General features: G+C 37.1%; 3 protein-coding genes across 3 annotated transcripts; 1 reads left to right on the forward strand and 2 right to left on the reverse strand.

Annotated features, from left to right (window-relative positions):
* Window positions 1-4,698: 4,698 nt before the first annotated feature.
* Window positions 4,699-37,561, reverse strand: Mtap (Methylthioadenosine phosphorylase). The gene is made up of 6 exons (XM_083131985.1): window positions 37,493-37,561; window positions 31,811-31,956; window positions 23,667-23,834; window positions 21,146-21,401; window positions 14,341-14,550; window positions 4,699-4,983 (listed from the first exon to the last, which is right to left on the reverse strand). Exons 1-6 carry the CDS (start codon window positions 37,508-37,510, stop codon window positions 4,948-4,950), a joined length of 834 nt encoding a protein of 277 aa, XP_082988111.1. The 5' UTR covers window positions 37,511-37,561; the 3' UTR covers window positions 4,699-4,947.
* Window positions 37,562-58,727: 21,166 nt separating this feature from the next.
* Window positions 58,728-104,801, reverse strand: Vha44 (V-type proton ATPase subunit Vha44). The gene is made up of 10 exons (XM_083131978.1): window positions 104,652-104,801; window positions 104,153-104,323; window positions 97,489-97,642; window positions 94,575-94,761; window positions 88,261-88,359; window positions 82,694-82,855; window positions 66,419-66,512; window positions 65,540-65,637; window positions 60,808-60,946; window positions 58,728-59,697 (listed from the first exon to the last, which is right to left on the reverse strand). Exons 2-10 carry the CDS (start codon window positions 104,282-104,284, stop codon window positions 59,608-59,610), a joined length of 1,155 nt encoding a protein of 384 aa, XP_082988104.1. The 5' UTR covers window positions 104,285-104,323; window positions 104,652-104,801; the 3' UTR covers window positions 58,728-59,607.
* A 789-nt stretch (window positions 104,802-105,590) lies between these two features.
* Window positions 105,591-115,348, forward strand: LOC145995364 (leucine-rich repeat-containing protein 14-like). Its single transcript, XM_083131970.1, has 2 exons — window positions 105,591-107,054; window positions 114,623-115,348. The coding sequence occupies exons 1-2, from the start codon at window positions 105,671-105,673 to the stop codon at window positions 114,721-114,723; spliced, it is 1,485 nt and encodes a 494-aa protein (XP_082988096.1). The 5' UTR covers window positions 105,591-105,670; the 3' UTR covers window positions 114,724-115,348.
* Window positions 115,349-121,893: the final 6,545 nt, after the last annotated feature.

The following is a 121,893-nucleotide window of genomic DNA, read 5'->3' on the forward strand; positions in this document are numbered from 1 at the left end:
CCGCACGTTTCATCATGATCCGGCTATTCATCGATTTTTTACGTACGAAAATCCCGGTCAACCTTGAACGACCCTTGTATTAAAAAACAACCTAGCTCAAGAACTAATTGTCAGATATGTGAAATCCTTTTTTTTTTTTAATGATAGGGCTTCAGAGGATGTAAAATGTATACATTGCACCTTGCACGAATGAAATTTGAAGGAAAAATAAATTCGAAATTTTACAAAAAAATTGTTTTCCGGCATTCCCGTGGCCACCACAATAGAAAAAATGTAGTACGAGAGTCACTGAAAGTTTTGAGAATGGAAGCCTTAAAATTAAAAAAAAATATATTCTTTCCATTACATCTTCTCAAAGTACTCTCCACCACACACTATACAATGTGTCATCCGTTCAAACCACTTTTTGAATGCTGAACGCCATGCGTCATGCTACAAAGACACTTTTCATATGCAGCCATCGCAGCTGCAGGTGAGTCAAATCGACGACTACAAATGTCTACTTTCACTTTAGGAAAAATAAAAAAAATCACATGGGGCCAGGTCTGGGCTGTAAGGGGGATGGTGTAATGTTTTGACTCGTGACTTGTTCAGAAAATCTATTGTCTCCCTTGCGGTGTGAGCAGAGGCATTGTCATGATGCAGCATGATCCCACGCAGGCCTGTCTTTGGACGGTTCCTCCTCAACGCATCGAAAACTCTTTGGGCAGACATTTTGTCGTGTACCATCTTTTTTTTTTGTTTTTTTAACTAAAAACAGTCACATTTCAAGTGGAACTGTCACAATGTTTTTTTTGTTGTTTTTTTAACTAAAAACAGTCACATTTCAAGTGGAACTGTCACAATGTGCCCACTAGCAGAGAAAAAAGAACAGATCATTTTTTTGCCAACACTTCTTGATCTCTTCACTTTTGTTGGAGGATCCTCCCCAGGGAAGACCCACACTGATGACTGCAGCTTCGTTTCAGGATCATATTGGTATATCCTGCTTTCGTCACCTGTTATGATGTTAAAAATGTTTTTTGATCTTCCTCCACTGAATTTGTCCAACATTTTCTGGCACCAATCCACTCGTGTCCTTTTCTGCTCATTTGTTAGGTTGTGGGGAATCCAGCGACTGAAAATCTTCCTGACATGAAGTTTTCATCCAGGATCTGTCTAACTGCTGCCAATCCAATATTTAGGCTTGTCTGAATCTTCACATATGTACATTGTTGATCTTCTCTCAACATTTATTCAACTTTAGCCACATTTTCATCTGTTGTGGCTGTTGCAGGTTGCCCTGAACAATCTTCATCTTCAAGGTAGTCCCTTCCTCTCTTAAATTCTGCAAACCATCGATAGGTGGTGGCTTGTGAAGGGCAAAGATCCCCAAATGCACGGTGCAATCTTTCAAGATACTCACTCTTGCCTAAACCAACTTTCAAGTCATAAAAAATCATAGCGCAGAAATGATTGATTGATTGAATTGTTGTTTTAAGTCCACTTTATGCACAGAAAGGCTAATCGGGACTGGACCTACAGTTTAAAGTGGGATCCGAACCACTATGTGCCTCCACCGGGTATCGAACCCAGGACTCATTGATTACAAGGCGAGGACACTACCACTGCACCATCTGGGAGGCCCTATATAGCGTGGAAATACTCTCATTTCAGATCCATCCTTGCTCGAAACGAAACCTCAACTGCTGTTGTGTAAACTATCATGCTGATTCAGCACATTGTTCGGGCAAGTTGAAACTTGCAGAGTTTGCTATTGAAATGCCAATCTAAATATAGAAACACCAGCAGCGTGTTGCGTTGGCTTATTGTTGTCGATTCTCAAAACTTTCAGAGTGACTGTAGCAGTGGCCTACATAACTATGCAAAGTTATGTTGAAAATATGCATATTTCCAGAAAATAGATTCTAGCATCAACTCTATGAATCGAAATTTTATAGCCTTGTCCCTGCATAAAAAAGTAGCTCTGGGGCTCACCCAGCCTCAATTAAATGGGTACCTGGGGGCAACCCTGAGGTGTAAATGTGGCCAGGGCATAGTGCTGATTATATCAGCTCCAACATGGCACGTGCAGGGAACTTTACCCTATCTTACTAGATGAACCAAGCTTCTGCAATACAAAAGAAGCTGCATATTTAGACATTTACTTTAATAAAAAAGTACAGAATGGAGATTACATGTTTATATCACAAAAATTATAACAAAATTCACAATAAACTGTATGATATTTGTAGGTATATTGGATAAGTAAAATTATCTCTAATTTCAACAATAAACCAATATACCTAACTTGGTTGATACTGATAGAGTACTGATTAACCTGTCCCATCCCTAATATAATCTCACAAAAAGTTTGGAATATTGTTATATTTGACAATAGGTGATAGACACGGCCTTGGAATTCAACAACACATGGTATCTGTCTGGTGGACGTTCTCGTCTTTTCACCAACATATGCCACCGTGCCCATCACCTATTGCCAAGCAATAATATTCCGAACTTGTTTTGCCTAATACAACAATATTCCAAATTTTTTGTGAGAGTGTATAACAGTTGGGCTGAAAAGTTCGTAGGCTGACTCATAGATGGCGTTACTAGAATTAAATCCATGTGATTTTTACTTAGTAAACCTTCAAAAGATACGTGTATAAATTTCACAGCTGCTGGATAATTAGTTCGTGAGATATAGCATTGTGAGTGAAGCAGCTTTTGTTATTGTGAAAAAATGGATAAAAAAGAATTTTGTGTGTTAATAAAGCATTGCTTTTTGGCGAAAAAAAATACTGTTGAAGCCAAGGCTTGGCTTGATAAATATTATTCGGACTCTACACCAGGAAAATAAACCGTTGAGAAGTGGTTTGCTAAATTTAAACGAGGCGAAATGAGCATCGAAGACGATGCACGCAGTGGACGCCCCAAAGAGGCTGTTACCGACGAAAACATCAAAAAAGTCCACAAAATAATTTTAAATGATCGTAAAGTGAAGTTGATCGAGATAGCTGAGACTTTAAAAATATCAAAGGAACGTGTTGGACATATTGTGCATGAATATTTGAACATGCGAAAGCTGTGTGCAAAATGGGTGCTGTGCGTGCTCACAATCGATCAAAAGCAACAACGTTTTGATGATTTGGAGCAATGTTTAGCGATATTCAACCATAATAAAATTGCTTCCCCATCCACCATATTCTCCAGATCTGGCCCCCAGTGACTTTTTCCTGTTTGCAGACCTTAAAAGAATGCTCGCTGGAAAGAAATTTAGCACTGATGAAGAGGTAATCGCCGAAACTGAGGCCTATTTTGAGGCTAAAGAGAAATCGTACTATAAAAAGGGCATCGAAAAATTGTATGACCGCTATAATCGTTGTATCGCCCTCGAAGGCAACTATATTGAATAATAAAATCGAATTTTGTCAAAAAAATATTTTTTACTATGTTAGCCTACGAACTTTTCAGCCCAACTGTTATATGCATAAAGTGAACATAAAACAAACTTTGCAGGCATTTTGCCACAGGTCTTGCAATTACTGCTTTTCAAGCAAGCAAGATATAATGACCATTATTATTTTCATTCATTTATATTATATATATATATATATATATATATATATATATATATATATATATATATATATACATACATACATATATATATATATATATATATATATATATATATATATATATATATATATATATATATATATATATATATATATATATATATATACACACACACACACACACAGGCAAGATTGTGTGCAGTTCTGCTTACTTCATGGAGCTAAGACTGTCACTAAACCCCACCACTACAAGCAACATGTTCAAATATATGTACAAACTGTGTTACACCTGGTTTATTTTTAACTTGTGTACATTTTGTTTTGTTGGGTTCTTAATTTTTCCCTCTAACACGTTTTATTTGTTTAAAGTTACTGTTGAATTTATTATTTTTGGAGTAAGTCTTGAAGCTTTCCTGGCAACAAATGATGAAAAAGATTCTCTCAGGTGAGTTGTGGAAAGGATCTCAAGCTTCTACCCTGAAGATGAGAGTGGCGTTAGCTCTCCAAAGCTATTATTTTTGGTTTTATGTTATTAAACTCAATAAAAAGAAACTGTCTAAGATTCCCAGACCTCAACACCGGAAGCTGAAGCCATTTCTAGAAAAATCCAGACTTAGTTACGAAAATCTATGGTAGAGACATTATCCAAGGCAACGGGTGACTGAGGACACAGAAAAAAATACGTTATAGTAGATGTTAATTTTATAAAGACACAATTTTGGGAGGATCTTTGTACTAAGATTATGTGTCATGAATGTTAATAGTCACATTGTGTTTCTGAGCATGTCAATATTGCTAAGGGTAAATCTTGTTTATAAGGTAAGGAGAAGTTTTCTTTTTACCATGACATCCTGCAAAGGTTCAGTACCACCCTTATTTTAAGAAGTCTCATAACTCTGCTATGAATGGAGATTGGGTAGGTTACCATGACATGGTAATATTGGGCTAGACAAAAATAAATGTCACAACTGCATGGGACAATCAACCTTTTCCAGCCACTAGTTTTGCCAGTTCAAATTATTCCCAATCACCACTAAAACCATGGAATTTAGTATACGTTTAGTAAGTCTTTGCTACTAAGAAACTAATTTTACTTCAACTTATTTGATCTGTTGAAATAAATGAAAACACAGAATATTTAATAATTAAACATTTTAATAATTATGATACAAAAGTAGAATACAGCATTTACATCATAATCATATCTCCAAAAATCTACCTTGTACAGAACTAAGAAAGGCACCTAGCTTTGAAAATATTCATCAAAAATATGTCATTTTTATCAGCATTTCAACACATACACATGAAAAAAGGCATTTTTTACTTGATATGTTGTTGCAGGATTTTTCACACGATAGTGAGAAAACATTCCAGTTTGTATTTATCAATGCTGGAGCATGATACTATTTTTCACAGTGTTCTGAAAAGAGATTAGACAAGAAGTAAATATAGATATACATATAAAACATTGTATGTTTAAAATCTAATGTAGTAAAAATTTTATGTTTAATCTTTGGAGCAAATACTGCCAAGTATTTTCCCTAAGTTTTCTAACGTTAAGATACACTGATTTAGCTCCCTTGTTCATTAATTTTCATGTACATATCACATATATTATATAAAGAAAAATTATATCGAGTCCTATGTGGGTACAAGCAACTACTATGTGTTTTCTTTTTCATATATAACATGCGTATATTCTCAGATTCACATAAATTAAATATCAAAAATATTCAACTTTAGCCTTCTACAGATGGGTGGTTGATATATCAACCACTGTGTGTGTTGCACTATGACAGTTGATATATCAACATAGTGCACTATTTCTCCAAAAGTATACATCATATTTCAGTTCTGTCTTATTGGTTCATTTGTAAACATGTGAGGGTATAATATACTTGAATTACAAAAAAATATTGTTATTCTTTCTATTGTTAATAAATGCCTTTTGCAAAAATATGGTTTCCTTGCAGAAAAAAATATACAGTATTACTGAAAAGATGGCATATAATTAGGTTTTTACTTTACGAGCAATGGTTCTTGCCAATTTGTATTACTTATAACTGCAATGATGCAGTGTGGAAATTAGGGGTCCAGTGGGAGATGCCCACCTTTGCATGCTCGCCGGAAATTACATTAAAAAAATATAGCTACTTTTCCAATTTTTTGTACCAAAATGTGCGAACAGAAGTTCTATTGTATTGATGAGTGGTCTGTTCGTAAAGTTCTGAAAATTTCGTGCATCCAGCTTCCATAGGACTGACACTGGGACAGATTTTTTGGAAACCTATGTCATAAGACTGAAAAACTAAACTGATTTCACCTTTCTCTAGCAAATAGTTCTGCTACGATACTGTTTGTGCATGACTGCAGATTTGAAAAAAAAAGATGCACATGGAAACTTCCCATCTGTAGAGGCTTACAGGGTGGAAAAGCTGCTGTTCTCAGGATGCTCTAAGCCAGCGGTTCTCAAACTTTTTTCTCATTGTACCCTTTAGTCATTCATAACCAAGTGTCGAATGTTTCATAGGTTATCTCCAAATAGTGGATTTTGGGAAATTGTTTTGACTGCCTGATTGGTGGGGAGTTTTTGATACATTGGAGGCGTGTATCTGCAATAGAGTAAAGTTACCATGTGGAAAGATGGTAAACAAATAAACATTAGAAGGGTGTTCCTATGTTTACAGTCTTTATGCTTAGTTACAAAAATTAAAATGTGAAACATGTATGCTAAGAAAAAATAAAACAACTTTAATTTTCACATATTTTTCAAGAGTTATTGAAAAAATTAAGAACGAAAATAAGTTTGTAAACAAACTGTCAAGCGCAATTTTGTAGTTTTGTTGTAAATCCTCAGTTTCTAGTGAGAAGTATGTGCCTACATAGCCGGACACAGTTTCCTGATGTCTGGTTGCACACTTGAAACTTTCAAGCGGAGATTCGACTCCAAATTAAATCTATTTCAGTACTAATCCCAGTTGTACTTGAGACTTTCTGGGTTTTTGAGTTGAAGAATGAAGTGGGTAGATATTTCGAACGAGTATTTTATTTCAAAACACATGAAACGAACAGTGTCAGCAACTAAAGGCCTTATTTTCATATTGAGCATTGAAGCTATGAAGACTGCTCTACACACCTGCAACAAAAAATGTTGTCTTGTGGGTATTCTCGACATTTCTCTTCCAAGCTGATAACGTACCCCCTTCAAGTGGTAAATGTACCCTTGGGGACATGCGTACAACAGTCTGAGAGCCACTGCTCTAAGCAATTCAATATTTCCCACCCTACTAAATTATGTTATTAGTAGCTTCTTTCTATAAATTGCCAGTTGATTTCTGATAATGTTTACATCCTTGACATATGTGCATATACCTCATAGTGTAATGAGAACTACTGTATCTTCTCGTAATAAACACGTTTCAGGTACAATCCCAGACTGTTGCACATTTCAAGTGGTTTGGATTCCAATTTTGTGCACAAAAAGCCTGCTGAAATTATTTTCTTATGGTTGTAAATCATAACTTCCAATCATACTTATGGTTTATGTATACACAAAAATTTTATTTTTCATTGTCATACATAGAATACTTCAAAAGTAAAAACTAATTTCAAAACTATGAAGAAGAAAAACCATTTATCAAGTAGAAGACAGTGAAAGTTTCAATTCATTGGGCTCCCACATAGGCAATATGGGAAAATTAGGGTTCAAAATGGTACATGCATATTACCTGACATGGGCTCCACTCTTGTGGCAAGTATTCCACACTTGCTTTTGATACTTTCAGAGAAAAACATATTTTCTATGTAAAAGCTGTGCTTGTTTTCAGTGGGAAATTTAAAATCCCCGACAAATATAGTCAGAATCAAATTAAACTTTACTAATTACTACTGAGATACCTCAAGGCTCATGTAGCACTCAACACATGTATTTCCGAACATGCATAACAGTGTGTTGCAAAAGTCAAAAATGCTAATGTGACACACGCCACATCCGGCGAATGAGGGTTAACAACATCACAGTTTTCTTGCTGCATAATGTTTTCTTCATTCCCCACTCAGAATCTCTTCCACTGAAATTCTTTTCCTCTGCCTGACAGGAAAAAGAATTAGTAAGTCTCCTCCCATCAATTCCAAAGTGAGAATGTGGCAGGTGTCACACAGGCACCAGTTTGCTGCAGTATCATCAGCAGCTGACCTGGAACTGGGTAAGTTCCATTAATATGTTGGGGGTGTTGATCCCATAGACAAACCACTGTTTGACCCAACCGAGAATATTATTCTAAGAGTGAAAGCATATGAATGCAAAGTTCAATGCAAATGTGAAGTTCTTTCTGTTTTGTGTTTGTGATTTAGTACAAACATTTGTAAGTCTTAGTGGCATGTGAATTCATTATGAAATGCGCAGCAATAAATGAAAAATCGCAGAGCTGGAAGCAGTCTCGGCAAACAATGTTTTTTTTTTTTTGTTTTTTTTTCCCCATTCCTTCGAAAAAGAAACCCTAGTTTGAGTACATCAGAACCATGTGGGGTAGTGGCTGCAATATTCAGTCGAATAATTTCCAAATGCTGAAAATTTAAGGAAGAATGGTGCAACGAACTAAAGTGACTTAAATTTGATCCCAATGTTAGTGTTACGAGATGTGAGACATGTGCTTTATTTCCCGCCATATCAGACAGAAATTCAAAAATTGTGAAAAGATTTACTGGTCTGTTCAAGAGGGAATCTTTCAGAAAAAGAAATTAAATTCCCTATAAAAAATGCGTTGCTGCAAACAGGCCAGTAACTTCACCGAAATCAGCCTCTTTGGCAGGATGTGTGAAGAAGATGGACGAAAAGATGTTTGCACAACTCAAAGTGTTTTCACTGTAAATGTTATGTAGCAAAAAAGTAACAAGGCATCCTCCAATTGAGAAGGCTTGTTAACATTAACAACAAACTAGGTGTTAAAATGAGTGAGTAAATAAATGGCATGATGTGTGCCGTTGTGTCTCATATTGCAGAATTAATCAGCGAACTGAAAGAACAAAAGTATGAAGATGAGAGTGACATTAGATCTTGAAAGTTTGGAATATTTTCCACAACTCACCTAGTCGATAGCCCGAGAGAATCTATTCATCATTCGTCGCCAGGAAAGCTTCAAGTCTTACTACTAAAAGTATGTAAGTTTAATGTTATGATTGGACAGATAAAACCTCTATGTTCTATTGACGACTATGTGTGGTGAATATATCAGTGTTACTCCATGTGTGCCCAACAAAAAAGTTCTGATAAATTGGGAATATTTCTTTCTTGAACAAACTACAGTTAATACACCATTGGAAACCCTCTCAACACAACAGTGAGTTTATACCTTTTCAATCGCAATTTAAAGCTTCACCTGATTTTCAGAGCTGACGTCTGGATCTGAAGACGATATTTTGAGCCCTTGTTGCAACTCTTGGAAGTCTGATGTAACTGACAACTGTGACGGAGTTTGGAGGGGATGGGGAAGGAAAGGCTACCTGACATAAGAATCTTATGTCATAAATCTACACACAGCCTCTATTGCAGTGTTTCCAATTTCATAATATCTCACAAAAAGAGAGATTCACTTCATGGAAAAATTGGCATTCTGTATAAACTTCACAAATATTCATGAATGACCTTACTTGCAAGACTAAAAATTACATCGGTTCTTCACATCTTGCATTTTTGATCATGATGAAAATTAAATGTGTTTAATGGACATTTCCACTTTGACATGAAAAACGTTTTAAATCCATTCATTTTACAGATAAAACACAAACATGAGATGTGCAAAATATCTCGGCGATATTTGTTTCGATTCTCGAGAAACATGCCTTCAAACACCGCTGAAATTCACCTACTACGTCACGGATTTGAAAACTTCCTCTCCACAGACAGGAGGTCCTCTGACGTCATCACTTAGAAATGCGTGCAGGCGGGGCTTCTACTCGTCCCGTCAACTTAGCATGAGGCGCGGAAGTGACAGAAAATTCACTTGTTACTGTGTAAAACAAGTATCTTACAACTTCCAGTGCAAAAATCTGTGCTCCATTTCTTGGAGATGAATTATGCCCTAGCAGTATAGTAGTATTTACTATAATTCAGCCACCTGGTAGAGGGTTTTCCCATTAGGGTGACAAAGCAAACCTTGTAACAGTCAATGGCTGAACACGTGAACAGCCTTGTTCATTGCGAATACATATGTTAGTTCTGACTGGCAAGAACTTAATGTTAGGAATGCCTTTTCTGGAATTACAGTTATTTGTCATAATATTTTCTTCACAAATTTTAAGATAATACTTTTAGAACACATTGGTTTACATGCCAATTTCTGCAATATAAGAGGTGATACGGTATAAAAAGGTATGGTGAGTTTTAAAATTTCCTGCAGTAAATGACAGTTTTCTTCAGTTAATATATATATTGCAAATTTTTGTATTTAGCCTACTTTTACGTCGCTTTTCCGTTCACTTTGTTTAACCACAACGATGAGAACGCATGGTTAATTTATTATGTATCATCTCTAACATCACATTTCTTCCCTCTTTTGGCTAATCGCTACAATGAAGGTGAATAACTACAAGCTGTATTCGAAGTCGGGGTGCAGGAGTACCCCCCCCCCCCCACACACACACACACACTACCACCAACTGCACAATCTAAGTATCACCCAACCTGCCATGATAAGAGATGAACTACCCGGTGGAGGCACAAGTGGTTCGGATCCCACTTTAAACTGTAGGTCCAGTCCCGATTAGCCTTACTGTGCATAAAGTGGACTTAAAACAACAAATCAAATCAAGAGACAAACTTTTTCTTCTGTCCCATCTCATTTCAAAAACATTCACTTGTCCCATCTCCTTTTATGAGACGGGACGGAACATGCCTCGTCTCGTGAGCAACACTAATATTAACAATAGAAGCATCCCCCTAGCTGTCCCCAAAGTCTCGAGCAAACATCTTCCCATGTAACAATTTCCAGTTCAATGAAATGTCACTCACAAGGAAACAGTCATGCCCAGGTCGAGAGTCAAACCTGGAACATGCGACTTCCTCAGATAAATCATGAATTTTGTGTATAATAATTATAACGCCAGTTCATTCCTGGTAATTCTGAATCTGCAGTTTGGTTTGCATATATAAGCAGGATAATATTTAGTTTTCGAGGGCTGTACCGTCGAAACGAGGAGTCAAAAATAATAATAATAATAATAATAAAAAAAATATTAAGAAAGGTTTTTTTTGTATTTATAATGATAAGCCTCTGCATACGTTGTTAATTCTATATTTTTCTAGACTTGAGACGAGAACGAGAATTGCCCTCCCAAACCGAGACGGATGTTTATAAATTAAGACGAGACTGTCAATGAGACATTTACAAATAAACACGAGACAGACATTTACAACTCTCAATGAGAACGAGACCAAGGCTGCCATGTCTCGTCTCGATAGGATCCTTAGTGGTGAAGTTGTGAACCAACCAATTAATGCATTCGGGGTAACGAGATAAGGCGGCTTGTTTCGCAGTACAAAATTCAAAATAATTATATCGTACCATTTCAGTATAGGATATTGTTATACACATGGGCGTATATATAGTTTACAGGGTGGGGGGGGGGGATGGATCAACTTTTGGTATGATTAGGGTTGCTTTATTTCGTAAGTGAAAATCCAGGACACTGCTGGCCGGAAGCATGGGGGGAGGGGATGTTGGGACCAGACAAAGTTGTGTGTTTGTAGTCACGAAGTATTGATACTTTTCTGTTCATCTTGTGTCACTACGTTTTTAAGAACCAAATTTCTTTATTATGATTCGAGGGGGAAAAAATAACTGATTTGATAGTCTCAATGCAGTTTCTTATCGCAGAAATTCCGAAACTATCAGGAAATTGCAGATATTGGTCTGCAGTCCCATCTGGTGTGTGGAATTACGAAATTTCCTTCCCATCCGTATCCCGTCCTATACGTCTCTAATTTAAGAGAATGAAATAAGTCCGAAGGAATTCTTTATGAACAAGCAGATAGAACAAGGAAACTGGTAATTTTAGTGAACCAAAAAAAGAGGGGGGTTGGACCCGTTGAATCCCCCTTAAATACGCCCATGGTTTTACACATTATTTCCTTGTAATAATTATACATAAACTAAGTATAGATATGTACTGTGCAACTAATGTAATCTTCTCAGTGTATTTTCTCTTATCTGCACAAAAAATATTTGATCATAATTTGCGCAACAGAAATGGAACACAAACTGAAATTGCTTTATGGAAAAGAAAGTTAAATAGGCTTTATAAATAAAGTGAAGAATGTGAAAATTCCTATTTTGCACTACATAGGTTACGGTAAATATTGATAAACATAAGTTTAAAAAATATTTTTGAGTGTCTGGTCAGCAACCAATTTTATAAGCAATATTTTTCACATGGTCTGAGAACACACACACAGCTGAACCCTTTCATTTATCTTGCACGTGAGCAGCACGCATATTTCATAGAAGAATGATCATTACAAAGCATAGCTTTCCTTTCTCCTATCGCTCCTTCTTCCATTATTTAAATCGGTACAGATTTGTAAAACTGCTGCACGTGTTCGCTCACCGTGGGCTACCCATCCGAAACTGGATGCTCGAAGCAGACGACAAACGAGCTCTCCCTAAGGAGTGACGTAGTAACATGGCGGCGGCGTGTTTTCAGCGCAACGCTAGCCTCGCAACTTTTGAAGTCTCTTTTCTGCCTTAAACTGGACGCAGAGAAACGCGAGAACTTGCAGGGGTCATTTTTCCAGGGTGTAGTTTTTAAAATTGCTGTAAAAAAAATTGAGTGGAAATGTCCATTATATCCCATCAAGACACTGGTTCAAGAGTTTAGTGTCATTCCCAAATCCTGGCACTCACATAAAATAATACAATTTTCATAATTTTTCAGGTTTCAGATGTACAGCGTAACCTCAATTTAATGACAAAGCTGAAAAAACCTTAAATGTGGGAAAATGCAAAATCAAATCACTCATAGGGCGAACTACCATATTTTTAACAGATTTCGAGTGGGAGGAAACTGCAATGAAAAATGTGCAGCTTTCTGATTATGCTACATGATGTAATGAATCTGATACAGAAATAGTTACATGCAAATGTTCGACACTAATAAGTTCTTACATTTAAGAAAAATCCATCCTACAGCATACAAATGGCAGTAATTCATGATGGATGCGGTAAAAGTGGTTTAAAATTACTTATGTGAAATATAGAAAATTTCGCACTTCCGCCTTGTACAATTTATTGGTTAAAATCCTATTAATTTCGAAGATCCACTGTTTTCATTTACAAAAGGGTACGGCATTTGAAGCGGAGATGGTACCACGTCACTGCTTTGTTTGTTCCCGGGGAGCGGTAGTTGCGATTTCTCCCATTCAGCGGCGCTGGCACGCGCATCCTGGTTTGCATCATCTGCTTCCTGTTGTCAGGTGGCACCGCCGTTTGGTGGTTGGGGGGCTGGGCTGTGCTGCTCGGCATGGTGCAGTTCCTGTTCCCCGCGTGGCTGGAGGGGGGTCGAGTATGTGCACCGCATCTTTTCTTTTTCAGGTGAGGGATCTTTCTGAGGACGGGGTGCCAAATCAGGTGTGCCTGTCCATTGTTCAAGTTCAGTGCTGGTTTCTGTTGTATGACAGCATGGGTTTCTTTGACAGTGTTTTCTATGACAGACTCTGTTGGGTGAAGTATGGATATGGAGGAGATGGTGTGGTTGCAGCACAGATCACCTCCATGATGAAAAAGCATGCATAACTGAAATAGGACTAAACAACGGGTACACCGAGTGGCGTTCAAAAGCAGAAGCCCAGCTCAGACACCCAAGAGACAGAGATAACCCGAACCAAAATCCCAAACCCAAATGGATTGCTTACCACCCCACCACATCTGGAAAATTTGCCAAGGCCCTCAAACCTTTCAACATTAGAGTGGCACACAAACCTATATCCCAAATCGGAAGAGCATTACCCAACTTCAAGAGATACTACCTACCCAAACTTGCTTCCCCTGGGGTCTACAAGGCCACATACCAATGCCACAACACCTACATTGGCAGAACCATCCGCACTGTCCAAGAACGGATTAATGAACACGTAAAAGATGCCAAAAAAGACACACCAAAATCAGGCCTTTCTCAACACCTCCACTCCACTAGCCACACAATCTCCTCCATATCCATACTTCACCCAACCGGCTCATCATAGAAAACACTGTCAAAGAAACCCATACTATCATCCAACAGAAACCAGCACTGAACTTGGACAATGGACAGGCACACCTGACTAGGCACCTCGTCCTCGAAAGATCCCCGACCTGAAAAAGAAAAGATGCGGTGCACATACTCGACCCCTCTCCAGCCACGCAGGGAACAGGAACTGCACCATGCCGAGCAACACAGCCAAGCCCCCCAACCACCACCTGGCAGCGCCACCTGACAACAGGAAGCAGACGATGCAAACCAGGATGTGCACGCCAGCATCGCTGAACGGGAGAAATTGCAACTACCGCTGCCCAGGAACAAACAAAGCAGTGACACGGTACCATCTCCGCTTCAAATGCCCTACCCTTTTCTGAATGAAGACAGTGGATCTTCAAAATTAATAAGATTTTAACCATTAAATTGTGCAATGCGAAAGTGCAAAATTTTCTAAATTTCACGTAAGTAAATGGCAGTAAGTTACATTATTTTCTTAACTGTTAGGTCTATGCAATAAAGATATAAATCTGAAGTTCAATGTAAGTACCTTCAAATCTTCTATTTCACACTTCCAACTTCTTTCTGCAACTTTTGGTACAATGTGTTTAAACAGTTTGGTAACTTTTTCTGCATTTTCTTGAAATGTTTTCAGCACATCCTGAACATTCACATGTTCTCCCTTTTCTCTCCAACAGTCATAATCTGTAGCCATGGCGATAGCTGCATAACACAAACCAGCTTCTTTTGCTAGCACCACCTGCAAAGTAATGAAAAATTGAACAGCAAAAAGCAACATTTCATACAATGTCAGTATTAAATATGAAACACCACATAGATACATAAGACAACAGCCACATTTAATATTAACCTTCAGCAAACAAAGCCTCCTCCCATGCCGGTAAGCTCTCTCTGGATGGGAAATTTTTAAAAGCGTTCTTTTTGAACTTGGCACAAATTAGAGATATGGATTTTTTGTCCCCCAGAATGACAAGGCTTTAACGGAGGTAAAATTTATACATTGAAATTTTTCAAAAAAATTGGCAGGCCTCTGTGGCCAGCACAATAGACCAAACTGAATAAAATAATGTAGTATGTGTAGCAGTGTTGCCAGCTTATGGAAACAATTTCCGGAATTTCACTTCCATTGTTGGCCCTATGGACACTAAATGGATCAAATTTGGAGGGGAACACAGCAAAAGACAGCTCTTTGAGGATACGTAATGCCCGTAACACAATTTGGGAAAAAAAAATGCAAATTATGCAACATTTTTGAAAATTGTAATTTTAAAGAAATTCCGAATTTGCTACTTGACCACTAATTGTCAATGCTGTTAAAGTGTTCTTTTGTTCTCATTATTACACATAAAAGTTAAATATATCAGAAAAAAGGAGTTGCTGAGGAGTTATAGCTCATTTTATAACATCTATCTCATGATACTCAGAGGGGAAACAAAAGGAATTTTTCAAAATCTGCTTGTTCATAGTAGTAACAATGGATATATTGTTTTGTAAGTGGAGTATGTCATACCTTTATATGTATACTAATGAATGAGTAACAAAGATAAAACTGAAATATCATCTGGCTCATGTTTCCTATAATATTTACTTGAAATTATGAGGTGTATCTAACTAAGTCCTGCTCAACCTTCTTCCACATTAAAAAATGTACATGTATTTGTATTTTCTGGTCATTTAAATTGCTTTTCTGCCAATTTGTATCGCCCCAGTCGACTGCAGCTTTTTCAAGCACAAACCGTTGCATCTGTGTTGTATTGATCTGTGTTGAAATCTTTTCTTCCTTAAGAATTGTTGGATTTTTTCTTAACAGATACGTTATTGTTAATATAGCATATGTAAAGGATTTTTTATAACTAAATTCTTACTCAAAAATAATTTAATTGCTTTTGGTATTTTGTTAAATGTTGTATAAACAACTATGGAGTTACCTTGGTAAAATGTAAACTAAATTTCTGTATAAAAGGGCAATAGCTTTGTAAGCCCGAGGAGACATTCTCCTGGTTGCTGAAAGGCTGATGATTCAGGGGACGTTGCGCAGATATCTTGCCTCGTTCTTCGGATCGGCTGGGGTACTTGTATTCCACGGCAGATATTTCACTACCCAACTCTGAATAAGGCATTCTCCTGTATCATCAAAAGACCAGGGATTTAAACTGCGGTATAACTAACAGGTTTAGGCCTACAAGTTATATCGGGTGAATTGTCTGTTTAAAAGTGTTTGTATATCATCAGAAGCCTGAATAAATCTCCAAGTAAGAGATCCTAATAATCTTTCATTCCAAACTAATATCAAAACAAATCCTGCACCACAGACCACGCAAGGGCTTGGTCCTAATAACCCTCTGATGCTCTTTGAGAAGTCCGATAAAAGGGTTGTAACCGGACTAGCATAAAGCCCTAAAGGCAGAAGGTGCGTGTCAACTTCCAGTTAATTATGGCGAAGACAAGTGATGGTTAAATGAAATTGATGAAGAGAGACTCACAAAGAACACCAGTGTCCCAGCTGGAAATATCTGTGGTGAGATTGAAAGTCAACCACTTAAGGGCACAAGGGACAATTTCTACATCCAGCCAGTCGCGAGAACCCGAAACTGCTCCTCTCCCACAGACTTTTCCCCACATCAAGCTGGGGAAAGAGAGGTCTGTGTGCTGGATGTGGCTGGAGGTGGAGACAACTTAGCATTACGTTTATAGGAGTATTGCTTTACTTGTTATCTTGGGAATACGTATCAAACTTCCAATGGTGTAGAAAAAAAACACATCAGCGGGAACAGGACAGGTTGAAGATCATGCTTGGGTTAGGAAGTCAAAACTTCCATTTGATTAAGTCATAACTTCAAGTTGAAGTTCTTTGTCCATAAGGTATTGGAGTATATAAATTATTATTCATATTTTTTACAGATAGTATCTAGCTTAACCCCTAAGGCCGGTTTGACATACAGCGTACTGACCTACATGTTTCTACCATGGGTGGTTTGACGTACACCATACATCCGCATCATGGCTCTAAATGAATGCCTGTTCCATGCCATCTATTGGCACGGAAAGAAAAAATTTTCTTATGCTTGCTAGTGAGGCTGTATTTTACTTCCACCTAGTGTCATTTTGTGAAAATATTTCGTAAGTTACTTTTGTTTGTCCCTTGCTTGCGGTACTTTTTTGTAAAAAAAAGGTTGATGGGGAGCAGCGTATTGAAGGGTCTTGTGAGCGACAAAATTCGTGAAATTATTGAAGAAAGTGACGATGATTCATCCTCTAGATTATTGTCAGGTAGTGAGGAAAGTGATTTAGACTACGCTGAAGTTGAATCTCAACAATGAAATGAAAACTGCCAATGACGAAACAGATTTGTCACCTGTCTTATCAGGCAACAAAACTAGCTTTTTCTGGTGCATGTGGACTTCAAAAAAATTTAAGTAGTGTACTTGATGCTTTTCTCTTGTTTTTTGATAAGGACATTGTTGATCTTTTCGTAAAAGAAACAAACTTATATGCTGAAAATTTAATACAACAATGTACACTGATGCCTAGGTCGACTATTCAATATTATACATTACTAAATTATTGTATACAGTATTGTATTGCATTATTGTATTTATACTTTCTGAACAATGTTTGCAGGTTTAACAAACCCATGGATATGTAGTATTTTACTTATGTTGAAAGTTTCAATTGAATTACATTAGTGGTACCGAAGATTCAGCATTTCAAACAATGCTCTACAAAATCTACCGCATTTCTGAGTTTAAAATTACCGCTCAGGCACTAGACTTCTGGGTATTAAAATTCCAGCCTTAGGGGTTAATAATATATTTTAAAAAATGTTTCCACTTGCAACATGGAGAAAAATTCATACTCTCTTGCCCTATGTTTTGTTTTTTTCAGTAGCAGTGCCCGTTCCAATGATATAATAAATGCATACCTGGAGCGAAACTGTTACTCTTCAACTTAACGTGCATGGCCACCGAGCCAGTAAGATTTTTGAATGAACTTTCGTAGTTCCAAATACCAATTGACTAGCTGCTTGCACTTTCATGTGGTAACAAGTTTTGCTTTCTCAGGCTCTACACTTTTACAGGCTTCATGGATAAGGCTCAGTGTGTAGGATATTTCTACTCTATGAGATGTTATTAGTGGATAAGCTGTTTCCCATTTACTCTCTCAAAGCAAAATTCCCTGACTTTTCCAGGTATTTTGAAATGTACAAGTACACAACACAAATCCTTCTCCCGTAGGAATAAACATCTATTAGCCTGCAACCCATTTACATGCAATAATAGAACCTTTTAACTTCCTACCTGTTTTTGTACTTTTTAACTCTCATCTCCACATGTAAGTAAGTACCCCCTGTTTAAATTAATGTGCTACAGTGAATGCCCTTTCTTTAATATTACAATGTTGGCACGTGGCATATGCCAAGCTTTTAACAGAAAATCAAGGTTTAATGGAATTAAAATATGTTTCCTAAATGAAAATATTTTAGTAAAAAAAGTATTCCCTTTAAAGACTAATAAATATGAGAGCAAATTACAGATTCTTTTTATTTACTTGATAATTTCTAATTCTCTTCTTTAGTTGCTTTCTCCCCTCCTCCTAGCATGACTTGCACCATGTTGATTCCATAATGTTATATATTATCTGCAATAGCAAACTGCAGTCACAGATCATAACCCCAAGAAAAAGACAAAATTTCAACGTACAATGGAACCCCGATAATAAGTTCCAGAATTTTACATTTTTTCACATGATACATTCAACCTTGATGGCCCCAACAAAGCAAGATGTTATAAAATTTTCCTCCATTTTATATTTTCCCACATTTTAAGTTTTTCGAGCTTGGTCCACTGAAAAAACAATAACGCGGTTCCACTTCTATTATAGTGTTGTGTATTATTTTTAAACAAAAAAAAAGTTATTTTCCTCAACAGCCTTTGTCATGCAGTTTTGCTGTAACACACCCAAAAAAAGTCACAAACTACAATCATGTGGACAAAAATAAAGTATTTTTGTGGACTTCACTGAGCACTTTCTACCACTGCATTACATGTACTGAAAATAACATCCACACACACAAAGTAAGACTAAAGTACACAGTGTGTGTATTAAGTTTTTAGACTGGCAAAATTGTAAGAAGATAAATGCAGCAATGTGGCATTTGGTACATGTATTACGTAGTGTCAGTGAGGGTGTAGTGAAATTGGTGTCTCATTCGGTGCAATATTGAGCAAGTTACAGTTTTTAATCTACTGCAGTGTTTTGTACCCTCATCATGCATTTGAAAACAGAACAAAGAGTGGCGATTAAGTTTTGTGTAAAACTCAGTAAAACCTAGTGTCGGATCTATAAGCCCCAAAATCCCGCAGTGTGTGGGGGTGGGGCAGAGACAAGTAAGCTTTTAGGGGGGCCTCAGCCATTGGCATAGTAGAGGGTTGTCATTTGCATATGTAAAAAATAAACGTAGTTACTTAGTACAGAAACGAACACAATATATACAGGTAAAGGTGAAGTCAGTGCCCGATCTACAAACCGAAAAACCCCTCAGGGGGGCAAAACATAAGTCAACATCTTATCTTTGGGGTGAAGGGGGAGGGGTGGAGGCTGACAAGTAAGCATTAGGGGACCCTCAGCCATTGGCATAGTAGGGGGTTCGTATTTGTGTATGTTTGTTTCCCAAATGGAAGTCAGACTAGATTCAAATCAGGCTAGAATTCACGAGAAATGCAGTGTTGAAGGTTTCTTCAACCTATCTTTAATCAGGAAAGATCTATGACTGCATGATTATAACAAATGTATCATTTTCCAGGTGTGAGAAGAAATCAGTGTCATATATATATATATATCACTAACCCCTTACCATTTAAAAATTTTGAGTTGAATTAAGTATGGCGGACATCTGCTTGGAAGACACCAATGTGGTTCCCCCACTAGGCCTAACCTGTTTCTATCATGACCAATTGTACCCAGCCTAACTCCTTTACTTTTTGAAGAGGGGTGTTAACGGACTTTTGAATCACCCTCTAGGCCCTTATATGTGACTTTGTCAACATGAGATCAAGAATTACACACACACACACACACACACACATATTGTATATGTGTGCGAGTAAAGGTAGGTAGGTAGAGGGGACCTTTGGTTATATTTTGCAGGGGGGCTCAAGACTTGTAGATCCGGCACTGGTAAAACACCTTCAGAAACCGTTGAAATGCTGAAAACTGCATATGGCAATGAAGCCTTTTGTCGTTCCAATGTTTTCATTTGGCATCGTCGATTCCGCAATGGTCAGGAAGATGTGGTCATCCCTCCACCAGTCGAACTGGCAGTAATGTTGAAAAAGTTAGACAAAAACTGAATGAAAAGTGGGCACAGTCACTGAGGATGATTCATGATTGCAGCTGTGTGTAGTGAGACCAGAGCTGGTTGAATCCGGTGCTTGGTTCCTGCTGCACGGCAATGTGCCAAGCCACAAGGCAATTATTATCCACCAGTTTTTGGCACAGAAACAAGTGATTGTGTTAAACCACCCACCTTATTTGCCAGACTTGGCACTGGATGACTACTTTTTATTCCACAAATTGAAATCCAACCTGAAGTGCCAACGTTCTTGACACCATTTTGGAAACTGAAGAAGCTGTGACGAGGCACCTAAACACAATCCCAAAAGAAGATATCCGCAGGGGCAATTGTACAGCCATGTCACTAAGTGTATGGAGGACGGATGTAAATCAAAGACGAACCAAGGCTTACGGCAAGTCTCACATGTTTACACTTTTTATTAAGCCAGTCTAAAAACTTTCTGCCACACCGTGTAAAAGTTACATCTTCAAGTTGGGAAAAAAAAGGTTGAAATTTTTATCTGTTAATAATATGATTACCACAAATTTCCACTTCCTGTTTTCCTCTTTTGGTCCCCTTGTAAAAGAGGTTGTGTACATAAAATTAAGAGTAGCATCATAATTTGTCATAATTTTGTTAGTTACAATATTACACAATTTCTTCACGATTATGTACTACATGACTTGATGTGATACCTACTGAATGGAAATTGTTGAAATCTGATTAATATACTTTGTATACTAAAGGATGAAAACACAGATCATTTGAGATATTTTTGCATAAAGAGAAGAAGTCAGCACTGAAAGGGTTATTTAAAGAATGTATTTGATAACCTTCTGACAGGATCCTTCAGTGCATGGTCATCATTTTTTTAAAAAATGGCTATTAAATGGACACATAGGTTGAATTCCTGTGTTGTGTATACTATGAGGATTATATACAAATAATATTATCTAGAGCACATGCTATTATAGTGAATGTGATATAAAACTCAAATTACCTCCGGAACAGTTGTCATGTTCACAACATCTGCACCCCACAAACGAAACATTTTGCTTTCGGCTTTTGATGAAAATCTAGGGCCTTCAATAGTCACACAAGTCCCTCTTGTATGGCACTTTATCCCCAATTGTGAAGTTCCTTCGATAATAACCTGTCTGGTAGCATTGCAAAAGGCTGGTTCCATTGGAATATGGCACACACCTTGGTATGAAGAACTGCTATTGTCGTAAAATGTCTGAACTCTCTTTGTTGTCCTGAAAAAGTATTTAGAGTAAATGAGTATTACATTTTATCATCATTATGTCGAAACAAATATGATCAAATCAAAACAGCAGCAGTGAAGAAGTAATAAATTCCAGGCAGAGAGTTGAAAATTTGGTGGAACAATTGTGAACATATATTTTTCAAGTTTTCTTTTAATTTTACAATGATGAGATATTAAAAGCAGTCCTAGTTTATCTCAAGCCTATTTTGTTGCAGATCAATCGTTATCAGGTGAAAAAGGCATATTTCTATGAGGTTTCGCACATGCATGTACAGTCACGAACATTTTTGAGTTATAACAACTCCACTGAATTTCAATGAGATCATCACAAATCAGAAGTGTCTGTGAATGTACCATGACCACTCTGTTTTCTCCAGGTGAGAGCTCCAGAATTTGGGTTTTCTCGCAGCACTGTGATAAAAACTGGGGAGCTGTTGGAAACATATAGCAGCATACTCGTCCACAATGACATATAATAATGGCAATGGAAATCCATGTTCTCAAAGGGAACTTCAGCTATGGAATATGATTTCAGATGTTAAATATAAAGGTATAATCTATATAGCCTTGTTGTACAAAGTAAACATTTAAATATGCATCACAATTTTATTATCAGTATTGGTACTTGATTGGTATCGGTAAACGATTCATATTGTTCCATTTCAATTATAGAGGTGACTGTAAAAGGAAAATTAAAAATGTTTGTAGATTGTAAATATCTGTAGACATTTTACGCTGATATAGTTTTCACACATTTATAAGAAGGAATAACAACTTCAAAACATATTTCTTAAGTTCCTTTTAGGCGAACAGTCAACACCACATTAAGCTTGCATGTCCTCTACTATCACACTTTTGAAAGCATTACACCGAATATTGGTATCTGTTTAAATACCAAATTTTTACAGATCCATAAAGTGGTTCTGATGTGCCATTTTGGCCAATACTTATATGTATCAGACTCATCACATCCCTAACACTAAAGCAGAGCTTTTCTTTTAAAAAGGGGTGGTGAAAAAATGTCTTGCCTCCATAAGTATAGCACAATGACTAGTAAAGTCATAAAGTCAAAAAGGAATTACACTCACTTTCACCTTTCTCCCAGAAAACAAATCCAGTAATTTGTTTCAATGATAATTTTGATACGTAACTACTGCTTGTAATACTTGACAATTTCCTCCACTTTCAACATTGTTATAGTTTTTATGATGCATCTTTTAGGAACCATCCAAATGGACTAGAAGTATGTTCATCACAACTACACTACATAATTACTGTTATGTGCATTTGCATTACAGTATGGATTCTACAAGCAGAAATTCTGATTTGATAAGGTTTCAGGACATTAAATGCAGCACCTTTGGTAGGACACAAGACACAATGAAACAACTAAGTTTCTTTGTAGCAAAACAGTATATTTTTGTTGAAAATATTGATAAATAATTAAAACATACAGTGTCAATTATATTAATAAACACAACATTTCATTTCTTGGCACAACTTTAACACTTCACTCAATACCTTGCTTGCCAGATAATAGTATTAAATATTGTTTCTGGCGAGCATTGTTACATATTAAGGAGGCACTGATATGAACCGATAAAAAATTACTGATAATTGATGAAATATAAACTGACAAAGTTCCTTGAAGAACATTAATGGTTCATTAATTTCATTAATTAATGCATGTAATAGGGTAACTGTAATGAGTTTTGATTTGAAAATGAAACTACACGTTTCGACACTTACAAAACTAAACGAACAGCCATGAAAATAGGTGGCTGGGTGAATTGCGCTGGTGTGTCATGTGGGAAAAGCAAAGCAAGAGCATGACAAAAGTTGCAGGTTCCAAACACTGTGTGGCAATGTCAACCGGGCTGTGTTTCCTAGTTCGAGCATCAGACCAATCTCTCTCCAGGGCACTTTTGTGTCATCTCTGGCCTTTCGAGCAAATGTCAGTTTGTATCACGTGGATTACAAAGACAAACCGTACAAGATCTGTAATTCTCTTAAACCTCCGAACACACGAGGTTCTGCTCCGATGTGGCAACAGTGCAAAATTTTACCACCAGTCTAATTTCATGGCTGGGTGTTTAGGAAATTATATCCTAATATCCATAACAATGATAAATAAAACACGCAGTCTATAAATGACCACAGTTCAATACAAAAATCAAACATGCAAGAAAATAAAAATGAACAAGATAAAAATAACTATTTGGAGGAGAAATAATTGTTCAATATTTTAAGTCACCTGTCAATAAAAGAGTCCAAAACAACAAGATCTCCAGGATGTATCTCCTCTTTCAGGGACCCAGTCGCTGTTGATACAATCAGGTGTGTACAGCCAGCTTCTTTCAGAGCACAAATATTTGCACGGTAGTTCACGTTGCTGGGCATAATGGAATGCTTCCTTCCATGTCTGAAAGAGAAAAACATGAATCAAGGTCAGTTGCTACAACAGTATCATAACAGTTGCATGCTTGGGTGGTTTTAAAGTCCATCAATAACGCTATGTGCAACTTTCTGACAACAGGGAGAGCAGCAAAGGAATATGCAGTGGAAACACCATTTTTAATTTTCCCACATTATAACTGAATCTTCATGAAACCATTGGAGCAAAATGCATTTTAAGTATTTCACCTTGGTCCTCTGAAAAGTATAAAATTGAGATTCCACATACATAATAATTCTTTGAACATCTTCTAAAACAAATTGATACCTGCTAGTTGTTTCAAGGTCTAGAAACCAAATATCACATTTCTGTTGCCGTTCTATATAAACATTAATACAGTAATGATAAGTTAGTATACAATAAAATGTAGATAGTTACATTAGCACTAAATATGAATACAGCAATGATGTAGATATTTTCAGAATTTGCTGACAAGAGATATTCCATCTGATTGATTGACTGATTGCATTAAATTATTTCATATTGCTTTTCCACCACATTTTGACTAATTGCAATGACAATGAGAAGGATGAGTGATGATACACGGAATTGATGAAAAAACACTCGAAAGGAACACCCATGAACAGAATGGTGTCACAGAATGCCATGCCACAGAGGTTGGCAAATGGTAGCTAGTTCTCATATTTACTGGCTCTTTCAATTAACAGGAAGATATTGATGTGCCGAAGCAGATTACCGATGCATGAATATCGGCTATTTTGTCTAGTCGTCAGCAATCTTGCAAACTTTGTTAACATACCTGCTGTTTTACACTAGTTTATTTTTACAAGCTGGAATAGACTTTAGGTCTGCCATCAGAACTAGACTTCTGTGGTAACGTATTCTCTCCTGTCTACTCTAATGTGACAAATCTCGTGTATCGTAAATGCGAAGTGGCATTGTCACACGTTGCAAATAATTTCTCATACCGTTAGTTCCAGCTTTGGCTACATCCACCAAGCATTTACTTTCTGGACAGATACTACATGTGCCAAAACATTACACCATTAAAAAATAGAACCACACAAAAAGTATATATTTTCAAAATTAGTGCAGAATAATAATGTGTAATATATTTCAAAGTTTTGAGACAGCTAAATAATTTTATGACTTTGCATATATTACACACACATATACATATGAGGGTCTGCAATAATTATCTGCTCTTCTGTAACATTCTTTAGGTTGATCATTCTGCTAGCGGAACGTGGTAGGTCATGTGCACATTAGTAATGGTTCTGCAAATTAGATAATCCACAACAGACTTGGCTATCAACAAATCAGTGCAAGACAGGTTATGAAACAGCTAACCAGAGATAGTAGTGAATGTGAAGGTTTTGTGCTTCTCCTTTGTGCTTAAGGACATGAGGGACAGTTTCCATGGGGCTCCCCCCCCCACCATGGTAGTGTTGACAACTTAGCTCTATTGGTGCCAGATCTGGCTCTTTCGTGCACCCGTATGGCTGTGAACTAGGGTGCCTGTCATCGTTCCATACTATGATGACATCACTGGTTCCGGCCCACATATACCAACTTTTGCCATGATTATACATTTTGCATGTGACATGATATTGTTATATTGGCTGCATCACCCCACCCTCTCTTATATTCCCAGCAACTTTTTTATAGCGCCGTGTTGACGTGAAATTGACATATTGTTATCAGGGAATCCTTTATTTTCGATTTCATATGGCCAATGGCAGATTATTGAGATGGTTGATGCCGCCGGATCTAAATGGTAAAAACTAAGAATAAATTGTCATCAATTTAGAGTTAACACGTTCACTGCTGATCTAAATTTGAATACTCACCACAGGTGCTGAATTTTTTGTTTTCCCAATTATGTACTTTTATGGTTCCTTGTAGTTACTAGACAACATAAAACACGTTTTTTTTGTTATGGAAGTCAAACATGGCGGTGGATGCCTTTCGGCGCCATTAGCACACAGCATGAAATTTCCTTGCTCAGTGCTGAAGATGCCGAAAGGCGCCCACTGATACTTTTGCTTTTATCTACATTCACAACATTCAATTCTGAGGGAGTTGTTAAAAAATATTATTTATTATGTTATACAATGTTATATAAATAATTGCTTTCGTTTTTAGAGATAAAAATTTTACATACTTATTACTTGTACATGCAGCAAACAAAATATTGGTACATCAAAACTTCTACGTATTCTTTACATGACATACAGACATTATTTTCAAATAATTACTTTACTTGTTTGTGATAATTATAAAAACATGGATGCAAACACAGTCCAGGAGCACCAGGACAGATTACACAGTTGTAAATAGTGTCGGTTCTCTTTCCATTTTTCTTGCATTCCCGGCATTTCTTCCGCAGTGTTCTTCCCTTTGGTCCTTGCTGACACTTTGTTGGTAGATGATCTGATTTTCTTGAAGGAGTTGGAAGAACTTCCTGTCTGGCTGATTTGAAGGACAGCAAGTGTCTAATTATAACCAATCTGAAATCATATAGGTTCATTGTTTTGTTTACAGTGTATTTGTTGTGGAGGTGGAAAGCATTTAGAACCATAAGCTGTACGTAGTGGACAAACAGTTTTTTATAGCACCTTATTGTCTTGCGATCACTTGGGTAGTAAGCCATCATTTGGTCCTGTCTGTCTACTCCCGACATGTAGCAATTGTACTGTACAATCGGAAGTGGTTTCATGTGTTTTTCATTTCTTTTATTTATGATCTCAACTAATTCATTTTGAAATTCTGTAGATATATAAAGCACTTCTCTTTTATCGCGCCACTTGCCGATCATGATGCCTCCATCAGAGTATTTCCCTGTGCTTTCCCCCTTTTTGAATTTCGCTCGTGTGACTGTCTGTGGGTTGTTTTTTCTGTTAGCCCTAAGGGTACCTGTGGAATAAGTTTTTTTTCTCCAGGAGAACCTGGGATAGTTCATAACTGTTGTAGGAGTTGTCCATGTAGAGGGAATGTCCACTATATAATTTTCCCTCCATGAGATGCAGGACTACTTTACTGGAGTGACCCTTTCCACCTAGTTCATCATATGCACCACTGTATACCAAAGTCTTTAGTACAAGGCCATCAGGTTCTGTTAGTACATATATTTTCATACCATATTTATGTCCTTTACCTTTTATGTACTGCCTAAAGAAAAGCCTACCACTCCACAGAAGCATTGCTTCATCTAAGCTGAGCTCCTTACCTGGATAGTATACTGAGTGCATCTTATTGTTAAAATGGTCTAACACTGATCTTATTTTGTATAAACGATCATCAGGTTCAGGCTCATCAGAACGAGGATTTCTGCAGAAATGTAAACAGCGCAGTATGATCAAAAATCTGTCTCTGCTCATAAATTGAGGAAAACAACTCTAGAATAAGGTATCAACTTTCCAATAGTCCTGTAAACGAGGCATAGCGACTGTCCCAGTATGTAGAAGAAGACCTAAAAATATTTTTAGTTCTTCCACAGTCAAGTCCCTCCACATTGAAATACGTGAATTAACCTTCATAACTTCTGAAAGAAATATCTCTTCAGCGTAGTTGTTTGTATATCTGACAATTTCCTCAAGAAACAAATCATCAAGCAATAATTGGAAATAATCACATGGGCTATTGTTACCAGGCAAAGGAACTAGAAGCACATTACCTTTAGTAAAATGAATTAGCCTTAGATGTGAAGGATCATCAGTCCAAGGGTCGTGTCTGCTTCGTTTGAATAGACATCACTGGCACCTTCTGTTATTTAAACGTAACAGATCAACTACAGATCAAATTTTTCACATCAGACAGACACTTGGAAAAAAGTGGGAATATAATCAGAATGTCCATCAGCTATTCATTGATTTCAAAAAAGCATATGATTCGGTCAAAAGAGATAAATTATATAATATATTAGTAGAGTTTGGAATACCTAAGAAGCTTGTTAGTATGATAAAATTATGCACCAGTGAAACAGAAAGTAAAATTCGTGTGGGTAATAATATGTCTGACAAATTTACAATTCATGATGGGTTAAAACAAGGAGATGCATTATCTCCATTGCTCTTTAATTTTGCCTTAGAATATGCTGTTAGGAAGGTAAAAGAAACTAAAGAAGGACTAAAATTAAATGGTGTGACTCAGTTGTTAGCATATGCAGATGATGTAGACTTACTGGGGGATGATGTGAATACAATTAAGAATAATGCTAAAATATTTTTCAAAACTGCTAAAGAGATTGGTTTGGAAGTTAACAAAGAGAAAACTAAATATATGCTTACAGGCCGAAACCAAGTGTTAGGTAATAATCAAAATCTAATTATTGATAACAACTCGTTTGAACCAGTTTCCAAATTCAAATACTTAGGAGTAATATTAACAAATGAAAATTATATTAAAGAGGAAATAAAAAGTAGGCTTAATTCAGGAAATGCATGTTACTTCTCTCTTCATAAACTTTTGTCTTCTCGTTTAATATCTAAGAAACTAAAAGTTAAAATATACAAAACAGTAATTTTGCCTGTAGTATTATATGGGTGTGAAACTTGGTCCCTTCATTGAAAGAGGAACATAAATTGAGAGTATTTGAAAATAAGATCCTTAGGAAAATATTTGGACCTAAAAGGGATGAGGAGACAGGTGAATGGAGGAGGTTACATAATTTAGAACTACATAATTTGTACTCATGTCCAGATATTATTAGAATAATTAAATCAAGAAGACTTAGGTGGGCAGGCCATGTGGCACGAATGGGAGAGGAAAGAGGAGTTTACAGGATTCTTGTTGGGAAACTTGATGGTAAGAGACCTGTAGGAAGGCCAAGACGAAGATGGAGGGACAACGTTGAGATGGACCTAAAGGAAATCGGTAGGGATGGAAAAGAGTATATAGATCTTGCTCAAGATAGGGAAAGATGGAAGGCCTGTGTTGCTGCAGCCATGAACCTTCGGGTTTAAGAAGGCTAGAGAGTTAGTTAGTTAGTTTTGGCACCTTCTGTTGCAGATTCACTTTCTGATGAGCCATGCTCACTATCAACACACAAAACACCATCATTTTCAGTCATTTCACTTTCATCACTAGAATGTTCAAATAAATCAATCGAACCTACAGATATATTATCCAGTTCACTAATCGTCATGCTCTCGATATCAATATTTTTAGACCTTGATGAATTAAGAGGCCGATTCATTTCCCGGCATCTTTCACGATTCATTTTCTGCAGTACTTCGCAACGAATGCAACAATGAACTAAATCTAAACTTCATCTACCGCCACATTCAGTACGACAATGGCTGCAGTAAAACTGGCAGGCTGATCTCCCGCCAAAATGAACTCTGCACGAAGCGAATGCGAAGCGCCAATCGTCATCCAATGCATATTCGGGAGAAATCACCCAGACGCCGATCGGCGCTTTCAGTAGTGAACGTGTTAATGGGAATAGCAGTGCCCCACTCCTTTGACAACTAACATTACCCTAGGAAGCACTTTATCCATCCTTCGTAAATCTACTTCCTTGAAAGTCAGTTTTAACTCCATTTAAGGTGAAATTTAGCTCTTTTATGAAGCATCAGGTTTGGCAACACTGTCAGGATGGCCATAGGAAGAAAGGAGAAATTCATTGGGGTTATGGGAGTATTATTTGATTTGTTCTCTTGGGAATATCAAACTTCCGATGGAATAGAAAAAGATATCAACGGGAAAATGAATTTCACGAGCCGAAAAGTCGAAACTTCCATTTGATTAGCCGTAACTTGATGTTGAAGTTGATTCCCAATAAGGAATAGGCCTACATAGGATACCGAAAATTCTTATTCAACATATTTTTCAAGCATCGTGTCCAGCTTAATAATCAACATAGAAAAAAGCTTGCACTTGCAACATGGAGAGAAATTTATACCCTTGGATACATCCAGGTTTTTTTTAGTAGAAGTGCCCATTTTGGTGATATTGAAATAAATGCACAATTGGTTCATAACTGTAATCTCCCCTTAACACTTTTCTGGCTATTTTTGAACTTCACAATCCATTCAAACACACTTTACTGTAGAATATCACTTTTCCTTGATTGGAATCTGGCCCCTGGTACACCTTCAGACAATGAATAACAGATCACTGGTTACTGTTGTTATTTGGTGCAAACTGAGTGTGGCGCAATCATGTTTACCATGTAACAAGAAAAGAAAATAAGGAATAAAGGTGAAATGTGCGCTAAGCAACTACAAATGTACACTATACTTACATGTCGGCATAGAACAGCCAACCGAAATAACATTACAGCAAACATGTGGACAATTATTGACTCACCCTCATATATATATATATATATATATATATATATATATACACACACACACACACACAGGTATTGGACAAAATAATGGAAACACGAGTCAGAAGTGGGACATATTTTCAATGTGCCTGGTAATACTGAGCACAGCGGAAATCAACCTTCTCTTGTTTGTTGCAGGTAGTATGGACTGTGCACTGACAGTAGAGTGAGGCAGTGTGGTAGTGCACGTTGTTCAGGTGTAGTAAGTGACCAGTATAGCCGACCTGACGGAGTTTGAAAGAGGTCGAATTGTTGGTGCCCATTTCACTGGAGCATCTGTGAGCAAAACAGCAAAGTTATGCGGTGTAACACGAGGCATGGTCTCGAAAGTCATGACTGCATACACAGCGCACGGTGAAACAGGGTCTGCTAAGCACAATAGTGGTTGAAAGACGAAACTGCAGGAAAGGAACCGCCGGGCCTTGAAGCATATTGTGATGTTGCAGAAGAAAACAATGGCCTCCAAAGTGACTACAGAACATAATCAGCACCTAAACACCCTGTGTCATGCAAAACATTGAGGCGGGAACTGCATCAAATGGGTATCCATGGGCATGTGGCTATTGCCAAGTCCCTAATTACTGAGACGAGTGCTCGAAGGTGACGTGCATGATGCAATGACTACAAAACTTCGGACGTTGGAGGACTGGAAACATGTCATTTGGTCAGACTAGTCAACCTTTACCCTCTTCCCCACTACTGGACGCGTGTTTGTATGGCGATCACCCTCGACAGCATACGAAGTGGACTGTCACTGCCCGACTGTCAAACATGGTGGCGGCTCTATTATGGTCTGGGGCGTTATATCATGGTATTCGGCACCCCCTGGTCACATTACACAGTCGGGTCTCATAAGCAGTGTATAGAGAACTCTTTTGTAACCAGATCCACCTAATGGTGCAAACCTTATTACCAAACCGGAATGCCATCTTACAGGATGATAATACCCCCATTCATACTGCTGGCACTGTTCAACAGTGGTTTCCAGAGCATGCTGATGAGGTTCAACATCTTCCCTGGCCCACCCAGTCCCTAGACCTGAATATCATTGAGCCTCTGTGGGCTGTTTTGGAATCCAGGGTTCGGCGTCGATTTCCACCTCCTTCATCTCCACCTGAGCTGGAGGCTGTGCTGCATGAAAAATGGCTTCAAATTCCACTCACCACCAATCAGGACTTGTATAGATCTATTCCGTCCCGAATCCAAGTTGTATTGCATGCTAAAAGTGCCCAATACCGTATTAATACATGATGATCCGACTTCCAGGTGTTTCCATTATTTTGTCCAATACCTATATGTATATATATATATATGTATGTATGTATGTCCTGAAATACATAGAAATTAGGGTGCTTTGTAATGGTATGTGCATATTTTGAAAAAGATCAAGGATATTTGTGAGAAAAACTTGGCCTTTCAGTCTGCTGACAAAGACAATTTCTGCAAAAATGTACACTGATTAAAACAATTAAAAAATCAATTTCTGAAAGCAACATGAAGCATTATTAGCTCTGAAATACTGCTGTGTAACGGTGTGAGATTAACTAAAAAGAAAAGTAAATGTGTTTCAACAATATGCACTACCCAATGATCAAGTCAACAAATCTACCTGTATGACAAACATGTTGTTGTTATCCAGAATTACCTGGCTAAAAGTACACAGTTTACTCCACAAATCTGTCCTTCAATCAGTGCATCTGATGGTTTCCCAAATGGTGTGTCTACATACTTTTCTTGTCTGTTTTCCAATAGATCTGGATTATCCAATCCTGAACCTCCAATAATACCAATCTGTAATGAGAAGTAAATGTACGGTTTTTAGTAGGAAGCATAAGCAAATTTTGGAATGAATAAAAAATAATAATTACTGATAAATAGACAGGTGTTTGTATTTATTGTCTTACACTATATAAGCACGTGGAAATAAACAGACCCTCTTGAGTATACCATGGATTAAAATTTGCATGAATACAAGATATATTTTTGCTGCGACACATGCTCAACTGAGTCCCACAGTTCAGACTCTCCCCCTGGATTGGAATCCTTTATTATTTTGCTTACAATGCTGGGAGGTAAATGGTTTAAGTTCCCATTCTCATTGCACCATGCTCGTATAAATGTAATTTGTCTGTGGTAGTGAACCCTCAAATATGGTTGGTGGAATTAAAAATGCAGTGAAATTGAAATTTTAAGTGAACACACCATCATCTACATGTTAAAATGCAGTTCAGTCTATCTTTCCAATAGACAGTGATATATGAAAATGGAATATGTATGTCCACGACAGTGGTTTCCACAGTGTGTGCTGCAGTGCCCTGGGCCACAGTGGCTGCCTTACAGGGGCACTGAGATATGTTCCAATATATTCAATCAATGGTATGATTGTTCCAAATATGTGCTTATTTAGAAATTTCTACACACAAAATGTTTCTGAATTTGAAATATGTGCAACCTAACCTAACCACACTAACTGAGCATTGCAAGTGTTAGATAGATCTACATCAGGGTGTATCCTAGATCTCCCGACATAACAGTTTGTTATTTTTACCTTTGGTGGCAAGTGAAAGACATGTGAAAGTGTATGTGCTGCCAGTACCAACAACTTTGGTTGAGCTGCAGGACCGCATTACAGCTGCATTTACGACCATTAGTAGGGGCATGCTAGAGTGCGTGTGGGGCAAACTAGACTTTCGGATAGATGTGTGTCATGTGACAAAAGGAAGACACATTGAACATTTGTGAAAGTATGTCTGAAACTTAGAGTTTCTGTTTATTTTCATGTATCATTCTTTACATTCCATATTGTATGTGTTATATATTTTTTAATGCAGCCCTTTCAAAACCGATGAATCATTTATAATTACCATGTATGTATGCACAATAACTTATATCTTATCAATATACATTTATACAGCGGCGGCTCTAAGGTAGAGCCGTGCCGTGGCTCTACCCTCAGAAAAAAAAAGCACTTGCTTTGCTAAAATATAGTTAAATTAATACATTTACAAACGAGGAGTTTCGAATCTCTTAAGCGTTCGAGCTTACAGCCGCCTCAATTGCTGTGCCGCATCCCCAGCTGTTCTCTCACTTGCTCTGGCCCAGCATAGTCTGGCCTGTGCGAAGGCATGAAAAAGTCTCCGCAGTTAACGAGCGAGGGGGTGGTAACCTAGTAGTAGCCATAAGACAACCAGCCGTGCCCCTGCGAGAGCTTTCACATTGTGTTGACATAGTTGCAAACTTCACAGAGAAGTGACTAATCCTGACCGATTTGTACTACTTGTTGGAGAAGTAATTCGGGAGAAAGATACTTTCCTGCATACTTGGCAAGAACAAACTTAATATCTTCCCCAAATCTATATAACCATTTAGACAGATGCATCTAAAGAGCCATCCAGACTTTTTTGTTATCGATTTCTTCCTTAAGAAAAGATATATCCCTTGCTCTCTCGCACACAGACACTCATGCGTTGCAACTGACATTGACAACATTGCAGAAATTTTCTGTACAAAAGAATTGCCTAAATATCAAAGGGAATTCGCATCATCAGGGGATTTTTTACTTTAATATTTGTAAAAAATCACACGGAAAATCTATCAGTATAAGAATTTCACGTGGAGATATAATTCAATTTCTTGCACTGAAATCTAAAAATTGTAGATCTACAGTTCATTTAGCAGATAATCATATTTCAGTTGTTAGTAACACCGATTGTTGATGTAGCGTCTGCCGTGCTGGGGTTGCAAATTATAAACAAAGCAAGGCGAGAATACCGTGATCGACTCAGTGTCTCTAATTGTTCAGTGTTTTTCTATTTAGTGAAGTGAAAGTGTCCGATGATGTGTAAAAGGAAGGGTATTATTACATACACCGTTTTCCAAGGTACTATACAATATTAAATTAAAAGTTAAACAACTTGTCTGTCCCACGCCAGATTTAAACATCAATTCTATTTAACAATATAAAAAAAAAGGTAAAGTTGACAGGTGTCGAAATTTTAATAGTCGCATTTATTTCCTAGAAATTCTGGCCAACCTCCGCACAGCATGCTACGACACCAGGGATTGCGGGTTCGAATCTCGGCCTGGGCATCGGTGTTCTTTGTGAGTGTTCACCCATCCTTATCTTCGCGATTAGCCAAAAGTAGTACAAATGCGAAGTAAAATAAACCAATCTTAGGAACTCTGAATTTTTGTCTGCAAGTTTAGTAAACAAAGTTCCATCAAAATTACCTCTTTCATTAGATTTCTATGACATATGCTAGAGAAAAATTTTCGATTTCTTGATCGCGTTGGCACTACACATCATACTAGCTGCCAGCTGCCACTGCATTTATAATTTACATATTTAATACACTTCTCTATTTGCATTTAATATGAATTAACTAGCAGTTAAGTACAATTATTAGAATTACTAATAAATATTTTTCTTTTCATCCTATATTATAAATAATTCATAATACATGCATAAACCACAACACATACAATAGAAACCTAACCATTCGATTAACCAGTAAATATACAACAAATATCAAATATATTACCAACAAATATCAGAAACCATACACTTGGGGAAGAAAAACCTAACGTGCCCATTTAAGCCAACCAAAATATGTAATAAGCAAATTTTGTAAATAAGACTTGTTCTGACTGCCAGAGCAAGTCTTGATACTCAAATATATAACCCACATATGTAAATACTTATTGTAACACATGTAATAGCATAAATAAAGTGCAAAAAATAAAATAAAATGGGAGTACTGGTAAATTCTGAGTAAACTGACTGGTTTATATAAATTATATATAAATAATAATAAATAATTATATAATTAAAGGCACCAGGGAACAAAAGTATGAAAGTAGACCTTAAAGTATGCAGGTAGAGGCGGGCATTTTTGGGGAATCCCCCTTTAAGGAAAAAAACAGTCACTTTATGTTAGGAGAAGGCTGGAAAAATTTCCACCCTGGGAATGGAAGCCGGGTCTTCCATGTGACAGTCAGATGGCTTACAAACTGGGCTGCTGCAGCTCCATTTTCAATGCTGAATTTACACGAATTAGAGGGTTACCACATAGTGAACGTGGAAGCATTTATCCCAAAGAGGAGAGAACTAACTATTTGACTGTGTCAGACCACTATAGACTTGGTTAATTTCTAATATTCCACAAGTGATGTTTTCAAATGTTGTGCACAAAAAACCGTTGTTCTAAGTTTCCTTTATGATCCAATAGGTTAATTGGGACTCAACCTACAGTTTCAAGTTAAGATCCGAACCATGTACAAATTTATATCTATTTATGTTGTTATATTTTGCCTTTATACCTGCTCAGGTTATCTATGATGGTAGAAATGAATAGAACCATGAAAACAGCATTAGCAGACTTAGTACAATGTGTCACACAATCACTGAACAATTGTAAGCACACGGTAGGAGTCTCTTGTGACCTATCAAAAGCTCTCGATTCCGTAAATCACGAGATACTGCTATGGAAACTTCAAAGACTTGGTATCCGTAGACTACCGCAAAAGTGGTTTCAATCTTACCTTACCAATAGAAAGCAAATTGTAGAAATCCCTCACACCATAGCAAAAGGATATGTAAGACATCAACATTCCACTATGAAAAGGGTAAATTTCTCGTATCGGACAAACGGCTGAAATTTGCTAGTTCATTTAATTTAAATATTCGTACTTACGTATTCTGCATTGAGAAACATTGCTGAAGGTGGCATTTCACTTATTTCACAGGAATAAGCTCTATTTGCGACATATCAAGTAAGTTTTCTTCGTTTCTTTTTGCCTTCGGTAACACGCAAAATGGCGGTCACAGTTTCACTACTGTACTCGGCATGCAGTGTTTCCACCCCACTGCACCGAAAAATACCTACATAGCCCCACAAACCATTGACGCATAGCCCCACGAACCATTCATACATAGCCCCACGAACCATTTCCGGTAAGGTTAGGTTAGGTAGGGTCAGTATAGGTTACAATAGTGAAAAATTGGTTTCGAAAAAAATATGCGTAGCCCCACACACCATTCTCGCATAGCCCCACGAACCATTGACACATAGCTCCACGAACCATTGACACATAGCCCCACGAACCATTGACACATAGCCCCACAAACCATTTGCGGAAACATACCTTCTTCAGTTACAAAAACACATGTTTGGAAACACTGACCGGGATTACGTCATCCGACACAGGCTAAATCCACCTGGAAGTAAATGGATGCAAGAGCTTTCGTGCATCGGTCACACATTTATATCGAAAAATAGATGATTTACCGGCAAAATTCAATGAACGATGCAAGAAAACACTTCCCCGAACTTCCACAAGTCTAAAGAAACTGCATTCGGTAAGTAATTTCTCCTGTAAATTTGAAGAAATCCGTTTGTCCGATACGAGAAATTTACCATGAAAAGTGTAACATGTGGGTTTCCTCAGGGAAGAACTCTTCGCCCCCCCCCACCTCTTTTGTTTTTATGTACATAAATGATTTACTAAATGTGGTACTACTTTACTATACCGGAGAGACCTTTCAATGATATATTTCGCAATTTTTTACATTGCTAACGTACTATTCTGCATGCGGAACATTTCGGTAACACTTTACTATACCGGAGACGGATTTCTTCAAATTTACAGGAGAAAGTACTTACGCAAATCATTTTCTGTAGTGTTGTTGATGTTCGGGAGTGTAGTTTTGATCCATTTTAATGCAAATGCATGTGGTTTTCTACGAAAATCTATTTCCGACGCGCTATTGCTGCTGCCGCCATTTGTTTTCTGCACGAGAGCACAATACGCGCTATTGCTGCTATTACAACATGATGTGTCGAGGATGCATCGTGAAGTTGTTGCCGGGTGTGGAAGATGCTGTGGAATTTGTAATTCCGATGTTGTCCGTATATGCTAAATTGAACGAAAGGAGTGCTAATGGAACCTAACCTAACAGGCCTAACCTAACCTAGTAGGCATAGCTCGTACCCTTGATGGTTCGTGGGGCTATCGTATGTAAGAAATAGACATTATTGTTAGAAATCCATTATTTCACCTAAAGAAATGTCTGCACCGCAGAATAGTACGTTATCAATGTAAAAAATTGCGAAATAAATCATTGATAGGTGTCTCCGGTACAGTAAAGTAGTACCGCTGTTACTAACTAAAACATGCCCTTGCACTTAAAACCCGACTTTTCAATTCAATAGCAATTCTACTCAAATGAACGTGCACCAAACACGATTTTCTTCAATTACACAATCAGATAAGACCTCGTACAAGTATCACATTTTACAACGTATTTAATTATAATGTGCATGCATACCTTTACTGAATCATCCATAGCTCCAGCTCAACCCACACATAAACCACAGACCACATGCTCCGTCTCAAGGTACATAGAGATTAGGTAAAACAATCCGAAGATTGCCGATCTTGCACGACTGACGTCACCGGAGAAGCAGTGAGCTCGGCTGAAGCAGACATTCTCTAGCATTTATATGGGAGATTCAGAGAGCGAAATTATATTATTACTTTTAGGAGGGGGAAAATAATAATTGTCATCCTCCAAGATGGTATTGAGGAATCCTTTTAATGATTAGTAACATAATTGAAAACGCGCTACTTTTGAAAGGGGGCAAAGTACATGTGAAAAAATAGTATTTTGAAAATCCATATTCCTGAAACTTTCTGACCGATGCGCTACAAAGAAAGTTGCGTGTTCTCCTTTAGAATTTCGTCATTTTACAAATCGTAATATAATTTTAACAAAAACGTGGCATGCTAAAGAAGAATTAAAGAGTTTAAAAAAATAATTGATTAATAGACTTAGTTTATTTTACTTCGCTTATCTGTCACATATGGCTAATCGCCATAGTAGGAAAGTAGACCCATTCCCGGGCGGGGATTCGAACCTGGGGGCCCTTGGCATCGTAAAGCGTTGTGCTAACCACTTCCCCACGGAGGTCAGCATTACAAGGAAATAAACAGAAAGTGGCATCTGTGATTTAATATGCGAGAAACATTTGCGAGGGTGTTATTGAAGTAACAAATAATGATTACAAGACGTTGTGATGAAAATTATTAATATATCTGAAATATCGAGAGTTGACCTTGGAGTCTCTAACTGTACTTTTAGGGTTACGCAAAACCTTTACTCAAAATTGCTAGTGTAAATTTATAAGCTATTAAAATTTAAAACTTATTTCTGTTCGAAAAAATAAACTGCCAAGTCAAATTAATATTTCGTAGAAATACATATATATTCCTTTCATGAGGCTAAGAGAATATTTGGAGGGGACGGTGGCTTGGGAAGGCTATAATTAAGACAAATATGTGACAAATAAAAAAAACAACGTGTTGAAGCTATTGACGGCGCCAAAGAAAAGACAGAAGAGAAACGTGGAGAGTGCAATGATATTTTACGGGAAGCAGTCACGTTTATTACATTCTTACATTTACATACAATATTAAAAAGTTCTGCTTTTAGATCTCGCACAATGCCTGGGAAGGACGTGCGATCCTTGCTGCTAGTTCAGAAAGAGCGAAATGTCATGTCTACCGACGGAGCACCTCCGAAAAGGAGGCCTCCTGCAAATGCAGTCACCAGCAGCAGCAGCAGCAGCAGCAAGAAGCCTAAGACATGAAACAGCTCTCATTAAGTGCTGAGGAAAAATCGCACTACTCTCCCGATGACACCTGGGACAGGCCCGAAGCCCGACAGAAAGCCAACCAGGCATGGACGTCCGCAGGATTTTTTCCAGGGAGGGGCAAGGAAGGTATTTTTTTCCGGGGGGGCAAATAAGGCACATTTTCCCCCAAAATAGTGTTGTTCCCTAAATAAACATTGCTTAAATTTGAATTTATGGTGTTCGTGGAATAATTAACACATATTATTGTGGTTAGTCCTCCTCCGTAGCCGAGCGGGTTAAGGCGTTCACTCGTCTTGAGATCGTTCGCTGCGGGACGGCGTAGGTTCGAATCCGGCTCTGGTCGGAATTTATTCAGCCTACGTATAGGGCCGGTGGCAACCCACCATCGTGAGGAAATTGGGGAGCTCCGAGTGAGTGAGCGTAATCCGGTCACGGAGACCTACTATAACGGCTGGGGATACGTCGGGCTGACCCCCCGACTATTCCAATACTGGTTGAAGATCTCCACGCTTAGAGGTGACGAAGGAAAGCGTGGGAGGGAGACCGGCAGTCGGTAGGTATGCCTAGGCCCTTCATGGGCTGTTGCGCAACGGATTATTATTATTATTGTGGTTATAATGAAATTATATGTGTGAAATATATAATTTTTTGTTGACTTTCATTTTCCAGGGAGGGGCCACGGCCCCCCCATTGTCCCCATGGACGCCCATGCAACCAGGCCCATCTCTATACATGTCCATACAACTAGGGAGACTCCCATCCATGACGCCTCTGAGAACAAGGAGCAACCTCAACTCCATTCGACTCTGGCCAACCTGAGGATGGAAACAAACACCACTTCGACCCGCAAGCCACCTTGCATAACTATTTTCGGTGAGACCGGCCAAGACGTCGCCTACGACATTTGGCTTCTTCTTCAAAGGAAAGCCAGCTTTAAGTACAGCAGAGGCTTCTGTCACATTCATACGCTCGACCAGGGAGGATTCACCGCACTTCGGGATTACCTCACGCAACACAAGATCGACCATGCCTACGACTCATCGGCTGGAGAGAAATTGAAGGTGATACTTTGTTATCTGCCAACCGACATAGAAACCGACCAAATATATAAAATGCTGACGTCGCTACACTTTCAAGGGTACTCCGTCGACCGCTTAACTACAAGAACACGACGTCAGCAACTAGCTGACAACATGGAGCAGGACAACTCCACTTCGACTTGTCGATCTTTACCCTTGGTACTGGTCACCTTGAAGAAATACCAGGACAGCTGCTGCATATTCAATCTTACGATGCTGGGACCATTCCACACGAAGGTTGAAAAGTACCGGGCCCAGCCACGCTTGAGAACGTATCGGGCACGGACAGAGGCACTGCTTCACTTGACCGCACTGTATTAAGTGCTCGGAAAATCATCCGTTCGAAGATTGCCCTAACGGGGATCAGCCAATTCCACCTACTTGTGCCAATTGCAAAGGGGGCCATTACACCAGTTAAAGTAGTTGTCCCCTATTCCAGGCAGTCATGAAAGAACGATGTGCTCCATTGGACCACAGCAGACGCGTTCCAGTTCGATCCATTCAACCGAAGAAGTCCACAACCCCACAACCAGGGAACTTCATCGGAACCCAGATGCCCTGAAGCCATTCGACGGACCAATCCACCTCCTGCACCTAGGCCACAGAGACCTGCCCGTGCTCTGCCAATTCGACAGGACCAACGTTCGATCCCCACTCCGACGTCATCCACACCAAAATTACTCGATGTGCTTCAACAGCTGAATGAACCCGACGTATTACCTGCACTAATCACATTACTGGAGGGATTGCAACAGAACAGATTAAGAATGCTACTTCATTCGACCAGCGGCTGCAAGCTATTGCTCGCCTTGCCTACAGAATATAATTGTGTTGTTTTGTCTTGTATTGGGAATCTTATAGGGAACAATGAAAAAATTTCTCTTCTTGCGACAGTTGCAGAAGAGCATTGTAAAAAGTTGTGGTCATAATAATAATAATAATAAAAAACAGACCATTGAACCAAGGTGATTGAAATTGAACTGCATGTTTTTTCTTCTTTTTTGTTATCTTCGTTTCACTTTTAGTAAGAAGAATCTAAGTAATATGCCTAATTGTGAAAGTAAATATGCCTAATTGTGCTATATATGGCTGCCATCGAAGCAAACTGAAAGAACATTTTGCCAATCAACACCAAACTCTGACACTACCAGTGCTAACGTATTAAAAATTGTATGTGCATCTACAGAAGATAACTTACGAAGAGCCACTAAATGCTCAACAGGTAGCTGTTTAATGATATCAAAAAATCGAAAAACTATAGACATCTGTTCATGATGACCACAATTACTCGTTTGATCAGCGATAATGCACACATCTGTACCAAGTAATGACATTTTCAAGATCCTTACAAGAACATTTTTCAAACTGCAGATTACATTATTCTGAATTTGTGGACTTAAATAAGTGCAATTGTTTGGCCCGTTCACTAAGTGTTCTTTCAAAATGGGGTCATATTTGGAAATTAAATCAACTACATCTAGAAATAACCCCCTGTCGTATGCTTCTCTATTCTTAGTATGATCTCTCAATGGGTGGCCTCCTTTTGTAAGACAAAGAATTATGTTAATTAGCCTCTCAATGATTTGTCGATTTTGCAGTCTTGTTTTTTCTTGCTTTGAAAGAAAAGCCTTCTTACACTCATCTAATTGGACGTCAATTGGTTTATTTTTATTGTAGTTTGACCAGGAACTTAAGCTTTGTTGGTGTCCTTTAGATTTTTCATGACTTCGAAAACATTCGTTTGCTCTATGCCAGTTTTTAAAACCTCATGTAATGAATGCTTGATCAAGATGCTCTCTCACTGATGCCTTGTTTGAAGCAAAAACTCTGCAGTAAAAACAAAATGCTATACTATAGTATACAAACAGTTATACTATATTCCAACCATTTGTAACTGTGAAACCAGCTATATTGAAAAGCCCTTTCGTTTCCACCTATTCTACTTCTAGAGAAAACCACCAGGTCTGGTTGGAACGGTCCTAATTTCACCCTTACATCACATTCTGTTCTGTTATGTGGTATTGCATTGACAGGGTCACAAGGATCTACTGATATGTCAATAGGCTTACCTGGTGTTTGTTCAGTGTCAGGAGCATTGAAACAGGATGGTTTGTTATTTACAAGTTCACCAATACCACTACAACTGGTACTATCACAGGTGTTTGAACTTTCAAATATCTGCTTTCGATCGGGACCACCTTCGTTTCTTTTCAGTCTTACGACAAAATGATTCATCTTCTTTTAGAGCATGAACTCACTATTTAGAAAAAGTACGGTAAGTTTACACGAACAAAATATCACGTCCACAAGCGGCAATTTTCATCAAATAATGGCTCCTTCGATCATTCCGAGAGACGAATTTGCAACAGAATCCGAAAAAGCAAGTACAACGACAGTTGCAACGAAGTAAACTAGTCGGTTCAGGAAAGAGATTTAAATACCAGCCACCACGACATTGATAAATAAACTTCCAACAATATAGTTGCATTGTGAAAATGTTTACTGATAAGCTTTCTGTCCCACAGAAAGCATACAATAATTAATTGATTGTGAGAATGGAGTGGAAGGCGATTGTTGGCAGCAAATATGTTACTGTGACATTGTTGTTATTGTTAACATATTGTTTCCCTGTATTATATCAGTTTTTAATTTCGAGCATTCAGTAAATAAAAAATTAATTCTCTTTGATAAAGCAGCCCATTAGGGTGTGCCTAGGCACACCCTGTAGCTACGCCTATGATGTATCATATTTTACGTTGCTTTTCTGCCTACTTGGGCTAATTGCGGCGATAAGGCTTGATGATGATATGAAATTTCATGAAGGGATACTCTCTCCCAGTTCAGGATTCGAACACTGTACCTTTGGTGGCAAGATCGAAGGTAGAGAACCCATTGAATGTTGCCTATCGGCCGAACACCTCTCACTCGGTTTATTTTGTCACTTCTTACATTCGTTACCCCCACACCCCCTACACGCCTTCATGGCGTAGTGCTATGCACAGAGAAATTTCTTGAGAAATCGAGGGTGTCGGTTGCGATCACAGACCCGCTTATTTTGCAAGTTCTACACGTGATCGCCAAATTTTTTAAGTGCAAATTCGTGATTAGGAGCCATAATTATTGAGTATGGGAAATATGAACAAAATTGGGGAAGTTTCCGGTATTGTAAAATCGTTTCCTTATGTATATGTATGGCTATTAATGCAACCTGGACGTGTTGTATGTTTCTTTCCTGCCTCAAAATGTATTTCTCTTTAAATATATTGTAGATATACCTTATATTCTCCACGTTCACGTGCGTAGGCTACCACTTCCAATCAACCAAAATAAAAACTGGTGCCGCGTAGAAATCTCCAGGAGGTGAACTCCGCTATTTCATATCTTGGCCGTGAAGAAGTGGTGCAGTGATTGCCACCACAGATTCAGAGAATGTATCCAAGTACCATGGGAATTGAACCCACGTCCCATGTTGAAACTACCAACTTGACCATCCAAATTATGGCTGTCAAGTAAAGACTTATCATATTATTTTTTTCCGCAATTACTTCACTTACTTACTTTTACTGTCGACAACCAGCCTCTGCAGCTGTAATGAGAGTAACACTACATGAAAATCAGGGTTGCTACGCACCTAGAAAACAGGGAAATGTCAGGGAAAAATCAGGGTATTTTTTAGATCATTTGGAATTTACGTGCATTTTGGAGTCTGCAAGATAAACAAGAAGTTCACTTCCACTTCTGGATTCGGTTCTTGTGATTCCACTCCCAAAAAATATTCAGTTCAGAAACTTGTTTCTTTCATTCTTATGGTTCTCAGTCGTGTGCAGTCTTATGGTTCCTTCGAATTTCTGTAATAACTTTTCACTTTTATAATTCACTAATTTTAGAAAGATATGAAAGTATAACTTGCAGTCCAGATATCTGATTAATAACTAAAGTACATTGAAAATATGATCATAATTATCGGAAAAGTTGCAGAAGATGAGGTTATCGTCTATAATTTTATAGATCTTAGTCTTCTTCGCATTTCCTATATAATTCCTATATGCAACAAAAATTTATCCGCATGCTGTGTACTTATGTAAGCAAAGAAACCGCTGCATTTTCTGTGACACCATAAATCCACTAGAAAATGAAAAATTGTGTATGGTTTATGAAGATTAGTTGTTTATGAACTTTATCTGTTTGTTTTTATATTGTGAAGATCTGTTATAGTGAAATAATATTCCTCTGTTACCTTACCCTGAAGGCTAGATGCACATGATTGTAGCACCCAATACATTTGATACCGATTGTAATTTTACATTTTATTCTTCAAATTTTCATGTGTTTTGTGTGTAGAATGAAATTTGCTAAAAAAAAAAAAAAAAAGTTGTTGAAGTGAATATTCATAATAATTTTACAGTTCAACCAGACAATGGTACCCATGCTCTCAGGTTTTTGATGAAACTTGACACACTTAATAAGATGAGATGACTTAATGGTGATGAGAAACTACTTAAATTTTTTTGTCTCTAACTTGTCTGGTTTCATTTTTAAAGCCCCTCAAAATTTCAGTGATTCATTCTTTCTTCCATTTCCAGAGCCTCCAAGCATGAGCTCCACTGTCTTAGAAAAATATTTCTATCTTCCTTATAAATTATTCAATCTTTTTGAAACTTCACAACAATGTTAACCAAACAATAAGGATTCAAGAAAAAAATATGCCAACATATCATATTTATATTTTAGTACACTAATAAATTAATAACATTTTATTATGTGATTTTTTTGGACCGAAAACATGGTTAACTAAAATTTGAATTAGCTATCATTGAAAGGGAAAGGTGCAACGCCAACACAAATACTTTTAAAGAAAACTTGCCCAGAAATAAAATTGATGGCTTTTTCATTTTTCATCCCATCTGAGTGTACAGCAACAAACAATATTCATCCAATAATATTCACAAAACTGTCACGTGATAGATTTTTGGAATATTCATATGCAAAGAAATGGATGTGGATGCCAAAAGAAAGGATTAAAAATCGTAGATACTAGCATCTGGACTCTAATTAAAAATTAATCAGTAGACCTACATAAAAATGATTTACATCAAAATTTTGCTTATTCAATTCTGCATTAATCTATGTTATCCAACTTTTTCTCCAGTATGTCTTCTATTTTATTATTGGTTCATTCCCCTCGTAACAGTGTCCCTCCCTTTAAGAAACACTCCGTCAATATGAAGTTTCTCCAATATTATTATAATAATAAACATAAACAACTTTGACTGAATTAGAATTGTGTGTGTGTGTGTGTGAAATATATACTTTTAGGTTGATATTCATTTTCCATGGAAAAGGATATGGCCACCCTTGCCCCACTGTCCCTGCATCTATGCAAACATTATTTAAAATTTTATGCTCTAAAAATTGGCTTCAGTTATGTTTTGAAGCTAGATTCTTAGATTTTGAGTTAATGTGAAAAATATAAAATCCGGTAGTCATTTTTAAAAATTTTCAGAAATAAGTTGTCATATTTTCAGAAAAAATTAAAAAGCCATCAATTTTATTTCTAGGTAAGTTAAAAAATCATATATCTAAGTTCATTTTAAAAAATATTTGTGTTGCCTTTGCACCTTTCCCTTTCAATGAGAATTAAAATTTTAGTAAACCATGTTTTCGGTCCAAAAAATCACATAATAAAATTTTATTAATGTATTAGTGTACTAAAATATAAATATATGTTGGCATATTTTTTTCTTGAATCCTTATGGTTTGGTTAACATTGTTGTGAAGTTTCAAAAAGATTGAATAATTTATAAGGAATATAGAATTATTTTTCTAAGACAGTGGAGCTCATGCTTGGAGGCTCTGGGAATGGAAGAACGGATGAATCACTGAAATTTTGAGGTGCTATAAATATGAAACCAGACAAATTAGAGACAAAGAAATTTATATGGTTTCTCTCAACACCATGGAAGGATTAAATGTGCCAAGTTTACTCAAAATCTGAGAGCATGGGTTCCAAACCCCATTTTTTTGGTTGAATTGACATGGAATGACCATTAAAAAAGGTAAAGTGCTGCCCTGTGCATAGCAGCATGCCATGAAGGCGTATAGGGGGTGTGGGGGTAACGCCCCACACTTTCTTGATCCGGTCGTGAGTGGGGGTGATGTGATCAGCATCATGCCCCTGACTGCCTTTACTCCCCAGGGTTTCCCCCAGGTACCCATGTTATTCGACACTGGGTGGGTGCCGGGGCCGCTTCCATCGTTAGAAAAGTTCCGGATTTCAACCAGCTGGGGATCGAGCCCGGGACCTTTAGCATGGTAATCAGATGCGTTACCGACTGAGCCACCTGGATTACATATTTAATTGAAAAACACAATGTTCCAAAGCAGAGATCATGATGCTAAACATGTCTGGAAAAATTTCATTTTTGGACTGGTAACCCTGGAAATGTCAGGGAATTTCATAATGAAAAAATTGTAGCTACCATGGAAAATAGAATTCCTGCTTGATTTCTGTTTAGATATGAATGTGATTCTTTGATTGTTGTTTAGGATCGCTTATCTGTACTTTTGGCTAATTGTAACAACAAGGATGAATGATAATTAGATGAAATCGATGAAGGAACACTCGAAAAGAACACCCATGCCCAGGCTGGGATTTGAACACGTGATCTGTAGAGCCATGGTGCGTTGTGCTAATCACTCAGCGCCATGGTAACGAATAGTATAGATATAGTGAGGTAAAAATACATCGTTAAATAACAAAACAGAAATGGAGTAGTCAGTGGTATCCAAATAGCACCTACATGCCTTTCGCCAGAAACTAATCCATATCACTTATCTGTGTACCTAAAAGTGGAATTTTATGAATACTTAGAGACAAAGAAAGTATTTTACCCTATGTTTGTTTTACGTAGTTACCTTTTTTTTTCAAAGAAACCACAAAGAAATTCCAGTCGACTCAAACATTTTTCAAATAATATACATTTAATATGAAAAGGGACTGGGACTAATTTATTTATTATTTATTTATTTACTCAAAGTTTCAGATACAGTCTATTTGGCCATTTTACACTGAAACAACATAAAGTAGTAACAAAAAATAACAAAAGATAAAAACAATAACAAGATGGGATAGATTTACATGTTGTTGGTCAGTAATATACAGAAATTACGTTCTGGAAGGAAAATATCTACATTCAGGGAAAGTTTGTTGTAGATTTCTGGGAGCCTGTAAAACAAGGAGCGTTGTAGAAGGGATAGCCTAGTGGTTGGGTTGTGGAAGAGTTGCAGGTTGCGCGTTTGCTTTTGGGGTACCCTAAGTGTGAATTCACTGATTAGGAGATCTGTTCTGATTTTACCATTTATTATCTTGTATAAAAATTTCATGTCAGCTAGATCACGACGAAAGGATGGAGAGTGAATATTCAGAGCAGCCATGGTGTCTGATTTGGATACATGTCGAAAGGAAGGTATTCTATGGCGAACAATAGCAAGAAAGAAACTGAGAACAGAATCTATTCTGGTGAGATTGGTTTTTGAGGCCATTGCCCAAATTGGGGAACAGTATTCAAGGATGGGTGAGATGAAAGATTTAAAGAATAAAGCAAGAGATGATGGGTTTTGAATTTCGCTAAATCTGTATAGAAGACCGAGAAGGCGCATGGCTTTTTAGTGGTAGCTATAATATGATTATTAAAAGTGAGTTTTTCATCCATGATAATACCTAGGTCCTTTTGGGTGGAAACGTTTTGGATTGGATTATTTTCAATAGAATAAGTAGACAGTACTTTGTTCTTTTTTAGGGAATAAGTAAGGAAAGAGCATTTCTGAGGGTTTAGTTCTAAATTCCACTGACGCTTAACAAGTTCTGTGAGAGCATTTTGAAGAATCATTATGTCATGATGCGATGAGATCTCCTTAAAGAGTTTACAGTCATCCGCAAACAAAAGTATATTGATAGGGAGGGAGGACAGTTTTTCAGGGAGGTCATCCATGTACAGAAGGAATAGGAGCGGCCCTAAGGCACTCCCCTGGGGGAACTCCAGACAAAACGGGAAGAAAGTTAGATGAGGTACCTGAAAGAACAACATGTTGTTCACGCTCATGGATGTAGTCCTGGAGTAAAGAGAGAAATTTGCCATGGATGTTAAATCTGGATGATAATTTATGAAGAAGAAATTTATGATTAATTTTGTCAAAGGCTTTCGAAATGTCCAAATATATAGTGTCAAGTTGGGAGTTATTATCAATAGCTCTGGCAGCATGCGAAAGAAGACGGAAAGATTTGTTAGGCAAGAGCTGCCTGGAAGAAAACCATGTTGTGCTGTGTTGATATATGGTGACGTAAACTGAAGTAACCTGTTTTTGATGATTTTTTCACAAATAATTGTTAGTGGCGATAGAAGTGAGATTGGTCTATAGGATTTTACACATTTTTTATCTCCAGTTTTGTGAATGGGCACAATGTTGGCCCATTTGAAGTTTTATGGAAACACACCCTTAGAGAAACATTTGTTGAGTAAGGCAGACAGAGGAAAAGCCAAGGAGTCGGCAGCTTTACGTAGGAATATTGTGGGAATTTCATCTGGACCTAGGAACTGGTGGAGGGGCAATGAAGCGAGAAGGTATTTTACTTCCTCGGGGGATGTTTTGATTGAAGATAGTGTGTGAGGACAGACAGCATTTAAGTGGGGGGAGAGGGTCGGAAACTGAGAAACGTGAGAAGTTCTGATGAAAAAAAACATTGAAAAGTTCGGCTCTTTCTTCTCCACTAGCAATATCAGTATTATGAACAATTTCTTTAGGTATACGTGGGCTTTGTTTTCTTGAATTTAGTAATGTGAAGAATCTCTTAGGGTTTGTAGTACATTCGGTTGTTATGTTATTTATGTGTTCACTATATTTTTTTCTGAGTCGGTATTTTGAATGACGTCTGATGTCACAATAGGTACCGTGAGTGTGAATATTAGGGTGCTGGTTCCATAGATACCAAGCCTGTTTTTTATTTTTTAACACAAAGAGAACTTATCTGTCGAACCAGATGGGGTATTTCGTAGATTTAGGTCTCGCAGTGGGCACGAAGTCTTTAATCATGGCATGCAGAATTTCAACAAAGTTCTCAACGGCTTCATTTACTTCCTCTTCCATCAACAAAAACCAAGGGTAGGCGTTGAGCGCATGCTGGATGACATTCCATGGAGCTTTTCGCCATAGGTGGTGGGGGGGGGGAGGGTTGGTTCTGCTTGACGGATTCCTTGTCTTTCTTCATGGTAGGCAGGTGCATTGTGACGTCGAGTGAGTCATGGTCCGAGGTTAGAAGATTTTTCCTGCAGCAGGCGCGTATATTCTAGGCTACCTAGGCTATCGCCGAAGCCCAGATTAAATACAGAAAATAATCTACTATCAAATGTGACTGATGCTTCACTCTCAAACAACGACCGCGGGAAAAAATGATAGTATAAAACCCGCGACTCCTGTGCACCGTACTCCCTGCTTCTTTGGCCCGAGTTGAAGGGAAGAAAAGGCTGCAGGGGATTTTTCGTCCAAGGTTTGTTTTCCTTGTGCTCGCTCTATACGTGGGGATGGACTCCTTTCCTTTAAAACTACCACCAGGCTTCAGCGGTTAAATTCTTCCCCTACCAGCGCCTGAAGGCAGAAGGTGACGTATTTGTATTGGCTTCTTAGACAGGGAACTCTTCGTTTTACAATGGCGGTAAAACCTTACAGCGATGCCAAAGCGCTAACCAGCATGGAATTTTTCCCAGGTAAGGGAAATTTTGAAACTAAACTACTATTACAGGAATGGGAAAAAAGTGGCTGGCATGTGATAGGGAATTTGTCCTCTAGGCCAAAACAACACTGTCCCATCGAACACATGCAGAACTCACAGGTCGCTGACCTTCAACCAATCCGCTTTACGATGTTTTCTTTCAACCCCTCAGCTGCTTTTTTTATGACTGGCTGGGCTGGGGTAGACTGACGGGCCGGAGATGACAAAGGGCATTTTGCGAGTGGAAATCGCGTTGAAGGAAGTTTAAGAAAATTAGGTTTCTTACTGTGCGGATTTTCTTAAATGTATTGAGTGAGTGAATTACGTATATATGTTTTGAATGATCTGTGCTGCGTCGTGTAGTGAACGAAAATGAATGACATAATTAACAAACTATTGCCGAAACAATTTAATCTGCTTTTGCATGAGGATAAACTTCAAATCGTGAAGATATGCAGGCCTCTGGCATCGCAAAGAAGAGAAGAATGGATTTGATTTGTTATTTTGCGTTGCTCTTCTGCCACTTTAGCTAATCGCGATGATGAGAATGAGTGACGATACGATGAAATTCATGAAGGTCATTCACAAAGAATACCCATGTATATGGCTGGATTTGAGCCCTGGACCGCTGGCATCATAGTGCGCTGTGCTAATAACCATTTTACCACAGAGGTTGCGTTCCTGTCCAAATTAAATATTCAAGGTAAGAAGTTTATTATACACGTATATTTTATTCTCGCACGTAGGCCTACATAAATATTTCACAATATGGGCCTCTATATTTTATAAATAACCATGAAATATTTGAAATGTTTTCCTTATTGTTTTTATATTAATGAAACAGTGTTATTTTTATAATTATTAGTAAATTGTAACGTATGTATTTTAATCGCAATGTCACATCACCTTAAAATCCAAGAAATTGAACGAAAAAGAGCCTCCCATTTGAACATTATGATAAAAAGAGATAGCCCAGGTTTCAAACCCAGCATACACCACTGTCCTGCAGTTACCTGCATATTAGGCAGGGTTGCCAGTACATAGTCAAGGTTGCTGTCACCACGTGTTTTATGCAAGTTGAACTGGTTTAACCCTATTCCGTGAATGAACGTATCAATAAACCACTGATCATTTTGACAGTTTATAGTTCCCGTATTTGGGCTTTCCCAATTGATGGTTAGGTTGAAATCACCAAATAGCATAATATCACCACTTGTCATTGCTGCTAATACCGAATCCCTGCAGGCTTCGAGGATGGAAATGGGAGAGTTCTTATGTGGGCGGTAATACGATCCAATTAGCAGTATTTTGTTTTTTTGAAAATTGAGTTCTATCCAAATAATTTCACAGTCCTTGATTAGGTCTCTTCGTATTTTACAATTCCATTTAACATTAATGCAGATCATCACTCCTCCACCACGACGACTTGCACGGTCATTTCTAAATACATTGAAATGCTTTAAAAATGGAAATTCACTCTCCAACACCATGTCGTTTAGCCACGTTTTGGTGAAAACTAAGCAGTCATATTGCAGTAGCTCGCTTAAGTGAATGTCACAGTCAGAAAGTTTGTTTTTAATACTTTGCACGTTCTGGTAATATACGGAAAAAACAGCATCATTTCCTTGGGAGGGTCCCGGGTTGACATGGATGTCACCGCACAAGACCACGAGGCACAAGAGGTGAAAGTGACAGAGAGTGGATCGCTTACCTCGCGGTCGTTGGTCCTCGGACGTCCGTAGTCCCATCATGGCTGCGGTCAGGCCAGAAGAAGTTCCAGCAGCCGGAAAAAGAAAGTTCCTATTTCCTATTTTCCACGTCTCCAATAATGAGCCACTATTGACCATAGTTACTTCAGAGTTCTGACTCACACGTACATGGTATTGAAAAACACAAATGCAGCACAACACCAAGAAAATAAAACCACAATTTGCAGAGCGAAGAAACATGCTCCCAGTACTATCCGCCATGTTGGATTTATCGTTTGCATAGGTGCCTCAATTGTGACCACTTCCCTTGCTTACATAATGATTAATCTTTGCTATCTAATTTGTTTACACTCTCTTTTAAAACACTTTTCTTTCACTCATTTCAGCAACTATGTGTTCTGAACATTTCTTGGAAGATGCATTCGAGAAATCTCTCCAACAGAGGCTTTTGGGTTATTCGCCAGAAAAATGTAGGAAGCTGAAGTTGGATGCTGTACCCACCGAGAAGTTGCCCTTGTCAAAATCGACAAACAGGCAAGACAATGAACTTAGAGACAAGAGGAAGCTAAGAAGGGAACGAATAAGCCTTGTGAAATCGCTTATGGAGGATTCTACGCAGAACAAATCTAAACGTGCAGAAAGTGAACAAAATTGACAAAATTTAGATGCCTGTGAGAATAATGCGACCATGGAAATTTCTGTACATGTTCTGCATGAATTGCACCTCAGGATAAAAGAATTCAAAGAGGAGAAGAAGATAGCAGTGAAAGCAAAAGAGAAGCTTCTGCTGAAAAATCAAGCATTAGAATGTGAAAAGAAGAAACTATTAAACGAACTGAAGTCCTTGAAATTGAAAAGTGATGAAAAAGTGTAGTGTTCTGTCACCTAGCCAAATTAAGGAAAAAATGGTCTGCCTCATAGGATATTGCAACAGCAACCAGGGATCAAACCTGGGACCTTTAGCATGGTAGTCAGATGCGTTACCGACTGAGCCACCGTGGCCATTTGCTGATGACTGAAAATAAATTGTTTTGAGGTTATTTCCGGTCTTGAGTCCTCAGGTTAACGCATTCACTCAATCACTTGTGGTACAAACAGAAGACTATTGAATACTTTAGGCATTTTAAATATAAACAGTTCAGTTCAAAATCCATGTGATCCTTCCAGGAAGATGTATGTTTTCGCAGATGTTTCTCTTATTAAATATGATTATAATCCATTTTCTAGACAAGGGATTCCGAATATTTTATTTTGGGGGATGCTGGAGACTATTTTACTTGTAGGAAACGCTTGTAAAATTATTGAGTACAAATTAATTTCATCCATCCTCCCTCTCACTTTCTGTCTCTCTCTCTCTCTCTCTGTGTGTGTGTGTGTGTGTTTTCTAGCACCTAGAAAACCAGAAAACAACTTATGGGATTCAATATGGCTAATATGCAAAAATTCAAAACTTGTTTTCAAATGTAAGAAAGGTTGTCAGAATTGTGACATGCATGGTTAATATTTAAATTTCCATTTCACAAAAAAAAATGTTAAGACTTATCATGATGTTGAAAATTAATTATGATACATGAAATCCATGAAAGAACAAAGGAAATCCAATGCCCAGGTCATGACTCGAAGTTTAAGCCTTGGGTAACTAACCACTCGACATATGCATGTGCACAGGGATGGAAGGGGTCAAGGGAAGCAGTTGCCCACACCTAATATTTCGACTTACGAGGGCTACTCTTTTTTTCAAGGTCCGATCGGTCGCGAAATAAAAAGCACAGTGAAATCAAAAATGTTTTTATTTGCAACATTTAGCTACACCTTCCAGCTACTTCTCTACATAGTCACCACCCAGATTTAGACATTTGTCGTAGCGTGGTACCAAGTTTCCAATACCCTCGTCATAGAAGGCAGCCACCTGTGCTGTCAGCCAATTCTCTGCACTGGTCTGCAGCTCGTTGTCTGTGCCAAAATGCTGTCCTCCTAGCCAGCGTTTCATGTGTGTAAAGAGATGAAAATCTGAGGAAGCCAAGTCCAGGCTGTAAGGTGGGTGATGAAACACCTCCCATCGAAAATGCTGCAGGAGCGTCTGTGTTGCAGCTGCAGTGTGCGACCGAGCATTGTCATGAAGAAGGACAATCCTGATGACAACATTCCGCTTTGCTTGTTCTGAATTACCCTTTGTAGACGTTGAAGCATCATGCTGTATGAGGCTGCATTGATGGTCGTGCCACGTTCCATGAATTCCACCATCAACACTCCTTTTCTGTCCCAGAACACAGTAGCCATACACTTTCTGATGGAGAAGATTAGCTTGCACTTCTTTGGTTTACTCGGGGAATGGGAATGCGTCCACTGTTTGGATTTATCTTTTGTTTCTTCATTTTCGAAATGGACCCATGTCTCGTCCGCTGTGACAATTTTGTTAAAAAAATCCTCTTCTTCATCATGGTAGCTCTGAAGAAACGTTATGGCGGCGCCCATTCGCTGTCTTTTGTGCTGGTCGGACAGCATCTTGGAAATCCATCTCGCACAGAGTTTGCGATACTGAAGTCTCTCACTCACGATGGTATAGAGAGCTGACCTTGAAATTTCGGGAAACGACTCGCTCAACACAGAAATTGTGAACAGACGATTTTCTCGAATCACCTGATCCACTCGCTGAACAAGATCATCAGTTGACACTCGCTTCCTTCCCTGACCGCCTGCATCATGAACGTCTGTACGTCCTGCTTTAAAGTTCCTGCACCATTGCCGCACTACGCTGTCACTCATGAAAGTTTCACCGTACACTGCACTCATTTGTCGATGAATTTCGGCTGCATTGCACACCTCAGCATGAAGATATCGAATGACTGCACACACTTCACACTTGGCGTGCGACTCGAATGTTCTAGGCATGTTTCCGTGCTCACTGCGCGCTCCGAACTGACACGTGCGATGTGACGCAATCAACGGGCATACAGTGGAACCACGAGCAAAACAACCTGCGCAGACCCGCGAGTCCTGTGCACCGTACCCCCGCAAGTAGGGGAGGGGGAGAGTGGACCATGCTTCCTTATGGCCCGAGGTGGAGGGAAGAAAGGAAAGCTGCACGGGGACTTTTCGTCCCAAGGTATTTTTCCTTGTGGTCGATATAGAGACACTGCGCAACACATCCGTGCACAGCTTCATCGGATTTTCAATGTGGTTTTTATTTCGCGACCGATCGGACCTTGATAAAAAAAATAGCCCTTGTAGAAATTTTTCCTCTTCTTTTGGAATAATCCAATAAATATATCTTAATTTACCAACTAGCCACGGTATCTTCAAAAGAATTTCAAAATAAACAGTACACAAAGTTCTTTATCTAAAGTACTTATCAACACGGATGTCAGCAGGAAATTTTTCAGGGAGGGCCAATCAAGATTTGTTTTCGAGAGCAGGAGGGGGAGGGCAAATGAGGCACATATTCCCCCTTAATACTGCAGTCTTGCAGTCTTGCAGCATTGCTTTAGTTTGAAGTTATCGTGTTCCTGCAACGTCCTTGCAATAATTACAATATATTACTATGACTAAATAAAATTATATGTTAAATATATATATTTTTTTTTACTTTCATTTTCAAGAGGGGCCATGGTCCCCTTCTGGAGAATCATTCCCTAAATACTTCATAGCATCTATTGAAGAATAGCCTCACACACTAAGAGCATCCGCAGAGATGGCACAGGGAGGGTACTTGCCCCCTTCCCCAAGATATCTGGAAAGTCTAGATATAATTCAAATTTTGAAATTGTAACGTGAATTGGACGAGAGGTGTCATGGAATACTGCAGATTAAGTGCCTATACAAACTATTCCAGTGCTGAGGATGCTTTTTGAGAATTCTCTTGACTGGGGGAAGGCTTCAGACCACGTTTCCCCCACTTTAAGCACTGCTGCCCCCTTTAGAAAAAATCCTGCGGTGGTCTTGTCACACAAAAGTAGCTGAAAGCAAAAGCAAAGGACTACTTTATGTAAAGGGAGATTGGCTCATTTTAAGTCGATTGTTATAGTTCGCATAACTTAATAGTCATCACAGATATACCTGCTTCCAGCAATGAATAACGTGAGATATTTTAAAGCCATTCTACAAAACCTAGGTGAAGCTGACACCTGGTACGAAATCAGATTCACAAACACTGTTGAAATACTTGTACGTGGTGACTTGAATGTAGAAATTACTCCAGTCAAAATAAAAGTGTCTCACCGACTAGATGATGCATTACAAAATTAAACCTAGTTCAAACCAAAAGGGGAAAAAAATAAGTACAAACACTTTGCCCCTCCCTTGACTCCCTTGTCACCGGCAACAATGTACGTTTCAGTCAGGACACTGTGGGTGAATGCAGTGGGCAGGCTAACATAATGAAGATATCAGGATTATATCTGCTCAGTTCATTGTGTCCGAGAGTGAGCTGTGCAAAAGTCAGACTTCTTCTAAACAGATCTAAATCGACTCCGATGGGAAAATGCTTAAATGGTTGAGTGATTCTGATACTACGTCAACTGCAACATATCTTTCTTCTTTTTTTTTTTTGTAAAGTGCTGAAGATGTTGTTTTTTTTTCCCTGCGATAAGTCAGTCATTCGTGCGAAAGAGTGTTCTCTAAGATGTCGCATGTAAAAGCTACATTGCAATCAACGTGAGATACCCTTGTCACGCAGGTTTGTGTCAGTAACATAGTACAGATGTTTAAAACTCTTGTACCAAGTGAAAGAAGAGTAACATTGTATTGTAGGATATTTTCTTAAGACTGCATCAGTTCATTTTCTAAGGTTGCAAAAACAGTGTTTACGCTATCCAATATTTTTAAATATATATGTAAATATGCTTTTAATTTGCAATTGTGTATGTAGTTAAAATTTTAGTTTAAGGAGAGCATAAATTTTGAAAAGGCACTTTAGGGCACTCATACAATTCAGGCTGTAAGTTACAACAGTTAACTGGCATGTCCAACAAAATAAGGAGAGAACGGTTTCACCAGAGATCTATCATGTGATGCGCCTTAACTAGAGGTGTGTAGAACTGAAAATTTTTGGTCAGGACAGGAAATTTTATAATTCTGGCATTCGAGACTGAAAAATTTTGCCATTTCCCGACCGATTTGGGAAATTTTCGGGATGGAAGCGCAATTTTATTTTAGAAAAATACATAATTTTGTTATTAACTACTTGTATTTTTATTCTCGTTATTTGTTCATGTAATTTGAATGGATAATTTGTAGTGATATTTTATTACAAAGTAAGGAAACATTTCCCGAAGTCGGGATCTGACCTTTACAATCTTGTAGTGTTCTCCTGTAGGAAAAAAAAAAGTGATTTCACAACCTTATCCCTTCTCATCAATGCATGAAAAATGTGAAATAAATTATCTAAGAATATTTATAATAGTTGCCTCAGTGACAAAGCTCTTTGTCGACTCGGAATCCTGCCACCAAAGGTTCCAAGTTCTACAGCTCAACCAAGATAACCAGCACACTCTCAAAATAAAGTGGACAGTCATTTGTTTTCTCCTTTCATAAAGGTCGCATCGATATGTTGATGAACAGTGCACATTTTGTCAGTGCATGGGTAGAATTATGTGGTAAGCAGATAATTGCATTGTTCATGCTCTCCCCTGCCAACTGGTTGAAAATTTTACAAGTGTGTCTGAGGGTTTTTCTCTTCTTGATCGATCTGTAGTGGCATGGATGATCATGTGTGTCCTCCTCAATCAGTTTCACCTAATTACCCATCATCCTTATTATTGCAATATTATTGCCCAGGCTACATGCACAAAATACAAACATTTTCCTGGTAAGTACAATGAATGAACAAATGCTGCAAAAATAGCCAACCGTTGTCACACATCTCCTCTGTTTTCTAATACAGTATGCTTCAGAAATTATTTCAACTTAAATAGGGCTATTTTCTTCTGGATAGGAGAACACAATATTCAAACTGAAGGTTTCATTGGAAACAGCATTAAAAGTCAACATACATTACATGTTGGTTGGTACATTACAACTTGTGGGGTGTAATGGGTGAACCTTTAGGACACCAAAATGTCATCCTTCCTTCCACCTAGTACACACTGGACTGCATTATGCAGACTAATGAGGCAATGGTGTCCGACTCGCATCCAGTATAATCCTCTGTGGGGCTCATGTGTCGTCCATATATGTTTGTGATTGTCCCTTCGCCCAATTCATCATATCACCACTCATCCTCATTTTCGCAATTAGCCAAAAGTGGCAGAAATGTGAAGTAAAATAAATCATTCACATTCCCGCTTGTAGCTTCATAAGGTTTCCAAGAATTGCATGGGAACTGAATACTTAACACTTGTTGCATAACAAGACTTTTATTTGCATAACCTGTGCGACTTCCTCAAAAACAGGTATAACTTTCTTTTATACATCATGTTATCAACATGCTGTAATATTGCTTGATCACCGTGTGTCGCTTAAATTTTTCAGTTAGAGCATGTGGCAATTGCTTCGATTGGAAGCATCCCAAAATCTTTGTTTCATCCCAGCTGAGAAAGCAAAACCTGGTAGGCACAGGCATTTATTTATTCATAATTTCCATTCTAGAGCTGCGATGATGTTTCTAGAAGGGTGGACATGTAAATCTGGTGTTGCACCATAAATAATACTATTGTAAAATACACAGGAGTGCCAAGGTAAATCTAGAAATGTCATTACATAGACAGGAGGTGTACCAGTCAAGAACGTCAAAAATTATGCTTTAGGTGAAGAACTTTTGCTATTTTTTTTACAGTATAGTGAACCTACATTGGTATATACCTGTACTGGGATTTCATAAAATTGAATACTTGGAAATCTGAAATTGTACTCTGGAATTACATTCTTGTATATGTGAAGGTATGTAAAAATTAAATAATATGGCCATTTCCCATCCAGGATGAAGTCTGAAGCATTAATTTCTACATGCATTAATAATTATAATTAAAGTGATTTAAATCTGATTTTTTTAAAATTAAATCAATCCACCTTGCCCTCCGGTGATATTCTCGCTTCATGTCTAAGCAAATCCCACTTGATGACCTCTTTGGTTCACGCTCCGCAGAGTTCTAACACAGTGGGTTACATTGTCTTCCAGAACATTGGAGACAGGCCATTGATGCTGATGGGGAATATGTTTGACCTACCAGGAGCATTTCACTTTGCTTTTTAGCATTTGAAGTTGCCAGATGGAAATCCAAGAGAACTTTCTTGGTTGCCTTATTATTTGTTTTCCAAAAATTTGCTGTTATTCTCTTAAAAACAGAAGTGCTAAGCACAACATGGGCTGAAGGGGTATTCCTTTATATGAATACACAAAATGAATAAATAATTATAATTAACTTCAATAATATTTATTTACTCTAAACAGGAATTCAACAAATCATTCTATACAAAGTGGAATGTTTTATACAATCCCATAATAAACATTTGCATTTAACAACACATGACAACCATGTTATGAATTCCTTCATGATTCACATATTAGCAACAGTATTTGTAATACTATACATATATTACATGAGCAAGAACTCTAGAGATCTTGACAAATTACCATTTACACTTCAAATAAGGATAAATTTCTACTATACAACTATCTACAGAATTATATTACAATATGCAACTACAGCTTGCCAACAAGATCTAAGAATTTATAGATACTTAGATCAATTTAAACCTGATAATGATTTTTTTTTCCACTGGGACACAACATGTAAAAAGTGATCACCTCTTGCAACAGTACATTTCAATGCTGGTGCATTCTCTTAAATATACATTCTTGAAGTTACAAAGACATGGAAACAAGGCGACAATCACATTCACCCATAAACACCACTGAAAGAAAGTCAGGCAGGATAGATGTACGTACATAAGAATAATCCTAAATAACAAGACAAGTACAATTTTATAAAACATAATGCCATTAAGAAAAAGTTATGATCCCCTTTAAAAAATCTTACATGATCAAGAAAAAAAGAACAATAGTTGCTTTCAAAATAATACTATAAAGTTCCTTATCACATTCTGTACAGACTTTGAATCTTGACAGTTTGAAAGATCAATTCACACATGAAATGAATAACAGTGTATTCACTGAACACAACCCCATAACTTGACCAGCCTAATCAATTACTAATTTTCATTCAGCTACCTCCTCAAGAGCAAAATATGAATTCTTACATTTCCATGCTACCCTTTTTCTAACAGAAGAGGTCACTTCAATTACTTAACATGTCGACATTGATTTTGTAATACACATACGGATAATAATCTGCCTGACCAAATCCCAAACCTGCAATCTCCACACTCTGAAAAAAGACAAAAAGAAAATCAATATACTTTCTACAAATTTCAACTTATGTGTAGTTGTTCTTTCTACTACGTCTCTAGCAATAAGATAAAATTTCCCAAATTTCAAGACAAGTTGTAAACAATTATTTATAATTGCTTGGGTCACTCACAAGAATGACTGAAACAAGATGAAGATGTGTTATTCAGAAGTGGACAGTACCATGTAAGAATAAATTATTGAAGATTAGGGCACACACAGGAGATGTACTACGTAGAAATTTTCAGTGAAAAATGCAGGCTTGACCAGGACTCAATCTCGGATCTCTAGCACTGGCAGAGACAATTCTGCGCAGGCAAAACAGTGACAGCGAAGAATCATGCGAGGCCAGGCTGGCTCGGTAGCTCAGTGGTCAGAACAATGTCACGGTATGCCAGAGACCCGAGTTCGAGTCCTGGTCGAGCCTGCATTTTTCGCTGAAACTTTCTACGCAGGTATGAAAAAGTATGCTCAACTGGTTTTGTATCGCTAAAGCAGTTTATTTATAACCAATAGAAAATTGTCCATACTTTAAAGTGATTTCTATTGAAATCAAAGGTTTGTCTTATCTTTAGTACTTCTAATGCTGAAATTATATCAAGAATCATATGTTCATATGGCTACTTAATACGCACTGTACTCTACCGATGTTTAACTGGCCTCCATTGCTGGTTAGCACAGTGCACTATGATGCCAGGGGTTGCAGGTTCTAATTCCGGCCTGGCCATGGATATTCTTTGCGAGTGTCCCTACATCAGTTCCATCATATCCCTCATCCTCATCTTCGTGATTAGTCAAAGTGGCAGAAAAGCAAAGTAAAATAAACCATCAATTTGATCTACTGAGGTTTCATGATCTGAAACCAGCTACTTGTTTCACTGTTGGTGGACTAATTCATGCTTGGATAATGATTTGAGTCGTCCTACTAACTTTTCAGAACAGAAAATTAGATCTGACAATTATGCCAGCAGATGGTGTATATATGTGTGTGAAGCAAGAACCTTACGCAACACACATTGGATGAGAGTGAAGAAGTGAATGTTAACAGTCAATTTAAAACATCTAACATCTGCAAGTGTATTATACTTACATCCTGATGGCCAGAAGAACCCTGAACAGCACTGCTATCTAAATGGCCATAGAGTTGGTTCAAAACATCTCTCAACCTCTTCACGGACTTCTTGTGTGGTAGAATTAACATGGCTTGGAAGTTTACAGGCAATCCATACCTATGAGACAAAGTATGCAATTCTTTTCAGAGACAACAATATAACTTTATGATGAGTGCATGATTTCTTTTCTACTTGTGATACTGATATTTCAGATAATATCAAGAGTGCATGCACAAAATTAGTGAGTATAAACAGAGAGAGTTAACCTTATACTTTGCCTATAAAATATACATACTAAAAAAACTTCTTCTGCTGCTGGCTAGAAATTAACATCTCAATATTTTGATAAACATGTATCTTTTTCAAAGCACAAGAACATTAACAATGTTTCAAAAACAAGATGTCAAAGAAACCTCATACATTATTTAGTTCAAACATTCCCTAGTGATTTTTTTTTATTATTTTTTTATTAGAGTGTACAGGCACTGAAAGAAACTGAAAATACCTGAAATCAGAAATTAGTTGTTAAGCATGTGCTGTGTTCTAAGCTTTTTAAAGGAAAACAGTCTTGTCACAGAGGAGAACTTTAGAAAGGATGGAAAGCCAAGGTACATGACATGTAAAAGTTATGTGTACACTACAGAAGGAAACTGCATGTAAAACGACAAGGATAGTACATTATCCACAAATGAGGTAACAGTACATCCATGCAATGTCCATGTAAAATGGAACTCGCGTAGGATTTGCCTACATTGCACATGGCCTCAGTATGTGTAATAAGTAGGGCTCGGATAATTATGCATATTGCATATGCAGGTGCATATTTGTATGAAAATAAGTTGATGATGTGCATATTTTTGTACCCACAACCAACACCAAGCATATACTGTATTTATTTTTTGTCTCCTCGCTTCTCTTCTCTCTATCTTTTCTGTCTTTCTTATTTCCTTTTCCCTGGATTGTATAAAATGTGGCAAGTACGTCATTCTCACCTCAACAATCGACTAAGCTAGCAACGCCGCGTATAACTTTCTTATCACAAATGGACAATGTGTGGATGATCTGGAACTTTATGTCTGACTTTGTTGCCCTAAAATACAGTTCACTTGTATCTTGCGAAGTGGAACGTGTGTTTCTGAATATAACACTATTCTAGCTGAAAACAGAAGGAGTTTCAAGTTCAAAAATTTGAGACATGTTGTTATCAGATGCAATCATGATCTTGATCTGTAGTGTAGTGTGTTTCATTTAACGCAGAACCATATTAATTTTAAAAAATCTGTGTAGCAAATGAGCATTCAGAATAATGCATATTCATTGCCTGGCATGTAATCTTTCATAATTTGTAATATACAGCATTTATAAATTCAACAGGTTTTAAAGTGCAAATTTAAGAGCATATTTTACACTTTTTAGTGCATATTTTGCATTTTTTTAGAGCATAACTATCCGAGCCCTAGTAATAAGTGTTTTGGTAACAAAACATGACTATGTTTGCGACAAGAATATCACATGGAGAGCAAATACAGGGTAATTCAAAATGAATGGTGCAACTTTACATAGTTATTACGACATTACTATTTATGATAGAAAATCAGACAAGGCATCATCAATATAAAGAAAAACTCTGGAAGTCTTATTCCCATTTAGCGGGCTTATTCTGCTTAGTCGATGCTCCACCAGGATCGCAAAATGGCTAATGACCAGTAGAAGGCGTATTGTGTTTTCGAGCTATCGAGAACTGATTTACTCACAATGGTGCACAGACATTTCCGCATTCTTTTCGGTAGTACAGTCAAACCCCGATTTTACGTTTTTCAGGGACCCGTAAATAAAAAATGTAAAATGCGGGAAAGCATAAGGGAGGGGTGAAACTCAAGTGTCAGTAAGAAATGACTACACAATCGACTATTTAGGAGTATATTGTATCAAAAATTATTTAACAACAGGAAAGAAGTATGATAATGAATTTCTAAGGACAAAAGCAAGACATGCTGTGAAAGTCAATGACGGATTAACAGGACCCACTTTTGAGGGTCGAGACAGTGGATGACTGCTTCTAACTGCTGCCTATTAGGTTCAGTTTATGCATCTGATTGTGTGAGATCTCAGTTTACTCTGTAAACAGGTAATTATTTGCTATATTTAGCAGTCTCGGGTAACTGGAGGGAAGGGGGGGATTATTTATAGCTGGACACCAAGCATCTTTATATACTGTAATCAAAGTGTCCTGAAGACGTGCAGAATGGTTCAGATTCCACTTTCAGCTGCATATGTATCCAGTCCCGATCAGAGCAACAGCATGAAGTGAACAAAACCAACTTTGTCAAACTTGCGCATTTTTAGACGTGCGCAGGATTTTCGAAAGGGGGAATGGAGTTACGTATACTTTTTATAGTGGTCAGCCCTCACTTGGCCATATTTTCCTGCCCTTTTTTTTTTTTTTTTTTTTTTTTTTTTTTGTAGAAATACTGGCCAGAGGGTAATCACCCCTCTTTGGGCACGCCACTGATTGTTATTGAATTTAGAAGTCTTGTGGAGGCAAACACCTCTTCCACCAATAGTTTCCCTGTAAATAACATGTTTCCTTTATTTTTGTCTTCCCGTCAACGTTTAATATTGCATGATTTATTTTCAACAAGTGAAGGTTCCAAAGAAAAGCGGCGATTATATTATTCTTAGCATCATGTGGATTTCCTTCCTGCACTGCTCTGTTTGTTCAAGGTGTTTATCAGATTGTCTTTTTTTTTTCACTCCTAGCTTTGTATCTGGTGCTTGCTGCCTGCTGCTTCCATACATCCCTCCGACCAGTTTGTAATGGCAGGAAGGAGAAGGGGGACAAAAACAGGTGGTGGAGAGGTGCTGAACAAGTCTCATCAGAAGTGTGCTTATTCCCGACCTAGCTGCAGAAAGAAAGAAGGGAGGGGGGAAGGATCACTGCTTGAAGCTCTCCCATGTTGTCGTGTCAATGCTTTAGACATATGAGCAAGTTTTCCGATGCGGGGCATTAAACAATGAGAAAGAGGCTGAATCCTCCAATTACCTCTGCACAGTGCCCGAATAATGAGCTCATGTGGGGGAAGATGGGCATATTTTTTTTTGACTTGCAGTACGCTATGTTCGTTGAATGCGCACATTCAGGTTGAAGAGCATCTGCGTAATTTTAGATGCCAGAGGAAACTGCGTAATTTTAGACGCCAGAGCAAAGTGTTTTAGCATTTATGTTAATTGGTTAAGATGTCTTGTGTAAGGGTGCTCACTTCCACGCGAGCAAGAAAATCAGGGCAGAAATACTTGGCACTTTTCAGTAATTACAAGACTAGTGGTTGGGGATGGACGATATCGGAAATTATTTATCACTATATATTGTCACAGATGATACTATACTATATTTAGAGAAAATCGGTTTGGCAACAGTGCGCTTGTTGTTTGAACCTGCAGCAGAAGGATCAGCCCATTTCATCCTCACGGGTAATGCAAGAACTACCATTTTCCCTTCCTGTCCCTCAAGGGAGGTATGCCAAATGCAAGTTGTACCCTGTCTCCCCCCCCCTGTCTTTCACTGACCATGCCTCTTTGCTCCCTCCTCTCGCACGAAAGGCTAACATCTGGAAATTCAAGGTCGTGTGGTGAATGAAATGAGGGAGGGGTCGCATAGTCAACAGAACATGTTTCTGCCAAATTTTAAGACATCGTCACGGCTCGGGAAACGGTTAGAGAGAATGTAAAATCGACGTGAACGTCCTATTATTTAACATGGTCTTTTGGTAGGGTGGATGAACGTATTAAGCCATCCCTTCTGAAAGATTTTTCCCAGTTACAACTGCAAATTGTTAGTGCCTTCGAAACTGTTGAGAACAACTTGCTGTCTCATGCATAGCAAGTACTTGATTATCGTTTGGACCTTTTCTGCATTACACGTGGTTCTCATGTTGAATCTTTATAATGTGTCTGGTGTGAGTAAAACGTACAGAGTTTTTCTTTATATTGATGCCTTGTCTGACTCTTTTCTTTATCATAAATAGTAGCGTCATAATAACTGTGTAATGTTGCACCATTCATTTTGAATTATGCTGTATAATGAGTTCTGTTTCATTCATGTAGAGGTAATGTGTACATGATATTTACAACAACTCTCACCATTACTCCAACGATGACTATAATTTGTATTTAATGTAAGTGCGGCTTCTGAATAACTTTCATGAAAATAAATATGTAGCTTCTAACATCATGTGGTGAGTAGAACATGTCCGTCTTACCTGTGAGGAACATGAACACGAGAGGAAACACAGCACACACAAAAATAAAACTTTAAAAGCTCTAAAGTTCTGACATTTTACTAGCATTCTCAAGGATAAAATGGAGTTAAAAGTACGAGTGGGCACTAGAAGGAACAGGAGTACACTGTTTTTAAAAACTTAGTACTTATTGAGTACTTATTTATGTATTATAGTTTTCCATTTCTCAATGTAGTGTGTACCATTCGCAACACAATATCTTCTTCTAACAACACATGCTGCACAGAACAAATTCTTACTGGTATAGACCTGCTCCACCTACTGCCCACACCTGTTAATCACTCAATTTTATTCTTGACAACTACAGTTGCACATTCGATAAGGTCCTTCACAGAGGCTGGCAATATTCTTGGTACGAAGGAGCAGCCTAACAAGAAATTTATAGTACAGTACACGCACATTAAATTCCTACCTTAATACTGATTCCACAAACACTCTCAAGGCTTTCACATGGACCCAGGCACAAAAGCATTCACTGAAGTTGACCTTCAACCATCTCACCAATGGTCCCTTAAAAAAATAAAAGTACATTTCAGATGTTTTCTCACTTTCATTTTTTTTAGGAAGAATGTGAATGGTAAAAATAACATGAAACCATATGACATAACCTAATTTTTAATTTAACAAATGTTACACAATTTAAAAAATGTACCAAATTTAGTCTCACTACATATACCAATTCTAATCAACACTTTGAAACAAGATCCCTTTCCATTATGGATACAACATATTACATGTAAAAATAACATACAAGAGGCTAATATATATTTGAGAAAATTACAAGAAGACATTAGCCTTCATTATTTCTTCTTACACATTAATCAACTTCCATGTCGAATGACATTTGACATGAACCACAATTGCTACATATTTCATGAATTGGTTGCTATTGGCTGATGCAGGCACATTGCCAATCATTTTACTGACCTCGTATTTTCTATGAGGGTTGGTTTCTCAATGTGTGGTTAAAGTCCAAGTTGGAAAATAACTAAAAGTAACTATTGTTAGTAGCTATGAGTGCAGGTTCCATTTCTATTTTGTGAGTTCATGTACTATGTGGTGTGCCAAGAAAAATTGAGGTTTCCACAAATGTTAACGTTTGGATTATTTTTGCTTAGAGCTATTCCTAACCCCTCTAAAATACCTTTCCACCTTGTTCTTAGCATTTATAAGGAATCTACATTGTTTTCCAGTCTAGGATGTTTTGTATCAATAATGTGTATCCCAATACAAATACTGTCTAATTAAATTATAATTAGCATCTCTGTTGCACTCTGCCACTGGTACTTACAAACTGCTTCTTTTTGTCTGTTGCCAATTTGGTAAGTTCATTTTTCCCAGCTGCAAGCTCCTCCTCATTGTATGTGAAATCTCTCACAACAAACCTAAAAGAGGTAGAATTATATAATTACTGTTTACAGCCAGAATAATGTTTTCCTAGACTATTTCTGTACGCTGAGGTATCGCATTTATAATGAACCCTGATTTTGATGGAGGAAAGCGAAAAAAAAATATGTCCCATATATAACGCGCAGTAAAATTCAAGCTCAATAAATGGCGTTCTTAGTTGTATGTCGTAAACCTGCTGCTATGCAGATCAAGAGGAGAATATCATCTTGTGTATACAATGAGTCACCATCACACAGCACCTCCCCCTCTTCCTCTACTGCGTTTAACATCCCAAAGCTTTCACTGCTGTAATCATTTTGTTCATTCTGTAGTAGAAGCGATATCAAAATTACGTTATGGATTTGCAGCACTCGGGAAGTTATTTTCTCTTACATCTTGCCCGACAATACCGCTGATGCATCCCGTGTGACGGAAGATGCATATTCAAATTCTGCCAGAACAGCACCGTTTTTCTGTGTCACAAAGTGTTCCATTACAAAGTGAAAAATAATGGGAAATGGTCATTTAGTAGTTGTATTTGTGCTATAACCAGCTCAGGAAAGGAAGAGCCCCTCCCAAGCAGGTTTGGCTATACTTAAAACAAGCTCAACATGAGCATATGAGCTTTTTGCTCAAGTGTGGAACCCCCCTCTAATCCAAGATTTTTGTAAAAATGCCCTCAGGAATTTTTCGGAAAGGAAGAGCCCCCTCAGATTGTTTTGCTTATACTTACAAATGTTGCATCAGCCAAATTTTTGTCCATAAACTTTTCAAAAATTGATATTTTTTTGGCCACACCAGAAATTAAGCCAATACACACACACATACACACCCATATACACACATATTTACTTCCGGTTTAAGTTTAATTGAACCCCAGGTTCAATCTAATATTAAAACAATGCAATATGCAGAGACTCTCTAGAATTGCTCCGTGACTCTCTCATTTCTTGCATCATAAACATATGATTTTTCACCTATAAGAATAACACTACATATGGTGTCATCAGGTAAAGCCTCTAGGAATTCACAGATAATTTTAATATTTGTTCTGTCATTCACCACAACCTGTTTCCTTTTTGAAGCATTGATTACAAACATGGGTCTCTGTGCTTTGAATTCATCTGGTGTGTAATACATGTCAGTATTGCCTGTAGTGACCCTTTTGAAAGCCGTAAAAGCCTCATATAATTTAAGGAAATCATTCTTGGACATGTCTAAATTGTAATTTTCTCTGGGAAAGACCTCATTTCTGCCATTTTTAAGATATATGTTCTTGATGTTGCAGTTATCAAATTTGCTTGAATTTTTTTCCTGATTATTGTGTCTTCCAGTCTGAAACAATACTACTACAAAATCGGGCATGTCATATTGTATGCTGGAGAATGAATTTGTAGCATCAAACTCATAATATGTACCAGTTGCGGGCTTCTGTACACATTGATATGTATAAAATTGCAGAGGAATTTGTGGATTTTTTATTATATCAGCTTTGTATTTAAGAGCATAACTGGCCTCGTATTCAACAACAGGGATTCTTAACTCCATAGTCTGAATAATGCATTTGCCTGCATCTGGTAGGGTATTGGGCAGAGCTTCTCCTGTAGGGTTTATTGCACTGTACCTCATCAAGGCATTATTATCATTGGCAGCTCTTCTAAATGTAATTCTTAACCCACCCTTCCACATAATTTCTTTGTAATCTGAGAAGAATCCAGGCAATAGGCGCATAGGGAACAGCACTGTGTGGTTTTTAGATAAAATCTTATCACCAGCCTCAAATCCACCTATTTTGAAGTATGAAGCCTCGGTTTTGGATAATTTTAATGTGGCCAAAGCTGTGGAGGTAATGCCGGGATAATCCACTCTGTTTATAACAACGCCATGCTTTCTGATCTCAATTTCAGAGAATAGATGTGGCACAAAATTGTCTACAAGTCTTATATTTGAATTTGCCGGATAATCGGTACCATCGAGCTTTACAACATCAAATTTGATGTATAGATCTGCTCTGTGGGGGTGTATAAATCCATCCCCTACATCAAGATCAACCTCAATTTCTGTGTTGGGTTGATTTAAATTTGCAAATGTCCTCCTGTTTGGAGGGAATGATTGTAGCTCATAACTCTCAATATTTTCCATTTTTTTCTTGTATGTATTTTTATTTAAATGTTAATCTCTATGATAGCAGTTGTTGTGGCTCCAGCAAAATCAACTAATTCTTCTTTTTCATTAGTGACCATCAATTCAATATAATCTATTCTATTATGGCACACAGGAAAATATAATGTTGGGGATGGATTGTAGATGATGGGCTCCATAAATTCAGAATTAGGTTTGAATGTTGCAATGATCCCAGTTTGTTTGTGAGTGCCTATGCTATTTGATTTGGTGATCATACCCTCTGCCACATTACAGTGAATATTTAGAGTTTCTATGGCTAAGAATTTAGGTATATTCATAGCAGTGTGTTTGATGCCTGGTTCAAGTTTTGTGTTGTTCTCAAAGCCTAACAGCTCTCCAATAGTACCCAGATCCACTGTTTCTGTAGCAGATACAATCTCTACTCTGTGAGTGACAGAATTTTGACTTAACACTACACCTCTGGGTAATTGAGCATTTAGAGTGGAGAGATTATATTGCCCTGGAGTGATGACAATTTTTTCATCCCCTACTGCAATTGTATTGTTGTGGTGTGTAATATTAGGGATTAAGTACATGCCATAAAATGCCCTGAGAGCTATTGTTTTGGGATATACAATGTCATCATGTAATTTGAGTTTCAATATTGAATTTTGGCTGGTGAGATGAAATACCCCCATGATGTTTCAGATACCACAAGGCTTTTTGAAAATCTTCAATTGATGGTTTATTTATTTGAGACATGTATCTAAGAACAAACAAACACAAATGTCCGCAATTAACATCTTTGAAGTTTTGAACACGGGCATTATTGTAATAAAGATTAGCTGAATTTAAATATTTTATTAAATTTTCAGGTGGAACACCTCCAAATAAATCAAAAACAAATGCCTCATTTTTTAAATATTTAAGATAGCAGATCCAGTGAGTGCCCTGATTTTTGTACTCATCCAAATTAACAATGCCACACTCTTTGTTGAGTGGTTGTTCCGGTAAAGAATCAGACATGTACACACCTCTAAAATGTTTGATGCCCAATGGCTTGATTAAAGCTTCAATATCTTGGTTTGTAAGCGGCTCTTGTTTTTTTTAAACTTATTCATGGCTCTCTTAACACCTTTGCCTTGTTTCTCCATGGCCAGGTTATGGCGCTTCTGCTCATCTAATTCTGCCCTATTTTTCTTGGCATCTATTACTGTTTTTGCTATGGCAGCTGAACCCCCAGCCAAGCTCCCAACAGCCCCGAGAGCAGCTAAGATGGCAGGGATGGTAAATATAAATCCCCCCACATGTGATTTTTTTCTTGATTGCTGTAATTTTTTTAATTGGGGGGTGCTAAGCAACAATTTCATCCCATGCCCCTTTGCAATACAAGAATTTTTCTTCTTGCGCTGTTTTTTAGTTAAAAGACTGTCAATAGTTTTAAGAGATTTGAGACCTGCATAAGGTATTTGATACATAACACCCTTGGCCTTCATTGTAGGTTTATTATATACATATTTACAACCCCCACCCCAATTTTTGTTTGGTGTTCATAGCTATGGTGGTTCCCAATGCTGCTATTTTTTCACTCAAAGATGCATCTTTGCTTACAAATCTACCAAATGCAGCCTCTTCTAATTTCTTATCTGCAACATGTCTCTTGTCAAGATCAGAATGTGTGTTGTATGCAATATCATGGTCTCTACAAGCAGCATCTAAGGGATTAACACCAGGATCACCTCTGTTTAATCTATGATGCAATTTTGTACCGGGACCACAATATTGATAGCCTGGAATATGTAGTTCAAATGGCAGCTTGTTTATAATGTCATTAACAAGGCCCCGACCCTCAGAAATATTCCAAAATTTAGGTGGTAGAGTATTAATAATTTTTATAAGATATCCAATCCCCTTAGTGTCATTCACTATAAAATTAGACAATTTGGTGCTTATCATGTCCATAATTCCAACCTTTTCATTGTAAAAATTGTGGTTCCCAGCATTTTCCTCCCCAGCTATCACCAATAGCCTATCTACAAGTTTCCTGACATCATCAACCCAGACAAATTCTTTAGGCAGGGTGTTGTATTGTTTGATTCCACTGCCAGTCTTGATTTGTGACCATATGGGCTTGATTAAATTGTTGTATTTTGCCCCACTGCTCGACTTAACCCTATTTTGTGTGGGATCATTGTTCTGGTATAGAGCATCTGATTTTATTAATATTTCTTTGTAATCCTCATAATCTTGATCTGTATAGCTGCCAGGCCTTTTCCTAGTCATCAGTTCCCATAATCCAGGTGTTCCGGTGTACTTAACAAAAGCACCTTTTTCTCCAAGTCGAGATTCTGAATATACAATTATATCATCTCCCATAAATGTTACTCTGAAATTGCCAATTCTATGAATAATGCTGCCATCAAGCTCTGTGTCAGCATATAAGCCAAACACCTCATCTTTATTGTCTTTAGGTGTGGTTAAATATTTTTGAGCAAGAAGACCCAATTCAATAGGATCCTGACTAGCCTCAATTCTTCTAGGAGCAATAGGACTAGGTGTATGAATACTGGAAAGTGGGGTGATTGGATAATCTAATATGTTCCTAGCAGCTACAGGTACAAGCTCTGTGAGCAAATTTTGATTTTGCTCTGTAACAGTTTTGATATTCTTACCTAAATTATTAATAGCATCAATTACAGGCTGTTCTGTTTGTTTGTGTTTTTCATAAATTCCACGGTTCTCTGATTTCCATCCCTTAAATCTTTTTACAAGATAATCTCTTAACTTAAGATCATCAATGATTGGCCTTTTCATGGTTATTTATTTATGTTTCAATGTCTAGAAAATTGTTGATTTTATTTCTGTATTTGCCACTATTGGGTGTTCTTGTCATATCAATTGTGACAAACCCATAACTGTCCTGGTTCCAGCACTTGCTGCAAAATTTGGAAAAATCATTGTAGCTCAGGTCCCCACCTACATATTCATCATGTATGTGTTTGAGGTTGGTATGGTCTTGATGAAACACACATATAAAATTGCTGTTGTCTCGGATCAGTTGCTTGGGTATTTTTGAAAAAGTCTGTGCCAGGTAGAAGCAATCAATGTTTTTGTGCCGGCCCTGTGTAAAAAAGTTTCTAACCTTGTTTTGATTATCCAATATAATATCATCAAACACAACAACAGAATTATCGAGACATTCATCAAGTGGCTTAACATCTGGTTCAAAAGTGGCAATATCCAATCCATCATATAGCTTCATCAGCTGCTGATATTTTAATTGTTCCAAGCTCTTAGAGAAGATATACAAGTGCCTGTTTTTCCAGTCTAGCCAGTTGGGTGCCAATAAAAAATTATCAACCATTAGTGTAGTTTTACCACAAGCAGATGGCCCAACAATAAGACACCTAATATTATCAGGTAGCAATTTGCCATTTCTCTTATTCTGTTGTTCAGGTTCTGGCAGCCTTTTTATAACATCCCAGGTGCTCATATTATTATTTTGTTTGCATCGATCCAGCTGTGTTCTGGAAGTCCTAGCCATTTGACAAGTAACTTTTTGCCTTTTCTGCGGATAATTTTTTCTATGAGATATGTGTCAGGCTGTTTAGTTTTGCTGAGCTCTTGTTCATAGAACCGGCCTTTGAGAATTTCTCCTCGGTGATCCTTTATTATATAAGTGTTAAGGGTCCCGGGTTTAACTTGAACCACTGTAAATAATTCACTGCTCCAGTTTCTTGTAAAGCCTCTCTTGAATAAGTGCTTATATTTACTGATTCTTACTTGATCCCCCACCTTGTATTTGGCCTTTCTTGTTGTTGGCTGATATCTAGGATAATAAACAGTGCTGATCAATTTTTGCTCATCAGATGAAGTTACTTCAGAGGGTTTCATGTTGATTGTGGAATGGACCGAGTTGTTATATTTATGTAGAAGTTCTGGAAGAATATTAATCCATTTATAATTACCTTGGAGGGTAAATTGTTTATACATAAGATTTTTTAAGGTTCTGTTGAATCTCTCTACAATTGAGGCTTTGAGATCACTGTAACTCGAGTAATGTTTTATTGCCTGGCTTTTAATAAATTGTTGAAACACTGAATTATAAAATTCTTTGCCATTATCTGTTTGCAAATAGCACGGGGATCTTCCACTCTGATTGATGATTGTCCTGAGGGCTTCTGTAACACATTTTCCAGTCTTGGATTTGAGTGGCACAGCCCAGGCAAATTTTGAAAATGTGTCTATAACAGTGAGTAGATACTTGTAGCCCTTGTTGATTTTGTCTAAGTTTTTCAACTGTCCACTTGCCATTTCAATCAAGTCGCTTTGCCATAAATCATCTATGCCCTTTGTGACTACTGGGAGTCTCTTAAAATTATGTCGGGCTTGTCTGTGTAATTCATCAACAATAATTTTTCTAGACATAATATGTAAACAAGAATATTGCAACTATGGGGTGTTCAGCAGCTGAGACTGCAGGATTTTCTAAATATAATTTGTCCCCTATCTGTATTTTAAATTCCAAAGTGCCATCATCTTCAATATAGGCTGTTTCCAATGTATTGGGATCTGTAAAATCCTCCAATTCTACACTGGTGATTTTCACTTTGTTATCAGCATTTGTTATTGATAAGGTGGGGTAGTGGTGTGCCTGTGGTTGAAGCCAATATTTGATCTTGATTGGTCTCAATGTGCCCCCAACAAAAAATTGGTAATAAAATTGTGCAGGGGACAGCATATATATTTTGCCACCCGGTGTAAATGGAGAATCATATTCTTTGTTGGGGATGCTGTACAATTCAAGAATTACTGTATGTTTTGGATTCTCGATTATGCCTGTTATTTCCTTTTCTGCTGTGAGCAATCTGCTTGTTACAGATTCAAGGTGCTCATTGATGGTTCTAACAATCTCATCGTGCCCCGGCTTGATTCTTATGTCCACAGCAAGTTTCTTGTATTGTTGCACAATTTCTTGTAGCTGGGTGGCAAAAACAGACAGAGCATTTGCTTGATTGGATTCCATGGTCCCTAGCTGTTGCTTGATATTAGCTACAATTTGTTGCAAATTTTCAACAACTGCCAATTTTGAATTTTGAGCTGTAAGATCATGGACCTGTCTTCTGATATCCTCAAACAGGGCATGCAGTTCATTAATATGTTGATTGGTTGGAAGAGTGGCCACTGTCTGAGTGAGATGTTTGATCTCTGCCTGGATATTCTTGATATCTTCTGATTTCAATATCCTATTCACTGCCCTCTTAATATTTTTAAGTTCCTGTGATGTAGGCAAATTTGATACTGTATTTTGCAAAAATTCAAGTGCCAATTTCACAGTGTTTAATTCAGATGCATCGGCCACATTTTGCATAGCATTTTGGAGCAGGGCTATATCTGCCTGAGAGGGTGTGGATTGTTGTAAAATTTCAAGTTTTGTTTGGATATCATCTATCAAGTGATGAAAATGAGATAGTTCAGATTCAGTGTTGAGGTTTTCAAGCTTTGTGATTTGTTGCTGGACACTGACAAGGGTATCTACAATCCCAGGCAATCTGGATTCTAGTACATTTGCCAAATCACTTTGCACTGCTGCTATTGTACCTTCAAGATGGGTTATGGAACTTTGAATTTTTCCAAAATCTTCATATGTTTCAAGTTGCAGCTTGATGTTTGCAACACTCCGAGTTATTGCATTCAAAGCTTCAGAAGATGGCAAATTGTTCATAAAAGTTTCAAGTGTCTCAATTTTTTCTTTAACCTCGGCTATGGCATTGTTCAGAGGGTCCAGATTAGGTATTTGGAGTGACTGAATCTGTTCTTTTAGAGTGGAAATCACTAGATCAAAATCTTCTTGTGATTTTATGCTTTTGACAATTGTTTGGAGCTGTGTCTGGACATTATTTATCTGCTCTTCTAATTGTTGTTTCAATTGCTCAGAGTTGTTAGCCTGGGTCTTAAATTTGGCTTGAAGAGCTGTTACAGCTTCTTCTAAACTTTGAAAATTATCCAATGTGGCCAGGTCAGTATATTTCTGAAGCAGCAATTTGAGTTCAGAATCAATTTTAAGAAGAGGGTCCATGCATTGTGATTGCAAATTTGTAATTTCTAATTGAAGACTGGCATTGAGTGTGGTTTGTAAAGCTTGTAAATCACTTCTTAATTTCTTGACTCTGACATCAAGCATCAAAATCTCATCACTGTGATCTTCATGTCTTGTGTGGCCAAAAATATCATTAGGCATTTTGTTTAGTAGTTATTTATTATAGAGTATCTGATTCTTAATTCTATAAAAAAGGGTATAAGCTTGTCATAAGATCCAGGGACCTCAATATATAAGCAGTCACCAGCAGAAACAGTATAAACAGTGCCAGAAATCATGTTTGAGTGCTTAATTCTATAAATATTTCTCCCTACTGAAATTTTAACATCACCCTCAGGGGTTGTAATAAATTGCAATTGCCCACCCACAGGTAACTGGTAATGATTTAAATTATTGTTAAATATGTACAATATTTTGCCTGTTTCATCATCAACATCTGTAAATATGCTGTTCAGATGAATAATTAACAAGCCACTCAGTTTAGATATGATATCAGAAGAGGGTTGTGGTGTTGGCAGGTCCATAATACCTTGTTTTTTAAACCCAAATAAGTTCATAGGCATGTTTATTTATTTCAAATCATGCTCTGTGCTTGTGCATTGATTCCCATTTTTCAAATCACAATGACCCCATGGTAAAGTATGTATGCCACATGATAAAATGCATCTCTTATCATCATGTGGGTCCAGAGCCACTTTTCTTACAACATTTGAAGTCAATAAGTGATCTTCACTCTGAATTCTGGATTCTGATGTTCTGATTAAATTCTGGGATTTGAGGCAATTTTCATAATCTTCAAATTGGAGCTCTTTTTCAACAGTCACTCTGCCAATACCCTTGGCTTTTTTGACAACAGCACTACATGTTTTAAAACTATACATCTTGGCACTTAACCCAGCAAATTTCACAATAACATCACCAAGTGTCTCATCTTTTAACTTGCCAGGCACCTTTTTGTTGTGGGGTTGAATATTCAAATAGCCTGGCAATTCACTGGTATCAAAATATTTAAACAATTCAGGCTGGGCCATATCTTGATAAACATCTTCTGTTTGAATATCAAGAACAAAACTATCCGTGTCCATGTATATCAGTTTTACTCTATCACCATAAAAAGGTTTGAACACATCATAATACAATATTAACATATGTAATTTGGACAATTCCAATATTGCAGCCCCTACATAAATAGGTTTATCAAACTTAATCTTTGTTTTTTTCATGTTGAAAAGTGCCATATTTTCATCATAAATTCTTCTGTAATTGAAATTAGGCTTTGCAACCAATTTTTTGCTCAGGCTGGGGTCAGTAATTATTTTAACATCGGTATGTTTTCTGACATTTTCAATTGTTTTGCCATATACAGAATTAACCATCAATTTAAACAAGCCCTTATCAAATTGGCTCTTTGCAGATGTTCGAAGCTCCGTGTTTGTATCAATGTATGGCTTCAACCATTCTGAGTGCCTGAACCTCAAAACTTTTCCAACTTTGGTCACTTGAACACCATGTTTCATCAGGAACTGGAGGTTCTTGTAATATATGACATAGCCCTGTTTTGACTCCAGTGTCATCATGAGCTTCTTCTGTTTAGAGCCAGGTGAGCACTGAACCTCAGGAATTGGCGGCAGATCAGAAAATTTCTTATGTAAATGATTAGGAATTGCCAGATCAACCTCTAAGAATAGGCCACACTCACTATCATCAAAACCCTGAAGATCCTCAATATTAAAATTTTCAACCCACTCAAGCCCTGCATATGGCAGTTTTTGCATCATGGCATGACCATAGAGGCTGTTGGCATCTACATACTGTATATAATTTGATGGCCGTGCTGGATCATAATCATCACGCATATATTTGTTATTTGCTCTGGCATATCTCTGAGAACATTGCACCATGCCTCCTCTTATACCTTGCTCCATAAACAGATACATATCTTGATCCTGGATCAGATCCAATGGCATTTTGGTGTTTAAAAACATTGCAGCCCATGCTAGGCCCGGGGCACTGTAAAAATACACTGGGTCCAGTCCATAATTTTGCATAGAAGATTTTCTGAATGCCTGCATTATATCAGCTAAGAGGGTCACATCAAGTTTTAAATATGCCTTGTGATAATCACCAAATGTCTGGCATTTTAAATTGTTCCACATCAATTGGGCATGGTGATAATCATCATCAGTGATTCCAGATCCTCTGATTTTGCTGTAAAACTCTTGTTGTGGTGGCAAAGAACATTCATCAAATTTAGAAAAATCTGTAACATAATCATATGGATATACACCCTTCCGCCTAATTAATTTCAGGTCCTGATTTGGAAACAAGGCACGTGTGATTTTGAATTGATCATCAGATAATTGAGTGGCCAGTGTAGCCAGGCTAGCAGATAAAATTCTGTAAGAATCAAGAAATCTTATGTGAATAGGAACACCATTAACTTTAATTATTTTGCTAATAGATATATATTTCTCATCATTTTCAGCTAAAATATTTAAATTCTGCTTCTCAAACCCCTCGTACCTGATTAGATGATGGAAATCATAATTGGATGCTCCATGACAAAATATAGGGATAAATTTTGGTCTCTTGATCTTAATATTACAGCTATTACACAGGGCCATTTTATATCGACCATCTGTATGAGAATGGTGTTTCACCTTGATATTTGTATCTGAAAATTCAGAATCACATACCGGGCATTTTTCTGCATTGTTGAAATCTTCAATCTGATCCTCTGTTAAAGGCAACATGGGTTTTGATTTTAATAAGATGTTAGATGCTATGTCACGGCACTCATTTTCTATTTTATGTGCAAATATTTTGATGGCATCTGGCCCCATGTATGAATATTCTTTACTAACAACACCATCCTGTACAACCACATAACAAAAGCTGGAAGGTTCATGTAGCTGGTATGGTGTAATAGAAGATTCTTCAGGATCTGGATTGCAGGATGCAAGAGATTTGAGATTTGATTCAGAATCCCAGACAATATATGCTGGGTGTTCCAACAAGGCTTCAAATTTTTTGAATTTGCAATTTTCACTTGGATTAGGCATCACCATATGAACAGGTTTATGGTTCCCACAGTATTTCAGATGCTCAATTAACTTGTTTTTGGCAATTTCTGCATTTTTTTCCTGAACCCCATTTACCATTTTCCTGCCATCAAATACACATAAACATCTTCTGCACAACTTAAATATTCTATTGGATTTGTCTAGTTGTGTTCTCACTAAAGCTTCAAGATTATGTATCAGAGTGTAATGATATTTGCCATCCCCTTCAATTAAGAGCAAATCAATTGGAATAGCAGATTCATCATCAATTGTACTGATTCTGAGAGGTTCTATCGAGCAATTGCCAGTGGAACAAATAAATACATTAATAGATAATTGTTTGCCATTGATATGCCTGGCCTTTTTTTCAAATTTATCAATATTCTGAACAGACATTGGATATTCTAAACCCTCCATTGCCTCATCGAAATTGTGTTCATATTGTTTATAATAACTTATTCTCTGAGGATTCCTTGAAACTGGGTACAAAGCAGCTAAAATACACCACAAAAAGCATTTCTCATCATTATTTTCAATATTAACCACGGCTGTTTTGTTTTTAATATTGGCAGGTAATGGCAGATATGTAGATCCTTGTAATGGGCTGAATTCAGAAATATTAACATAGAGCCTGTGTGAAGAGCCGCATAGGCTCCATCCAGACTCTTTTGCCGCAAATTCAGAGTGTTTAATGTTCAATTGATCCATTAAACTGCTTATTATTGTGTCTGAATTTGCATTTGAATATACCGGTACAGTTTCTGTTATGTGGGGCTGTGTAAATTTTGTGCCGTTTGGTTTCTTATATTGTGTATACAATTTGAGGGAGAGCTTATAAGAGCCATTTTGTGCATTTAGAATTGCCTGCAGATCAGAATTTATACTGTTCAAAAAATTCTGAATACCACATCTTGGCTCTGATACAAACCGGTGATCTCTTAATTGGCCATTAAAACTGCTATGGATGGGTTCATAGCGTGGCTGCTTTGCTGCTCTGGCATTAAGAGGTGCTTCGTGCTTCCTTTTCAGACCAGATGTAGATGCTTGTGGGGGCAATATTGATGACTGTGCAGAACAAGTATCTTTATGTGTATATGTGAAGTATTGCATGCTGTATTTTCTATTGCATTTGGGGCAAATTTTTGTGGGAGTTCTGTATTTGTCTGGGTTACAAATCTTTTGGTGTCTGGCCCAATTAGAGCTAAATATATTTTTATTGCACTGATTGCAATATTTTTGATTCGGCATTTTTGTTGTTGGTTTATTATATATATTTCCTGGGTTTCAATTCAAAACTTTATACTGAATAAAAAATATCAGTTGGGTTCAGCACTGTACTGTATGTGTGTGTATGTGTGTGTGTGTGTGTATGTGTGTTAATATTTTTGGCTTTGGTATTTATATAAAATTTCCTGGGTTTTAAATCAAATCTTTATGCTTATCTTATGACAGGTTGTAAGGCCAATAGCCCACAAGTGGAAAAAAAAGAATAAATATTCATTCACACTGACCTTCCGCAAATACCTGCACGAACATGCATATCTTGAATGGCAATGACCCAGCACTGAGTGTTATGTATTGATTTTTGTATAACAAGCTGTGACAGATATAGGCCTGACCCTAAATAAGAGTGGATTACAACAAATAAGCTAGATGTAACAAATATCAGGCAAAATATTGTATTTAATATGAATATTAAATCAAACAGGCCTGTAAGTATGAGGAGCACTGTAAAAACACATCTGTTCTCCTCAGCCACTCTCACAATATTGGCTGATGTAATGCAAAATCTCTTTATATACCCTAATTTCACGGGAATTTCCCGGCTGATGCAATTTTGTTTGCACGCAAAGCTTCAATACTCAGAAATTGCATCAGCCGGGAAATTTCCGTGAATTTTGTTTTTTACAAGAATTTCCCGAGGGTTTTTTCACAGAAAATTCCGAGGGGGCATATTTTTCACGGAAATTTCCCGGCTGATGCAATTTTGTTTGCACGCAAAGCTTCAATACTCAGAAATTGCATCAGCCGGGAAATTTCCGTGAATTTTGTTTTTTACAAGAATTTCCCGAGGGTTTTTTCACAGAGCAATTCTAGAAGAATTACATTGTTTTAATATTAGATTGAACCTGATATCCAATTGAACTTAAACCTGAAGTAAATATGTATAGGTAGGTATGGGTTTAGCATAATTTCTGGTGTGGCCAAAAAAATATCAATTTTTGACAAGTTTATGGACAAAAATTTGGCTGATGCAACTTTTGTAAGTATAAGCAAAACAATCTGAGGGGGCTCTTCCTTTCCGAAAAATTCCTGAGGGCATTTTTACAAAAATCTTGGATTAGAGGGGGGTTCCACACTTGAGCAAAAAGCTCATATGCTCATGTTGAGCTTGTTTTAAGTATAGCCAAACCTGCTTGGGAGGGGCTCTTCCTTTCCTGAGCTGGTTATAGCACAAATACAACTACTTCATTTCACTTTTAGTGTTTTTTTAAAAAAATAATATTACTAAAGAAATCCAACCTGGTAATTTGTATTTGCGCCTGTTGATATATACGTCTTATACACAGTGATGTAGTGAAAACATGTGTGGTTTCATAGTGGTTACATAAATGCAGGGGAAGCCAGGCTGGCTCGGTAGCTCAGTGGTAGAGCAATGGCATGGATTGCCAAAGACCGGGGTTCGAGTCCTGGTCGAGCCTGCATTTTTCGCTGAAAATCTACATTATACCTTGTATATAATGTGTAGTACAATCCAGGTTCAAGAAATGGCTCTCTTAGTTGTAGGTTGTAAAGTTGTTGCTATGCCGATCAAGAGTGAATGACATCATACCTATTCATTGAGTCACCTGTTGCTATGTTGACCAAAAGGAGAATATCCTCTTGTGCAAACAATAATAAGTCACCAACCCATGCCCTACATCCCCTCCCCCCCTCCCTCCACTGTGTTTAGCATCCCAAAGCTTTCACTCTTTAACCACCTTATTTATTATGTAATAGTAAAAAGCAAGATCAAAATTACTTTATGGATTTGCAGTGCTCAGGAGGTTATTTTCTATTATTTCTTGCCCAACAAATACCCCTGGTTCGCATCTCATCTCACGAGGTGTATGCTCGAATTCCGCCAGAACAGCACTGCTTTTCTTGGTGTCGCAGAACATTACATTACAAAGTGAAAAATCGTGGGAAAGGAAATTGCCTTTAAACTTTTATATGTGGTTTTGCTCATTCCTTCTTAGTTTTTCTAAAAAAAATTCAAAATTTATATTTTTTCCATGACTAACGTAATATTTATACGAGACACATTCAGGACCCTCAAACTAGCAGTTAGGAGCACAAGATTTCTTCCATTAAGGTATTTACACACTCCACATATATATTACTATTTGGCCAGTAATACATTTCATTTACTATTTTCATTTTCCTTATCTTTTCTTTCATCCAAAGTACCATAAAATCAGAACGTTCCTTCATTTTGTGATGAACTTATTTCAATCGCATTTCACATTAGTGTTGTTATCTTGATTGGAATACTATTGCCATATTCAGAAACTCCAGGATTTAAGCTTTACGATATGTAACATGATAGGGTTCCGTAAACATGAAAAATCAATGGTAGTGTCAAAATCATGGAATTACCCTGTACGGTTTCATGTTAGCGGTCCGAATTATTCCGTGCATAATGCGCACCACAGTTTTTGGGGACAAAAATTTTGGAAAAAAGTGCACATTATACATGAGTAAATACGGTATGTAAAGTATTTCGGTAAACTCTATTGTAATATGAATATGGGGGCACAGAGAACAAGTGGCGTAACTCCACTTTTCGTGAAAATGGAGTTACATGTATAACTTAGAACTGTGAAGAATCAACATTTCAGTGCTAGAAGTATCTCCTAAGCTTCAAATTCTTGCTCACAGAGGCATCACTATGTTAGTGCTCAAAACTGTCTTGAATGGATTTATATATCCCCAAACAAAAACAGTTCAGCATGATTTTGAATCATTGATTTTATTTTTCTTCACTTATCTGCCCCGTTTGGCTACTTGCAAAGATGAGGATGAGTGATGATATGATAAAATTGATGAAGGACTTACCAAAAACACCATGCCCAGACCAGGATTCGAACATGGGAACCCTGGTATCCTAGCATGCTGTGCAGTTAGCATAGTATAAATAGAAGAAACCCTTATGATTTGATACAATAAAACCAAGAAGAAATATTATGTACATGTCTGGTATGACACTTAAAAAGTTTCGACATTTTACATTCAAGTCCACTTTTATCCTCAGATAAGTTAAGCAGACATCTGTACAATATAAATTCTTGGAGGTTCGCATAACCACTTTTTGTACATGCAAAATAATCTAACACAGTTATTTTTAGTGTTTTTTATTGATTTTACCTACGACGTTTCGTTCTGGTTTCCCAGAACTTTCTTAAGGTACACTAAGATATACATACAAAAACACAGAAGTGGAGAGTGACTAGCCATGTGAGATTGTGTTTTTGTATGTATATCTTAGTGTAGCTTGAGAAAGATCTGGGAAACCAGAAACGTCGCAGATAAAATCAATAAAAAACACAAAAAATAACCGTTACATTATTTTGCATCTGTACAATGTACTTCTACTGGGGGACCAGGACCCCTTGATTACAATATGTCAGTGTTACCAGGCCACCGAGGAGGCTCTAGACCCAGTTAGTTTTGAAGAGACCACGCATAATTTGAAATCTTAAAAAAAAAGATGCATCTTTGATTCTTGATTCCATGCAGTTGGTACACAAAATAGTGCACTGCTTGTGAAAATTATACATATTCTATTACATGTCATTGTTATTATTATTTTAATATAAAATACAGGAAATCATACATGTAAAGCACTTACTTCCTTTCTCGAGCATGATGCTTGAATTCTTCTGCAACCTTCTGGAAAAGTGTGACAGTGAAAAGACTGAAGTCTGAATCCTGTGTTATCAATTGTGAAGATCTTGGTACAATCATATCAGTCAGTTTCTCATATGTTGCGTACCATTCATGGATGCTGGCTCTGAAAATAATTTACAACATAATGCAATGATTATGAAGTTCTGGTGTGTGGCAGCTGCATAAACAGATAACAGTGCTTACCAAAAGATTCCAGTGCAACATATAAATGAATGACAGACATCAATTTATTTTTTAATTTTACACACATTTAAATTTAGCCTTTCTAAAATTTTACCTGATGAAGGTAAAGATAAAAATGTAAAGGTGTATGAGAAAATATTAGAGAAAAGGATAAGGGAAGTAACAGAGCTGAACATGAGAGAGGAACAGCATGGATTTAGAAGAGGCAGATCAACAGATGATCTGATATTCACCATAAGGCAATTACAGGAAAGGCACTATAAGTATGGAAATGATTTGATTATGGCATTCCTAGATATGGAAAAGGCATACAATAGCATGGACAGAACAGAGATTTGGAAGGCTCTAAGAGAGAAAGAGTCAAGGAAGAGATAGTGTGTAGAGTGCAGCACATACAAGACCAACCAGAGCTGTGTGAAGACACCAGTGGGAAGAACAAAGTGGTTCAGTATAAGTAATGGACTAAAACAGGGAACTGCTCTTTCCTCACTGCTCTTCATAATTGCAATGGATGCAATTAACGAAGAGGTGGGGAAGAAGATAAGAGAGGAAGAGATGACTTAGTAATATGGGGAAACAGGGAAGAAGTACAGAGACAGCTTAATAGTTGGAATGAGGAAATCACAAGAGCAGGAATGAAATTCAATGCAGAAAAGAGTGAGGTGCTAATAACAAGAAACAGAGCCAGAAATGAACCAAGAATAAGGATGGACACGGAAGAGTTGAGGTGAAAAACTCAATATGCTGACGAAGGCAAAAAATTTATTTATTTATTTTTTTGTACTGGGTACAGAGTCTGAAGAAGACCTTGCTAGAAGGTTGATATGTTACGTTTAGTTTAAGTTTTAAAAATAAAATAAATTTTCTGCCTTGGTCAGCATATTGAGTTTTTCATATCATGGAAGGAAACAAGGCTTAATAGTGTTATAAGAGTTGAGGGTAGTGGAGAGCTTCAAATATCTAGGAAGCATAATTGAGAGAAGTGGAAGAATAGATGAGGAGGTAAACAGAAGAGGACAAATGGGTGGTGGACTGTATCAAAGCATTCGAAGATTAATATGGAATAGGGATGTACCTATGAAATGCAAGAAAGTAATATGGGAATACTATGTGCCAATAATTACGTACAGAGCAGACTTGGACAATGACAGAGAGAGAAAAGAAAGATGCAGGCAGTGGAGACGAAATTTTTAAGGAGTGTATTGGAGAAGACTAGAAGGGATAGAAAAAGGAATGAGGAGATCCGGCACACAGTAGGGGTGGTGAAGCTTCAGGACAGGATAGATCAGAAACAGATGAGATGACTCGGACACATGAAGAGGATGGATGCAGAAAGACTACCAGTAAGAGCTTACAATGCTCAAGGAGTGAGAATAAGGCCAAGGGGGAGACCAAGATGTCGGTGGAAATAGCAGATAGTGGAGAGTGTTAGGAGAAGATTGGAACACCGTGGAAAGAGAGGAGTGGTGGAAGACCAGGAAAAAATGGAGAGGCTCGACTTCTATGCTGACCCAGCCAGAGGCCGGAAACAGCGAAGGATGATGATGATGACCTGATGAAGGTCAATGTGAGAGGGGACCGAAATATCAAATCGAAGGAAAAAATATCGTATGTAAATACCACAATATTTTTTTTCAGGTTACTGTATTGAATATCAACAGAAATGTGGACTTTTATGAAGAATGTTGATGGAAAAATTTATGGTTGTGGTTTCCCTTGCATCGAAAGTCATTAAATATTCTACCAGAGAATAAGACACTTGTGGATTGTGATATTGTATTTCATGAGCAACAAAGCATGGTTTCAGCTTTCCAACTATGTGAGTACTTACTGGTATGCCAAAACCCCTCACATTCTGTAAGAGAGTCTTTTTAACAATAAACAAATTAGGTTCTAGTGAGCAATTTCTGGCATTAGCCTAATATTCTTTGACATCATTGTGGACACACACACATTTACTTTCCCAGACTTGGGCTCCAAGCTAATGGAAGATGAGTGAAGAAGCTGTTACCTGACATTCCACTGAATGCTGAATGATATTCAAAGAGGGAATCAGAATAAGTAAAGGGTGTAAGGAGTGACCTTTGCAGAAGTCACCGAAAAGTCAACCTCACTTCTATGCACCTTCCAATAACGCCAATGTTGCTCTAGCATCTGGACATACAGTCAGTATAATTCTCTGTAGGGCTGTGAGCGTGTTGTCCTTTTATGTGCTGAGTGCCCCTGTACAGCCTTGGCTTTTAACCAAGGTAAGGACACTTTAGTCCAAAGAGACAGATTCATCTGAGCTATGGTAAAGAGGCTTGGACATGTACAATGTAATGGGTGTAAATAGCCCATCGATCAATCAATAAGTAAAGGTTTTTGGCTGTCTTGTTCATTGGACTTGTTGGCATGTGAGTTTCACTTGTAGGCATCCTCAAACGGAAGAGTGAACCTCAGAACAAAGGGAAATCCAAGGAAAAATATTGAAGCATCAGATGACATTTTTTATGTAAAGTCACTTTGAATATCGTTATACACACAAGTGCACAGAAGCACAAGTTTCTAATGTAAATTGATCTTTAGATTTTTGTAAGTTTACAATTTCTGTTGTGTTATGGATAGAAATGCAGAGGGGGGGGGGGGGCATCACTGAGAATTGTCAGTGTCTGAGTTCCAAGTTTTATAGGGTTGCCCTGTACATTAGCTAATCCTATTTGAAAGAGCACATTTCCTGTCAAAGTATAACAACCATGCTTCAAACCAACACTGATAATACGCAATTCACTTTTTTGGCACGCACCTTCACTACCTCAAGCTTTCACATAATGTGGCTGCTTCAGAAAGGCTGGACAAGATTTGGATGATGACTGTTAAAATGTTAAAAGGAAGTCAGAAGTTAAAAAACAAGATAGCAGTTGTCTTGTCACAATGTGCATCTTTCAATGTCTAGATGGGTACTGCCAGGTACATGCCAAGGAAACCTGAACATTGCCTGTGTGAAAATGTTGGCATGTGGTAAGAGTTACACTTTAAGGGCATTCCAGTGATACGTGTCTGACATTTCACACACAAAATGTAAGGGTCTAGACATGAGATTGGATTAAAATATTCATTATGTACTGATTTCATACAATTATGAAGTACTTTGTGGTGTCTGCTAATAAAAATAATAATAATAATAAAAACTTGAGTTAAATGATATACCCATGATATGCAAATTATGTGCATTCCTAAACATTTAAACCTTAATGCAATTAAAAATAATAATAATTTCAGATTAATTCATTTTGTTATTTACATAGCAGAACCACTTTTCGTGGAATGTCCCTTTATCTAAACTAAACTGAAATTGTGTAATTTTTATCTCTCTTTTATAAGCTTCAGTGTGCAGCTGCTACCATCCCATTTTTTCCCTCTTAAACATGTTAGTGTTGCATTTTTTAACTCATTTGCCAACTCACTTTTAATGTTTTACACTCCTGGAAAATGCTGAGAACGATTTGGAAATGATCAAAACAAGAACCACATGTCTGTCAGTAGTTCAAAGTAAAATGAAACAAAAATTAACTTGAAAGTTAAACATAATATTTTCTTACAATTTTCCTCTATCAATAGTTAACAGTCCTTGCATAGCATGAGTCTCAGTAGCCATGTAGATGATTTTCTGCATGCTTTCTTTTACTGAGCTGAATTATGTTGCACTTGTTACATGCAAAACCACCAAATATGGGGAACAGAATATCCCCATGCAATGTCCAAGTACGAATGTGCATCTCCCAAAGTAAATGTGTGGTGTGCATTGATAAAGGACAGGGTAATAGGTCCAATCTGTTTTGCAGAGTTGTGTGAATGCCAGAGCCTATCTGAATATGTTGCAATTGCGTGCTGCACTTCAACTTTCATAATATAATCTTCCTGACCTGCCATTATGCATATGTGGTGAAGGATTTAAAATACCATAAGTTTCATGAATGCTAGGTTGTTAGATGTTGTCATTCTATCCCCTAGATTCATGGATATTACTAATCTAGATTTTTTTGTGGGACTTGTAAAATGTCAACTGTACCAAACACCAACACATCAACTTCCTGCCTGAAGACATGTCTCATAATGTCACATCTGCAATATGATCAAATACATGGAAACAAATTGAATACAAGTGGGACATCTGTCACAACACTAATGGTATGCATATCAAGGTATAGTAGGTATGAAAAAACTTACTTTATTGATAAAGGAAAACTGTAAGGAAATATCTTAAATTTCAAACTTTTAAATTTTCTTTAATTATACGAGGGACAGTCAAATGAAATCCTTATTTTTTATTTTTTTTATCTTAACTAGTAGATTTCTGCATGTAAAATTGCACAAGCTTGCTGCATTTTAGCATAGACCCATTGCTGAACAAGTCTGAGTTAGTGCCTGTATACCTCAAGAATATTTGGAATCAATGTGCATTCACTCATGAGCCACTGCGAAGGTCTTTCCACCCATCTGCATGCAGATTGAGGCCATTGTCGAATTTCCTCCTCTATTTGTAAACTTGCTGGCATGGTAAGCATGCATAGACACATTGAATTTTCATTTGCCGTAGAATATCTATAAGTTTTAGGCTTCCAGAGGTCAAGAAATCCCAGCTCTTCGCTGGTGCATGTGCATGCAGGAGGCGTCATCTTTAAAATGACAAAAATGGTTTCGTGAAGTTTACTTGATCAGTGTTGCAGTCTCGAGATTGTTTTGTAAATCGTAACATACCCCATCGGTAAGAGTAGAATCTTGTCCAGACATGTCAGAACCTGCTTCTAGATTTTTTTGAGAAAGAGGTTTTTACACAGGAAGCAGCCATAACTTACCTTGGGGGAGGTGAATGGAAGGTCGGGGCAAGATGAACAAAAGCAGGTAATCTTGGAGGCAAAGGGGCTTTTTGCTTGTCATCGCTGAGAGGAGTAACACTGCTAGGATAGAGTATATTCGTACCGAACACGGTAAGTTATCCCTTTCCTGTAATCTGCCATTCTCAGTCAGAAAGGTTGGGACTCAAACATCTGTCATGTCATTTACTTGCTTATTAGTTTAGTTACCTCTCATCTGGACCTTTAGGGTCATTGCAGGCAGCAAGTGTTGTAATTTAAGGATGGGCTAGAACCTCATTGGTTCGATTCTCAGTTCTACAGGGTAGAATGCTACGAAATAACAGTCGATGCCTCATGTAAATTTGAGCTGTTTACAGTCTGTCCTGTAATTTTTGTCGAACCTTTAAGGTTTCATTGTACTCTCCCTCGTACTTTAAATCTGACAGCCTGTATTGAAGCATTCACTAATTAACAACAGAGAACTTACTTTGGAACAACCACAACAAGAGTGGTGAGATATTCAGAATCAAGGATAAAATGTTCCTTCTTCACTATGTCTCCTAAATTCCGAGTTAACAAACTGCCCCTGAAAAGAGAAAAAATTAAATTGAACCAAAATATTTTAAGTATAGACTTCTTTTGCTTTTCTACTACAAAAAAGATGTAAATGACATTTTAAAAGTTAAATGTACACAGTCCGACAATTAATGGGACTGTCATTAGATGAAAAGGAAACAAAATAATTGAACATTGCTTGTTTTGTCCTCCACAATAATATAATTCAAGAATTTTTTATTCCCGCAAGAATATCTTTCATGAAACTTGATGTTCACTCGCTGCTCCATAGCAATTAAGTGATGATACCCTTACACCTCCCTCACAACATGGCAGCATAATTCCCAGCATGCCCAATGTAAGTTCATGAGGTGTTGCCAGGGTGTGGATTATGGACCACACTACATCATGAATGTGTTACTTCACAGATAGAATGCACATGTGGGACAATATAAAATCAGTCTTATTACTTAATTGTCGGACTGTGTATTTCAAGAAAAAGTGAATACAAAGATAAGTTAGTTATTATTGGCTGCTGATGCAATACTGGTAAATCAGTTCTTACCAGTGAATTCATTAATATTTTCCCAATTTATTTCATTGAATGAAGTTACTTTTTCAAGAGTTTATATCATATGTTTTCAGCAAGTGGATACAGCTCAAATTTCATTCTTCGTTTCTGGGTTTTTACATTTTCATGCATTTTAGCATTCAGATTTAACTTATTTTATTACATGCATTAGAATTTTTGTTTTCTTATTTATTGTACAAGTGCATAGCTCTACATACCAGACTCTTAAGTTTGCATTTGTGCCTACCTGTCTGAAATTCACTTTTGACACACAAAGTGCATATGTTGGGCATCACTTCAGGTCTGCTAATATCTCAAAGCAAGTGTGCTTATTCTTGACTGGGAGCAACATAAAAGTAAGATTATTATTTGAAATCATGGAATGAAAGTTATTAGTAAGGGCCTAATCTTTTAGCATTTGTGATAACACTGAAAAACCTTGATTATTATCAGAAAGTGATTATAATTGGACACTGTAATGCCCTGAGCATTACACTGCAGTTTAACCAGTTAAAGACGGAAGATCTATTATTTAATCTATTTTGGATTTAGTTTCCAAATTGCATCAAGAGATAGTCTTCAAGAAAAGTATAAATACCGATAAGGTAAAGTGCATATAACACCGTGCCATGAACTCACATTTAGGGGGGTGTGGTGGGTAGAGCCCACACATTCTCAATCTTAGCCATTTTGTAGGTGATGTGATCAGCATTATGCTCCAGCTGCCTTTACCCCCTTCTCCCAGTGCCCCTTTATTTGAGGCTGGTTGAACCCCATAGCATCGTTCTGTGGGGACAAGGCCGGAAAAAATTCTGACAATAGATCAACCCCTCCACCAATCAAACCCAGGTCTCCCACGCCTCTTAGTATACTCATGCGGCCATTAACTGGGGACTATTTGTTATCCTTAAGCCTTTATGGCTTATTCAAAAAGAAAATACTAACACAGTATTGTACCTTGCAAATTTAGTGTATGAATAATAAGCCTTTTAGTGAGGTTAATACTAGGCTTTTGTTCTACTACAACCTGAGCTAGCTCATTGCACCTTATCACAGTATCTTGATTACTGCTATAGGAGTAAAGAGTAGTTCCCTTCACTGATGTGAAGGTACATCACAACACTTTGTGCATCGTAAGCCACAAAATAACAAGTGTTTGGTTTTTTACTTGATTTTTTAGTTTTTTCATGAGTTTTCCACTTTTTACAAACACACAGCAAAAAAGCAGGGTGAAAATTGAACCACTTGTACTGTTTTCTGCATTTCTAGTCCAGAGTCTCTTTGTTTGTTTGTTTGATTTGGTGTTTTAAGTCCACTTTATGCACAGTAATGCTAATCGGGACTGCACCTATAGTTTAAAGTAGGATCCGAACCACTATGTGCCTCCACCAAGTTCAAACCCTTGATTACAAGGCAACAACGCAACCACTGCACCATCTGGGAGGCCCTCAGTGTTTTTCTTTTTTATTTAGCTCAGATATTGTTAGGATGCTGTGCAACCACCAAAATTCTTTAACTTACCAGGAATCAAATCTGAGACAGCTCACACATAAGTTTTGGTTTACATATAAATTGATTGTGAATGTAATTTAGAAGTTTTCAGTCAGCTAAGTAACCTATTTCATAGCCATTACACTTGCAGTGAAGGGACATTATGCTACAAATTTCTTGTATAATGTAATATAAATTTATGTAAGTTTAAAAAATGGTGATTTTGACAATCCTTTTTGTTAACAAAACTTTTCTTTAAATTTATTTTCCAACTTGTCTCGTTGGACGTCTAATAGTTCACCTAAATAGTTTGCACAACCTTCTTGTGATTTTATAATTCTATTATTCCATTTCTCTAGAGAGCCCACGAGACTGTTGGATTAAAATTTAGCGATACTAGAGTTTGGACTCCAATTAAAAATTAACAAGTAGACCTACATAAAAACGAGTTACACCAAAATTTAGCTTATTCAATTCTGTGTTAATCAATTCTAACCATTTTTTTTAGTATGCCTTCTACTTTTTATTGTGAAAACAAAAAAAATGTGTCAGTTCTTCGGAGCTTTGCAAACGATCACCCATTCTGAAATTCTATAAATAAAAAATGGGTGGTCCGATCATGATGAAATTTTAATATGGTGCAGGCAGAAAGGTTTTCAAACACAATTCTTCAGTTTCAGATTTAAAATTTGTCAAAAAAAAACCAAAAAACAGTTCTTCTGCATTTCGTGAAACAACTTTTTCTTAGTATTGGGTAGTCCTACAAATACAATTAAAATCCACCATCATTGTTAATTCACATTGCGAAACATATTTTTATTCTACACAATAAAGATGTTCGTTGATGTTTCTGTACAACAAACTTTCAGACAAAAAAGAAAAGAAAAATGGAAGTAGATTACTTTTATTTCAACTAAACATGCACATCAAAAATGAAAATTAAAGGATAAAGAACACAAAAGGATATCAGATCATCTATTTGAACAGAAAGAATAAAGAGTGTGACCAGAATAACAAAAGTGCTCCCCTGCGCTTAGCACCACACCATGAAGGCATATAGGGGGTGTGGGGGTAACGCCTCCCCACTTTCTTGATCCGGTCATGAGTGGGGGTGATGTGATCAGCATCATAACATTCAAAGACATTAAGAGAAAAATAATTACTGAAAGATGGAGGTACAGTCAACTCTCGATACAACCACCTTTCACAGTTCCTGAGAAAAGGGCCGCTATTTCAATGGGGTTGTTATTGGAATTTGCACCAATTTTCAGCTTAAACGGAGCTCAAACGGACACAAAGATGCGTAGTTTTCAAGAATGTATTCAGAACTGGCTGCCCCATTTTAGATGTCAAAGGAAAGGAAGAGGGGGTTCTCTTCCACCCTCGCCTGAAATCACCCCGTGTGCACACACGAGCAAGAAAATCGTGGCTGAAACAATCATCATCACTGGACCCCTCCTCCTACACGTTTGCTGATAGGAAAAGAAAAAGAAGTCACTCAGACAATGGAACACTTTTTTGGCAAATATTACGACATCGGCACAGTTATGAAAACGTAAGATCGAAGTAACTTTTGCGGAAGCTTGCATTACAAATCATTAAGCGGGTTGACGATCTTTAGTTGGTCTAATTATAACACCATTAAGCCTTGTTTCCATGATATGAAAAACTCAATATGCTGACCAAGGCAGAAATTTATTTTATTATAAAACATAAATTAAATGTAACGTTTCAACCTACGTTTCAACGTAGCAAGGTCTTCTTCAGACAATGTACCAAGTACAAATGTAACAAGGTACAAGAACAGGACGATATATATACACAAAAATACTCCCCTCCAGACTATTAGAAAGTTGTTCTGGAACATTCTAGCAGGTGGCTTTCCCTTGTCAACTTTACTTTCACCTGAAAGTGAATGTGGTTGGACTCTTTATCTCATGCTCTATTCTTCTTCCTTCTTCTCTCCTCTTTCTCTCTTGTCTTTTCCACTCTAACACCTTTTTCCATTCTTTGTTTATCATCAGTCCCTCATTCCAGTTCATTGTGTCTTCTTCACCTTTCTTATCTATTTCCTTGACTCTTTCCATTTTCTCACTAGCGTTCTCTTCTCCCTTCCTATCTGCTTAGCCTCATCCCACTCTATGTCATGTCCTGTTTATCTCGTGTGTTTAAATATCACATTTCTCTCATCTCTTAAGTCGTACATCATCCCTATGTTGTTTCAACCTGTCTTTCAGCCTCTTTTTCGTTTCTCCTATGTACACTTTCTGACATTCTTTACATTTCACTTCGTAGATAATCCCTTCCTCTTCCTCTTCTCGGTTTTCCTTTTTCTTGTTAGCATTCTTCGCTATTCTTAAGATGCTTCTCCCTCCCTTCCTGTAAGTTTTAATGCCCGCTTTTCTAAGCACTTTGCATATCTTTTCTGTGGTCTTCCTCATACTCCTTTTTCCAAACCTCCTCTCTTTTTCTTTCTCTTCCAATTCTCCCCTGCCACTTTTCTTCCTCCTTCTGTTTATGTCCAGTCTATCCTCCTTCTCATAGCCATTCTTTTCCAGCTGTTTCCATAAGCTATTTATTTTGCCTTTTTTTTCACATTCTTTTGTGCATATTTTCTTGATTCTGTCCTCCATATTCTTCATAAAATTTATTTTTGTCACCTCACTTACATCACTTCTTTTATGGCAGAATACCCCAGCTGCACCCTTCTTCTGATGCCAAGGGGTTTCAATTTCTTGTCCTCTCTTCCTTTTCATCAATATATCTAGGAAGCTTATCTTGTCTTCTTCTTCTATTTCGAGTTCCCTTTTTCTTCATCTTGTATTTCTTTGGCAAATATGTCGAGCTGCCTCTTCGTTCCCTTCCATATGCCAAAACAATTGTCCACATATCTGCAAAACAGAAGCATTTTGTCACCTCCTTTTTCTACTACTTTCTTTTCCCATTCATTCATAACCAATTCAGCCAGTGCTGGGCTTAGGCTAGAACCTATATTCAGTCCTTCACCCATTAACATTATTTTATCACCCATTATACTGTAACCGTTATTCCAAATGGTTTCCAGCACCTTCACTACCCTTTTACTATCTCATTCTCCTATACTTTCTTTTTCCATCCTCTTTTTAATAATGTCCAAAACGTGTCCCCTCTTGATGCTCGGGAACATACTTTTCACGACTAAGCTAAACACTGTCGTCTTCATCTCATTCAACTTTAGTCCTTTTATGAGGTCCACTACTTGTTCACTGTTCTTAACTGCTCTGTTTTCTTGCTGTGTTACTAACACTTCAATAACTTTAATTTCTTTTCCAAGAGTTCCAAAATATTGTTTCTGCAGTCCATTACTGGTCTCAACTTTATCTCCTCTTTGTGTATCTTTGGAAAGACTTTCAAACTTGGTAGTCTTCCTGTCTCCTTTATGCACTTTTTGAATCCTCTCCTCCTACAGTCCTTTCTTTAGTTGGTCTATGTGGCTTTGATTATCTCTAACAGTTTCGCTTTTTTATGAAGTGTTACAGGGAACAAAGAACGCATTTTGAATGAAAGAGGTTACCGGAAGTTGTCAGCTACAAGGCCAAGAGTTGGTCACTCACGGGGACCTGCTGAAATCTAGGTCAGAGCAGGACAGATGGTCCAGACTTCCAGGCACCAAGCATCTGTATTTTGGAACATTCCTGCGATCTTATCTCTAATTTCTCAAGGTGGTGTATTTATCGACGAAAGAACTTGACCTGCCATATACATAGACAAAGTCCAGCACAGTCATTTAGGGCTGCTCCCTCCCCTCCTCAATCCAGTTGTTAGCAGCTCTTAGGACAAGGAAACAGAATGGCAAAACAAGCCTAGCGTTTGAGTGGCGGCCGTCGAGTGTAGGGTAACATTGGCATGCTTTGGGGAGGGCAGGGTGGAGATAAAGTGCTATAGGTTAGCATTCAAGCTTGCTGCGGTAGAGCGCTCGTGAAGCGAATGAGTGAGAATAAAACGAGTGCAAAAAAAGTATTTTTCGGACGATTTCCTTCAATTTTTCAAATTTCTTCTAAATTTTTCACGGTTCCTGGAAAAAGGGTCATTACTTCGAGAGGATTGTATAATCGAGAGTTGACTGTATCGAATAAGTGAATTAATGTAGCAAAAGGCTCAATGAACACAACGAGGCCACATGTAACAATTTGCTGAATACATACGTTTGTTTTTTCTCCAAATTTTGCAGATTCCCCTTCAAGTTATTGTAAGCAGAAGATTTAGTTTTAAGGTCGGCATCAATCTGGCCAATCTGCTTGCTGATAATGTCTGCTATGTTCCTTAGTGACTGTTTGATAGGATATTTTGCCATGTCCCACTGGAATTTGGTAATGTAAACAGACAGATCATCTGAAAGAGGTAATTAGATGAATTAATGAACTGTTGGTTTAAATTCATTATTACTACTATAGTTTTATTACCTGGGGAAAAAATGAGCACAAAAATACACAGCCACACAGTACATCATTCAAAATAAAGAAAGACTGTTGACATTTTGAGGTTATGATTTGTCAGGTTAAACCTAAGTGGGAACAGGGTGTTGGAAACTGACATCCACATCTTTCACCTGGCCATAGGTGATCCTTTCAAAACTTATTCCAGATAAGCAGCCATACTCCCAGATACTCCATATCATTTTTAATTGACATAAATAATTACGATGAATGTGTGATCTTAATATCTATTTTGTGAAAAAGATTTGCCAGCATCACTTGTTTTTCACTTTTGATACCCATGGCACAACAGCCCATGATGGCCAGGGTTTACCTACTGACTGCAGGCCTCGCTCCCACCAGTCCAGGTAAGAGATCATGCAAACAGTTAAGGGGTGATGTGTGATCAGCACAACAAACCCCCAGTCTTTGTTGTAGACGTCCATAACCAGATTATGCTACTCATTCATAGGTCCCAAATTTCCTCATGGTCACCGGTCCCTTACACAGGGAGAAATCTCAGGATAAAAGTCGTTACCCTCCCCCAGGAGACTCAAACCTGCATGCATTTTTTAGCCGAACCTCAAAGCATGATGCCTTAGACCACACAGCCATGGTGCGGGACTTTGATACATTATCAAGGACATTTGATTTATTATTAACGTGAAGTTTCATGTTTCTGCGTTGCATAATTGGATTGCTTTTCCCGATTAATTTTGAAGGCTCACTGCCTTTTTTTGGACTTGAACACCACTTATTGTCTACTTTGTGGAACATGGTTTCATTGCACCTGCACTACACCTTGTGCCCAAAAGTGTACCGACCTAGACTATTTTCTTCAATGCAAATGCTGAAGTCTGCGAAATATACAAACTTTCACATCTATCTATTTATATATATGGGCACATTTATGCACAACTTCCAACTACTGGATGTTTATCTTGTCATTATTCATGTACATGAAAAACATCACATGAATCCCCTTGCGTACAGTGGGGTGCATAAGTATTACCCACCACTATGCTCATTCTGTTTGTTTTACGTAATCAGAGCTTCAAAAACTCAAATAAAACTCTAAAAATATATTGCCTAAAAATACCTACGAGATAAAATAGAAAAATTAAAGAAAATAACAATGGACAATTTGCAGAGTAATACTTGTATATCCCACTGTACATACACATGCTATGGGGGCATAACACATGCTTAGTGTCTTGCCTGCAGAATTCATCAGTAATTCCATGAAAAGTGGTCCTACTCAATGAATCAACCTCCAAATAATTATTGGTTTTAATTGCATTAAGGTTTAAATGTTTGTGTCATTTGCATATTTCACCAACAAAAATTATTAGGACATTTTTCATGCATTCAGGCTATGTCATCATATTAAAGTTGTTTTTTTCCATTTGTTAGTAGACACTACAAAGTACTTCATAATTCTATGAAATCAGTTTATTATGAATATTTTAATACAATCTCATACATTTTATGTGTGAATGTCACACAAGTAATGCTGGAATGTGGGTTTTACAAAAAATCTGCTTCCACTTATCCAATGTTGCCTATATAATGGAATAGTGCTGCCATCTTCAAAATATAGTGTGTAATGTGCAATTCTAGTCTGATTGACATATTCCATCCATTTGATGTCCTCCTCCCCCAGCCCCCCACCAAAATACCTGCATGAATAGGTTAGGTACATTCAGTTTCATTGATTTAGAAAGTCCACTCTTTATTTATCATATTTGCCTAATTAACATTTTCAAGCAAAAGAAAAAATTAAACACAAAATTAATCACAATGCTGACTCATGGCATGCCTTTCGTAAAGAAATTTGTCCACAATTACTCGTTCCTGCAAATTCAAACATTACATGACACTCATTTGAAAACTTTGAGACACATATCTCACCTTCATACAAACTTTGTGAATATAAGGTAAAGTTCCCAGCGCCATTAAGGCACATTTAGGGGATGTGGGGGTAGGGACCCACACATTCTCGATATAGGCAATTTTGGAGGTGATGTATCAGCACCATGTTCCAGATGCCTTCCCCCCCCCCCCCTTTTCAGGTATCGATTGATCTGATGCTGGGTGAGCCTCCGAGCTGCTTTATGCAGGGACAAAGCCGGAAAAATTCCTTACTTACATCAACCACCCCGGGAATCGAGCATGGGTATCCTGCATGGCAGTCAGATGCCCTCCCGTCTAGACTACCGCAGCTCTTGTGAATAGTATCCAGCATATTGAAGTTTGGGCAATTTTTAATTTTTTACTCTAACTTACATCTTTTTATTACTATTGCTATTTACTTGTGATACTGCTTAGCGATCTCTCAGTTTGTGAGAGCAGCCATGGGTTTTGTTCGAGATATGTTGATTTGACTCTGAATTATGATTTATTCTGTTAAGTACTTCAAGATACAGCCACGGCCTTGACAATGAACGGTCCATGCAAAACTCTAGCCTCCCGTTTCACAGTACCTATGACGTCTATGGAAATTTTTTCCATGTACTCATACTGTGAAACCTGAATCAATAGGTGTCATGGTCTGGGTGCTTTGACATGGAATCAGTCAGTTGAAAGTTTGCAGAATGTTTGATTTGACTAAGTATTTTGCACAAAAAGTTCTTACGGTACTTACTGTTATTTGCCAAGAGATTTTCTTGCAACTTGTCTCTTTGGTCCTCTAATACTTCACCTAAATAGTATGCAACCTTCTTTGTGATTTGCTCCACATAGTTATCTAGCTTTCCCAGGTCATCTGACAAGCCTACAAGCTGATCTAACGTTCCAACCTGGAAAAAAAAATCATATTTCAATGTCCCAAACAAAAATGTTTGCTTGCACAAATATTAGGTAACGGTTCCGATTGTTTTATGATCTCTCCTAGCACAAAGACTAATTACCGTAGAAGTTTGGAAATTATTGTCACACAAAATTTGTACCTTCCTTAAAGTAATGAGCAGTGGCGTTGCGTGCAGTTCACATACTGGTGTTCACAATAAAAATTTTATACTGAATGGAGATTTACTCCTCTCCCCTTGTAACTTCATATTCAATTGAAAAAGTAAGAATAACAGTTAAACTTATTTTCAACTATTTCCCACAAAAGCATGCTATATTTGAAGTAATACAAGATTTTTTTTATTCAATTAACACTCTTTTAATTACGCAATTTACACTTAGTAATGGCTAGTGCAAACTAATTAGTATAACACGCAATCTCAGGTATGTACAATGCAAGACTAAACACTTTACAATCTACTTTCTATTACACTGACCATATGTTAACCAACGACATTCATTCAGCATTGAAAGCAGGTGCATCATTAGCAGGACAGAGGGGAGGATGCATCCAGTCCAGAAAAAAATATTTTGTGTATGTAAGATATTTAGGTATTATACAGAATGCCCTCGCCCCGCCCACAATAACTCGGTTGGGATGCTTATGACTGAAGTTTGGGAGTACTTACCTATTGAACAATGCAGAGGTCCGTCTGGTGAGGGCCCATCCTTTTTACTTCCGTTCGTTCTGCTTCGCTCCTTCGCGAAAATGAAGTTTCTTTCAAACTCCTAACAGTATTCATAGTGTACAAAACACTACACTACACACACGTCTGAAAGCCAATGCACATAAATTCACCAACTGCTTGCCAATAGATATCGCGCTCTCAACAGTCGACACCACTCTAACCGTGTTTTGCCAGTTGCCGCCAAAGAGCATAGGCTTTTTTATTGCTCCGCAAAACGAACGGAACTTGACCTTTCCAAAAATAACGTGTCCCCTTTGCAGTTCTCCTACAGCAACAGTGTTGCCAACAATTGAAACGCAGAAGTTGCTAAATCTTCAACATGCGCTAAAAGTTGGTGAATCAAATTTACAGATGAAAAATGCAAAATATATTTTTAAAAAGTACTGTAAAGAACACAGTTTTTCTTTGTGACGTTTCAGGAGAACACACGCTCCTTTCATCAGACATTTATTTTCATTTTGACTAAAGATACAGTTATAACAATGGTTAGTAATTTTTTAAACAAAAAGAATCCCTTATATAATGGATGTTGTCAATGTTACATTGTTGTAATATAGCAACTTAACAGTGAAAAAAGCAGTCTGTTTTATTTTTATTTCAGATTTTTTTAAAATTATGAATCCCAAATATCATCAGGTAATTCAAATTCATCATTGTTTTCACAAAGTCTCTTGATGATTTCTGTTACATTAAATTTTAAAGATGGTGGCTTACTTCATTTGTGAAAAAGAAAACTCCATACTGGATCTATGTTACCATTTTCATTATTTAATTTATTCCAGTGTTCTTCTGCAATGAACGAAGCTTCCCAGACATTCAACTCTGTGTTTCCCGTTAATCTTTTTAAAACCCTTCTCTTTTTAATCAAATGCTTCTCTTCGATGATATGAGTTGACAAACCTGTTCTTGGGTTTAGATTTATAATGTCCAAATCGTGTTCGTGCCATCTTATTGCCATTTTCCTTGCTGTTTGTCCCACATAATTTCAGCCATCTTAGAAATGGTTATTGTAAGTTTAGTATTAAATCGTTATTTTGTATCCTCGTTTTTATCTTTATACTGTGAAGTATCTACGTGTGCGAATCAATTAACCTCTGTGTGTGAATACACGACAGAGATTTATACATGAAAAATACATCCATGCCAATTCAGAACATTCGCGTATAACAATGGATAACATATTTTTAAATTTTTTCCTGAGAGCACAAAGACTATGTTCTAATAATGAGGATATCAAAAATGAAGAAGAAAGGCTTTTTAATATAGCAAAAGAAAATGGCTTTCACACTAACAGAATAAACCAAATCAAAAAACAAGTTGCAAGAAAACTAAAGGAAAAGAGAAATACAGACAAAGATGAAAAATCTGTTGAAAAGAAATTTGTGTGCATTCCATTCCACAAGGGATTCTCACATAAAATTGCAAAAAGTTTTAGAAGTTTTAATTTCAAAATTGTTCTTCAATCACCAAGAAGTTTGGAATGTACATTTAATGAATTCAAAATGAGAAAATCTCTACCAGATGTGGAAACCACAGGAATATATAATATAAGTTGTTCATGTTCAAAGGATTATGTGGGACAAACAGCAAGGAAAATGGCAATAAGATGGCACGAACACGATTTGGACATTATAAATCTAAACCCAAGAACAGGTTTGTCAACTCATATCATCGAAGAGAAGCATTTGATTAAAAAGAGAAGGGTTTTAAAAAGATTAACGGGAAACACAGAGTTGAACGTCTGGAAAGCTTCGTTCATTGCAGAAGAACACTGGAATAAATTAAATAATGAAAATGGTAACATAGATCCAGTATGGAGTTTTCTTTTTCACAAATGGAGTAAGCCACCATCTTTAAAATTTAATGTAACAGAAATCATCAAGAGACTTTGTGAAAACAATGATGAATTTGAATTACCTGATGATATTTGGGATTCATAATTTTAAAAAAATCTGAAATAAAAATAAAACAGACTGCTTTTTTCACTGTTAAGTTGCTATATTACAACAATGTAACATTGACAACATCCATTATATAACAGATTATTTTTGTTTAAAAAATTACTAACCATTGTTATAAATGAAAATAAATGTCTGATGAAAGGAGCGTGTGTTCTCCTGAAACGTCACAAAGAAAAACTGTTTTCTTATGCTTGTAATAATAAATGTAAACTACAGGAAAGTAATTCTATAATGCAAGCAATGCGTACATACAAGAAAAACTGTAAAGAACAACTTACATCAGGTTTATTCCAACCAATAAATTAAATTTCAATGTTTGTGCGTTTATATGTAGATTAAAAAATAACTTAATTTCAAATGAGATAATTTTATGAATATTTCATTTTAACTTTCTAACTTCAAAGAAGAAAATATTATGTGTAGCAAAAATGCATCTCTAGTATTCTGAAAGTTATATTTTGTTCTTCACAATAAGCATATTCTAATAACGTAGAGAATAGTAAAAATAATTTACTAACATCAATTGATTACTGTTTTCGGTAACAGCTATTTAGGCCTAGGACTCCATACTATTCTGAGTAGTTACCAGAAAAATTCGCGTTCAATTGATGTAAATATAGTCCGCACTTTTCTTTGCAATTTAAGTTGGTGAGTGTTTTTTTTTTTGCATTAAAAACGTCGATTACTAAAAAAAAAAGTTGCATAGTCTGAATGGCCCTTAGACGCACATGCGCGAATCATATAAACCTTGAAAGATATGTAACTCCTGCAGACTAGTTTCTAAAGAAAAGTCGCTCGTCACTATTCCGTGAACTTTAGCACCCACTGGAATTTAAAATCCACCAGGTTTAGCGATTTCTCACTAAAGTTTGCAACTATGTAGCGCAGACCGACTCAAGCCCCCTAAACATACCTTGTATATGCTGAACTCTAGTGCCGAATGCAAGAAGAATTGCTGCTTGAATCAGGGCTCCCAGCACCATATGTTTGCACAGCCTATTGAACATTTTAGCTGTATAGTAGCCAACAGTCCCTTTGCTGCCAATTTGATGCGATACGCACATCAATTTTGTTCAACACAATCCGTGGAACACAGTGGGAGTCAGTGTTACCAACTCTCTAAAAAAGTTATCAGACGTGAAAGACATCAACTCCGAGTAAATTGTGTGTATATATTCGAACATCAAAGACGTATTTTTTTCGAATAAATATATGTGTGCACCTAATATGTACGTAATTTAAAAAATTTTCCTGAGTGTTCACGTGCTCATGCAAACATTATCACGCAACACGTCTGGTAATGAGCACTGTTTGGACTCGAAAAAGTTATTTATGTTGAAAAAAAGGTAACGATTAGATAAGCCGGAGACACATTTCTTGAAATTTACAGGAGAAAAGACGAGAAAGTACTTATGGAATTGAGTTCTTGTGGACTTTCTGAAGCTGGGGAAATTGTTTTTTCGAATCGTGCAACTTATTTGGCCTGTAAGTAAGGTATTTTTCGTCATTCATGCATCTCCGTTGCACAATAGCTCGTGCCACCATTGCTGTCAACTACGTGAATCAAATGCTCCGTGCATTCGGTTATGTAACCCCCTGTCAGTGTAGCAATCATGCGGTAGTTTGACAAGATGACATGTCAAGGTTGCGTTGTGAAAATGTTCCCGGATATTGAAGACCCACGAGATTTTTTAATTGAACATGGAATCGGAAGAAATGGAATGTCCTAAATGTTCTAGTATATGTAAGCTACACATCGCACTGGATGGGAAGTGGCTCTATATGTGTAAGAAAGTTAAATTTTTTTTTGTTTAAATTATTTTTCTAAATTTTCCTAACCTAACTGAACATAACCTAACCTTCCGTGAATGATTTGTGGAACAATTTTCGATTAAAAATGTTTAGTGAATAGCTTGTGCGGCATTTATAGGTTCATAGGTTTGGAAACACTGAACATCAGCTGACGACAATGTGAGTAAAGATTTGGCCGCCAAATTAGCAACGACAAATAAATAATTATAATGTTAAAAATAACGCTTTTTTCATGGAAAAAAAAGGTGATCCCAACTTGAAAAATGGGTACTACTTTACTATACCGGAGACACCTATCAATGATTTATTTCACAATTTTTTACATTGCTAACGTACTATTCTGCATGGCGGAACATTTCTTTAGGTGAAATAATGATTTTCTAACGAACATAATGTCTATTTCTTACATTAACGAGTACTTACTGTTGTTCCTTATTTCCCACAAACCATCCATGGGTAGTCCCAAAAACCACTGACGTTAGCCCAAAAATTCACGATAGCCCCACGAACCATCACGGGGATGAGGTATGCCTATTAGGATAGGTTCCATTAGCACTCCTTTTGTTCAATTTAGCATATACGAACAACATCGGCTTGTAGCAGCAGCAATAGCGCGTATTGTGCTCTCATGCAGAAAGAAAATGGCGGCAGCAGCAATAGCGGGTTGGAAATAGATTTTCGTAGAAAACCACATGCATTAAAATGGATCAAAATTACATTCCCGAACATCAACAACGCTACAGAAAATGATTTGCATAAGTGCTTTATCCTGTAAATTTGAAGAGTTCCGTCTCCTGTATAGTAAAGTGTTACCGAAAAATATTCCGCTATGCATATGAGGTAAGAAGTAAATTATTATTTTTATTTGAAAATAAATGAGTGGTAAATGTCTGTTATATCGGAGACACATTTCTAACACATATTTTCAGTTTCAAATGGTTCGTACTTACCAATTCTGTATTGCGGAACCTATTTCAAGGTGTCATTATGCTTTTTACACGAAAATAACTTTGATTTTTCACATTACGAGTAATTCTTTTGGGTCCTTTCTTCCGTTGCGGAACATAGAATATTTCGCGCATAGCTGTGGATCATCACGCGTCGTGCTTGTGTTTTGTCAATTCGGAGTGGGCATGCAGTGTTGCAACCTTCTTAACCGAAAAATACCTACTTTCGTGTTCATTATGTCATCACAAACCATTGACGGATAGCTCCAAAAACCATTCCCGATAGCCCCAAAAACCATTCACGATAGCCCCGAAAACCATTCACGATAGCCCTAAAAACCATTCACGTTAGCCCCACGAACCATTTCCGGCAAGGTTAGGTTGGGTTAGGTTAGCTAAGCATAGTTAAAAAAAGGCACGTTTGGAAACACTTCTTCCTCTCGCGAGACCGCGTGACTTTCGACACTCGCGCCATCTGCAGGTTCATAATGGAAACAACAACGTAATGTTGTCGCTTCGCACAAAAGGCTACTTTATTACATCAAAAGTGCTTATTTTCTGTTGTGCAGCATTCCATAGTGACAAAATACCTCCACGAAGTTTGATAAAGCAACAGAAACTCATTTCCATAAGTAGTTTCTCCTGTAAATTTGAAGAAAAGTGTCTCCGATATAACAGACATTTACCAAACGAGATAGATGTGTCTCCGGCATATCTAACTGGTACCGAAAAGGATAACTTGAAAATTACCTTACGCACTTCTCATGCACAAAATATTCTCAGTCGATAAGCGACAGTAAATAACGTAGAAGTGTGGGAATAAATGTAGAAGTAAATCGGAACCTTAGTAGAATGCATTTAGGGACTTTATTTTAATACTAAGGGAACCAAACCTAACCATGAAAGCATATATTTAACAAAACCTTATGAAATTGCTAAAACTCCGCAGTATGTGTTAACAGACGTACATCGAAATCGAACCATGTAAAAATTGCATTTGTAGCATGATGAAATCGCAATAAAACAAAAGTAACTTGGGCCTAAATACTTACTTTGAGATCTGGAATGTGAAATTTGTAGTTAAGAGATAAATTATTTTGTTTACTGGTCACATTGTTCAGCATATCCCAAGTCTGCTGACAAGTTTTTTCTCCAGGGGCAGATATCAACCAGTATTCAGTCATTTTTTCTGTGCGTGGTTGTACTGGTGATCCAAATAAAGCCTACAATACAAGAATGTACACATAATTTCACATACAACAGAAAAAGAACACTAAACAAATATTTCAACACACTATTATGCAAATCATAATTTTGTATAAAAAAATTAACGTTTCACGTTAGTTTCCATATCATATAAAGGTTACAGGTTTATCGCTAATCGTTATAATCACGGGAGATTTGTTTGTTTGACACTTTTAGATTTTTTAAAATACATATCTACAAGAAATGAGGGTGAACTAGGATATACTCCCGAAGATCATTCCTAGGTCTGATTATGTAAAAGTTAATTCACTCAATATTTTGATGGGTAAATAGGTTGTACCGTACCTTCTGAAACTTTGCCGAAAAGCTTCAATGAATAGCTTAAAATAATCCTTCCTTATGAAGAAAAAATTGGTTAAATTTCAAGCAGACTGTTACGCCTTTACCTTCACCATGATTTTTCACGTGACTCTTCAGCGATATCTTGCGGAAATTTCATGTAACTAGAGATGTGTCGTTCGTGAACGACCCGTTGTAAACGAACGAATCACTCGTTCACAAGGAAACCGTGGGGCTAATAGTGGGAGCGTGTGGGACCCGTGAACGACATGAAAAATTCAAATGAACGGGTCATTTTTCTGACCCGATCTGCGTGATCCGGATCAACTTACTGAAAGATTCTGATTAAAACAAGTGCCTTGCGATTTTACTATCTAAGAAAAAATAGCTTTAAAATTATGAATTATATTTATTTGGGACTTATCTATAAAATGTCTCTCTCCGAAAAATGCAGGATATATGCCATATAATCTGTTATAAACTTTGTGCTGGTTCGTTATATATCTATTATTTCGCGACCGACAATAACATGGAGCAGTTTTTTTTAAAAAAAAAGAAGAGCAATATTAATCTCACTCAACCAGGAAAAATTTATTTTACAATAAATAACTTAATAAATAGTTAATGGATACTGGACTGGACGGTACACTTGACACACATGACTGGTCCGTGGAGGGGTCTCCTTTATTGCACTACGGTAGACCAACTTTCGATTCTGACGTCATACAACAATTTCCTACGTTGTTAGGTTTGGTTCCCTTAGCATAAATACACGGCAAATGTATTGTTTATGCTAAGAGAACTAAATCCAAAAAGCATAACCTAACAATTTAGCTTAACAATGAAATCATAGCGTGGTGACGTCAGAACGCTAGGTTGCTATAGCGTTGTGCAATAATGGAGTCCAGCAAAGGTAGGCCGTAATAATCTGTGACCGAAATGTTTTGTTTACCACCTGTTTTGTGAAGTGAGGGGCTCAACTTCTCTTCGTGTTACCTTGTCAAGTACTGTACAGAAATGAAATAATGACAGGAGTTCAATTTTCTGTTGAAATGTCAACTAACCTTTATTACGAACGAAATATGGTATTGTACTCATGGGAATACGGTAAACACCTACCAAAGGCAGAATGTAAATCTCTAGTTTACTTTGCATCAAAAATCATTGTGGCCGACTACAGTACAGTGAAACGAATTGCTAAAACTTTGCCAATTCCACTCTTACGGTGCTTAATGAAGGTTGCTTTTCTAACAGGAAGACATAGGGCCCTTAGTGAAACTATTTTGCAATGCAAATTCAATGAACTAGTAATGCAAAGAGATGTTATGCCCGATTTTGGAACATTTGTCTGCTGTGAAATGTTGAATAATCGTCCAGGTTCCCAGATGTGTTGCAATTACAAAGACGATGTTAAGAGTATAATGGAATGCTGTGGTACAATTCTTATTACACTTCACGATAGCCTGAAGCAAGACAATAGTGCATCATTGTTCTTAGACCTAAGTGGGTTTCCTATTGATACGTCATTGTTTATCGGACTGTTGAGATCTTTGCTTCTGCATATAAAGAAAACTCCCCAGCATTGTCATGCTTCCACAAGTGGGCCAAAATTAACCCTCTGTTTGAATTTAGTGATAATTGAAGAAACTGTGAATTTTTTCCTGAATGCTTTACGTGTAATTAAAGTTTACAAATCAAATGTAGAAATTCAATTTAGTCGAATAGTGATAAATTCCATTGGAGGAAGACAATTTTTGAAAGTTCTCAGTATGTTAGACAAGGATGTTGTAAAAGCTTTAGATATTCAGTACAACAATATTGCAGCAGAGTATATTGCTGATGTCATGCAAATAATTGAGCGTTTTAAATCACTAGACACATTGGTTTTGGGCAGGAATATGTTTGACATGATAAACTATTTTGGTGTTTCCTATGTTGGTCATGCTTTTGGCCAGTGCCCTTGTTTGAAACGGCTGGATATTGCATGTACGAAACTTACAAATTTGTTACAAATGATATTGATTCAAACGCACAGTTTAGAAGTGCTTAATGTCCAATCCTGCCAGTTGTCACCTAAGGATATCCGATACTTATGTTCGTCAGATCATGTCAGTACATTGTTGGAAATTAATTTAAGTGGTAACAATATGGGTAATTGTTTTAGTGACTTCCTTCTACTTCTTGATGGAATGGCAAACCAGCTTGAAGTGCTCAACGTGGAAGATGTGCATGTGACAGAAAACTTTCAAGTGCACCAAATTATATCACATATTGCTGAATACAAAAACTTGAAAGCACTGACTATAAATTACACAGGTGATACATTGGAGGAAGTGTCAAAGATGGGCACCATGCTATCCTTAGCAGTATTCCATACAGCTCCAGTTTCAGCAGAATCAATTGTAACAGGTACCACAAGTATCTATGACTTCATACACTGAATTTGTAGATTACACTGTGAAATCAGTGTGTAGTTTCTGTGAAGTTTCACATTAGCTTTCTTTCTTTCAATGTATGTTTTTCTTCTTCTTTTTTTAATCTTGCTAGAGTATTTGGTACTACTTTGCTATACCAGAGACACCTATCAATGATTTATTTCGCAATTTTTTACATTGCTAACGTGCTATTCTGCATTGCGGAACATTTCTTTAGGTGAAATAATGAATTTCTAACTAAAATAATGTCTATTTCTTACATTAACGAGTACTTACTGTTGTTCCTTATTTCCAACAAACCATCCACGGGTAGCCCCACGAACCATCACGGGGACGAGGTATGCCTACTAGGTTAGGTTAGGTTCCATTAGCACTCCTTTCGTTCAATTTAGCATATACGGACAATACGAGAGCGTATTGTGCTCTCAAGCAGAAAGCAAATGGCGGCAGCAGCAATAGCGCGTCGGAAATAGATTTTCGTAGAAAACCATATGCATTCGCATTAAAATGGATCAAAACTACATTCCCGAACATCAACAACGCTACAGAAAATGATTTGCGTAAGTACTTTCTCGTGTAAATTTGAAGAAATCCGTCTCCGGTATGGTAAAGTGTTACCGAGTATTTGATTGGAGACATTGAAGGATCAAAGACAGACATTCAAAGTATGAATCACTTCTCCTGGGGGGGGGGGGGGCATTCCCCCATGTATCTTGCATAGTTTCTTCACTTTTCTACATTGAGTATAAGAGGTCCTGTAAACTGCATCCATAGATAACACTGATACTTGAACCAAAACACGTTTGCGGAGATTGAGTCAAACCACCAATGTTTGTGAGTTTTTTTCATAATATATACATTTACTCTTTTCCCACTATACTCCATTGCTGCAATGATTATTGACACAAACACCACAGGTTATTCCTGAACTGCTCTACCCACATTCCACAACCACCATTTGACTTTCATGAGTTAGCCCCATTTCCAAAAGTGTGAAGAATGCATTTGTTCAGATTTTGACTTAATTTATTTATAGCCAAATTATTGTTAAGAACAATAATTGCACCAATCATGAAAATACACTAATCCATACTACAATACTAGAGTACTGTGAAATTGTTTTTCATTGCTTGGGGGTGAATTTTTGAAAATCGAAAAAAATACGAAATTTGACTTTTTTGTTATTCTTATGAAGAGGTGCTGTACTTTTCAAATAAAAAAAAAACAAAGTCTTGATCTCTTTTCTTTCCTAGGCTTTGTGGCATAATTCTGAAGAGAAGGATGTTTTCATATTATTTTTTAAATATGTTCTTTTCACTGAGCCACATTTCCCCCCTCGATTTTGAAACTGTAATCAGGTTGTCTGGAAAATCTGGAATTCCTGGAAAAGTCATGGAATTGTCGGGCAAATAGGCTGTTTCTGGTGTAGTAATGCATTAAAATTAATTAAACAAGCAAACAATGAACAAGTGATTTTTCATTTGTTGTGGACAAACTATACTTCAATTTCATATACTGAGTATTACTGGTTTTTAGATTTTTCCTGTTTGAAAATAAATTACATTGCTTCCTAGGATGTTCCCAATATTTCTGTGTAACTTTTGTTCATAATAATGTAAATGAAATGTAACGAGGAAACAAAACATACTTAGTGGGGATATCAGGCGCCATCTTTGAATGCATCTCATTCGACACTCATGCCAGTGACAGTGTGCAATTGGTTGGTAATGATGGTAATATTTGAAATTATTGTATTTAATAAACAACTGCACCTCTACAAACAAAAGAGCATTAATAAAAAATTGTTATGAGTTTTAGTGAATGAAATATATGTGACACACTCATGCAATAATTGGTTATTACTTTTTATTAATGATAGTAATTTTTGTAATTATTATAATTAATAAATAACTGCACGTATGTAATCAGCAAAGGAAGCAGTGATTCAATATTAAAATGGTTTCTTGAATTTTAGTTATTAAAAAAAAGGTGTGGGCCTCCCCCCAGTATGTAAGTTTTTTGTACGGCATGGGTAAGCTAGGGTTAAAAATAAAATGTGTAGTCCTGATGGGCTTATAACAAGCTTTTACATGTTTCTATCTTAATTTAAATGTTGATGTCATAAAATATGAAAAATGTTAATATCAAATTACGTATTCGATGTTGCAGAACAATTAAAAATCTTTACTATTCACAACACATAAGCAGATATATACGTATTATATGAATGTGTGTATATATCCTGTTTAATGGAGCTTTGAGAAGGAAGGGATACATGACTCTTGGAAGCAGACCTTTTGAACTAAAGTGCGACAACGAGCCAGACATGTCACTTGCATGTTGCTAGGACTATACTGTTTTCTCAATGGTGCCACTTTGGTCTCTTGTTCTTGCATGCACAATGGATGTTTTACTTTATACTGAAGAAGACTGTGCCGCTTGTCATCTGTGACTTCAGTCTGAAAGCTCCTTCAGCGGCATGCATCATGTTGCCTAAGTCTTGTTTGCACATGCGTGTTGGATGCTTGCTTATAGACTGAAGGGGTCCAAGTCGCTTGTCACTTCATTCCATGTAACACCCTCCACACTGTCATGTGTTGCTTCAGTCTGACCCTCCACACTGTCATGTGTTGCTTCAGTCTGAGTGTTCTCTATACTTAACAAGATTGTTTGCTACTTCATCAGAGATTAAGAATTAATTCTGCCTGTAAATCACAGAGAACAAATTGCAATTACTGTTGTTGGAAAAATGTCGACTTTTTTAGAAAGTTCCTTTTATAATCATGAATGAGCCTCTGGAGTGGAACGTTGTTGCCTTGTAATACAAAGGTGTCCGAGGTTCAATCCTCAGCATTTCAAACTGTAGGTACAGTCCAGATTTCTTAAATAGATTTTTTTGCCATTTGCGGCCAGTCTTATTTGCTTTTGCTTCAGTTTTAGTGTTTCTCAACTGCCAGTCCGCAAAAAGGTCCTTTGCACACAGGAGTTGACGACTAATTTAAATCTAATTTTATATTATTCACCAAGTCTATACATAATTGAACTATGATTATGCCATAGTTGATATATCAGTATTAATTAATTACTATTTCTATATAAACTTTAAAGATCAGAAATGTATTTATGACTGAAATTGTTGGGATCAGGGCATCGACTTGTAAAATGCGAAATGGACTCTTAAACACAAAATTTACCGTTTACATACCGACACTTTCAGAAATCTGAAGTATCCTGTGAGTTATCCAATTCACGAAAAATTGATTAATTCTGCTATAAATATTTGAGAAGCAAAAATTGACCCCTTTATACAGAAATAAACTTAATATTCTGGTAATGATTTAATGTGCTATTAGAAGGCATATGTTTATTTTGTGTAATAGTGCAGTTTTTAAATCAAATTTAGGATTATATTCACATTTTTCAAACCAAAATGTCATTTTATATATCGCTATAACAGTGAAATTTCATTTTATTTACTGGTTTTGAAACCGAAATTGACTCTGTTTTTATACCGAAATTTTGATTTTTTTTTATTTACCAAAAATATGTGCCTCTAACTATTAGGTTCTATTAAAAACACATACAAAACTATTCTAGTTATGTAAATATGTTTCTACTTAGATATATTTAATAAACCTACCGAAATATGAAGATAACACACTGTAAGAACCGACCATTAAAAAAGCCAGTTTTTTTAAAACATTGTTTATGTCTAGCTACGAATTTCATATTGTAAATTGTATTTTATATTTAGATATGAGTGTCTATTTTACAGTAGGGAGATAAACGAAAATCATGGAACATGAAAAATACTCCCAACTCCTGTATTTTCATTGATTTAAGGCACTTTTGTGAAAAAAGCCGAGTTTTTTTTTCTGACCACTTCCAACTCTAATTGAAATTAATACAGATTGTATTACTACATTTTACTGTAATTATGATATTTTTTATTACAAAAGAAAAAAGTATTCTTTGTTAACCATAAGTCCATCCTGCTGTTACATTGGATTCTTAGTGTGGTGTTGGCTAAAATATAATGACCTTCTTATACACATATTTAAATATTTGAATTACCCTAACGGCTTTAGTCTGGACACTTTTGGTTCTTGGAAAACCTGGAAGAGTCGGGGAATTTTGTTTTAACAAAATTGTAGACACCTTGGTAAAGTTACTGTGACTTATTTTTCTTTCGCAATTGTAACAGAAGCGGAAGTAGTACATCAATAATTTCCTGCAGCCAAACTTACTTTACCTAAATTGAATTATTGTTAGAGAAATTGAAGGAAATATGCTGTCCCGACTCTTACCAAAATTGTGAAAAGTTTGAAATAAAAAAAAAACCTCTGGTCCCTGAATGAGTTGGCTGAGTTGGTGTTTTAAGTCCACTTTGTGCACAGTAAGGCTAATCAGGACTGGACCTACAGTTTAAATTGGGATCCGAACCACTATGTGGGTCCCTGAATGAACCTTATGAAATATTATGATATTTATAAATGATATGAAATATTATGTATAAAGAACAAAGTAAACCCTCAACATTTTTATATTGAGAATATTCTCAAATTCCGTACAGTAAAACCTTGTTAATCCACACCCCAATAATCCGGACAGGCAAAGGCCAAAAAAAAAAAAAAAAAAAAAATGCAAGGTTTTAAATGTGGCTAGAAGTCAACAAGAGAACTTCCCAAAGAAAAGGCAGTCAACCACGAATGAAATTCTGTTTCCCGCAGACTTTGTACTGTACGGTATAGTGTATTTAGACCTATGTCCTTTATATACACCACAATAAAGGTGTTTTGTTTGCTATAAAAGGAGTTTTGATGCACTTTCTACTCTTCTTTTAAGTTATTTCAGTTAATCTGAACTTTTGTTAAACCGGTGAACTTATCTCCCCCATTAGTCCGGATAAACGATGTTTTATTGTATTAAAAAAACAAAACATCCTGCATCATAGGTGTTACCCTTTGTTTTGACACATTTGTTATGGATTCAGGTTCAGTACCAAATTAACATGCTAAAAACAAAAGTGAAACAAGTTACTCATTGGATACATACAATTTGATTATTTTTATAGATGTGAAACCAAAAAACAATCTGGTTAATTAAGAACATTTTTTTCCCAATATTCCCACTTTTCATGAATTTCTTCCACTTCTTTAACCCATGAGGGGTCGCCCAGAAAAAGTTACGTGAGGGGTCGCGCACGGTCATTTAGACCGGGTGTAAAAAATAGAACAAAAGTACAAAATGATGTTTTTATTAAACAGTACTTAATGTAATCACACATTTAGTGTATCATATTACTTGTTAACAGGGTGGATTGATTTAATAATTTATAGAATATTGTACATAAGGATTTTGTAGATATCAGTAACACTTTTGGTGAAAGTACATGACTCTTATAATCATTTAATGGTGATTATTAGGTTATAAGCTAGAAAACTAAAGGAAATAAAATATATGTACTGCCTCTGATTTTACATGTATGCATTGCACCTAGCAAGAGTACATGCTAAACATTACTATAAAATATTAACAAACTGACCCACTTTCAGTTCAAAAGCAACGAGGATGGCATTAATTATGTCATCCTCGTTGCTTTTGACCACAATACTTTCAATCATCTAAGAACACATTTTTCTTACACAAATATATATAAATTTATGTGTGTGTGAATATATTAATTCCCTTTGTCTTTTGGGAAAAATTAAATATTTAAATTATTATGTATTATTGTAATTACAGTGGAACCCCGCTTTTATATTCCTCGGTTTAACATTTTCGTGCATTATACATTCAATCTTGATGGTCCCAACAAAGCAAAATGTTATAAAATTTTCCCACATTTTAAGTTTAAGGGATACGACAGGGGTGGCATTGGAACCCCATTTGCTCCGAATTTCCTTGCATGAAGGACATTTTTCCTTGATGTAGCAATACTGCCCCTCCCTGTTATAATAGCTGCTGGGAGCACAGCAGCCTCATGTTACCTCATCGACAGGTTCTATTGGCTGCGGTTCTGGAATGCCGGAGCAACACATGACTTGTTTGTTTGAACTCAATGTGATGTCACACTAATATGGTCCAATTTGTTATATAACACTTTGAGAAGGGAAGTTTTTTGAACGTGGCCAATGGGAGAACAACACCTTTATGATTTATTTCCTGCACTACGGTTTCTATAACCCCAGTGTGACATTCCAATGTAACATGTACGCGCAGACATTTTTAGAAGGCAACTTTTAATCGGTCAACCCTGGTCGAGGAATTGTAAATAAATTCAATCCAGGACTGGGAGAGAAAATCAGCAAACATAAATGAGTTCTAGACAGTGTCTTTTCATATTTAAAGCATTTCAATTTGATCCAGGAACGTTTTTTCCGGATGAATTTAAATTCAGTCCAGGAACCTTCTTCCCCCACATCAATTTCAATACGGTTCAGGAACCTTTTTTCAGGAACAATTAAAATACGGTCCAGTGCCTTTTTTCAATGAAACAATACGCAACTTGGACCACATTTAAATTCTGCGAGAAAAAAAGGTTCCTGGACCTTTAACAACCCTGATTTTGTGTGCAGTTAAGGAAATTTCCATTACCTTTTTTTTAAAAAAAAAAAAAAAAAAATCTGCGGCAATATGGTAGAATGCATGTTGTAGTTATTCATATTGTTACTGGTAGAGCTTATATTTGGGTACCTATCATGTGGGCCAGACAAATTTCAGTTAGATACTACACCAACTCGAAATTATACTCTATCTTACACTTGAATAGATACATTTAAACTAGACTATATATTGCTATAAACAGGTAATGATCTAAAGATTAACAAAGTTTTTAAAAAATAGGGCTCCTTACCTTCAATTATTATTGCATTTTATTATAATCAAAATTCATTTACTGGGAACAGTAAAATATGTGATGAATAAACAAAGAAATAACCTATTCTCAAGAATCACATCATTTTGGAGGGGACAGAAGATTTGAAAATCGCTAAATATATTACGCATAATATGTGTCACAACCTGAAAGTTGGGATGGGCAATCTTTGTATTGTGCCATTACGTATCTCGTAGATCTCACAAGCAATGTAAGTACAGAACAATATTTATATTTCATTTGTTCTTGCTTTTCCATCTCTTTAGCTTTGACATAATGGTAAGGATGAAAAAAATACATTAAGTAGATGAAAGAAGCCATACCCTTCAGTAACAATAAAACAAAACAAGATCATAATTGGAGCAAGAAATGGACTCTGTTCCAGTTATAAGGAACATTAAATTTATACTTTTCTTGTACATGTGAATCATGCAAAAAAAGTATAAAGTACCGAATAATTTTTACAAATATATGTTACTTACATTACAAACTGCTCTGAAAAATTTAAATAAGTAATGTATAGAAGAGGATGTAGGGCATGCATTATCCATTAACTGAAAGAGAAACAGAAGGTTAAAGACAGTTATACCAATAAGTTTGAAAATTACTTTTATATATACGAGGAGTGGCAAAAGTTTTTGGATTGAATTTCTTATTCATTTCAGGTCACGACGATAACGAAGAGCTGGGTTGGACACTGACCTGTGGACTCTCCCTCGCCTGTGCACAAACTTTTACGCACGTGCGTGGAGCAGTTTCGCTGTAGCCTTTGTTAGAAGCAGAATGTACATCTGAGTTCCGTCGGAATCATATTAAGTTCAAAAGTTGAACAACGTGTTAATGTCACAAAACTTGGGAAATCCACCACGGAAACTTACGATTAGTTGAAAGAAATTTGTGGGTATCAGTTTTTATTTTCCACATGAGTTTTCGGGTAGTTTAAGAAGTTTAAAGACGGTAGAGAAGGCTTCGGGGACGATCCACGATTAGTCTGCCCTTGCTCCTCAAAAACTCAAGTTAGTATCGAGAAGGTAGCTAAACATGTAAAACTGTCAATCGGTTGTATCATAAGAATCTTTTGGGGACCTTTCGTGAACGAGTGAGAAGAGGGAGACCAGACATGTGGAAGAATGGTCATCCGTTCTTCATCAGGACAACGTGCCAATTCACAACGTGCTATCCCTGAAGACGTTTTTGGTGAAACACAACATTCCAGTGTTGGAATATCAACCGTACTTACCGAACCTAGCCCCGTGCAACTTTTTTCTCTTCCCAAAAGTCAAGTCTGCGCTAAAAGTAACCTGGCTTGAGTCTGTGGACGCGGTGAAAGACAAAGCGATGCAACTCTTGAACAGCATATCAGAAAATGACCTGCAACACTGCTTCTAACAGTGGAAGATCCACGTGGGGTGGAGTAGGGATCGAGGAGGGGACTAAATTGAAGGGTACAACATTTCGATTGTCTGATTTTTTTCAATAAAAGAGTTACAGCATAAGTCCGGAAGTTTTATTGCCACACCTCGTATATGGTTTCTATGTTATGTTTTTAAAACTAAAAATGAATACTGTTATCATTGAAGGAAATGCTAACATCAGGAATTGAATATAGAAACTATTATGTTTTTCAACCAAACTTTTAGGACAACATTTGGTCAATGAAATAAATAGTATTGAACACATACATAAACATAATAGCATGCATTTCTTTACTTAAAGTAAATTATTGCAAATATCTGAAACCTATAGGAAAAGGACTACTGTATGAGGAATTCCTTGTTGTGGAAATGTTTCAAGTTGATCATAAGTGTACTCAAGAAATTGAATCACTGGTGAACGATTCAGTTATGATTTTATATAGAAATTTGATGTCAACTTCATAACAAGGATGTAGAGACTACATATTCAAGGTGGATATATTGTCAGTTTTGAAGTTTTTACAAAAGGTATTCTGTGGTGAGCAATCACAAGGAAGAAGCTGAGAGAAGAATCACTTCTCCGAAGCAGTGGTGCAGATTGGAAAACAGTGTCCAAAAACAGAGGAGGAAAAGATTAACAATAGCCAGCTATTGTGGCAAAGTGGTTGGCACAGCATGCTACGATGCTAGGGGTCCCAGGTTCAAATCCCGGACTGGGCATGGGTGTGTGTGTCCCATCATCAATTTCATCATATCATCACTTTTCCTCATATTTGTGATTAGGCAAAAATGAAGTAAAATAAACCAAATCAATCAATAAAAAATGAAGAAGGGGTTGTATGAAACACAAAAGTCTATGTTCCATTCTTAATGTTCATCTGATTGATTTGGTTTGTTTTACTTGGAAGATGTAAAACTGTTGCATCCTCTGTGGTGCATAGTAACTCTTCACATATGAGAACACAAAGCTTCTCTTGAAGTACAGGCCTCCCCAATGGCGCAGTGGTAGCGTCGTCGCCTTGTAAACAAGAGGTCCCGGGTTCGGTACCCGGTGGAGGCACATAGTGATTTGGATCCCACTTTAAACTGTAGGTCCAGTCCCAATTAGCCTTACTGTGCATAAAGTGGACTTAAAACACCAAGTCAATCAATCAATCAATCTTGAAGTACAGAAATCCCTCTCATTTCATTTTTCCCTGTAAACACACATAAATCTCATGATGTGGTGCAGGTATTTTCCAACACAGTACACATGTTATTCAGGGTGTCTACCAGTCAAGAAAATCATGAAAGTAAAGAAATCAACAAGTAGGTGAAAAAATTGATAAAAAGTCAAGAAATTATACTCGTCAAGAATTTTTGCTCTTACAATTACTGATTGATTTAGTTTATTTTACTTCACTTTTCTGCCCCTTTCGGCTAATCGCAAACACGAGGATGGATGGTGGCAAGACAATAACAAGGGAGCCCCACATATTTATTTTATTTATTGAAATTTCCAGTACAGCAGAAGCCATTTTAAACTGGAAAGAAACAACAGTAAAATAGTAGACTAGTGTTAAAAAGACACACACAAAATAAAATGAAGGAGCCAAATCAGTACCAAGGTAAAACTGATTATTTTTACAATGCATTACTTATGTACAATTTTTCCTAAGTTGGTTATAAAAGACGAGTATGAACTGAATATATGTACTTGGTTTGAGATGATGTTGAATTGGTTCGGTAGCCTATGGAATAATGAACGTTGTATGAGTGAGAGTCTGGGAGTTGGAGTGTGGAAAGTTTCCTTGTTTTATGTCTGGGCACTCTGAGAGAGAGTTCGTGGAGTGGAATGTTACATCTGAAGTTAATGATCTTATGTAATAATTTGATATCTGCAACATATCTACGTGATTCTGGAGTATTACAAGCAGATTTCAGTGAATCTGTAAAGTAGGTCTAGCATACGCATTGCCTTTTTTGTGATGGTTGAGATGTGGTTTTCGAAAGTGAGTTTTGAATCTATGAGGATACCTAGATCTCGGTGTTGTTGTTGGAGGGATGTCTGTGAGTGTATAATTACCTTCAAGAATGTTTTGTTTCGTAAGTTTATACTGGTGTGAGTAAAGACACCAGAGCCTCACTAGTCCGCCAAATGCGGTCCAAGATGCATTAATAGATAAAAGAAGCCCAATTCTCTTGTTAAATACAGCTTCAGTTTTCATCTTAACTGGTCTTTTGGTAGGGGTTTTACATTAAATAAATATTTATTTTCGTAATTGTTAATTTCCAACTTTACATAAGTAGGGGTTGAATAAATAAGGAAGTTAAATGCAAGAAAGGTAAAAAAATTTTGAATGTTACTTTGGTGGACACCCTGTTATTCTTGATATTAATAGATAAACACACAAGATCTCTCATCATTACTTACGTGACAAGAACGTGCACCACAACAGTGAAATTTATGCTGATTTCCTAAATGCTGAGCTGTTATTTTAAAAGGTTTTGTGCCTTGGCCCATAATGTTTAATCCAGGTAGCCAATTGGAAGAAAACAAATAGGGAAAAATCATTTGGCTTGCTCCTCTTCATATGAGTAGGGACAATAGTCCGTGCCTTGTGGTGTCAATACATTATTTTTACCCCTAAAAGTTCAGTCAAATGGACTTGTTTTGTATCCTCAAATTTCTGTCCATGCAGGCTATCAAGGCTATTGAATAGACTAAAATAAAAAAATAGTTTTTATCAGTGAAAGAGGTCTAGCATTTAGAGGTGAAAATCAGACACTTGGGTCACCAGGAAACAGTAACTACCTGGGACTACTGGAGCTTATAGCAGAGTATGACGAGTTATTAAGCAATCACATAAATAACCTTGGAAAACGTGGAAGTGGTATCACAAACTACCTATCATCGACGATTTACGAGGAAGTTGTGCAACTAATTGGCAAGCGAGTTTTCAATTAAATTATCTCTCGAATGAAGCAGTCAAAAGTACTATTCCATATCCAGACGAAGGTCACGTTGTTCAGCTTACTTTGATTTTCAGATATTTAGAGGAACACATCCCCGTTGAAAGATTTGTAACATTCATGCCTAACCAAGGCCACAAAGCTTACGATATGTTTCAAGGCTTGAGCAAGTTTTTGAAAGAGAATGACATCGATATTAAGAACTGCCATGGTCAGTCTTATGATAAAGCTTCTTCAATGAGCGGAAAGTATAATGGGCTTCAAGCTTTGGTACTGACAGAAAATAATTTAGCAGTATGGGTACCTTGCGCTGGGCATTCACTCAATCTTGCAGTGTAGGCTGCTGCCGAGTGCTGTAAGCTTTTTTGACTTTTTGGGAGCACTTTATGTATATTTTACAGCTTCAACTAACAGATATAAAGTTCTAACCGACTGCTCGAAAAAAGCAGAAACTGACAAACACATTCTCGTGCCAAAAAGGACAACAACAACAACACATTGGTCATGCTGAGCAGATGTTACAAAAGCCCTCTTGCGAGGCTATAAAGAAATTAAAAAATGCACTTTTTGAAATTTCAGAGGACAAAGAAGATTCAGGACAAGCACGTGTTACTGCTCTAAGTTTGCATAATAAAATGTCAAAGATGGAAACAGGGCTCTACACAGCATTTTGGGATATCATCTTGGGACAAGTAAACAAAACTAGTGACACTCTGCACAACCGTAGATTGGACGTGAACACAGCCGCCTCAGCACTGACATCACTAACAAGCTTCATAGGAACAAAACGGGATAGCTTTGAAGAATATGAGGTGAAAGCTGCTGAGTTAGCTGATTGCACTGAGTATGAAAGTGAAATGAAACACAGCGCAAGCGCAAAATAAACATGTGTTTGGCACCTCTTGACTGTGTCCAAGATCCAGAAGTTGAGCTGGCTCCATCAAAAAAAATTCGAACCCAGAGTTTTCTTCCTGTCATAGATCAATTTGAATCTTCATTGTGGCAGAGGCTTGAGGCATACAAACTAGTTGATACCCGTTTTGGATTTCTCAACAAGTTGGATACAGTTAATAATGAAGAGATAATTGCAGCAGCTCAAAACAGTAGAAACATATAACAATGACTTAGACAATCAATTGGGAAATTAACTGATTCAGTACAAGGCTTTTAACCACGAGTTTCAAAAAGATGATGAGGAAAATGAAAAAGTCATCATTAGTCAGGAGAGGTGGATGTATAAACTCCTCCTACAAAAAACATCAAAGATTGTTTTCCTAATATCGAGGTTATTCTAAGAATGTACCTGTCACTTATGGTCACAAACAGCAGTGGAGAAAGGTCATTTTCAAAATTGAAGTTGATCAAAAACAGGCTTCGAACCTCCATGTTAGAAGACAGGCCCAACGTTTTGGCTTTGCTCAGCATTGAAAGTGATATTTTAATACAACTAAGTTACGAATATATGATAAGTAGCTTCATTAGTATGAAGTGTAGGCGCAAACCAATTAGCAACCAAGATTATTTGACACTTTCATTTTAAGTCTGATTGTTTGGGAAAGTACTGTATTTGAATTAAATATAAGTAAAATTTGCTTGTTTGTTACATTTCTTTTTTTATCTTGCATTTGCCTAACATGTTTACTTAGAATTACAATATGTTATTTTTAAAATTAAAATATTATTTTAAGTTGAAATATTATTTCCAAAAAAATTGCCTAATATGTTTACTTAAAATTACAATATGTTATTTTTAAAATTAAAATATTATTTTCAATTGAAATATTATTTTCAAAAAATTTTTTCCTGGTAGGGCCCACACCACAGGTTCGGCCTAGGGGTCTACAGATCCTAAATACAGCCCTGTTTCTGTCCCATACGAAATGTGGACAAGAAAGGGGAACATTTATGTTTACAAGAAATCTTTTAAAACTTGAGATGTAATGGAATATAGGTAATAGAGTAATACAGTGGCAACCATCTGTAATAAAAATTGAAGTATAGCTCACACTGATGATATGCTTCTTTGCTTTTAAATTTACAGCAGATTTGTCTGTAATTATCTTTGATTTCCACAAAATTATTTCTTCATTCATCCACCTGATTAAAAAATTATAATTCTAGAAAAGCACAGGTGTACTTCAGAGGCACGGTAGTCTGGACAGTAGAGTATCTGACTGCCATGCCGAAGACCTGGGTTTGATTCCCAGGATAGGTGATCTAAAGGTTAGATTTTTTTCACCAGCCTTGTCTCTGAAAAAGTGGCTCTGGGATTCACCTAGCCTCAAATAAATGGGTACTTGGGAGGTAAAGGCAGCAGGAGCATTGCTCCTGATCCCACCACTTCCAAAATGGCAGAGATTGAGAATGTGTGGGGCCCTACCTCCACATCCCCTAAATGTGACAACATAGTACAGTGCTATGTGCTTGGGAAACTTTACCTCTTACATTTGTATTTCATTGTTCATAAATAAACCAAATAATAAAAAAGTTGAGTGATTCTAATGAAGATATAATATATTCATTACACCAGTGCTGCACAATTATTGTGAATTTGTAGTTTATAACTATCTGAAAATTGGTTCTGATTTGCTTCAAAGATAGGATCGATGTTTTACAATGTTACCATGGGCACTGAAATTTCACTATTGGGTTATAAGCCAATTCATATTTTATTATATTGTATATTTTTATTATGTATGTATTTTGTTTGTGGTGCAATGTATTGGGTTGGTGCATTCCCAATGTCTGTTTACATGACACACTAGGGAAGACCAGTGGTAACACTCAATATAAATAGGAGTAGCGCTGCTCATAAGGAGGCAACATCTGTGGCAGAGTGGTTAGCACAGCACCAGGGGTGCTCTTAGTGAATGTCTCTTCCCGAATTTCACCATATTATCAGACATTTTTGCTATCAGCCAAAAGTGGAAGAAACAAGATATAAAGTAACCTAATTAAATTAATTGTATCTACAGAGTAGGCAGTCAGCTGGTATTGAACATTTTTGTCAATGTGCTGAGTGTGAAAAGACAGACAGTGTCATCCATCCATATGTACACTCACCGGCAATAAAAATGGGACACCTTTATCCTGAAATACTTGCTTCACTGCAAGGCGTTATGTGTGTTGCCTAATTCTAGGGTAGTGGTAGAAGTTGCCCTTGAAAATTTACTATTAATATTGACTTACCGCCATAGATTTTGGCAACACACATAATGCCTTGCAGTGAAGCAAGTATTTCAGGATAAAAGTGTCGCATTTTTATTGCCGGTGAGTGTACATATGGATGGATGACACTGTCTTTCTTTTCACACTGCCTTGCAGGGTAGCGAGTATTTCAAGGTGTCCCATTTTTATTGCTGGTGATTATACAAACAAGCTTGAAATATTATGAAGAGTTGAGTAGTGGCTGTTTCATAGCTCCTGCTACCCATTTAAAATATAGTGTTTACCATTGGGTAAGATTACTGAAGGCTCAAAGGAATATGTAGCTGCAGGTGTGCCTTCACACACTTAGATGCATTTCATTGGGAGGTATGCTCTTGTGTAGATGATGAAAACCTGAGCTT

The sequence above is a fragment of the Lepisma saccharinum genome, chromosome 1 (genome assembly GCF_977018435.1).
Source record: "Lepisma saccharinum chromosome 1, izLepSacc3.1, whole genome shotgun sequence".
NCBI classification, from domain to species: Eukaryota; Metazoa; Arthropoda; class Insecta; order Zygentoma; family Lepismatidae; genus Lepisma; species Lepisma saccharinum.

Excerpts from the sequence above, each read along its gene's own strand:
- Mtap (XM_083131985.1), bottom strand. Across the intron at positions 21,402-23,666 it reads TTGGACTCTTTTATTGACAG|GACAACAAAGAGAGTTCAGA; the intron begins GTGACTTAAAAT and ends ATACTTTTTCAG. Across the intron at positions 4,984-14,340 it reads GTGAAATAGAAGATTTGAAG|AACACTGTGAAAAATAGTAT; the intron begins GTACTTACATTG and ends ATCTCTTTTCAG.
- Vha44 (XM_083131978.1), bottom strand. The coding sequence starts at position 104,284 with ATGACTGAATACTGGTTGATATCTGCCCCTGGAGAAAAAACTTGTCAG. Across the intron at positions 94,762-97,488 it reads AAATCTCTTGGCAAATAACA|ATGATCTGTCTGTTTACATT; the intron begins GTAAGTACCGTA and ends TACCTCTTTCAG. Across the intron at positions 66,513-82,693 it reads CATCATGCTCGAGAAAGGAA|GTTTGTTGTGAGAGATTTCA; the intron begins GTAAGTGCTTTA and ends TACCTCTTTTAG.
- LOC145995364 (XM_083131970.1), top strand. The coding sequence starts at position 105,671 with ATGACAGGAGTTCAATTTTCTGTTGAAATGTCAACTAACCTTTATTAC. Across the intron at positions 107,055-114,622 it reads AGCAGAATCAATTGTAACAG|GTCACGACGATAACGAAGAG; the intron begins GTACCACAAGTA and ends TATTCATTTCAG.